The sequence below is a fragment of the Vigna umbellata genome, chromosome 1 (genome assembly GCF_029865625.1).
Source record: "Vigna umbellata cultivar VRB3 chromosome 1, Vumbellata_1.0, whole genome shotgun sequence".
In the NCBI taxonomy this organism is placed as follows: Eukaryota; Viridiplantae; Streptophyta; class Magnoliopsida; order Fabales; family Fabaceae; genus Vigna; species Vigna umbellata.
Genome location: NC_142165.1, coordinates 48,412,981 through 48,546,807, shown reverse-complemented (window position 1 = coordinate 48,546,807; position 133,827 = coordinate 48,412,981). Strand labels below are relative to the sequence as shown.

The window sequence follows — 133,827 nt, the reverse complement described above, 5'->3', positions numbered from 1 at the left end:
GCTATCCTGCATAGGTCTTCTCTGAGTCTGATTGGGACATACTGGAACTATTGTTACTATTGTGCTAAGGCTCGGGGCACAGACAGCCAAGTGCTCTGCTCTTGGCTCATAGTTGTGTTTTCAGCCCCAAGGACCGTTAATTCCTCTTCATACCTCCTATGCATCTCTTTTATATGTCGTTGCACGGTTCTCATAGTCTCTAACTAACTAGGTGATTCTTAGACTCTTCTACCATGACATTTCTCATCATGTTTCCTGTAGTCACCATAGGATTTTTGTTGGTTATTGAATACTTGGTCCCACAGTGATTGTCAAAATGTTTCAGAATGTAAAGTCGAGGCCAACATCCAACGTCCAAAAGGTCATCTAAGGGGTCCAAAACTTGTCTTATACTCTAAGTCTCCTTGTAGTCGTTCGTCAAAACTGTTCGAAGGGTACCTCTAGAAGGCACTACGATGCCAAAATCAGCTAACGTTTGACAATTTAAATATTAATGGTGCAACAAATACAATCATCTACCTCCTTACCTTAAACCTATATCTATAGATTTTATAGTGACTTTTTTTATTAACAACGACCTAATTATGACCCAATTGTTGATAATCATACTTTACCTTAAGTTGCTTAGCATTAGAGTTAGTCGCCTTCACAATTGACCGATCAAGTAGTGTTTGTCATCGTCCGATCCTGATAATGGTATGTTCAAGCATCTTACTAATGGTTGATCGTTTAGTCTATAACTATATGAATGATCTTACAGTATAATATATATGAAGGTTCTTTAATTTTTCAATTTCTCACTAATGAAATTAAATTTTAAAATGATAAGAAATTGAAAATAAAATTGGAAAGCAAAGAGGAAGGCAAAATGATTGGTGCAAGCATGGAGAGAGAAACACAAAGACGATGAAGCTTATCTTCTCCTTATTAGTATCTAATAATCATATTATATTATTATACAAATATTTTTTTCAAAATTTTTTTAAAGACTATGAAGCTTATCTTCTCTTTGTTACTATCTAATAATCATATTATATTATTATATAATTTATTTTTTTATTTTTTTATTTTTAATTTTACAATTCGTCACACTTTCATGTTGTGTGTTTTGTACTTAACTCATTTTTTTTTCAATCTAATTTAAATGGGACTAAAATTAAATTTAATATACTTTATTAATGATATTAAATTAAGTGAAATCAATTTGATATACTTTACTATTAGATTATTAGATGTTCATTATATATGTATTATATGGACTCGAGATAACTCTTTTACTTAGGCTAACTTGGTCTGATCCTTCGTTTTAGGTCGACTCAATTAAAACTTAAGTTTTGGTTGACTTAGCTCGACTATTTGGTGAGAGTTAACACGAGTTGACCTTCGATCGAGACCGACTCAAGTATAATTTCAATTAGGATTGATTATAGGTGACCTTTGATCGAGATCAGCTTGAACGAACCTTTGACTAAGACCGACTTAAGCCAACTCATGTTGACCTTCGACAAGAGTTAACTGACCGAATTTTGGTTGGGTCAACTAGGTTAACCTTCGGTCCGACCAACTCGGTCAACCTTCAATCGAGCCGAGTCAATCAACCTTCTGCTAGCTAACTTGGTCAACCATCGGCCAATTTGACTCCTACACTATTTGTCTGGGCGATTTAGTCGAACTTTAGTTGAAAATGACTCAGTCGACCTTAACTTGACCAATTTAATTGACCTTTGGCCTAGTAGACTCGATTAACCATCAATCATAACGCCTCAACCGATCTTCGATCGAGTTGACTCTTGGTCAAACTTTAGTTGACCTTCGACTCAGAATGACTCAATTGACCTTCGATTGAGATAAACTCGTCCTTCTTTTGGGGTTGACTCGATCGACTTTCAGTCAGGGACGACTTGGGCCACCCTTTGGCCAAGAACAACTCATATTGACTTTCAAACTAAGACAATTTGTGTTGATCTTTGGTCTATGCCAACTTGGCAGACATTTGGCCTTGACCGAGCTAATTGAGGTCAACTTTTGACAGGACCGATGTGGGCTAACCTTCGATTGGGACTGATTCATGTTGACTTTTGGTTTGGGCTGGTTTGGGCCGATGTTTGACAAGGAATGATGAGAGTTGATCTTAAGTTGGTATTGATTCAAGTCGATCTTCAATCAAGATTAACTCAAATTTACCATTAATTGAGGCTAACTCGACTAACATTCAATCTGAACTTAATCTTCGACCTACTATTGAGTCGTATTGACTCAACTTATAAACATGTTTTTGATTCTTTTATTTTCAAAATTAAGAAAATATCTTATTTAAATTGAATTAAGTTTATTGAATATAAAATAAAAGGGTTAAATATGTTTTTAGTCCCTAAACTATTGGCCGTTTTTGGTTTTTGTCCCTCTTTCAAAGTAAGGTACAATTTGGTCCTCATTCTTTTCGAAACGTTCGTTTTAGTCCTCGAAAACTAAACACTGTTTAAAAATTTGGTCCTAATTTAGCAACAAATGAGGACTGAAACCAAAATTCCGAGGACTAAAACGAACGTTTTGAAAAGAATGAGGACCAAATTGTACCTTACTTTGAAAGAGGGACGAAAACCAGAAACGGCCAATACTTTAGGGACTAAAAACATATTTAACCCAAAATAAAAAATATGAATTTGGCAAAAAATACAGAAATTATTAGAGATTGAATATCAAAATTGAATATTTTATCTTTCCTTAATTTCAAACATTCAATCATGACCAATAATAAGATTAAAGAAAAAGATAACAATAAGACAAAAGTGTTAGATGGGACAACAATTGTAATATAAATCAAAACGATAACATTTAAATTACATAGAAAAATTACATTTTATTTATGAGTCATAACTTTTATAACTTTTAGTCTAATTATAAGGGTGTTGCTCCCTCTACCACCACCCCTTGCTCCCTCCACCACCCCATTCCTGTTTTACCCCTTTCTTTATTTTTCCATTCCTATTTTATCCTTAGTAAAATTTTAGGGTTAATATTTTTTAACCTCTACCCACTCCAATCCTCTACATGTATGCAGCGGCAACTCTTCTTCCTCTTTATCGTTCGTCTCCTCATTGTTTCATTGTGCTCTTCTTTCTCCTTTTCACGTTCCACTTCTTCCTCCATTCTTTATTGTGATAGAATTGTAGTCTCAGAGTGTGGTGGACTTTCATTAACTGATGTGCTTAGTGAGAAATTGCGAGTGGTGGTGGAAGAAATTGATCAGCCGTGCCAAGATCGGTGTGTGGTGGTGGTGTGGTGGTGCTTGAAGGATTCATCGTGAAAGTGCGTATAATAAACCCTAAAAAAATAAACGTATAATCTTTAAACTGATGTGAGCATCCCTCAGCGGATGTCAACACCCGTTTAAGGAAAAACGGATGTCGATATTCGTTTTGCCTTAAACAGATGTTGACATTCGTTGACAAATGCTCACATCGGCTTAAAGTTACATGTTTATTTTTCAGTTTATTTTTATTAGTTTATTTTTTTATATTAATTTTGGAGATATTTTAATAATGTAATTTATATGTTTTGATGTATTATTTTTTAATATATTTTTGATGTATTTTAATAATGTATTTTTGAAGATCTTTATTGTTATTAGTTTATATTTATATTTTTTTGTATTTTACAGTTATATATAATTAGTTTTTTTTAATGTTTTTGTATAATATATATTTTATATATATATGGTTTTTTTATTCTTTAACAATTTTATAATTATATAAAAAATTATTTATTAGTTTAATTATATGAAATATATAATTTTATTATATTAATATTTTTGTAATTAAAACAAACGGATGTGGTGGAGTTGGGGGTGAGAATCTGAAAAGAGAGAAGAATAGTTGGGAGGTGGGGCTGAGTGAAAAGTAAAAATAGGTAGAAAAATAGGGTTTGAGTTTAAAGTAAATAAATAGAGTTAAAAGTAAAAAAAAATTATTTTTGTAATTAAAATTTTTTTGCACAAGGTTGAGGAGGTGGAGGGAGAAATGATGGTGATAGAGGAAGCAACACCCTAAGTATAAATATTGTTCTTAACAATTAATATCATGATCAATATCACAAGTTTTTATTCCTAATAATAAGATAATTACTAATAGAGTTTTTTTTTTTAGAATTCTAATTGTTAAAAACACAACATCAAATAATAACCAAAAAAATTGACTAAAATTAAAGTTTAGATAATAAAATAAGATTCTTTGAACTCAAGGTAATATTTTGAAAATTTTAAAAGTAAGTTGAAAAGAGCTATTTTCGTTTATGAACATTGAAACACAAAAACACCTAAACTGGAGAATGAAAATTACTAGAAGAAGTAATAGAAGTAGGAAATGAAATCAAGGAAACAAACAAAATTATACGAAAGCTCCATATCATATCCCTGGGAAGAAGGTACTCTAACATGAAATAAGAAGAAGATACTCTATTTTAGAAATAAATAAATAATTTTATTATGCTGTTTTTTTTTTCACTTCTAAATGTTATTACGTTTCATTTATATTTTCATTATCTTTTACATAATTAATATTTCTTCATGCTTAAGACTAATCTTTCATAAACTACTCGATTTTTCATTAAAAAGGTATAAACTAGAATTTTCAAATTAAAAGAAATTTTGTATGTGTTTTAATAGTGAATCATTAATCGTATGTTTCATCACATATGCATAAAGGATCTTATATTTATATTTAAATGTCACATGTGATGAATTGAAGCAGGCAGTGATATTTGTTTGGATTTGTCATTTTCTTCGGAAGCACCATAGATCTATTTTATTATATCATATAAATTCAAGACAATAGAAACTATTTTAATTTAATTATCTTAGGTTGATGTGAATGAAATTTCAGGTTAAATAATTAAAGATTGTATGTGGTTGATTTTTTTAAATGGATCATGATATTTTAATAATTTTTTTTAACAATTTTTTAACAATAGACTGTGTGTCACTATTTTATTGTTCGTGTATTTGAAATGGATCAATCACAAGCTATCATATACATTATTATAAAATAGTTGTCAAAAAATTATTAAAATGATATTTTCCTTTTTAAATACTTGATTATTTCATACGTTGAATGTTAAGTTTGAGGAGAGTTACATATTGTTTTATTAATTAAACTAAAAATATTTATTTTGAATTGAATTTTAGATATAAAGTTAGTTTATGTTCAATTGAATGAAGTTTTGAATTATTATATTTAATATTCTTCCTCAAGAAACAAGTATAACTATTTGGAGGGGAAAAAGCGAAAAAATGAATGAAAATTTATGCTTTATTACTTGTTATAATAAATACAAAATATTATTGCCTAATTTCCTGCTGATTATATTGAATAAATATTTACGAGGAATCAAATATTAAACATGTTCAATATTTTTTTTTTCAGGGAATCTTGGATTTACGTAATGTGTATATCAAAATAGACTTGATCTGGAAAGTATATGATTGAGTTTGTGTTTTTAATTAAATTACATTAATTTACTTATTTAATGCTATGTTTGTTAAACTCATCTGTTTAGTTGCGATTAGTTAAAATATTTTCGATCTATTATGCTATATTTATTACATGTATAACATATATTGGGTATATTAATACCATGGAGAGGTTAGAGCATGTACCGAATTTCTTGGCTAGAGTATTTTTAATTATACAATATAATTTGTTATAAATATAATTATATATAACATGTAAATGCATTATATATGTTACATGTTTTTATGTATTATATATTATAACTAATAATTAATATATAATACTATATACATTTAAATATGACATTGGGGAGCAGCAAATTTTAGTTTTGCATTTTCCAAACAAAAGATCCTTTAAACTGATCTAAAAAAAATGTTTAAAGGACATAATTTTACATTTTCAAGATAAAAATACCATTTAGCCTATATTGTAATGTAATAAATTGACTAAATATGCTATCAATTGAAATAAAAAGTAGTTATATATTTTTAATTATAATATTTATAAAAAAGCAAAGTAAAAATCGTGTCCATAATGCAGTAGAAGTAGTAGAGGAAGCACACAAGTTGCGCTCACTGTCACACATTCTCTGCTGCTGCCGCCACCACCGTTGCTCTCACTTTGTTTGCCTTGAGGGAATGGCAGCCACTCTAACCCCAATCCCAACCCTCAAATTCCCTTCTCTTCAACCTAAGCCTCTCTTCTCTCTCAAACTACCTTCCTTCTTCACACCTCACACCTTCAGCGCCCACAAACTCACAGTCTCCGCCGCCACCTCCTCTACCACAACGGTATCCGCCAGCACCCCTCCCTCTCCGCCCTCTCCCGCTCGCTCAAAGCATGTCTTCCTATTCTGTTCCCTTCCATTCACTTCCTTACTTATGTTAGCTAGTGTTCCGAATCGTTTCTAATTGATGATTTCTGTTTACAATGCAGGGTTCGGCGTCACACGATTTCGGTGTTCGTCGGCGATGAGAGCGGAATGATAAATAGGATTGCCGGCGTTTTCGCGCGGAGAGGATACAATATCGAATCGCTCGCCGTTGGCCTCAATGAAGACAGGGCGCTCTTCACCATTGTCGTGTCAGGGACCGATAAGGTGCTGCGCCAAGTCGTGGAGCAGCTTCAGAAGCTCGTCAACGTTTTGAAGGTTCACTTCTGTTCGTAGAATAACGCGGGAGTTTTGTAATTAGCATTTTATTGTGATGCTAATTTGGAAAAAGTGTTTGGTAGTGAAGGTTTCGAGACAATGTGAAGGAAGCGTCCACGCTGATTCTGTTTGTGTTGTTTGCTTTCCAGGTGGAGGATCTTTCTAAGGAACCGCAGGTCGAACGTGAATTGATGCTCATAAAAGTGCATGCTGATCCGAAGCACCATGCGGAGGTAGCTGTTTAGTGGTTTGTGGTTGTTGTATGAGCTTGCATCTGTTATGTGTATGTGTTTTTGTTTGCTTCTATTTATTTATTCTTTTGAGGGGATATTCTCAGTTGAAGTGGTTGGTGGACATTTTTAGAGCTAAGATTGTCGATATCTCCGAGCATTCGGTGACAATTGAGGTTAGTGCTGGACACATTTTAATATGTTTCAATTTACATGTTAGTGCACGCTGTATTTATACGCATCTTGTAAAACTAATAGTAATTGAAGGCAAGGGTATGCGGACCGTGCATTTCTTGTTATTCCACTGACCTTAGTTACTTGAGAATATTTGTTAATGCCTTCATGACGGTTACTTTTTGGGCTATTTGTCTCCTTATAATAATACATTCAATTTATGTATTTGTTTAGAGAAAATTTTGAGAGTGACTTGTGTACGTGTTACAAGTTAAATCCCACTCAATTGTAAGCATAATTTTTTCAAATTCCAAAGTGCTCAAAGCTTAACCGTTGCTATGAATCAAATATTTTAAAATGTCAATTGGTTCAACAGTGCTGTTTGTGCCACCACAATGAAGGATCATTTGACAAAAAATGAAGCTACCGAAGCTATTGTGTGGCCATCATGAAAGTTCTGGTATCTTGCTGCCGGGCCTTTGTTTTTGCAGTAGGTATTGTTAATTGGCCGTGGCTTCACAATCAATTGGATTGTACTTGTAAAGTGGGGAAATAGTATCACTGCTGTTTCATTTAGATAGTCGTTTAGTATTGCAGGTACATTGTATTCTACTAGTGTGGTACAGATATACAGTCTTGTAAACAGCTCGTGTGGGGAATATGTTACATGTATTCGTATACTCTTCCTTTCAATGCATTAATAGTTGTAAAATTTGGATGCTAAGGTTTTAGTATTACTGTATGTGGTTTACTTGTTGGACTGGCCACTTTTAGTTATTTTGTTTTTCATTTCCTGACATTCATTTTTACACAAACAGGATTTTGATTATCTTTAAATAATATTGGGAATAAATAGTGCACTGATGACCTGGGTAGATGTTTTTAACCTTTTTTTATTAAGTGTTTGTCTTATATTTTCTTTCCATTTAACTATTATTTAGTCACAACCATTGCCATCATTACTTGCAATTTGTCATCAGCTATTATTGGACATAAAATCAGGTCATAGTTTTAGATGAGTTGTTCTGCTAATTACAGGTCACTGGAGATCCAGGGAAGATGGCTGCGGTTAAAAGAAATTTTAGCAAGTTTGGAATTAAAGAAATAGCTAGAACTGGAAAGGTTGAAACTTCAATTGAGTACCTAAGAAATTTCCATAACTTTTGTATGTTGTCCACTTTGTTGAGCATTATATTGTAAGGCTGAGCAAAATTTACTAATTCATTATTATTGGATGATGTAACTAATCTTAGATTGCATTAAGAAGGGAAAAGATGGGTGCGTCTGCTCCATTTTGGCGGTATTCAGCTGCGTCTTATCCAGATCTTGAAAGAAAAACACCTGTTAATGCCCTTGTGGGAGCAAAAAATGTGAATCCTGTTGCCAAAAATGATACGCCTGTGGGGGTATGATATTTACTCTTTAACTCTCCCGTTTCCATTTAAACCTATGTTAAATTTAGAAATCATGAAGAAACTTAGTTTGCTGGAGTAAAATTACACTAGGGAAATTTTGGAAAATGGTTTCAAGGCTTATGCTTATCTCAAACACTATTAACAATGCAGCTAATGGTCTTTAAAATCAAACACCTTTTGTCTCTTGGGCTTTGGAATATATTTTAATCTTTAGCTAAAATGTTTTTGGTAAACACATGGGCTGAAGTTTCATGATGGTTTTGTACTTTGTGCAATTCTTTTGAGCATCTGACTGGAGTATAACTGCTCACCTTTAAGAATGTAGCGTTTCCCTTGAGTTTTTTCTGGTACAAAATTGTGTTTACATGTCCTCTTTGGTATTATGCGTGCTATATTCTGACCAGTGTCATTTCTTACATGATGCAACTGGGAAGGCTCTCTACATTCTCCATTTTTTTTTCATATTTCTTGAATCTTTTTTCCCATTTATTTTTAAAATTTTGTATTTTCACAGTTGTGCTTTTTTTTTCCTTTTTCATTGTTTTTTTAAGAGGTTAGTAGGTCTATAGAATTGAATTTTTATTGTTGATTGTGACTTTGTTCATTATCTGTATACTTTTCTTTTATGTATTCCATCTTCCTTCAATACCATAATTCAGAACAATTATTTGGTTCATATCACTTGCTAGGTCGTGGTAGAAATTGAATGACATATTTTAGGTCATGCCTGAGTGTGGTAATATATTGTGCTTGGATTTACATTGTTTTGGCTCTTTATTTAACTCAATTTTTAAATTCATAGAATTTCAATGATGGGCTCAAGAAGAACAAATCAGTGACTATTGCAAAGAATAAATTAGCATAAATGCACTCCATTACTGCATGTTCAATATGCCCCCGTCCCCTTCTTTACTTGGCTTTATTTGCTAGATAGTAAAACGAGATCTAGTTTCTGACCGTTCATTTTGACACGTTTGCTTGTGTGAAGGGAGATGTTTATCCTATAGAACCTTCAGAGAGTTTTACAGTCAATCAAGTACTTGATGCTCACTGGGGTGTCCTCAATGATGATGATGTAAGATGGTTTGTAGTTGCTTATTGTCATTAAATGCATCCCTTTTCTAGTTTTCTTTTAATTCATGGTTTTTTTTTTATGTTTCCCCTATGGAGTTTGATTTGAATAGTGATGTAGTTTCTATGACTTTTTGGGTACATATTTGAATATATTTGTTCGAGAATACATGTAGGTATCCAAAAAGGACATAAGGTTCTCTAGGAATGTTTCCCAGTTTCCTTGTCATCTTATAGTATTAGTTACCTTATTTGTTTATTTTATCAATACATTGTAAATATAATATATCTCACCTAACACCTAATAATGGGTCATTTGGTTTAATAAAACTTCTGTTTTCACTTTATTTCTTATTTTCAACAGTTTGCATAAGAAATAGTGAAAACAGATCAATAATTTTTTTTTTCGTTATTTCTTTTACAAACCAAATTGTGAAGACAAGGTGGCATTTTGCAATTAAAAGTGAAACAAAATGTTTTATCAAACCAAAAAGTATCGTAGTTTTTCATTCTCTTTTATCACTCTTCCTCCCTTAATACGTCAAACCCCAGAATTCCAACATTCTTAATTGAGCTGTGTAGTTTTATTTTTACCTTGACAAAAGCCCTAACAATGGGTTGCGCTAGTTTCATTACCATTGTGTAAGTCTTAACTTACATCTATGTGCATATGACCAATTTAGATAGAAGTGCTCGTGGACATATTATGTATTTTCTCTTTTATGAAGTTAGTCTTTCAATTAACCATATTTTAAGTTTTTTTTTTTCTTTGGGTGGGGAGTGGGGCAAAACTGGAGAGTCTCTCAACTGCGCTGTGGTATTTCACTTGCAAGTTTTTACTCTGCAATTTCTACTTGGTTTGGATTTCAGGTTCTGCCCGTCAGAATTTCCGATTCTATCACTTGAGAAAAATAGTTTTGAAGGGCTTAGAAGACCCTTCTCAGTTCTCTTATTTATATAGATAAAATCTGATACAATAGATAGGTGGAAGATGAAGAGATTGTCCTAGACTGCTAGGAACAATCATTATAGATAACCCAACACACAACTACCTACTTTAGGCCCTGCTATACTAATCATAGGTAGACTTAATAATTATTCTAACACTCCCCCTCAAGCTGGAGCATACAAATTGTATGTACCAAGCTTGGAACAAATAAACTCAATCCGAGGTTCCCTTAACGACTTAGTCAACACATCTGCGAGTTGGTCATTTGATCCAACAAACTCAGTACATATTTCTTTTGACAATAATTTTTCCCGAACAAAATGACAATCAATTTCTATATGTTTGGTTCTCTCGTGAAACACTGGATTTGATGCAATGTGAAGAGCAGCTTGGTTATCACAATACATCTTCATACTCTGGATGTCACAGAAGTTAAGCTCTTGAAGGAACTGCTTCACCCATATAAGTTCACATGTTAATGAAGCCATTGCCCTATATTCAGCCTCAGCTGTTGATCGAGCCACTACATTTTGTTTCTTACTTTTCCATGAGATAATGTTTCCTCCAAGGAAAACACAATATCCAGTAGTAGATCGTCTATCAATAGGAGAACCTGCCCAATCAGCATCACAATATCCTGATACCTGAAGACTTCCTTTTTCTTCATATAAGAGCCTTTGCCCGGGAGCCTTTTTCACATACCTTAGAATGCGAATGATAGCATTCCAATGGCCAACACATGGAGCTTGCATAAACTGACTAACCACTCCAACTGCAAAAGATAGATCCGGCCTTGTAATAGTGAGATAGATTAGTTTTCCAACTAGCCTCCTATATCTCTCCGGGTCGGGGAATAATTCACCTTCTTCTGTTGTTAATTTTTGATTTGGATCCATAGGGCTATCAACCGGTCTACAATCAATCATGCCTGTTTCTTGCAAAATATCCAGAGCATACTTCCTTTGGGAGATTACAACTCCATCTTTTGACTGAGCTACTTCAATGCCTAGGAAGTATTTGAGGCTCCCAAGATCCTTGGTTTGGAAATGTCTACACAAGTACTCCTTCAATTGAGATATTCCAGCAGTATCATTTCCTGTAATAACTATATCATCAACATATACTATCAAGTAAACACATTTCCCGGGAGACGAATGATAATAAAAGACCGAATGATCTGCTTCACTGCGTTTTAGCCCAAATTTTTGAACAATGGAGCTAAACTTTCCAAACCAAGCACATGGTGATTGCTTGAGCCCATATAGAGATCGGTTCAATTTACAAACCATACCAGACTCCCTCTGAGCAACAAACCCTGGAGGTTGCTCCATATAAACTTCTTCCTCAAGATCACCATGGAGAAAGGCATTTTTGATATCCAACTGATGAAGTGGCCAATGACGAATGGCTGCCATTGCAAAGAACAATCGAATGGTAGTCATCTTTGCCACGGGAGAAAAGGTGTCACAATAATCAAGACCATAAACCTGAGTGTACCCTTTTGCAACCAGCCGGGCTTTGAGCCTATCAATGTTACCATTAGGGCCGACTTTAATTGCATATACCCATCGACAACCAACAGCCTTTTTGTCCGGGGGAAGTGGCACAAGCTCCCAAGTGTGACTGCGGTCAAGAGCCTGCATTTCTTCAATCATGGCTTGTCGCCATCCAAGATGATCAAGTGCTTCTTTCACATTTTTAGGAATAACCACAGGAGATACTGAGGATTAAAGGGAATAAAAGGAGGGCGACACTCTGTGATAACTAAGAAAATTATAAATGGGATGAGGGTTTCGAGTGGAACGAGTACCTTTTTTGAGAGCAATGGGCCAACCAGAATCATCTTCACCAGGAGACGTGACAGGAGATGGTGACAGAGAAGAATCTGAAGGAGGAGATCCACCATTTTCTGGAAGAGGATCACTCACCGGGGTACTGTGTCGAAGATATCAGTATGTGGAGAGGAAGGTTCAGGAGGACCTTGGGCATGACTTGGATTGACTGAGGCATTGGAGATATTAGACTCAACCACTGGAAGAGGAAGGACCTGGTGGAGGATATGAACATCTTGAACAGAGGGAGAGAAGAAAGGTGTCTGTTCAAAGAAGGTAACATTGGCAGACATGTAGTACTTTTTTGGTTTCAGGAGAGTAACACCGGTACCCTTTTTGAAGCCGAGAATAGCCCAAAAAGACACATTTGATCGCACGAGCAGAGAGCTTGTCGAGTCCCGGAGACATGTCGTGAACAAAACAAACACAACCAAAGACTCGAGGAGAGGTGTGAAAGAGAGGATCATTGGGAAAGAGAATGGAGAAAGGAACTTTATGATTGAGAAAGGAGGAGGGCATCCTATTAATAAGAAAACATGCAGTTAAGATGACATCCCCCAGTGATGAACAAGAATATTAGCACTAAGCAAAAGGGTACGAGCCGTTTCAACCAAGTGTCTATTTTTTCTTTCGGCTATACCATTTTGCTGGGGTGTATGAGGACAAGTGGACTGATGCAAAATACCATGGGAGCTAAGAAGTGAAGAAAAATTTGATGAGAAATACTCTTTAGCATTATCACTTCTTAAGACTTTAATTACGTGACCAAATTGGTTCTTGATTTCATTCAAAAAGGATGTGAAAATTGGTAACAATTCAGAGCGATCTTTCATTAGATAAACCCAAGTACATCTAGAATACTCATCAATAAAAGTAACAAAATACCTAAAACCAAAAGAAGAGACGCGACTAGGTCCCCAGACATCAGAATGAATAATAGAGAAACTAGAAGTACACATTGATTGAGACCTTTTTGGAAAGACAGATCTAACATGTTTTCCTAGTTGACAGGACTCACATTCTAAAGTCTGAAGACCACTAAGTTCAGGACACATCTTTTTTAACTTTGACAAGTGAGGATGGCCAAACCGATCATGTAACACTTTAGGGGGAAGAGCTGCGACACAAGATACCCGTGGACGAGATCCAAAATGGTATAAACCTCCAGCTTCATATCCTTCTCCAATCTGTCTCCCCGAGCCACGCTCCTGTATAACAAAAGATTTTGAATCGAAAGTTATTGAACAATGTAACATTTTGGTTAACTGACTTAAGGAAATTAAATTGAATGGACAGTTAGGGACAAAAAGAACAAATTTCAGAGTTAGAGAGGGAGACAGGGAGACATGACCGACTCCCTTTGAACAAGTTTTAGAGCCATTTGCAAGGGTAATGAAATGGGGTTTTTCTTGGAGGGAAAGGGTTGAGAACAATGAGGTATTACCAGAAATGTGATCAGAAGCACCCGAGTCAATTACCCATGAATTTAGACCTTCCATGGATTGAGAAATGCAAGCTGTGGACGTACTTGGGGATTGAGATGATTGCGCCAAACTGTTAGACTTTAATCGCAGATACTCTTGATACTCTTCCTCAGTGAACTTGGAGTTGGAAGTGGAAGTTTCAGCCTTAGAGATATTGGCGGTTTTTGAAGGAAAGCCATGCAAGGAGTAGCAATTTTCTTGGGTGTGACCCACCCTCTTACAGTAAGAGCACTGTGGACGTCCTCGACCTCCACGTCCTCCTCCTCTAGTGCCACGTCCTCCTCTTCCTCGCGTGGCAACCATGACAGATGGTTCCATTGTTTCATGAGCTTCCTGAGATTGAGACACGGGAACACGAAGAAGACGCGTGGTCAAGGCTTCCAAGGAAGGGACCTCATGACTTGTCAGAAGTTGATCTCTGATGTGATTCAAATCTGGATGCAAAGCACGGAGGATCATCACCATATAATACTTGTCAAGCTTCTTTTTGATATCTTCCGAAGATTCCACTTCCAAGAACATTCTCAATTCTTCCACAGCTGCTTGGGCTTCAGTCATGAAGGAGACCATATCATGGTCTGTCATTTTGAGACAGGCGAGCTTGTTTGCGGTATCATAGAGACATTGAATATCATTAGCATAAATGCTTTGAGCTTTCTTCCAAAAAGTGTGACATGTCTTGAAGGCTCTAAGAGATATCAAAAGCCGGGGTTCCACAGATTGCCACAATAGGGCACACAATTGGAAATCAGCTTGTTTCCATTGTTCAGCTTTGTCAGAAGGTACTTGGCTTCCATCCTGCTCGAGGTGGTCATAATGTCCTTGACCAAGGAACCACATTTCCACAGCAGCAGACCAACATAGATAATTCTTTCCGTTTAGCTTTTCGGAAGTGATTGAGGGACTTCTAGAGAAAGAAAGAGCACTTCCAGACGCCATTCTTTGATAAAAAGAGGAGAAGGAACCAGAAAAACCGTGAAGAACCAGAAAACCCTAGGGGGTTTCTTAGGGTTTTCTTAAAGGGGAGCTTCTGGACACACCAAAGTAATATTTTGAGGGGCAGAATGGACAGAGGAGCAGAGTGTGACAGCTATGGAGGTGGCGCGGCGACTTTCCGGTGAGCAGAGGGCGGCGCGTGGACAACACGCGCTTGTTCGCAGCGCACAAAGAGGCGGCGCGTGGCGGAGCGTGGAGGACAATCAGGCGAACCCACCGGTGGGGTTGGCTGTCGCGTGAAGAGGCGAACCAGATCTAGTGGTCGCCGGACGGAACAGTGACGGCGGCCGGCGGCGGACGACAGCAGACGGTGGCGAACGACGGTGGATAGCAGCGGACAGATGCGAGGTGGCGGACAACCAAGTTGAAGAACTACAAACTGCAGTTGACAGCTGCAGATAGTGGCGAGACAGCCGCGAACAACGGCGAACGACACCGGACAGATGCAAACAGCAGTGACAGTGCTGGTGGACAACCCAGGACAGAAACCAGATACCAACTTGAGATCTAAAACTGAGAAAAATAGTTCTGAAGGGCTTAGAAGACCCTTCTCAGTTCTCTTATTTATATAGATAAAATCTGATACAATAGATAGGTGGAAGATGAAGAGATTGTCCTAGACTGCTAGGAACAATCATTATAGATAACCCAACACACAACTACCTACTTTAGGCCCTTTAGGCTCTGCTATACTAATCATAGGTAGACTTAATAATTATTCTAACACTATCTCTAGTTAATACAGGCTTTGGGGTTTTCCCAATATCTTAGATTTAATTAAGCTGTGCTTGTGTGATTTTGTATTTCAGAAATCAAGTACTAAATGTTTATTGAGTCTTAATTCTAACCCTGAAGTCTCGGGACAAAAAACTTTAGTTCAAAAGTGCTTCCTAATTTTGTCACCTTTGAAATCTTAGTTCTGATTACAATTTTTTTATGCTTGTGAGGAGTCAAAGGTAGTATATGTTTGTTGTACATAAGCATGTGATTTTCATCAATTTCTGAATCGCAATGCTTGGAACTGTCTTACTGTTGGATATTGCCTTCAGGTCAGCGGAATTCGATCACACACTTTATCCATGCTTGTGAATGATTCTCCTGGGGTTCTAAACATTGTTACAGGAGTTTTTGCTAGAAGGGGCTATAACATTCAGGTTCTTTTCTTTAATATTTCTGTATCACGAACACACAAGTCAAATGCTTCTGGTTTCTCGATTTTCTCATCTACTTTGTTATCTTCAGAGTTTAGCGGTAGGACATGCAGAAGTTGAAGGACTTTCAAGACTTACAACTGTGGTTCCCGGGACAGATGAGACAATCAGCAAGCTGGTGCAGCAACTCTATAAGCTAGTAGAGCTGCATGAGGTTCAAAATCTCTATGAAAAACAAATGCATCATATCAATAAAGAAATTATTTTCTTTGAGTGATATTTTTTAGTTGTTACTGTTTGCAGTGTCTTGTGGCACTTTGAGTGCTTGATTAAGTTTATTTTTTATTTATTCACATACTTTTGCCATTTTTTTGAGGTTTGAAAATAACGTTTCCCAAACATCTAAGTGCTTGTTTAAGTTTTTTTATTTTTTCTTCCTTGTAATTTGTGGTGAAACTTTGGAAGAGAAGGAGGAACTTACTAATCCTTGGTAGGCCTGAAACTGTACGTCCATGGTATAATCCTGTTATATTGTAAAACCAGTAGTTACTACAGAGTGAACAAAAATTGCAACTGCTGTAAGGATATCGGTTTATTGGGATAAGGAATTTATTGAAGTTGTTAGGATATTTCTTTAAACTACAGATGTCATCATCGAGTAGGTAATCTTTCAAACCATTAATCATAGAGACTTTCGCCCTTGTTTTTTCCCATGGAGATAAGCCTGTAGTTAACTGTAGTTTAAACCACATAAAATTTCTCTTTTTTTGGTGCACCTGGCTACCAGAAGACATTTGTGTTGGAAACCTTTGTTGGGAGTTAAATATAGGTTGAATTTAGTGAATCTTGTGTTTCTTAATATGAAGTGAATAATAAAGAGTATCCGGGAACACAAGTAACCTGCATTAGTCTTTTTTAAAAACCTTTCTAATTTCTCGGTGCCTGACCTTCCTTCTTACTCTGGAATTTGAATTTGAAAAAATTTCTACTCTTCCTTGATGCATACATTCTTATCAGTCAATCTTTTGTTTCTTCCTTATCTGTTGAGAACTAGATTGGTAGAATGGATAAATATTTGAGCATTTTATTATTTTCTTTATTGAGTTAGACTGATATTTACTTCAGGTACGTGATATCACCCACTTGCCATTTGCTGAACGAGAATTAATGCTAATAAAGATTGCTGTAAATGCTGCTGCACGGCGTGATGTCCTCGATATCGCCAGCATATTCCGGGCCAGAGCTGTTGATGTATCTGATCACACAATAACTTTGGAGGTGAGTTTTGTGTGCACTTTTCAATCAAGTGATATAGGATCTTATTTACCATCAACTTATATTGATACTGACAAACTTGGTGAATGCTAGATGCCACTTCTGTGCAAAGAATGTTGAATTTGGGGACTATACTGTACCTACAATTCGCACTAAAACCTATTTACTTTAGCTGAATGTTACTGTTCTACGAGGTCATAGGATCGTGCATTCTTTCCAGTTTAATATCTGTTGGATCTAACATCCAGATTTGTTCCAACAGCAAATAGAGTCACGACCAATTAGGCAGGGTACCAGAGATTCAACTGGTCCTCAGTTTGTCGTATAGCTTTTTCTAGCTCATGAAAATAGATGACATTAAGCTATTGATCTAGCATCCAAATGTACAAGAATCCTTTTATCCCTGCTGTCTGCAGCTTTCCACATCCGTATTCTTTCTTTCTTGAGATTATTAACTATCAGAAATAGAATTGTTTCCATCTTAAAAGTTATAATTGTAAGGAAAAAATAGCATTGTACACTAACCTTTTTAACTTTATTTTTCTTTGGGATTAAATTTAGTGACAAAAGTGTCTGTGGTGTTTTTCCTCAAAAAACAAAAAGGTGTAATAAGTAGAAGTTATGAACCGATGATAACATATTGGTGTAAACTTTTGTTCCCTGTGCTTCAATGTTATTATTTGTCGTTTCAACTAATCTTAAAGTTTTTCAAAGAGCAGGTTAGTTCTTTTTGCTCAAGGCAACACTGATGACAGAAAATTTATTTGTTTGTTTCAAAGTATTTTGCTACATTCAAAATGTCTGCCACACAACATGAATTCTTTGGTTATTTTCAATTTTTTAAAAAATCTAATTGAAATGATCTTGAACTAGCTCACTGGAGATTTGGACAAGATGGTTGCATTGCAGAGATTGTTAGAACCATATGGAATTTGCGAGGTATGTTTTGCACTTTTTTTTCTTACATGCTGAATATTTTTTCTGTGACATTTGACTTGTTTAAACACCTCGTTCCATTAATTTCAGTCATATTTGGTGCTAAGTGTTTTCTCAATTTCTGGAAAGTCAATGTCCATGGATACTTGACTGAGGACATGGTGGCTAGAGTGGATTTTCTCAATGCACATAGGGCAAAAGAATGGGTTATACCCGAGAGAGTTACTACTCCTTGCACGGATTTGCAAACAAGGCAATCCATGCATCTAAATTTGAAAACAGAGTGTCCAAGTTTTATGATGAAGAGTACAAGTAGTATTTGAGACTTAAATCTGAAAAAAATTCACCATCTAGGTCAATATTCTTCGGTGCAAAGTATTTTAACAACTTTTATTTCTTGATCTATGGAAGGTTAATGTCTGTAGATACTTGGCTCAAGGTCTTTTATCATATTTTCGTTGGTAACTTATTTCTCGTTTATCATTCTCCAAAAGTTCCCTTCCTAGTTAATGGTAGCTAGAGTGAACGTTTCCAATGCACGTACCCCAAAAGAATGGGTCATACCCAAGAGAGTTATTACTCCTTGCATGGTTTTCCAAACAAGGCAACCCATGTGTCGAAATCTAAAAAAGGAGAGTCCAATTTTTCTCATGAGGAGTAGTGGGAGTATTTGAGGCTTAAATATGAAGATTTTCACCATGAAGGTCAATCTTGTTCTATGCGAAGTGTTTTAATAGCTTGTACTTCTTAATCTATGGAAGATCAATGTCCTTGGATACTTGATTTAGGTATCTTTGATGATATTTCTAGTAGTAACTCTTCATTCTCATTTGTCTCTTTTCCAAACGTTCACCTTGGTATTATGTAGCTAATGGATCCAAAGTTGCATCTCATGGAATTGGTCAAGTTCCTTGATCATTTAGTGTTGTCTTGTACATTCTACATTGTCCTCACAATTTAGTCTCTCTGATAACGCACTCTTTAAATTGTTGTCTTCTAAGTCTAATTCAATCCTACAAAACTGGTTTGAAAGGTGAAGTTTGTACTCACTTATATACCAATGAATACCAATGAATGACGCAAAGATCTCTTCCCATACTCCCCAAAGTGTGTCATGATTCAAGTCCTCCTTCGACAACTTCTCATGTCATGGATCCTTCTTCATCAACTCCTACACATGACTCTACATTAGATTGGCTTATTGCTCTTAGGAAATGTATTCAACCTACTTGTAATTCATGTCCTATTTTTAATCGAGTTATCATTGTGAGTTTCCATCATATCCTTTTTTTTTGTTTTTTCTTTTGCCTGCTTGATTATCCTAAATTACAACAAGTCTTGATTGATGAAATGCAAACTCTTACAAGCAATGAGGTGAAAGCTTATTCCTTTTCCATCTGGAGAGAAGACAGCTTGTTGCACATGACTGTATGCTATTAATGTTAGGTCTAGTGGTGAAGTTGATTACTTAAAGCTCCATTGGTGGCCAAAGGATATACAAAAACTTATGAGTTGGCTATACTGTTTTTTTTTTCCTGTATGTGGTTGTGATGTAACGAATCTGAAGTGTTTGTGTATTTGGTGGTGTTTCAGGTGGCACGAACAGGGCGCATTGCTCTAGTCCGTGAGTCAGGTGTGGACTCTAAGTACTTGCGTGGATATTCCTATCCTTTATAAGTTCTTCACCTCCCACCGCCACTTTCTTTCATATTCGCTACAAACAAAATTTTGGATGCTACTTGTTTCAACTTAAATTGCTTATATTACTGTCATACTATGCACCTATGTTTCCAAATATTTTAAATCTTATACTCGATTTAATATGTACAAATATACTTTAAAGTAAAATTGCTGTAATTAGGTGTTAAGAGATATTTATGGATTATTTTTAAGTTAGCCTTGTTAATTTCTATTTTTTCAAAATATAATATTAAAAATATCAAATAAAATAATATTTTCTTCTAAACTTGTTTCATTTTTCACATTTAAAAGAAAAAAATATAAAATAGCTAACTTATCTCTGTAATAAATAAAGGAATCAGTATAGTTTTATAACATTGAGTGATTTTACGTTCATAATATGATCGATGTTTGCTTTTATTTTTTAGTTGTCGATGTTTTAATATAAAATAAGTAAAATATATACTAAATCAACGAATAATAATTTAAAGGTTTCTGATAGATATATTATCTTTGTTTTTTTTATATTTATATTTTATTTTTATCTTTTATCTTTAGTTAGATTGTTATTATTTGTATTTTGGGCTTAGTTCATATTTTTTCTATTATAAATAGAGGACCTTAGGTGTATATTTAACATAAAGGATGATTAATCTCATATATATAATTTGGGTGTTGCTTCTTCCATCACCACCCCTTCTCCTTCTACCTCCTCATAAAATTTTTAATGACAAAATTAGCCTTTAATTTTTAACTATTTTACTTTTAACATTAAATCATTCCTCACTCTCACTTCTCCCCTCAAGGAAAGTGTCGATGTCATCACAAGCTCTAGATCTTCATCGTTGACAACCAGCGCCTTGCTGGCACCTGCGGGCCTCGCCGCCACTCAGGACGAGCTTTGCAACAGCTGTCGAACGTGACGACGAAGTGCACGAGATCCTTGCCGCACGCGTCCTTCACTTCGTCGAAGAACTCGTTGGAGAAGAAACTTTTGTGAATAGCTTGATTGGAAACCTAATTGATATTGCTGGGTCATCTACTCTGGTTAGGAAAGGTTTGGAAATTGATAGCTTAGCTTTGAACTGGGAAGAGAAATATTTTACCTTTGTACTGATATAAAAGTCAGTGATGGTATATGTAATAAATGTATGCATACTACAAAGTAAAGAAAACAAACCTGAGGGTAGACCAACAAAGATCTGCACGCACCAGTCACTACCAACGAACCACCACCGAACCCACCGCCACACCACCGCACCACGAACAACACGAACAGCTACACAATCGCACCACAACACCGCACCACCACGAATGGAGAGCAAGGGAGAGTTGGGGTGAGAAGAAACAGATCTCACCAAAAGAGAGAAGAGAGTGAGACGGAGGTGGGAAGAAACAGATCTCAAAGAGAGAAAGAGTGAGAGAAAGTTGGGGGGTGGGGTTGCGCGAGAGTGAAAGTGAGGAATGATTTAAGGTTAAAAGTAAAATGGTTAAAAATTAAAGGATAATTTTATCATTTAAAAATTTTGTGGGGAGGTGGAGGGAGCAACACCCATATAATTTTCATTATATTCAACATGGTATCTAGAACCTAAGGTTCTTTTGAGGAAAAAGTTTATGGTGCCTCTATCGGCGGTGGCGCCATCTACTGTTGTTGGCGGTGCCGTTGTTAATCGCTATTGTCTACCGATGCCACTATCGAAGTTTTAGTTTTGATCGACGATCACATGGTTTTGATCGTCTTGGTCAGGCGACCATCATGTCATCAACGACGCCTTCATCAGAGCTCCTACACGCTCTTAGTGTCTTTTCAAGTTGTGGACCTGCTCCCTTTGTCCGTCATGCATGGTGACATGTCTAGTAGAAATAGCGTCGAGGTCACTTGTTTTCCTTTTTCAAGTTCATCATCGTACATCTTGTCAGGCAACTATTCAGAGCATCGAGGTTGCTTTTTTCCTTTTTCAAGTGTCTTGATTGGAGAATTTTGGATTTTTTATGGTTTCTCTCTCTTGTTCATCCATGGTTTCTTTTACTGGTGTCTCTTATAACCTCATTTTTTTGTCACCATTGCGTTTGATTCGTCCATATATGTTTTTTTTCCTATGGAAAAGATTATTCTGGTTAGTTTATTTATAGTCATGATGGCTCTCCAACAATTATTTCTTTATCCACAGGTGACATTCCTCAACGACCATTTGCAAGAAGAGATTTACATGGAGCAACCTCCCAAATTTGTTGCTCAAGGAGAGTCTATTGGGTTAGTATTTCGTCTTCTATGTCGTCTTACAAATCATTAGCAATTTGGTGTCACTCGAGTGTAAAAATAGATATTTTCACTAAGTCTTTATGGATTATATTAGTAACAAATTTAATACATACTATTTGTATGCACCAGCTTGAGAGGGAGTGTTAAGATATATTATCTTTATAAAAGAAAAACCCAAAATACAAATATAACAAACTAACTAAAGATAAAGATAAAAGATAAAAGATAAAGGTAAAAGGTAAAAGGTAAAAGGTAAAAGGTAAAAGGTAAAAGGTAAAAGGTAAAAGGTAAAAGGTAAAAGGTAAAAGGTAAAAGGTAAAAGGTAAAAGGTAAAAAATAAAGATAAAGATAAAGATAAAGATAAAGATAAAAACAAAAGATAAAAGATAAAAATAAAAGATAAATATAAAAAAAAGATAATATATTTAACCGTTTAAAAACTTACATCGACGTAGTTTAAAAGTAAGGGTGTTACTCCGTCCACCGGTGGAGGGAGCAACACCCTAAAAATAAAGCTATATTATTTTTTTTGTGCAAGTTAAATTCAAAACATGACAACTAGTTCCAATAAAAAAAATTGTTTAATTCAATAGTGAAGTTCTTGGCCATGGAATCTTCTTATCATTTTTCTCGAATTGCAAAAAACAAAAATACTCTTAAAGGAATAAATTGTTATAATTTAGCATAAAGGTTGTTATATGACTAACACAAAAGATGTTATGTGGAACAGTTTTTAATGAACTGTTAGTGTAAATTAATTTAGTTGTATATTTAATCGTCTATTACTGCAATGTTGAAGTTTTGATAATCAATTATTAATATTTTTTCCGAGTGTCCTCTATTTTATATAGGGTAGCAATATATTGATTCTTACTATAGTATCATAACATTGCATTACATCTATTAATACGAAATAATTGAAGGTTCATTATTCACGACAAATAAAATCATTTACGTGAATATTGTTTGAATGTCTTGATTTTAATGAGAAATGCTTATATCAATTCAGTAATAGTAATACTCAACAATATGAACGAAGATAAATGTCATATCTACATTGGTTCTATACTCATCTTCGTTTCAAATTATGAAAATATTTTTAATTTATTAAACTATTTAAAAAAAATATTTTCATTATTCTTTTTAGTCATTTATTTCGTTTCATTTGAACTATCATTATTTTCATTCTTCATCCTATCTTTCAATTGTATTGTTTGAATCATCTAATTTAATTAAGCAAATACACATTTTTCACTTTTTTTCTTGTGATTTTATAAAATTTAATGTATTATATATTAATTTATATAAACTTCAATTCTATTAAACAATTTCATTTTTAAGGTATAATTCTGATGTACTCCTTTTAAAAGTTTTTCATTCGGAGAGTGTTATTCATTCCTTTTTAATAATTTAACTCATTTATATATACTAAGTTGACTTAAATTTGAGTTATTTATAAAATGATTTCTTTTTTCGTATTTGACGCTAAATAAAAGAATATGTTTTTTTTACATTAAATTCTTAAACATAATTTTTTGTAAAAACATTTATTTAATATTTGAATATCTACCTGACAAAAGAAGTTGAGATACAGATTTAATCCTCACACATGGATTAATATAAGTTTTTGCAGAATTAAAAATTTATTTGATAACGCACGATTTTATGAAACTAAAATTCTTATACACGTTCATTGAAGAGTCGTCTAATTTGAAGCGACAAGTTTTAACGGGCTGTCTATTCCTGCTGAGGTTGGTTGATAATTCGACCAACACCAGTGATTTAATGTACACAGTTATATTTATGCGTAATATTAGATGCTTAGTTAAAAAATAAAATTAATAGATCTGGATCTTCTATTCACAGTTGATGGAAGAAGTCACATTTAATAAATTTTAATAATTTATTGCGTTCATTACTTATATATTATTTCAATAAAAATGACAAACAATTACTGAATTTATTCATTATTATTTTTTATTTAATTTTTATTTTAATAGTTAAATTTAGTGATAAACGTAATAAATAGTTATGATTTATTAAATAGAAATTTCCTATTTATTTTAAACAGCAGATGATTCAAATCCTAAAATAATAGGAAAGGAGCAAATGTTTTAAAGAATGACAAGAGACAATATGCAATTAATTGCAATTATTAAAATACAGATTAATTATTATAATAGTTAAATAACAAGGCTAAAATTGCACATTTTATTAAAAGTATAATTTAGTTCTTGAACTTCATTATTTTTAACATTCTTATTATTACTTAAGTAACTTTATATCAGTCAAGTTCATAAGTTAATGTGTGGTTTGTTTCAAGAATATATAAATAAATTATATAAAAAAAAATACGAGACAGATCTTTTGTGGTTGCTCGATCTCAATTCAGCATCAAGATGAATTTTAATTTTTCATTGTTATTTAATTCGAATTCGAACTCATCTCATTCTGAGTGGGAACAAGGAGATATTGTCATGTGTAACGATTATTAATGTTTCTATCCAAAAAAATCATAGCATGATTTAAGATTTGTCTCTACTGCCACACAAAAATGATCATAAAAGAAATGTATATGTTACATATCAATTTTCATTAATAAGGTATGTTGAGCAATTGAATATAGGTATAAAAACGGATGACCATGGAATAATGAGGTCAAGCGAACAGTTACAAGGTTTTATACCCATACAATCATTTATAAAAATGCTTTCATATGTTTAAATTATGTTTATTTTTCAATTTTATTGTTATTTCAGAGATTTTAGTTACAATTTATCTGCAAATTCAGTCATTTTGAGCTTCCAGTTTCAATTCAAGTTCAATTGTTAACAAAGCTGATCCCTAGAGAAATGAGAAATCAAGAGAAGGGCAATTTAATTTGAGAATAACACTACATTACGAGTGCAGCAGAAAGCATCATAAGACGTATGTCAACATAAATTGTTACGCACAACAGAGCTTCTGAATGGGAAAAAGTAAACCCAGCAACACAAATCTTGTTTCAAAAAAGAAAACACTTTATATAATAATTTATTATAAACGTTAATAACATTCCTTGTAAAAAGTCCACCAGCACCGGTCATAGATAGAACATCAACCGGATTTCTTTACTCTTCTGCAGCACTAGCAGCACTAAGATCCACACTAAGGTCAATAACCTGTTCAAAATTGAGTGCAAGAATTGGCATGTCATCAAGAGTAACATCCATTGCTCATACGTGTACACAGTTGACTTTACTCATGTACAAGAATCAGCAAATTTAAAGTTTTAATAGAAAAACGACCAAAACATGTTAAATTCTTCATATTAACAAAATGATTGGTTAAAGAATAATATATAGCCATTTATTACCAAAAAAAAAATCCTTGGATCAAAGTATTAACGAGTCTCCACTTCTAGAAGTATATATAATGGTTAAAAAAGCAACCAATTTTGGAAGATAGAAAAACTTCATATCAAGAAAATGATTGGTTAAAGAGCAATAAACACTTTATTAACAAAATATATCACTGAACCGGTAAACCACCAAATTTCCAGCAAGACATCCTTTGTATTAAAGAATAGAAAGAAGCAAAAATAAAATTTAAAACTCACTGTAACTTACAGTTGATAAAACTTAACGTCCTATCAGACAAGTCTATTCTAGGAAAGCATAATAGGATGGGATTGACGGGTTGCTAACACTGTTAATAAATTGTTAGTTCACAAAGTTGAGAAAGGATTGAGGGAACTACAAAAAGGGAATTAGTTAGAATAAGAGGAAGGAAGACATTTGGAATTTTGTCTATGCAGAGTCCAAGTCTATTCAATATCCTGAACCCTGTATACTCCCATTCTTCAATTCTTGAAGAATAATACAAAATTATCCCCTCTCCAATATTTCCTTGTTATATTCTGTTACCAGTTTTATCAAAAGGTAGATAACAGTTTCCGAAGAACTCTACAAAAAGACCTTGAGAAATCAAACTCATACTAAACAGATTAATTAAAATTATTTCTTTTCACTTTAGCTTTTTGGAGTGGGAAAGAAGGGAATCCATCGATGTGTTTACTTTGAGAAATATTCTGTTTTGATTTCTTATTTTCACTTTTAATTACAAAATTGTCACCTAATTCTCATTCTATTTCATTTTTCAAATATTTGATCAGATCTTTGAAACTAGAAAACAAGGGTGAGGCTGGAAAACAGAATGAAAACAAAGTGATATTTTCAGAGATGTGTTTGTAGAGCAACTATTTTTTCCAGACGGGAATAAGAATATTTGAATCCAACGGTATGTAGACTTTCAAATACATGATAAGACATGACATGACAACATAGAACTTATGGTCTTAAGTTCCAGAGAAAATGCTATTGTAGAACAATGTGGTCTCTATCTGTGGCTTCCAAAATTGATTCAAGAAATGGAAACAAGATATCACAACGGCATAAAACTTACCTTTCCAGTTATCAATGTATACATGTTGAGAACGTCATCCACAGTCGACTCAAAGTGAGTAGTAGCATCATAACTCTGTAAACAAGTTTTAAATACGTTCCTGTCAACCTATATCAACAGCATACAGCACAGATATCTTCAAGACTAAGTAAACTCACCATTGATATAAAGCAGTTGTCCAAAGTCGGTTCATTGACCGGTTCATATCTGTCATAGATGTCAAAAAATATCTCATCAACAGGTCCTAGAAGATCAATTCCAGGTTTTAGTTCAATTGCTGGCTGATCTGTCTCTGCCTCGGATGATACAAATGCAATAAATTTCCCCTTTGGAGCAACATTGTGAGTATATGAGCAACAAAATAGGTACCTGCCCAGGATAACATAATAAAACATTCAATTTAAAAGGAAAATACAATTTATAATTAACTGGTCATTGAGTGCTCAAAACATTAGTGATTTTTCCAAGTTCTAACAAAATCATAACTTTTTTATGGTATTATTTACTACATTTTAATATAAGTTCAACATTACATTTATAATGGTTGAAATGAAATTATATATTATATAGCTAAAAAAGGAGAAGAGAAAGCTAAAGAACAATATGAAAGGATTCACATCGATCTCATATGTAAAATAAAACACGTACCCAATGGTCAATTACTAAGACAATACAAATAGTATAACCCATGTCCAATAGGACTGTTAAGATCATGAGAAACTAAAAAACAATCCAAATATATAACTCCTGTTCTCTATCCAACACAATCAGGAGGTACCTTATTCAGCAAATCATGGGTTCATATTTTTGAGCTGTTATTATCTTTCTGAGTGTTTATTTGTAACAAATTGAGTATAAATAACTGACAATAGGCAGCACAGGTTGGAATGTTGCTTCGGTCAAGGAAGTGAAATAATGGGAAAATCGAAAAGAGGGTGCAGCTGAAATTTATATTCAAGAAATTGTACAGCAAGGTCATTCTTCTCCAAATTCATGAAAATATGTGGAAGGTCCAAAGAGTAATAGTACCCACAAAATTGACTTCGGAAGGCCCAGAATTATTCAGAATTGTATGCAACTTAACAAAATCACGGCAGAAGAATAAAGAAATAAAAAAGTAGTAGGTATAGTCTAAGCTTTATATATATATATATATATAAGCTGGTTCAGTGATGTTATCTCTACTTCAATGAAAATCATCACATTAGCAATTTCTACAATAAATATAATTGAAGCAACAAATGTATTTCATGCTGAAAACATTTTATTATTTTCATGGTTATTAACAAAAATAACTTTAAACTTAAGGATTTAGCTTCAGTCAAGCACATATTGTTGTCTGTATTGCAACAGATTCTCTACAAACTTAACTAAATAATATATCTATATATTAAGAACCGGAATGGAAACTTACATGTCTGACCTCCGACCCAACTGTTTCTGTGGTAAAATAATTTGCACGGAATGGGAATTATCAGTGTTGGGGATTGGGTGGCTCATGATAGCTATTGCCCTTGCAACCTTACCAACCTTCCTCACCTGTAAAATGATTGCAATTTTTTTTCAAAGGATGGAATTTAGCATCAAGATTTATTTAAGAAATAAATATCACTTCAACATTTGCCAATGATATTTTATCAGAGTTCAACAGTGGCTAAGCATTTTTCAAAGACAAAACTAGTAACCTAGCATGGCTTCAAGACTTCAGAAGAAAAAAAGTTTTCACTTTCACCATCACCTGAACGGGTTGCAAATCGTCAAACTAAAAGTTGTTTCTAATACCTTCCCGGGCAAATATGATGGGTCACAAACAAGTTTTTTGCATCTTGCAGTTTCTCCTTCAGATGTGACACCAACAACCTTTCCTTCATCATCAAATTCTACCTGGCATTCAAGCAAAAAAATAAAAATTTCACAAGTGCACAGCAAGAGAATGTATATCAGCACATCATTCAAACTTCAAATACAAATCAAAATCACAATAGCAATTATTACAGCACAAAAAGGGGGATCGAAATAAACAAAATAATTTTTTAAAATAAATAACAAGTTCAATGAAATTAAGAGGCTAATATATATATATATATATATATATATATTAAAATCATAACCATTTAATTGGCCAGCGGATAAATTTTCCAAAATTAGTATTAATTCACGCTCGTAAATTTTTACATAATTAAATACTCCATCAGCCCCATAGTAATTGCAGTCTTGCATATACCAAAAAAGGTTAATAATTAGATGAAAGAGAATAGCAATTGTACAAAATTAATCTCATCATCAATAATTTATTTATAGTTTCTGTTGCCCATCATCAATATTATTAGGGGTATAAACGGAAAAGGGAAGTGAAAGTGATATTGCAAGTAAAAACTAAAATGACACTTGTTATGGGACTTATTATTTCTTGTTACACGATACTTATCAAGAGACGAAGGGAGTATTGCTGCTTTCCCGTCAATAAAAGTATCTCCAAATTGGCACATTTAATATAGTTTTCACTTTTCAAGGAATCTAAAATATCAACCGATTTATCACAAATTATTAACACACCTAATATATCAAAATTTAAAAAACACGGCATTCAAAGTTCTAAATAAAAATCATAGTTCAAAGACTGATAAACCAAAATATGTTCCTATAAAAGTTGTAATTGTTCAACTATTACAAGCCTTCAATTAGTGTAAATTGAGACAAATAGGAAGATGTTGTGTTCGTATGAATGCACGTAAGAAAGAGTATATACCTTACACTCAGGCTTGTTCAACATATATGTTCCACCATAAACTGCACTAAGCCGGGCAAATGCCTAGACAAAAGAAAATAATTAACAAATCCTGAGAAAACAAATTCTAACACGGGTAACTAAAAAAATACTAGTATACCTGGGGAAGCTCTCCTAAACCATACAAAGGATATATGTAAGGTGATCCTCCTTGAAAGCGTGCAAGAGACTCTGCATATAACTACAAGTAGAAAACCAGATAATGCTAATGGGAACCAAATCCACTACTGAGAATGAATTACAAGAGCGTCATGATAACCCAGTAATTTTACCTTCATTCTCTTCACAGTGTCCAGTGCTGGCTCAGCCAAGTAGTGATCATCTCTATGAAGCGCCAAAGCATGACCAATGAAGTCTACAGTGTTATCATCAAGGCCGTATTTTCTGTCACAGGAACAACAAAAGCAAAAGTCCTTTTAAAGTACTCCTTCTGACCATCGAGACAAAGTTCATTTTTCTTTTAATTACAGGGATGAAGAGAAGAAAATGTACGATCATCATGAAACGTAAGACAAGCAATTATATTTCATACGTGCACAAAAACGATGTCAAATGAATCATCACATACTTAATATTTGGAGTTTTGGATCAACATAATACAACACTTACATAAGTGACCATATACTACCAACATTGCATGACTGTTATCTGCTATATGTAAAATAAGATATCAATAAATCAAAACTCCTCGACATCCTTGATATGGGCAAGGAAAAAATTACATCGTAAATTTCTCTGTGCATTGAATTGAATTAAATACTCACAAATTTAAATTGAAAACAGGGTTAACCCTGTGTTACTAAATAAATAATGGAATAAAATTAAAATAAATAAATAAGCATAAGTTAATAAGAATACAGTAGAAGAAAATAGATTCCAAATGAACAGGTTCAAAGTGTATTGAAAAGGGCCTTTCGGATTCTCTAAGGAGGAGGCCGGATGGCACGATGCCACTTGCAAAGTATTAAGGCCAACATGACGTGCTAATTATTCCTATTTCCTATACCAATTTCACTATTTATATGCAGTGGTCAAATCAATGTAAAAACAGAGTCATTATATCTACAATAGCAACAGACGCAGCAAGAAAACAAGTGTACACATACGCTATCAACTCTTTAGTAGTCACTCTTGTCAAGTCCATCCCCTCATGGGTCTTGGGATCACTCTCTTTATAATTTTGTACATATATGAAAAACTTGCGCGCACGGCGTTTTTCAAATAGTCCCATAAGTGGGGACTTTAAGGCTTCCATGTCGTTTGAGGGCACTTTGTGAACCTGAAGAAACCCACCAACAAAACAATTAAAACATCTAAAACAAAAACAAACCTCCCATTAAGAAAAATCAGAAACACGCAAACACACCTTTCCTTTATTAAACACATGGCTCCCATCCACAGCTTTAAAAGAGAGATACTTTGTAACATCAGTATGTATCAGAACCCGCACCAAATTGCCATTAGCCATAATGAACTACAAAAAATAAATAAATAAAATAAAAACATCAAATAATGTCACACAATACGTTCATATCCATCACGATTTAGCAAACTAAAATAGAACTGAATAAGACCTTAGGGTTCATATCGATGTTATAATCCCTGCTAGCGCCCAACTCTTGAGGAGGCTTGTCATCTCCCCTGAATCTCTTCCAAAGCTGAAGAGAAAAACAGAGAAATCACCATTCCGCAATCCAAACATCAAAGACGAAAGAATAATTAAATTTAATTTAATTTCAGCAGGAAAAAAAACCTGATTAAGATTGAGTGAAGTGGATTCTCCTCCGTAATAGTCATTCCTATCCATATGCAGAACCTGAAAGAAAGGAATTAGAATGCGAGGATTAGATCGATTGAAAAGAAAGACGGAAGTGAGATTACGCGAAGCAAAAGGTTGAATTGAAACGAAAAGAATACCTTGAGGCCATCGACGGAGAGAAGACCACTGAGAATGCATTCCTTGAGACCCGTGCCCAACACGATCACATCGTACTCTTCATCCATGTTCGATCTCGATCTCGCCGAAAACGGGGTTTAGGGTTTTCGAAACGGAAATTGCGATAGATAGACACAACAACAACAGACTGATTTGATTTGATTGGAGTGCGTGCGAGAGACACAGAGAGAGAAAGAGAAACAGAAGCTAAACAAACAAGAAAAGAACCGGATCTGAAGCCTTGACCTCCAAATGCATCCACTTTTAAAAAAAAAAACGAATAATAATAAAAAATAAAAACCAAATTATGCATTTTGAAAAGTATATATTTTATGAAATATTTTTTATTCATTTATTTAAAACTGGAATATTCGTATACTCTGCTTTTTTCAATAACTATTTTTCATTTATAATATTCTAGCATGACATTTTACTCAAATAATCCAAATTTAATTTTTACTCAAGAGTAAAAAATGTTAATGGAAAAATTATATTTTTATTATATGCTAATTCTTTTATTATATAGTTTATTTCGAAATGTTATTTTTTATTAGTTAATTTTTTAAACTGTTTATCCAGCAAGTGTATATATTTTATGTATAATAAAGTTTATTTGCGTTTGTTTGTTTCTAACCCTTTCTATGGAAAAACGTTTACGCGTTCATCCCGTTACTTTCATGGACAACAAAAAAATGTAAACAATCGTAGTCATCTCTTTAAGATCGATGCTGGGTAAACCCAAAAAAATAAAAAAAAAAACATACCATTTTGTATAAATATTTAAATTAATTTGTAAAAAAAATTGTTAACATTTTTACGTCAGTAGATCTTTAAAAAAATCATTTAGTTATATATAAATTATTTTGTGTCAAAACTTTAAAAAATATTATATATATATATATTTAAAAATATTTATTAGCGACTTATAAAGCAAGAGATGTATGTGAACACTTAAATTAGAAATGTATGAATCAGTATAATTGTCTTTTTCTACTTAACAAGGCACTTATCTTTTGTAATCAATTTATATATTTACTCGTTTGTTCAAACAATACTAATAAGTACGTGAAATTAGGTGTTAAGAATGTAGCAAAGTATGTTTGTTCAAGAAAAGCATCTTAAGTTGCTTATAATGCACGAAATGGTAAGTAATAATGAGGTGTCAACCTGCTATGTAGAATCGTATCTTACAAAAACTATAGATATTTGGGGGAAAAGGCAAACAACTTATGTATGGTGAATGCTACGAGTGAACACATGTTAGAGTAGAGATTAATTAATATATTAATTTGATAAGTTATTATAAGATTTGAGTTTAATTTAAAAATATATTTTAAATGGATAAAAGATGGAAAATTTATAAATAGATAATAGCTGTTTATTTTATGTTTTATTTATAATTTTATTTTTATTTATTTGCTTTTTCTGAGTTGGAGAGCACATTTATTGATTTTGTAGGTTTAATACATCTTTTGGTCCCTCGAAAGAGGGGCAATGTTCAAGTGAGTCTTACGTTTTTTAAAAAGTTAAATGTGGTCCCGACTTGTGAAAAAAGTGAGCAATTAAATCCTTTTTTACAATGGCGTTAATTTTTTAACGGTCCAGCTGACAGTGTGGACTGAACTGTGTAACTTGTCTGTTGAGGGTGAATATGTGGTTGTCTGAGGGTAAAGATGTGAATATTATTACAGATAACGTGGCAGTGGTTAAAAAGTCTGAGGTTAAGGTTTCGGATGCAGAGAAATCGCGATTTGGGATTAAGCATTTGTCTTCAAAATGGGGTGTTTTTCAAGCTGAAATATGCAAAGCGAATTGAAAACCGCAAATCATGTTAGGGTTTATGTTTGATAATTTTATGAAATTTTGTTATTGGATATGTTATCAGTGTTGTTGCGTTTTAGGGGGTTTAACTACGGGTGAAATTGTTGTGTGTGAAAAGTTGTCTTCTTTTGATGCTTGATAATGGTCCCTCATAGGTCTAACTTTAACTTAAATTAGTGGTCCCGTTTGCATTTGCAGGGTTCGGGTAGGGATGTGTGATGACATGTTTCAGATAGTGGTCCACCACCGTGGGACCTTGATCAAAGAAGTCCCCTTTAAGTATATAGGCGAAGAGATAGTTTATTGGGACGTAAACCCCGATAAATGGTGTTATTTTGGAGTATTAGGTTCACTTAAACATCTAGGTTACATGGAAGTAAAAGAATTATATTACAATACCCAGCATGTTTTACATAAGCTTGATGATGATAAAGGAGCTATGAACATGATGAAGGTGGCTAATTATTTGGGAAAAGTGAACCTGTATGTTGTGCATGGGGTGGACGAACCAGCTATTTTAGAAAATGATGAGAATGAGATTCTTTACCTATGTGAAGGTCCTGCAGAGAGTGGTGAGGGTAGTGGCGTTGGAGGAGAAGCACATGTTGAGGGTGGTGATGAAGGAATTGAGGACGTAGTGGAGGGTGTAGTGGAGGTTGAGAATGAGGATGCAAGGGATGTTAAGAATGAGGATCCAATGGAGGTTGAGAAGGAGGATGCAGTGGATGTTGAGAATGAGGATGCATGGGAGGTTGACAACGAGGATGCAGAAGATGTTGAGGTTACAGTGGAGGTTCAGAATGAGGATGGAGTTGAGGTTGTAAGTGAAAAAGCAATGCAAGTGGACAATGAGGATGGAGTTGAGGTTGAAAGTGAAGAAGCAGTGCAAGTGGATAATGAGGATGGAGTTGAGGTTGAAAGTGAAGAATTAGTGGAAATGGACATTCAGGATGGAGGGGAGGTTCATAGTGAAGAAGAAGTGGAAGTGGACAGTGATGATGAACCAAGAATGGATGATCTGAGTGGTGATGAATATGTGGATGAAGACAGTGATCAAGAAACCCAACAACAATGTAGGGGTTTGCCAGATGATGATTGGGAGTCTGATATGCTTTTAACTCCTAAAAATAGTGCAAGTGAGGAGGATGAAAAGGAAGATAGAGTATTTGTAGGTCCTTTCTCAAAATATGCAATTAGAAGTCCATGGCAGATTACAAGGGGAAAGTGGGCACCATTTGTAGTGACAAGGGAGACTTTAAGGATGCTATTAGAATGTATGTTGTTCATGGTGGGAGGGATCTAAAATTTGTCAAAAATGATAACCGTAGGGTGAGGGTGAGATGCATGGGTGGCCAAGGTAAGTGCCCATGGGTAGCTTACTGTGGGTATTTGCCATCACCCAAAATTTATCAATTGAGGAAGATAATTGATACTCACACTTGTAGTAGGCAACTTAACATTAAACTGATGAATGCTAAGTGGTTAAGTCAGGAAATAAATAGGTCTTTAGTTGACAATCCTAATTTAAGGCTGAATGATATTCGTACTAAAGCATTAAGAAAATGGAATACAAATGTGTCAATATTCAAGACACGAAGGGCAAAGTTTATTGCCACAAGACAGGTTGAAGGAGATTTCAAATAACAGTATAAAATGATCTACGACTATGGACATGAGCTGTTGAAGTGTAACCTAGGGTCAACAGTGCATATTAAAGTTGACTCTCATAATGGTGACCCAATTTTCCAGAGAATGTATGTTTGTCTCAAAGCTTGTAAATACAGTTTCATAAGTTGTAGGCCCATTATATGTTTAGACGAATGTTTTTTGAAAGGTTATTAAGGGGGAGCTGCTTACTGCTGTTGGTAGGGACTCAATTTCCCCATTTAACTAAATCAACCTAAACAAAACCTGAATATGACAAGGTCCAGCACAATACACACACACAAAGCTACAACTAACAACTTCATCATTTTCTACAAATGCTTTCACTGCATTTTCCAGCTCACTTATCTTCCTCACACTTGTGCAATCTTTTTCATCAACGTTCTCTTCAGAACACCACTTGAAAAAGTTACAGGAGCTCCCAATTGAAGATCCACCCTGTTATTCACCAAGTTAAGGAATCTATCAACAAATGCATAAAGTCAAGAAAACATTAACTCAGAAGGGTATACTTCAAACCTTGTAATGAGGACAACCCCAAAAATTTCTCCCAGCATTCTTCATAGTTCTCGCGACTTTGGTTACAACAATATCACCACAGTAACAAGTAGGGACTATCCCACCTCCCCTCCAACCACCACCATGGGACGAACGAGAAGATCTTTTGGCCCAACTTTTCGAACATGAAGAACACCCTTGGGAAGAAGCCATTCCTATCTCGCCCCAAACACTTCCCTCACCTCAGAGACCAAGTGGGAGGAACCCAAACCCTAACCCCTCAGATTTTTTAACAACTGCCACGTTATATGTAATAATATTCACATCTTTACCCTCAGATAGCCACGTATTCACCCTCAACAGACACGTTGCACAGTTCAGTCCACACTGTCAAAATTAACGTCGTGAACAAAAAGGATTTAATTGCACACTTTTTTCACAAGTTGGGACCATATTTGACTTTTTAAAAAATGTAGGACGCACTTGAACATTCCCCCCTTCGAGGGACCAAAAGAGGTATTAAGCCAATTTTGTACTATCATATTATACTTGTTGTGGTGACATTAAAAGAATAAGGTGTTATTAGTGTAGGGTTTGAAACTTGAATAGTTTATGTATGGTAAAGGGAAGTTTGAGTTTATTGGTAAGTTACTTTCAAATAAAATGATGTTTTCTTTCATTTCATTAAGTAAAATTTGACATTCTTGAATTAAAAAAAAAATAGTGCGATGACAACATAAAAAGTAAACATTTTATTTTCATAGAAACCTAAGAAAACATTTTATATAAAGTGTATTTTGTGTAAGATAAAAAAAAACGAGTTTTGAAAATAAAATAGTTTTGAAACTTCGGATGTTTGTTTGGAAATTAGTCTTCTTGAGTGTATATTTTTTTAGAACATAATTGTTATGTTATTTTTTTATTTTTTTATTTTTTTATATTTTTACCTAGGGGCAAAAAAAGTCTCTTACATTTATTTTATTGGTATATAAATTAATTAAGGGGATGTAGAAAGGAAAAACATGCAAATTAAATAATTTAGATATTTAATAAAATGATATTATGTAAATCTTTTAGAAGATTTAATTGTTTTTATTTTAAAAAATAAAGTTAAATGAAAATACGAGATACAATTTTAGTGGATTTAAAGATTAAAAGAAATATTATTATTAGAGAAAAACATTATTAGATATTGTTAGATATTTTATAAGATTATGTGGATTTTAAAAAGATTTGATGGTTGATGATATTTTAAAAAATAGTTAAAAGAGAATAAGAGAGGAAATCTTAGTGGTTTTAGAGAAAAACTAGAAAGTTTTACTAAAAATAAAAAAAGATAGAGATAAAATATAAAAAGGAGAAAAGTAAAAAAAGGGGTCAACATTTTATTCCTAAAATAAAAAAAAATGAAAATTAGAAAGATAAGGGAGAAAAAATATGTTTTATAGGATAAAAGATGAAAAGCTACAAAAAAAACCTTAGTACAAGAGAATATTTATGGTGTTTTTGAAGTTAGATAAAACTCTAGTATTAGCCAAGGTATGAGAAAGTTTAACATTGTTTGTTTGTTGTTGTATGTCATGAATTATTGTGTATGCATGAACATAGGATTTATGTAATATTTGTGGTGAATTTTTCCTATGAATGTATTATGTATGTTTTGTTGGGTTATCCCAATAGAGGATTTGATACTAAAAGAGAACAAAGTTATGATACTTGGAGGTTTCCATGCAAATATATGTTGTAAGTGTTGGATTATTAGGTTCCCTTCCTATGTGGAGAATAGGCCAAATAACGTGGACCATTAGGTCTCACTTTGTTTTAGTGGGGATGAGTCAAATTAGCAAAGTACATTAGAGTCATTTGAAGAGAGGAAAAAACCAAATGAGAGAGAAAGGAAGAGAAGAAGTCATTCCCGCATAACATAAAATTTGCACTGGTGTTTTCGTCGTTGTGAAGTCCTTCATCGTTGGATCGGACTGATTTTTGGACAGTGTGTTCCAAACATATGATTCTTCATTCTGACAATTCGGATCGTCAATCAGAGTTTTATTTTGGGAGAAAACAGTCCTGCATCAGCAGCTTTATTTTGGAGAATTTCATAAAATCTACACTAGTGTTTTCTTCGTTGTGAAGTCATTCACCGATGGATCAGGCTGATTTTTGGACAGTGGGTTCCATATGTATGGTTCTTCATTAGTTACCGTTTGATCGTCAACAGGAGGTCTAGTTTAGGAGAAAACAACCTCGCATCACCAACTCTATTTTGGAGATTTTTCATCTTCTTGGTTCTCATTTGTAAGCATTATGCTTAATTAATTTGGCTAATTGAAAACCTTATTTGGTGTTTTTATTGAAGACTTTTTTGCACCATATATTAGGGGTATAACATGTCAATGATTGGATCTAGATGATTCAAGTGATGTGTTATATGTGTTGAGTATGTTTACATGGTTATGTGATGCTTGAATGCATATATGATGTGTTAACTATGTTTCCACGTGATTTATAGTTGATGTATGTATATTTGAGTGCTTGAATCATGTTCAGGATGTGTTTCGATTTGGAAATAATTGATTATCATTAGTTAAAATTTATTATCTATGCGTTGGCTTTGAGTGTGGTTTCAGGAATAATGATAATCAATTATTCCTTTCTGCGTGATGGTTCTGGGCAAATTTCACTAAGATAATCGATTATCTTAAGTGATAATCAATTATCTTAAGTGATAATCGATTATCATAGTGCATTTTGGTGAAAAATAATGAATTTGATGAATAATGTACGTGAACCAAGCTTGGGAAGCTCTGGAACATAATGATAATCAGAGATTGAGATTAGTAGTTATGTTTAAGGTCAATTTGACTTGTGGTTAAGAGTAAAACATGAGTGAGTATTGGGATGTACCTAAGTATGTGATTGATGAGCATGCGAGTGAAGGATAAGTCTACTTGTACCTCATAAATCCTAGTTCTATTTGCAGATAAGTGCTTCCTTTTGCCTTGTGTGCATTAAAATGAGATGATTTGTAGGGAAGGCTGCAAATGTCCTGTAACAAGTAGGCTGTATGAGTGATTACAGTCCGTGAGATAGGGTACATGCAGGGATGGCAACGGGTCGGGTCGGGCACGGATAGTGCCTACCCGCAACCCGACCCGACAAAAAAAAATCCACCCGCTACCCGACCCGCTACCCGCACGGATACCCGCTTAAAAAATATTCGTGGGTATTTTAAAACCCGCGGATACCCGTGGATATCCGCGGATACTCGCAAATATTTTAAAAAAAATATATTTTAATAAATTATTAAAATAATTTAAATAGAATTACAAAAAATATATAAAATATAATATAAATTAAATTAAATATAAATTTAAATTCAATTTTAATTAAATTTAATCTTGTAAAATATAAATTAATGTTAATTTTAATTAAATTTAACTTAATAAAATATAAATTAAATTTTTATTTTTATTTTTTGCGGGTAGCGGGTACGGATAGTATAATACCTACACCCGACCCGTTTATAAGCGGGTATTAAAATATCAGCTACCCGCGGGTTGCGAGTAGTAAATATCCGCGGGTATCAACTATCTGTCGCGAATTTTATCCGCGGATATCCGCGGGCGCGTATTTTTTTGCCATCCCTAGGTACATGAGTGAGATGTACTTTTTCTATTATGGTATTATGGTACAATGATGCTCATGATGTTGTTCATGACAGGATAATCATGATGGTGGTGTATCTATGATGATGATCATGGTACTTTAGATGCTCCAAGTTATGTCATGTTGATAGTGATGTTACTATAATGGTTTTAATAAGTAGTTAACATGAGTGCTAATGAGTGGATAGACCAAGGGTCTATGTGTGAGATGTTAGTGATGACATCAAGGGTCAGAGATCAATGATTGATGATAGAAGTTTAAGGATTGGGGATCGAGTAATTCAGTATGATTGAATTGTTTATGTTATAGGATTAAGAATCCTCTTGTTATTACTACTATGTATGCGGTGTTTGATTATGGTTGAAGGTATGTATCTTGTTGTGTGTTTGCTTGTGATTGATATAATCAGAAGACATGTATTTTGTTGTGTGTTTGATTATGATTGACATAATCAGTATATATGCATTTTGTTGTTATGATTTTTTATCGGTAGCTTACCCATACATGTTTGTGTTTATGTGTTTGTGAATGAAGTTATTGACGATGATCGTATAATGTTATACATGAGGAGATAATTGACTCGAGAGAGGATGAATAATAACAGTGGGATTAATTTAAAGTTATTTAGTTTTACAAATTAAGAGAATATATTAGGAGTATTTTTCTTCATTATTTTATTATTTGGAATAATGTAATTGAATAAGGTTTAGAATTTTTTTTAATTTTATCGACTTTTAATAACTCATGACATATTAGAAACTGGGTGTTACAATATATATTAAATTATAAAATTAATATAATAATTTACTAATGATGTATATAAACATTTTAGTTAAATATTATATTAAATAATAATAACAATAATAATATTAATACTAATAATATTAATAATAAAAATAATAAAACTACCACTAATAATATTAAAACTCATAATAATACAAATACTAATTCAAATATGAATATTAATAAAATTAATGTTAATATTAATTTATTACAAAAAGTTTTATATTAAAATATTTTAATATTAAAATAATTAAGTTTCATTATTTTTAAATTATTATTCTTCTCAAAATTTTATTTTCAGATTCTATACTACTGTCATTTATGTATACGAGAGAAAGCATATTAAAGATTGTATAAATAAAAAAATGAAAAAAATCATAGATATAGATTTAAAATGGAAAAGAAAACACAAAGCATAAAATATTTTGTCTAAGAAATAAAAAAAATAAATCTTAAAAAACAAATTAGAATCAAGATCACATTATAAAAAAAAGTTACACCTATACAAAAAAAACTAGTTTAAAACAAAACAAAATTAGTAGCACACTTAATTTAACACAATCAATACCGACATTATAATACATTATTAAAAATATTTATTATTTCTTATATTTTTATTTATAGTTTAAATATCTTTTATTTTAATATATACTTGTCTATACTTATACTTGATAACAAAAAGATATACAAACAAAAACAACCGCGCGTAAAAGTTTTATAAAATTTTAAAATATTTAAGTATCACTTTACAGATATTTTATTTATTTATATTGAATGGTGTAGAAATACAAAACCCTTGTATTTATTTTATTTTATTTTATGGATAAAAACAATGTCTTCTCCCTTTAAGCCTGCGATAACTCCTAGTGAAGAGGAAAAGCAAGAGAGGAACCCATTATTGAGAAAATGCGTCCCTGAAAACAGCAAACCCTAAATCGAGATAAAGGTTCGAAGAATTTGCGAAACGAAGTGAGTTTTGGCGCGGCAGTGAATCGTAGATGGAGATTCACTACAGTAGCAGCTACTTCGAAAGACGTCCCATTCTCAAGTCCAAGGCTCCCGCAGTTAAATGGGTTAAAGAATGGTATAGATGAATTTGTCGTCTCTCATGATTTCAATTTACATATTATCTTTTAAGGTTTTCAATTGTATTATTTGTGGTGTGGTAGCTATGAGTGTGTTGGGGAGATATAAGAGAGGGATTTAACTCAATTCACCAGGCTCAGTTTCTTCCTTGATTACTGTGTTTATTGAATTGATTTTGGGAAAGTGGTTTGTTTCGATGTTTGATTGCGGGTTTGATGGTTTTAGACGGAGTGGAGGAGTTTGGAGGGGAAAGAGCAGAGAGGCGATTTTTCACGTGAAATTGTTTATTCTCCTTATTTGAAAATATATTTTGAATGAGTGGGATTGTAATTGGGGGTTATCATGAGACCTTGAGACCGTTCTCGTTGTTTTTACAAATGTTTTATGATTGTCTCGGTTTAGGAATGTGAATTAAAGGAGGGAACGTGTTTAACGTTAGTTTTTCCATCTAGTGTTTAGAGGGAGAGACCAATTATAATATATTTGTCATTGGTTTGTTTCTTCCTTTTCCTACCTCTTAGGTAAAATTTATACTAATAATCTGATCATTGTGGATGCCAGGGTTCCCCAAGATCTTGTAACAACTGGAGGAAAATGCATGCTCTTAAAATGGGTAACAGGTTGGTCTTTTTTCCCTATTTAGCTAGCTTACATCTTTGTTCAATCCTGCTTCCATTTGGCTATATTTCTCTGCATCTTTGCATTTTTTTAAATGATATTACTGTTTTGTTTAGCTTCTACGTACAGTTTTGTTATGATACAAAACTTGGTGGAAAATAAGGGGAAGATTTTAAGATGATTTAACCTAATATTTTTTGTTGAGGTGAGATAATGAGTTGCTGTAGAGAGATGCAAAAACAAAGGGAAGCTGAATAGATAGAACGGGAGTGTTAGAAGTTTACCAATCGCCATTGAAGCGGGAATAACTAAATACCTATTGGATTGGAATTGAATAACAAACAAGACTGTATTAAATTGTTTTCTATAGAACCAACCACCCAAAAAAGGTTAATGAAATTGGTTAGAATATTTTTTTTCCTACTCTCACTCTAAAGCTGAAATGGATTACATCACATCTTTGATTGGGCACAAGAATCGTATCCACAACAGAACATACTGGGTGTTAGTTATAAATAAAGACATTGTGCTACACAATGAACTGTTAAATGCTCATTTGAGAGCTATTCTTTCCAGGTATCATTCATCGGGTCAATTAGGGCTTCTTCGAGTCCAGGATAGGATAGAAGACTCTTGATAAAAAGCAAATTTGTTACAAAGGATTTTATGAAGAGAAATTTATATAACCAGATCTGCAAGTTGGTGTCAAATGTGTACATTTCCCTATTGGTTAATTGCTTGCAATTTTGAACATCGAACACAATGGTTCTTATTCTTAATGGCTTTACTTTTTTATTTTCGTTTAAAAGTTTTAATATAATTTTTAATCCTTGATTCTGACTCAAAAAACAATGCAGTTATAAAACATGCAATAATATCTTATGATGTTATTTTATCATTTTTTGTACCTTACATTTCTCTCTGTTTTACTTTTCTAAGAGGATACCTTGAAGACCTTAAAAGAAAAGACAACAGAGCCAACAATGCCTGAGCCAGAACCAGAGCCAACTACTGAAGTACTTTTTCTTTGTAGCTATGATGGATGTGGAAAGACATTCATAGATGCTGGTGCATTGAGGAAGCATTCTCACATCCATGGAGAGAGGCAATATGTCTGTCACTACGAGGGGTGTGGAAAGGTAGTGATTGTGTTACTTACAGTTTAAACCCATGCACATGTATTGCCATGATTTGAAATAATTTATATTACTGCATCCTGTAGAAACAGATCCAACTTCACTTTGTTTTACCATTCTCTTGTCCGATGATTGGCCTAATAGCCTAAAAGCTTTAGTGTGAAGCATTGTGTTTAATGCTCTGGAGAAGAAAAAACTCTAATTAGCATTACTATTTTGTTTACATTGCAGAAATTTCTGGATAGCTCAAAATTGAAAAGACATTTTCTCATTCATACAGGGGAGAGGGATTTTGTGTGTCCTCATGAAGGTTGTGGTAAGGTGATGAATCGGTCCAATTAATGGTTTGTTGTTTTCTATGATGCCTTCCTTTTCCTAGTTTGTACTGCATGTTCTGTGTATTATTCCATATGGTTTTACACATTTGGATCTGTGGCATATTGCCAATTAGCCTAATGGGATGCCATCTATGGCATTGGAGTGTTTTCCTCATAGGAAATTTGAAATGACCATATATTTGTTTATAGTTGACTTTATTGCAACTAAATCATTGTTAACATTTTCATCACACTAAATATTATCTTTCCACGATTTTGAACCTTTCACCTTAACAAGATGAATCTGTCCTGATCTCTGCTGTTTATCTCTCTCGACAGACACACACATATATTAAGTATGTACGTGTATGAAAATGTAGACATTATTTCAACGTTCTCTTGAGTATAATTGCCAGTGGACCTTCTTTAAAGCTAAACTAATTTCTTCCGAGTGGATTAGATTACTTTGTATGATATCATCTTCAATTATTTTCTACTATTTCATAATTTCCAGTACTGTTTATCTTTTGCTTTGGAGTTTTGGATAATGTATTACGATTGTATGCTTTTTATCACAACATCTTAGTCACCAAATTCGTCTATCTGCTGCAGGCCTTTTCCTTGGATTTCAACTTAAGGTCTCACATGAAAACACATTCCCAAGAGAACTATCATATCTGCCCGTACCCAGATTGTGGAAAGAGATATGCTCACGAATACAAACTAAAGAATCACATTGCATCCCATCATGAAAAGGTTGGTAGATTGCTATTGTTTGACCATAGTTTATTAATATCACATGCTTCATGTTATCATGTAAAAATCTCTCGTTTTAATTCATATACGTATGGTTTTGGTGTAATTGTTTCGTTTGGTATGTTAATAGATGCCTCTAATCCGAAACTGATGGATTGCTATAGTATATGCGATTCATAATATTTTGAAACTATTAAACATTTCTTGAACAGTCTTCTAATTTGCAATTTCAACCTTATCTTACAGAATGCATCAGTGGATGTGACAAAATACACTACTCCACCTTCAGAGAAACAAACAAAAACTGCTAAATCGTCTGGAGGGGCATATGGTTCTGCATCATCCGACCGTCCCTATGCATGTCCATATGATGGGTGTGAAAAGGCATATATCCATGAATACAAGCTTAGACTTCATTTGAAGAGGGAACACCCGGGGATGATGCCCGATGAAAATGCTGAGCATGCTCAGGCTAATAATGTTGACAATGAAATGGATGAAGCAAGTGACCAAGATGCCTATATCGCGAAACGGTCAAATGGTAAAATTCAGAAACAGAGTAGGCCTAAACCAAGTCTTAAGTTGCCTCCTTCCAAAATTGCAAAACGCAAAGTGTCCACTCCCACTTTAACTGTAAATAAAAATTCTTGGCCCGTGAAAGATGAACCTTTTGATGAAGAAGATAGTGAGGAAACAGAAGAAGATCGTGACAATGTTGAAGATGGTTGGAGATATACTGGAGGAAACAATGAAGATGACGATGAAGAAACAGAATATGAAGACTGAAAATCAGTTATGGCAGCCTCTATGAAACTTGCTTCCTTAGAGAAATATATTTTCTTTTTCTTCTACAAAAAAAAAATTCAGTTGTCTCTTTTTTATTTGGCTAAGGAAATGGTGTTTTGTGAAACTGAGTTGGCTATTTACATGCATTAGGAAGGACTCCTAACTATCTCTACCCGTCGCACGGGTTGTTTTTTTAAATAATTTATATATCATAAGATTATATTTTAATTAATTTATAAAATTGTATATCAATTTTTTAAAATTATTGTGTAAATAATGGGAATTTGTTTATTGTGAGAACCGAATAAAGAGATAAAAAAGGATAAAAGGACCAATTAATAATTTTTTAATCTTTAAATGAATATGGTAATTATAATTAGTTTTTGGTAGCAGAGAAATATTGATCTCATTAAAAAAATATTAACATTTAAATACTGAATATTTTTATTTATAATATTATGTTATTTATAGCATCTTGTATTAATTGTAATTTGATTTTTTGACAATGTTATTTGTAACATCTCAAAAATACAGTGTAAAATCATATAATAGAAAGATCATATATAATAATATTACAGCTTAGTTTTTACAAAAGATAGGATGTACGGTTATGGCCGAACGACCTTACAAAAATAGCAGATAATTAAAACTGTACAAATGACTACAAATATAGAACGAACGACTTATAACCCTTCCTATGTTGAACGGTCAAATCAAAAGATAAAGTAAACGAATGATCGAACGCTCCTACAAAAGAGTAGACCAATAACTGATCGAGCGTCCTAAGTTCCAATGCTTCTTCCAACAATCTCTTCTCCTTCTGCTCCCATCCATAGGGTGATCATCGTAGTGACAAGGATGAACGAACGGGAATACATGACATGAGAGGAAATAGGATAAGCTTATGTAATTTAATTAAAACATCAACATATATTTCACACAAGTCTAATAAAAATCATCATGTACAAAAATCATACTTTTCCCAACCATAATCATATAACAATGCATGCAAAGACTGTTCTTTTTACTCTGACTGTCCGGACTGTATGAATTCTGTGTAGCTACTACGTTCGTGCACTCGTGGAAAGGTAATCTCGAAAACCATCAGAATTACCATAGCTGGAAACCCAAGCCGCCACACGAGGTTAACCCTTCATCCTCATTGTAGCTGGAAACCCAAGCCTACACATGAGTTTAGTCCGATAGCTGGAACCCCAAGCTATACGCAACCAGGCCTCCTGCTATTCTCACCACATGCGTCGCCATTCTCTACTTGAGACTCGGTGACCATTAGAATGTCAGGATGAACGATAGCTTAGTCTGACCACATTCATACTTTACCATTCCAATATCAAATCATGAGATATTCCTCCCCGGAACACTCTTTCATAACCAAAGTCATTTCATCCATATCATATTCCATCATCTTTCATTATTAAAATTTGAATAAAGATCCCGTAGGATACCAAATACCGAACGTTAGTTTTTTAATCCAGAACAAGACCGAACACTTGAAGTGAGATCGAGATGTCTCCAACTCAAAACATATCAAATCGAGAGAGTTACTCACTTATTGTGAAAGGGACCAAATACAATAATAGTTCTCAGAGGCTAATAGAATCGAACGTTATTTACCAAGTGAGCCAATTTAATGAACTGACTCTTGATAGTTCAAACCGAACACCATAAAGCCTAGGCCGAGTACTAACACTCTAGGCCGAACACCATTAGAAACTGATACTGTAGGACATCAAATAATAATAATGGACGTAATTATATGAAGAAACCAAACGATATAAATACTTAGCTTTATTAATGAGTTTAACATCAAGGAGAACAAGTGCTAGTTGAAGACCGAGCACTGTAGAGACCGAACTTTATTGAGTTTGGCCGAATGCTCTTATTTTAAAAATCATATTACTGAATCAAGGTCAAACGCTTGGTTTAAGACCGAGCACCACTTAGTACGAGTACTTGGTGTAAGACCGAGCACTACTTAATACGAGCGATTGGGTAAGACCGAGCACTACTAAACTTATAGAATAAAGGCTTAATACATATAAGATATCATTTAACTAGTGTTCAAGATCGAACGAAATATACAAATGCATATAGATATACTGAAGTTTATAACCAAATACCAAGGAACGACTACCCTTGGCCGAACGCTCATGTACGAATATTACAAAACGAAGACACTCGTCTTAAACTAGAATTCTCTCCAAATGAAAGAATATAGTTCCAACCGAGTCCACAAGAAAAATGAACACTATATTGAACGAGCGCTGGTCTAATACCAAACACTTATGAAGAACGAACGCTACTGAAACGAACGCTTGGTCCAAGACCGAATACTCAAGTATAACTGAATGGTCAATACTGACTCTCGACAACATCCCTACCCATTTCATGGCTTTCATTAATCCTCAATACTTTTAAACAGCATACAATATTTCATCACCAACCAAATCATCAACACAATATCATTCCATTTTCTCATCTTTTAGATTCATATACTCATACAGCCAACAATGCAGTAACAACCATATTTCATATTAACGAACATGCATCCATACAAAGCAAGAATCTAAATCAAATTATATAAGCTTCCTTTACCTCTAAGCGTAACCGAACGTTCACAAATGCAGCATATGGTTCGCCCACCAGAGACCTTAGCGTTCTACAGTCACGCCTTAAGAAACTAAATCAAACACAAGACCAGAAATACTCAGAATGAGAGGATCAACTCATGCAACCAAAAAATCTGGGTTTGCATGCAATAGAAAACACGCGACTGAAGGAGAGATGAACTTACCAGCTCGGAATCAAAAACTGATCGGTTCAAACGAACGCCCTCGACGCCGGGAGTGCTCAGGTGTGGTTTGTTTGATGATCGGAGGAAGAAAAGAGTAAGATTTTGTAGAGGGAGGATGAAGAAATCTTAGAGAGAAGGAGGAGAAAATGAAAGTTCAGAACTTTGGGGAAGAAGGGTGCATGTAGAAGTGGCGTGAACTTTTGAAAACCCAGAATTTTACTCCTACCGTTATTAGCGAACGACCAACCTCCTGCTGTCACCTGTTTTCCACTCTCTGATTTCCAGCTCTCTTCCTTGACATTTGACTTCCACTCAAATTGAATTTTTAGTGGGTTTTAAATGGGTTATGACATTATTTAAATGTGAATATTTTTGTGATATTATATTTATTATTTCATTGAATAAAATCTCTATAATTTATAGTTATAATTATGTTTAATTTTTTACTAAATTAATTTTTGTTAGTATGTGGTTGAGACCTTTGACCATTAGTATTTTTATAACTGAAGTTGTGATAATGTAATTTGTTAAAAACCAATTAATTTTACGAGTATAGTTAAAAGATGTTAAGTATACTAAAAAATTACGGCATATTTACAGTTTAAGTATTTTGTTTATCATATCATAATTTTAATATTAAAATGTATATAATTAATATTATGAAAAAATATTTATTTAAAAATGTAACACTGTAATTTAGTAAGAGTATCTTACAAAGTATAACATTATATAATTGATAAAAGACATAAACAAATACAAGTGTATAAGATGTATTCAATTAGAAAATGCAAGTTTAACTTTTAAAACAAAATTAATCTTTTTCACAGGAGGATCTATACAAAAGTTATATTCATAAGCATTAAGTACTCATAATTTAACCTTTAACAGTTTTTCTATTGTTTATTTGTTTCACCAACATTATCTTTTACTAACATATGATCAAGTAGATAAATTTAAATCATCCTATTTGTTTCACCAAACACATTAAAGTAAATTTAAATCATCCTATTTATAAAGATAAAATTCATACCACTTATAATGATAAAAATAAATCGAGAATAATCATTCACCCTTTCATAGTTTACACATAATATTCAACATCAAATGTCTAAAGCGCATTACACGAACAAAGTCCTTATGGCTAATTTCTGCACAATTAGACATCTAACTCTATTTCAGGAAGACAAGTGTATCAAGTAGAATATGAGATCTTACACTTGTCATCACTCCCTTGCTCTGCCTCTAAAGAGGTATAATTATATCATATTCGGTCGTATCCCGCTACATAAAATATGACAAAGTAAATTCTATCTTTATGAATTCGATCTCTTATTGAAACTCCAAATAAGAACATCATTTGACTCTCACAACTAAGAATCTTCATCTATATGAGCACACCACCACACAATAGTATTCCTACCCTAGTAATCACTATGTTCACATTCCATAAAATTTGCATCAAAACACATCACACAACATATAAGTTAAAGACAAGATTTACACATTCATAATGAGATGCTTGCTCGTGAATGAATGTCTCACTTAATGAGTATCCACTAAAATGATACTCAGCTAGCGAAAGTATGCCACTAATACTCTTTATTTTCACATAAAAATCCCTCACTCAGCGAGGTGCAAACTTGTCCAACAAGAGAGTTTTGGGACTAGATTTTTTTTTTAATTCTACTCAATGAAAATCCTTTCGTCCATTGAGCCAAGCACACACCTCACTCTCGAGTTTTGATATTTTTGTTTTCGCTCAACTAGTCTTTTACTCGCTCAACAAATACCTCTTAGCACTACTTTTGACAAGCTCACCTAGTAAGTGGTAGTTCGCCCAACATAAAAGTGTTAGAGCTTTCTTGAAAGTAAATTGTGAAACAAGCCACATGCTTTCCTTCTGATAAATCTATCTAGGCATTCCACTTATTTATGAGATAAAAACTCGACAATTAAAATTATATTAGTGCCTTAGACAAATCTAACTAGATCACACAACCAATCAGAATCATCATGAGTACAAAACTAGCTCAAATGCATACTAAGAATCGATACAACTTAAATCAAATTTCACAAAAATAAACATCATGTTTCACCATTTTCAATTCAATCTCATCATATAGTAATAATATTTAAATTTAAACTAGCTTCCCTTACTTTGTATAATAAAACCCTTGATTCCGCTTCTTATAGAGCTCTAGTTTTTATTTGATGTTCTAAGTACCTACACAAATATCATATTACAAATCTAAACATATCATAATAATCTCAATTAAATATAAATTCACTAAGATATTTTTAGTTACATGCATGATTCTAACACCAAATATGTCTCAAAATACTAAACTAACTTGAAAATAGAGTAAAAAAATGAACTTGGTTTAAGACTCTAATAAATCATAAGTGTGAGTCTCTCCTTTGTAATTTCAACGATGATTTCTGATAATCAAATAAATAAGAAAGAGATTTAAGAAGTTAAAAGAAAAACATAAAAGACTTAAAAAGAAAAAGTTATTAAAAAGATGATAACTTTTATAAAAATAAATTCCATTAACGTAAAATCTATTTATATTTAAACATTTTAATAAAATAATCAAATGTCATCTTTAAAATAACTATTACTTTTAAACTACTTTTTCACCATTAAAAATAATATAAGATGATTTAATTAAGAATTTCCTCAATATAATTTTAAATATGTTTTCAAGTTATTATAATAAAAGCTTTTTGTTATCAAGTACGAAGAATTATTTTCTCTGTTTTTTTAAACAATCATTATCATTATTATTATTTTTAGTATGTGATCTCAAGTTTTTTTAAATCACTTTAAAAAATTTCTAAAATGTTAATGGGAAATAAATCTATATCATAGTTATACAAATACATTGATTTTTTAAAAAGTTATTAACTAAATATATATATATATATATATATATATATAATAATTATCACAATTACTGTCTTATTTGAACTTTAAAATTTGAAGACAAATTGAATTCGTAAATTCTAAAATAGTAGTATTTACGATTTTTATGATTATTTATCGATTGCGATGATGCAAAATCCAAAGCATTGTATGTTACTATTGATGGTCCACATCTCAAACAATTAACGAAACAAAACTTTGATGAAAAAAAAGATTAAAATTTAGAAGGTGAAATTAATTTTAAATTATTATGATATCATACGACAATTAGACATATATAAATTCTATAAATTGTAAATTCTGATATAGAACTTCATAAAAAAGGGGAAAAAGAAAACTAGAAATATATATAGCACAGAATTTTAAAGTTTAAATTAATTTAATATTACATAAAGATTATAATGAATGAAAGTTATAAAGTATAACTGATGTATACATACACAATCAAACAAATATATGAAAAAGAAAATAAACAATCATTGGAATCTTCATTTTTTTTTATTAAAAATCAAATGCAAAGGAAAAGGAAAATAAAGATTGTTAAAATAAAAATGAAAATGGTGAAAAATAGATAGCTGTATTGAAAGCAAAGCGAGAATGTTTGCTTTGGTGATGTAGCTTTGTGGGAAACGAAGAGAACAAGAACAGTGACGGAGGATTCATGGCTACGGGTTCGGGTTTGGTATCGGATTCGGGTTCGCCGGAGGAACTGACACTGATAGTGAAATGGAGCGGCAAGGAGTACACGGTTCGTGTCTGCGGCGACGACACGGTGGGTGAACTGAAACGGCGAATCTGCGAACTGACGAACGTGTTACCCCCTCGCCAGAAGCTGCTGTACCCGAAACTCGGTTCCAAACTCAACGATGATTCGCTCTTTCTCTCTCAACTCCCTCTCAATTCCTCGCTCAAGATGACCATGATCGGGTACGACGCCGTTTTCCACTTTTAGGGTTACTCTAATCGACACCACTCATTAACAACCAAATCAATTGCAGTACTACGGAGGAGGACTTGCTTCTGGATCCAGTGGATTCCCCTGAGATTCTCGACGATTTGGAACTGCCTAAGGAGGAAGCTGTTGAAATCAAAGACATGGAAGTCAACAAGCGAAAATTGACCAGACGAATTAATCAACTCAAGGTCTTTGTTTCTTCGCCTTCGCCTAATTCAAGTTTTGTTGTGATGTTATATATATACGTACCTGAATACGTATATTCGTACCAACCTGCAGATTGAGCTTCGAAATCCGTGTCGCAAAGGAAAGAAACTGCTTGTTCTGGATATTGATTACACTCTCTTCGATCATCGCTCCACCGCTGAGAACCCCCTTCAGCTCATGAGACCTTGTAAGTTTTGCCCCTTTTTTTTTGTTTTCTAATTATTATTTTCACTCAATTAGTGTATTGAATTACCTTTGCAAAACTGCCGTTTTTAATCACTCGGGTTATCGAACCTTGGCAGCTTGAGTCCGTGAATTTTGGAGACTTCAATAATTGTTGGTTTGGTAATTATAGTGATTAAAATGATGCTTTTTGTAATTTCAGGGAATAGTTTGGTGAATTAATCTATTGTTATTGTTGAATTTAATTCAAATGTGCTTTGTAGTATATGTGTTTTTTTACAATCTCAATTCAATCACTGGTTGTTATGTATGGTGAATTTGTTTGGCTTTTTGTATAAACTATGAGAGTCTTCTGGAGGATATTTCTGAGTAGTTGATAATATTATAAACTTGTTTACACTGATAGTGCAAACCCTTTGTTACTTTCTTCCTCTCCTCTGTTTCTAACTTGTCCTTTGTTCATGCTTTTTGCAGACCTTCACGAGTTTCTTACATCTGTATATGCAGAGTATGACATTATGATATGGTCTGCAACCAGGTAATGTCCTTTTGCCTTTATCTTGTTAAATTTTTATTCTTCTCGAACTGTTATGTGAATATGGGTCTGATCTGTGTAACTGAATGAATGGTACATTAAATTTCTGCAGCATGAAGTGGATTATCCTCAAGATGGGACAACTTGGGGTTCTGGATAATCCTAACTACAAAATCACCGCACTTCTTGACCACATGGGAATGATCACTGTTCAGTCTTCTTCTCGTGGGGTCTTTGAGTGCAAGCCTCTTGGTTTGATCTGGGCACAGTTCCCTGAGGTATATACATGCATATGCGATAAACAAAACCACAGTGTATCTTCTTGATGATGGGAATTTAATAGAATTATGTTAGCATATTTGTTCAATATTACATTCCTGTCTACCGCCCAATGAACGCATACTAGTTATGTGGGGGGAAAAAGGACACCCAAAAACGTTTTTTACAACTCACTTCCTTAAAAAAAAAATGTTTCATACATGTGAGTATTATCATAAGTGAGATAAACCTAAGAGGCTTATGTGGTTTGTTAATCTGAGTTTGATAAAACGGAAAAATGAAACTATTCGACATTCCAAGTTGTTGTAATCTATATATGGTTTCAATTTATAGCTGTATTGTTTGAATTTTTTTGCATCAGTCAGCTATACCCATGATCTAGTTGTCTTGATGGTGCTTTCTTATTCAATTTCAGTTCTACAGTGCTTCAAATACCATCATGTTTGATGATCTTAAAAGAAATTTTGTGATGAACCCACAAAATGGTTTGACGATCAAACCATTCAGGAAGGCTCATGCAAACCGAGACAGTGATCAGGAGCTTGTGAAACTTACTCAATACTTACTAGCCATTGCAGAGTTTGATGACTTGAGCAACCTTGATCACTATAATTGGGAGTTATTCACAGAGGACAGTGCTAAAAGGCGTAGGCACAGATAAATAATAACTAGATGCAGTAATGATAATCTGGTAAGCAAGATGCAGCTTCTAGACTTTATGAAATTCTTTAGTTTATAAAATACACTGTGGATTTCATCATTTAATATCAAGTATTTGTGTTAGGATCGGGCGAATGACAAAAATGAAAGGTTTTGTTGTCGCAGCTGTACGGAGTTATCTTAGATGTCTAATATTTTGCTCATGCAACTTCTATCTAGCAATTCCTAATGAAAATTTGATTTGATAAGTGAAAAGTAGTTCTATCCTATCATATTTTGTTGGGAAAGGGGTAGACATGGATAAATTGCAAAACGAGAATGACTCGTTGACAAATATGGCTGTGCTGTAACTATTCTCAGTGTTCAATTAATTCTAATCCTCAACTATTTATTACTTGCAAGTTCAATCACCTTTAGTGTTTCTCGGTCATTACTAGTCTTTTGATTGTAATCCTCTCTGAAGTTGGGTAATTTTTGTCTCATTAACTCTATTTGGATTATGTGGGAAACAGAAGAAAGAAATGAAAAATAAAAATGGCGTGAGATAAGGCAGATATAATTTGGCTTCATCTAAAGTGACTTAAGAACTGTTAACAATACAGTGTAGAAACATTTAATTGAGGTACGACGATAGTACGGAGACAAATGGATAAAAGTGAAATAATAAATTTCAAGTTATTGAAGTAGATGCTATTACTATGTAAAGTATGAGAAGAAAAACTAACTTCATTGTTAAAAAACTAAATGTATTAATCAAATAAACTATAGTGTAGTTGAAATTAGTAACAAATGCAACTGATGTACAAGCATATTTAATCGTACAATATTAAATGCTGATTTTTTTAATTGATGATTTATAAGGATGTCATACATAAGACATACATTAAGTGATTAAAATGGGAAATTATTTATAGCGTTTAAGTGCCTATTAAATTCAGCTCTTATCATGTTATTCGACTGGTCAAAACTTCTATTAAATTTGATTATAAACAATATTATGTACATTCTTTAAGCCTCTTTTCAAGAGAAATTAAATAAGGATGTCTGATGAAGAAAAAATATTCCACGTATTTTTTAAATTGGCGAAACTAACTGGTATTCATACTTTGTTTTTCACTTTTTTTTATTAATTTCTTCTTAATTTCTCTTGAATTAAATGTTTTTAATTGTTTTTTTAAACTTGTGATTGTGGAGGTTTAACTGGACATGCCTAATCCTCAGAATGTTTGTCCCCTTTTTTTTACTCCTAATCTTCCCTTTAATTCAACACACAATCCACTGTTAAACGATGTGCATTCTTTACACTTAAATATATTTCTGGTTATCATAAATTAAAATTTTGTTTCTTTACACTTAAATATATTTTTAGTTATGATAAATTAAAAATGTAAGGACCTGGAAAATAGAGTGTTATAGAGCATGGGTGTATTAAAATAATGAGATAAATTATTTTACTTTAAAATAATTTTATAATATAAATAGAATTTTATAAACACTTCTTATTATTCTAAGAACACTTCATCTCTCTAGAACTTTATTCCTCAGAGTTCTCTGACTTCTCTCTACAATCTCTTTCTGCTGAGTTATCTGTTCGACGATCAGGAGGTGCCTAGGCGATCCTGACGTTGAAAGCTTCGTTTTGGACCGATCAATTTCGTATTCTTCAGCTGGTAAGTGGTTTCCACTGTTAACCGTTCTTCTCTGGACTGTGAACATGCATAGTTTCTGCTTTGCATGTGGTTAGCAGTTTCCTCCTTCATTTTCTAGTTAAATTCAAGCTTTAAGAGCTGTTTTCTATCACCAATTGGTGAGTTGTAGGTTTCTGGTGGGTTCCCTTGCAGTGCAAGGTACGGTTGGTGTTACTTTGTGAGCTGGGCTGTTTGTCTCTGAGGTAAGGGGAGCTACCTACTGTTTTAATTGATTGTATGAATTGTATATATATGTCGAATGTGGTTTGAGTTTGCTGTTTGAGGTACAATTTTGAATTTGTAGAGTAAAGGCAATGGTATGTATTGAAGGGTGTAATATGTGAAATTTTAGTATGTGATGATGATGAACTGTTTGGATGAAATGAACTGTTGTGATTGTTTATGTTAGAGGTATTTCATGTGAGAAATCTGTTATGGTAGGGTTTAGATAGAAAGTGGAGTGAATTGAGCTTGTTTAAGTCAATTTAGAGGAAGTGAGGTAGTGAATTTGAACATTAGAGGTCAAGGGCTGTTAGAGGCTGCTGGGGTAGTTTAGATAGGTCATATGTGACTTGTTTGAATCATCAAATTGGTTAAAATCAGGTTCAAGGTGGTAAATTAGAATTTGGGTATCTAAGTTAATGAAATTGAGGTTTTAGAGTAGGATTTGATGCATAAACACTTTAGATTGATGTTAGGAAGGTCTAATTAAGCATATACAACGATCTAGGAGTGTTAGAAGTTGGGAAAATTGAGTAGAATTGGTAAGGGGTGGTTGAGTTGTATAATTCTGCAGAATTTCGTTATGCAGATTATGCAGACTCGCTCTGCGAATGGATTCGCATAGCGAGGTGCTCTCTGCCAAGGCATTCGCATAGCGATGGGTGCGCTGTGCGAGTGGATTGAGAGGGTTGCTCTCTATTTGTCGATCCGCATAGCGAATCAAGTTGGTATGCTACTGGTTGGGGTCTCGAACTATTATTCATTTTATTCGAACAACGAGTGGGTCTCGCTCTGCGAGTGTTTAGGAAGTCTGAGTCTCTGTCTGAGGTTCTCGCATAACGAGTTGGACGCTATGCGAGGGGTTTGGGGTCTGAGACATTTTCACAGTTTATTCGCATAGTGAGTTTAACCGCTATGCGAGTGGTTATGAGGAGTTGGTCTCTGTATAAGGATTCGCATGGCGAGTTGGGTCGCTGTGCGAGAAGCTTATGGTTTCGTTGTGCGAGGGGTTCAGTTCTAATTCAATTCTCTTTTGATCTTAAGTTGTTTTAAATGAAACATTGAGTGTTGTATGAAGTAAGTTGAAGTGGTATCATGTAATATCAGTGGTTATTGATGTATGTTGTATTTCAAAGTGTAAAGTTCAAAGTATGGTTAAGGGACGTAATTCCATGATCCTCAATGAGAGAATACATGGTGGTGCCCTAGGTTGTGATTCAAAGTGAAATCTCTAGTTGAGATTCAAGTAAGTTTAGAATGGATGCAGGAGCTTAGTCTTGGGAGTTATCCTGAAACTCCAATGGTCTTTTATTCTCAAGTAGAGAAGATTGATCCATGTCATGAGGAGTAGCAGGAGGTCCTAGTCTTGGGTGCTTCCAGTATGGCCCAAGGTGAGTGATAACGGACTAACCTCGTGAGTGTGGTAGGGTGAAACCCATTGGCAATGGCTTTGCAAAGCAGTAGAAGCCACCACGAGTACACGACCCGCCATAGCTCGACGATCATTCTACGTCCGGACATTCTAAGTCAGTGTGGTGTTATGTGTGAAGAGTTTGTGTGATGTGAATGAATAATATGATTTTATGAATTTAAATAAATTAATGTATGATTAACTTTTGTTTAAACTAGCTTACCATGTTGTGTGTTGTATTTTGTATGTTCTGATGTTCTTTTTCTGCAATGATCATCCTTTGGATGTGAGCAGCGGGAGAAGAGGTTTCTCTGGAGCAAGCATTGGATGGAGGTGATGCTGCCGAGTAATTTATTGAGTTTAGTAGGACCTTGTGTATAGTTTTAAGTCTTCTATAGTATGTTTATAAAGTTTTAAATTTATAGTTGTTTTTGAATGACCGTAAAGGTAACACTTTATATTCTAGATGGATAACTGTATCACTTTATCATGCATGTAGCTTCTCTTTAATATAGTTTATACTATATATTTTGGGATGTTACAAAAAATGTCTCTTCTTGAATATATATATATATATATATATATATATATATATATATATATATATATATATATATATATATATATATATATATATTAAAAAAGAATTGTTTTTAATTTCTTTTCAGTCTCAAAATACCTTGAAAGTCATTTTACTACACGGTTCAAAATTTTATTCTGCATACTTTTGAAACAAGAGCTGAAGAAAAAACATTAAGGAACAAAAACTAAATCTGATAATTTATTGGAGACCAAAAATATATTTAAATGAAATTAATTGAAAATAGTAAGTTTTAATGAGTCTCCTTTCAATCTTTGTAATTTTGAAAACAGGATTCATAAATTCTTAGTTCTCGTGTATACTTTCTCCAAACACGAACATAAGCAAAAATATGTACATGTTAGAAACACTTAAATATAATCGAATTTGTTTTACTTATAATCTATTTAATAACGTTATGAAAAAAAAAAACTTACATAATATCAAAAGTATTGTTGTTAAGTGTCATTTTCTAGTTGATGTGGAGTTTAATCTCTATATTTCAAAGAAATTATTAACTACAAATGATCCAGATAAAATTGTAAATGTGAGATAACAACGCCAACAATTCCCATGGTCTTGTAAACAAGTTTTCCTTTCAGAAAACCCTTGAGGTATTCAAACTTCAATATGTTCTCCAACAATTTAGGAAATGTATCTTCTTTCACGAAATCAAATCATTAAATAAAATAATTAATTTTTTAAGCAATGTGAAATTAAATGTTTTCATTTATATTGAATTGGGAGAAAATCAATTTTAGAGATGATAACTCGTGAGTGCACTGAATTCAACATTGATGTAAAGTATAAATGGAATAAGTTGGTTTGACTTATAGGACCCTACAAATATTAAAAGCAATAAATAATCCTCACTATGCCTATAAGAGCGAAACTGGTAGAAACCAGTGATATAAACAATGCTCTGGATCAATTTTCTCACTTTTACTAAATAATATGTTGAGAAAACATTAACTTAATTAAAATCACATTACAAACATTAGCTTCACATTATCCATACAAATAAGGCACATTGAAATGGCCCTGAGATATTTGCTATTTGCACTGGGCCAAACTCCACAATAGTGGAGATTCACAAGAGGGTATAGAGCTACATATTCACTGAAAATACAGTGGGGGGTGAAAGCCTGAAAAAGTTGAGTTACCACCTCTGGAAGGTCAAGTGACAGAAATGGAATGAGATTTCGGCAATGACCACCAGGTGCACATTAAATGGTAATAATATAAGTAAATAGAAAACGGAAAGACTAGGAGAAGGCTGAAGAAATCAGCAAAGTGGGCAGAGAGAAGAGGCATATGATGGAAATCTCTGCACAATCCCATGCATGGGAAGGGTATGAAACAATTCTATCGCAGGTGTGGCAACACCGGTTCAATGTAGAGGCAGAACAAGGCTACAGCTACTGCAATCTAAATTCTGAGAGCAGGGTCTTGCCCTGAATTGGTATCCTTGTGTTTTAGAGAAAGGTTTGCAAACTGAGATTCGAGGTCTCTGCTGTTCGAGCGTCTGTGACTACTAGATGGTTGCTGTTGTGGCTGCGTCTGTGGCTGCTGCTGCTGCTGATACAATGCACGTAATCTTCCAATCTCTCTTTCCAGTACTTCCTGCTCCACTGAATTTCACATTGAATAGTTTTTAGTGTACAAACATGTTCATGTGCCATCTAATGAAACTAATCATGCTTTAGCTACAAGTGTTTCCCAATAGATTTTGAATACTGATATGCAGGAAAAGTCTGCCCACAAGGCACACCGTAGCTTAGGTGGCCGATTGAGGCACACGCATTTTCTTGAAATCAAAAATTGATTCTTAACCTTCATCACTAACCTATATCGCCAGATTTCTTTAATATAAAAAGGTACTTTCTAGGAACTCAAATATAACAAAAAGTAACTATTTTTACACAAAGGAAGATAGTTTAATTTCAATTAATTTTCTAGATTTCATACAAAATAACCACATTCCCTAAACTACCCTTAATCTTAGTTTTTGGAGATAATGCTCAAGATCTGAACTCATTTCAATCCCGAGGGAGTCCAAAACAATGGATATGTGTATGCGTTGCTAATTCAAATCTTATTAAATAGATACAGTAGGGTAGTAAAAGATTCAACTTCCTCCATTACTCCCATTACAAACAAGACATAATGTCGCTATACAGCAACTCTATGAAAATGTCAACTATGTAATGAATACGAAAACAAATATGCGTTAAATTAACACAAGCATCGAGTATGCATTGTTTTCATCCAGAAAAAAACAATAATACAATGCCCAGACAAGGAACCTTTCCATGAAAGAAGTTGATGACAAAAGAGATAGTCAGAACATATCTATTTAAAACTTTCAGAGACTTGGTGTAGATGAATTTGCAGTTAAAGTTCGGGACTACATTTTTCTAACAATCATAAATTTAATAAGAAAATTTATGCAAATTTATTTTTAATTTTCAATCCAGAGCAAGTTTGAACATTGGTGAACCAACCTAAACACCCGTATGAGCAAATCTTAACATCAAATCTACGAGGAAACATAGTGATACGTTGCCATTTGTACATAATTTGATTAAAAAAAGTTCAATTATTTCCAGGAAAGTATTTCAGGTACAAAAAGATAACTATAGAAGTTGTTAACTCATATGTTATGATATGATTAACCAATCAATCATTAAATACTATTAGCTTCTTATTGTTCCTAAACTAGAATGATTTCAGAATTCCACAATGTTGTTATATACTATATCATAAATTTTTACTTTGTAAAAGATTCTCCCACAACCCATTCTCAATTAGCTTAATCTTTTTAATACTTTACACAACTTATGAGTTGATTTTTTTTAAGATGTTATAATTTTTTTTTTTTAGAATTCAAACTTAAATAAAATCATGCTTTATTTTAAACTATAACAATCACAATTGCTTCCAAATTTAAATTAAATTATTTTAATTCTTGTTATTATGAGTATGCTATTATCTTCAAATTCAATTAAAGATAGAATCCAAGTTGAGTGTCCGTGCTCAAAGCCCAGTCATATTCAATGACACATACTACTCTATAATCCAGCTAATTTGAATATTTTCTACATAGAAACTATATTTTCACCATGGTTTTAAGAACCTTGAGTTACCACCCGAAAAATATCAAACCTCCCTTTCCTTGATGTCAGTACGGTAATTCTACTTGCAACCAAGCTATGGTACATAGAAAATAGAATCTGATTAACTTTCTCCTTCCCTGTCACTTATATGATATAATCAAACTCAGATAAACCTAATGTGTTCTTTTTCAATTAATGTTATACAATACAATGCATCACGAATTCACAAAGATTTCACCTGTTGAGGCATTTAAGAATATATAAACAACTTCCTCCAAATTCGTAGTATTCAGATTGACATTTCCAAGTTAAAAAAGTAAAAAAAAAAAATTGTTTTACTTTAAAATGAAAAATGCTCATATCATAGAAACTTACAATATTTGATAAGCTGCTCTTGTGCTATATTTTCTAAACGTTGCTTGAGTGCTTTATTCTCCATACTCAGGATAAGATTCTGTTGATTAAGAAACTCAAGCTCAGCTGAGACTTCAGATCCTTCTGCCTATGAGAACATCAAAAGAAACAGAATCAGAACTTTAGACTATCTTACATAATAATATTTCCCTGCATTTTAAAATAAAATAAAATAAAATGTCACTCTGAAAATATGCAGAATATTGCATTGTGAAGACACTTACCTGTAAAGCTTGTACATTTCTTTCCAGCTCAGCTATGTATTGAAGTTTCCTAACCCGTGAACGCTGAGCAAATTGCCTGCAATTTGAGTGTTTCAGAATATTTTCCCTTTCCGTATATGAATTGATTGGTTTCATAAAACTTCTGAAAATTAAATGCAAAAAGAAAAACAAACTCAACCCCCAGCATATAATGAGAAGCATGGTTTAACTGCTGTCTCCACATGAGAATTAGTATAACAAGCTTTAGTATCACAGACATTACTGCGTGCAACAAGAATTATTATATCTTTTTTCCTTCCGTGTACGTTATAAGATGTCATATGTCACACAAGTAGTATAATAACAGTGGCATAACGGGTAAAGGTTTAAAGGTTCCATAATAGTCATGACACAACTTCATGCTTTTGGCAAAAGAAAAACTTGCATCCCCCCTGACAGTGGCATAAAATAAACCAATCACTGTAATATCCATAAGTCAACCAAAGAAAACAGCTACGTACTGTTTAGCACGTTTTGTATCAGTTTCAGAGGAAGATGACTTTGCATGTGAATTGTCCTTTTTTTCAGAAAACGATTTTGCATCCTGTAATCCAGGTTCTACTGAATCTTGCTTTTCAGTTGCAGTAGGTGGAAGCCCGTCTGCTTCCTGTGGTGTGCTTGGCAATCCTGAACTCTGAAAAGCTGAACTGTCTTTGCCAGAGGGAACACCAACTGGATTTGTCATGGCATTTGAAAAAGAGTCCCATGACCTATTTTTCTGTTTAGATAAGTTCATATCCACATAAGCAGGTAGATGGCGAGCATCTTTGCTGCGGTCAAAGTCTTGAGATGACCAAGACGGAATAGACATCAAACTCTTATATTTATACTCGTCCTGATCAGCATAATTGATGTTAGATGCATTAGCCATGTCTAGGTACGCAAACGAATCACTCGATGAACGCCGATGTCCAGCTCTTCGGACAGGTGTTTCTGGCTCATTAAGGAGATCATCAAGCCAAGAAGGCTGCTCCTCTATAACAAGGCTCTCAGATGATGTACGTTGGTGGTGTGGATTTCCGTCTCTAGGCCTGTTACCACCCTTTAAACCAACAGCAGGATTTTGGACATAATCAGAGTACGCTTGGGAAACACTAGGAAACGGACTTTTAGGAGGCAGTAGAGCATGCTTTCCAGGATACATAAAATTTCTGAAACCTGATGAGCCCTTTGAATTTGCCATAGAAGCAGAATCAACAATACCTGTGGAATTTATAATTTAATAAAAAAAATGTGTTCATGTAAATATATTAAAAGATAAAGACAACATAAACAAAATTTGAAAGGATATTGCAATGAAAATTTATACACAAAACCCATTATTCAACAATGATGATCTGACATGCATGTCTTCTCAATTATAAAATATAAAATATAAACCACAAATACATGTTACTCTGTAAAAAAGACCCTATAAGGCGACTGGTATAGTATCCTAAAAAATGTTCCAAACACTGAAATTTGGTTCATATGCAAATGTACTCACAGCACCAGCAGAGTAACTGCACTAGCATAACAAAGAATCCACAAGACTAAGGCAGCTTTGGAAGAGAAAATAAAGCATCTCAGTCATGTCAAGAACCATAAATAAGTAAATCTACATACTTCATTGAGTAAAAAATCCTTAGAACTAACTATCTCAGATCTCCATGATACTACTTACATAGCCTTGGATAAAAGTCCACTGCATGTTAGAAGCTTTACGGATTCAACTATTTCTTATATTTACCAAAATGTAATTCTAAAATTTGTCCAGACATCTCACAGACAATCTCAGTTTTCATATTACATTTAAAATATTCCAGATAGATGGTCAACACTGCAAACTTGTCCTTCCCTCACAGTACAGGGGCATGACGACACAATTATTCTATACATTTTTCATCATAAGCAATACATCTCCTATGAAATAGTACCAAGCACAGCATGAAACATCAATCCCATCACATTATATTGACCGTTGTTTTAAGTTAACACCTCTGACATGTTGCTGAACACATTACCATCTTAATTATCTCCAATAAAGAAATCAAACCTAAACCCAAACTCATGCGTCTAGCAAGCCAGGCCACGCAACAGTTCACTACCAATGTAACAGAAAACTCAAAAACATCATTCCCAAGAAAAAATCGTCAGAAACAATACTCCAAAACTAGGCAGCCACAGGAAACTAACTGGATGAAATAAAATCCAATCCACAAACAAAAACTGAACATCAACAAATTAAAATAAATAAGAAAAAAAAACGTAGCACCCAATTGTCAAACTTTCCATATTATACTTTTATTTCCCCAGGACCCAGATTAGGGAAGAAAACCAAAGATAGAAACTTCACTTTTTCACCTTTCCCACAGAATCAACCCGAATCATGCATTCGGAAAACAAGAGAGGAGAAAAATCAATAACGAATTGAAATTAGCATTTGAAAAACCCAACACGCTGCAATGTGCGACACTACGGCATCAACAGCGCAATGATTCCAAGCTGATCGAACCAATTGGAAATGAAAATTGCAACAGATTTGTTTCCACAAGCAAACAATAAATTAACAATACCAAAAGGAAAAGAATAGAAGGAAAGGAAACAAAAAAAAAAAAAAACCTTTGCAGATTGAAGATTCGAGATCCCGAAATGCAATGGTAAAAGAGCTTGAAATCAAAGCAAAGATTTTTCTCTCCCTCTCTCTCTTAGGGTTCGTTTCTTCAACCACCTCTCTCTCTCTCTCTCTTCCTCTTCTCTCTGTTGTTGTGTCTTGTTGTTGAAGCTGGGAAATGGGGCTTAATTGTAAAAGCATGATAAGTAAATACTGTTCCTAAAACTTTTGATATTAACGTTTTAACCCCTTTAAATTAAGGTTATTTGGAAACCAACCTGGTCCCACCAAGCATCCACTTTAAAATAATACTGGTTGTTGTATCGCTGTCCAACTTGTGCAGAAACATTGCAAAATAGACCAATTTTCTTATTAAAAATATCTTCAACATGCAAAGATTCCACTCAAAATTTATTTCACTTTTCCTTACTTCACTCACAAATGCTTAATCCTAATTACACATTTTAATTCACCTAATAATTATCATTAAAATTCTTTCCTTTTTTAGTAAAACTTCATCTAAAGTTTATTCTATTCAAAATTCAATATAAAAAGATATGTTCTTATTTTTGGATATAGTGTACAAAATCTTCAAATAATTTATCATGTTGGTCGTGTGAAGTCAAAAGAGGAACTACATTTTATGACTAATTCAAGAAGTGTATTTTTTTTTTTTTTGAGAAAATGGAAAATTTTGTGAAAAATTAAAAGGTATATTCTTTTATACGAAACAGGTGGGTAGTCTCTGATCGCATGGTTTTTCTTACTATTTTTGTGAGGGGAAAATGTGTTATTTATCGATTAAGTTAAGTTTTACAAATTTCCATAAAAAAACAACTTTCTTCTAAATTTCAGTTCCTCATAAATGTTGAGGTGAGACCTGCCAACCTATTTCAATGAAAATGTACATTGCAATTTTTTACCCAATATTTTTTTAATTAATGACATGACAGATCTAGTTTATTTTCAAAATGGATAAATGAAAGTATAGGAAAAAACCACCATATATAATTTATTCTATTTCTGACCATGAGCTTATACCAAAAATATACTATCTTTTTTATCTGTAAAAGTATAGAAGTTAGAGAAAAAGTTATAGAACAGAGTTAACTATACATATCCAAGAGCATGTTTATTTAAATAGATGGATTTAAGAGATAAAATTAAGCAAAATTAAAGGTAAAATTGTGTTTGTTTCTTTTATAGAATTTAGAGGTGAAAGTGAGTGAATTTGGATATGTAATTTGTAAGTGATTTACTTTTGATGTGGTAGATAAAAAAATGTTACGATAATATGAAAATTTGGATATGTAATTTGTTTCTTTTACAAAATTGTCTTTTGTTTAAAAATAATATGAAAATTATTTTTGTATGAGTTAAAAATTGATTCTTAAAATGTAATATTATTTGTTATTTATAAATAATAGTAATTATAGTTCTATCAATAAACGATGAGTTAATGACATAATATTGTGATATATAACATATATCATTCATACTTTATATGTAATTTGTCATATTCACTAAGAAAATAACATTTAACTCATCATAATTATATTAAGAAAATTATCCTGGTCATTTTATATGTAGGATAATTTGTTGCAACTATTTTATAATGTACAAAATATTTTTTACATTTTTCACATATAATATATTAATATACGTTATCTAAATTCTTAATAAAGTCAAACTATCCCTTATATTATCAAATGCGCTATTAAAATTAATACTATTATTCTTGTAATAAAAATACCATTTCAAATACTCACGAGCACATAGTTATAATATAATATTACATACATATATATATATATATATATATATATATATATATATATATATATATATATATATATATATATATATATATATATATATATATATATATATATATGGGGTTTGCTAACGCGCGTACGCCTGTTTTTCAGTTGGTACATTTTAGCAATGTGTACCGGGTTTTAGTAGACAAAAATATCCTTATATATCATGGATTCTAAGTTTTAAGGTTAAAGGTATTTTAATAATTTTCATTCTCAAAACTAAAAAAAAAAAAAGAAACCCCCCAAACCCTTACTCACCTCTCTCATTCCTCTCAACCCTTTCTCTTTCCTCTTTCTCACTCCAATCTTTTCTCTGTCATCCCTACTGTAGCCTCAATTGAAAAAATCAGAAACACTTGCTGTTAAACAATCTTACAAAAAAAAATGATTTTATAATGAGTTTTCATCTTATAATTTTTGTCTTATCTAATTTTATCCAATTTTCACAAGCATAAAGAAATTGGTAATTGACCTGGAAAAAATTCAGAAATACTCGCTGTTAAACAATTTCTTACAAAAAATGATTTTATAATGAGTTTTTATTTTATAATTTGTCTTATCTGATTTTATCTAATTTTCACAAGCATAATGACATCAAAGGAATTGGTAATTGGCCTGGAAAAAAATCAGAAACACTCAGTTGTTAAACAATTTCTTACAAAAAAAATGACTTTATAATGAGTTTTCATTTTATAATTTTTGTCGTATATAATTTTATCTAATTTTCACAAGCATAATGACATCAGAAAGAATTGGTAATTGGCCTGGAGGGTTTTTTTAGAGATGATGATTCAACAAATACAGATGATGAAATTAGAGAGGTTAGTGAAGATGGTGAAATTGAAGAGATCTTGAATGAACCTTTGCCTTGAAGGTGAATATGTCAATGACTCAACTCTTTACAAAAAAAAATTTTTTAAAGGCATGTGTTTCTGATTTTTTTCAATTGGGACTACAGTAGGGATGACAGAGAAAAGGTTGGAGTGAGAGAGATGAAAGAGAAAGGACTGAGAGGAATGAGAGAGGTGAGTAAGGGTTTGGGGGGTTTCTTTTTTTTTTTTTTAAGTTTTGAAAATAAAAATTATTAAAATACCCTTAACCTTAAAACTTGGAATCCATAATATATAAGGATGTTTTTGTCTACTAAAATCCGGTACACATTGCTAAAATGTACCAACTGAAAAACAGGCGTACGCGCGTTAGCAAACCCCTATATATATATATATATTAGTTAAAACTATTTATATTTTATATATAATTAAAACTAAATCAAATGTGAGTTTTTTTTTTCACAGGTCAATAAGTACTTGCTTTTTAATTTTACTATATATATATTTTTTTGTTTTTAAGGTTTAGAGGAGATCAATTTAATGTAAAAACTATTTATTGGGTGAACTTATCTCATCCAAGCACTTAACGAATTCACTATCTTTTTTACTTAAATTTCAACTAGAATTTCATGCATGTCCCTCTGACACAATCTACCTTATTGTTTCTTTTTTATTTTCCAATAGCAATGGAAATGAGAATACAATGACAATGGATAAAGTGTGATTTCAAGAAGGTAAAAGATTCAAAATGATACCGTGTGGTGATACAAGGATTAATTGCAACGGAATATAAAGAACACAAGTAAATTGCAAGAAATAAATTATTAAGAAAAGTAAAGAAACTTGTAACATAAATCAATGAGAATATTAACCCAAATTGCAACAATCAATATTGGATTAGCCTTTTTTAGTTTGCCGTGATTTTCATAATTTATGTATTGCTCTATAATTTCTCATTCTTGTAAAATACAAAATAAACTTGTTTATATTTTTTATCCCTCTTTGACGACGGTTACATGGAATAAAATAAAAATTTAAACAAGTTACATGGTACACTATCCTAACCGTTATAGAAAACCTTCTCAATTAGATGTCAGGTATCTTGAGCATTTAATATTCATTATGTCTTCAAAGTAGTCGTTATTTTGTCCTTTTGTCAACTTTCTTTGATGATTCCCTTTGATTATCATTTCTGAATCGATGTCCTAATAAGGAGTAGCTAGCCAACTTCTATTTCTTTATCATCTAATAGGTGTAAATATATGGTTTTTAATGAGTTACAGACCCATTTTGTGCATCATTAATTGACATCATCCTTGTAAAATATTATGCATTGTGACCTTTTATTTCTCGCTCTTTTAATCGACTCCAATATGATTGTCAGAATTTTGAATAATTTCTTCTTGCCTTAAACAATATCATACAAGTATGTATTTTCATCAAGATCACTATATATATATATATACACACACACACACACTAGAACACATTCATTTTACTAATTAATCACAACATCATACATACATTAATTGAGTAAGCTCTTATTACTTAAGTGACTATGCTTTCCAAATAAATAAAAGCTTTATTGTTTGAGAGACATTATTTATAGAGAAAAATAAGTAATTAGTTTGACATTTCTTGTTTAAGATTTTACTTGTCGCCTTAATGACCATTATTGTCTCTTATCATTCAAGCATCACGTGAATGTTTTATTGATCATGTTTTATAATCCTATACATTTCATAAACATCAAACACACTACCTTTGCAATGCTTGAGTGATCAAATTGTCACTTGAATAAGGATAATTTTTTTCACAATCAAACATATCACACACCACTATTACACATCAATGTTTGAACGAACACTTATTACTTAAGCATGGAGTGTCCCACTAAAGAAAAATCTATCTTGAATCCTTTCTTGCTCAAACAACAAGTCAGAACTTGATTTTCATCGCATAAAAAATATCAAAAGTAATGCATATACTATCTTTAAATTATCCTATTGTACCAATTATACTCACAATAATCTATGTACCATGTATTAAACTTCCTCACAATATTCTCATTACACAACAATTATGCATAAGTGCATATAAACATGTTTTAAAAAACATTATTTCCAAATAAACTCATGTTAGACACTACTATGAACTTTGACATCTCAGCTATATTGACATCCGAAAGCTCATCAATAATTTGTCATCACACACAATTTTATTAAAGTAGAAAATAAAAAACAAAAGAATACAAATAATGGACAACCACACCAAACTCATGATAAAAATTATACTTCATGAAAAATAGACAAACTATATCTATTATGAAAAAATCTAAATAAATATATAGAATTAAAACATTGAACCACTTATATTGTTCTTTATGAATTAAAAGACAAATTAGTTAACTTATCCACACAATGATTTTTTCACAAAAACATGAAATTGTTTGAACTGCATTTGCTTATAAAAAAACAAACACTGACGCCATCGCTAAAGAACCACTCGGTGATCTAAGAAAACATGACAAGCTAAATTATAATCATTATCCAACCAAAGCCTTCCCTCAAAGCATGTCCAAAGCATAAATGACCTCCATAAACTCAACACACTAGAAGTTTGCATCCCTAAAAAAGCTAAATAAATTACCAACATATTCACATATTTCTTCTAAAAATACCAACACATGTAGCTAAACTAGGACAATCACTAGTTATATTATCAATATTCACCTTAAGACAATTAGAAGATGAAATTGTCATATTACTTTTGTAAATAAAATCACTCTATCTTGCCTAGTTTGAATATTGAAAAAAAATTAGCACAAAAAATTATAGACACTAAAAAAATTTAGCACAAAAAAATATAGACAATGATTTTAAGATTTATTTTCAATTATACACACAAACTCTTTAATTTAAAAAATAACAAAAGTAAAAGCAATTAGAACGTGAAATCTACTATAATTTCTAATCCAAATAAATACAATTATAGCAATCACTTTAATCACTTTATGCAAAAATAATATAAAAAACTCTGTAATTAAACAAACAAATTTAAAAAAAAAATACAAATCTTGAAAAAAATTTCTTCAATAATTCTCACAATTACATAACAATAAAATAATAAATAAATAAAATATTCAACGTTATTCCTAAACAAATAATACATAAAACATAAAATCACATTTTTTTTTAACCACAGTACAATTCACATATTCAAAAGAGTATCAACTCCGTAAATAGTATGATTAATTTCGTTGTGTGAAGATAGTGTGTTTACTGATTAACATTTTTTTTTCTCTATAAATAGATATAAATTGAACCAGCACCTGGAAGATCCACGTTCCCTCTCCCACAACAAAAATTCTCTCTCCTTCAACACATGAGCAAATATACTAAAATGAAAATGCAAACCACTCGCCATTCCCTGTGCTAAATAGTAAATATGTGAAAGTGAAGATATTATTAATATTTTTACAATGAAAATTTTAAGTTTTTAAAAATAATTTACTATTTCTTTAAAATTATTTATCTGCAATATTTTATGATTGAAGAATGAATCATTTGCAAATATTTTCTCGAATTTGCAATTTTAAGTTTTAATCAATTTGTTCATTGAGTTTTCATTTTCAACTATTTATAATATTATATTTATGTTTTATAAACTTGTGAAACAAACGCATAGTGGGAAACCATATTCAAAATTACTAAAATAGAATTAGAAGGTTCATATACAAGTACAGAGGAAAGATAATAAATAATGTAATTAATGAAAAAAGTTTTTTTAATTGTCAAATATCTAGTGAGTACTTTTGATTTTAAGAGCCCACAATTATTTAAAATAAAGTTGTACTCTATAAAATATTATGTGGGGTTGATTTTCGATTTATGGTATATGCAATTAATTCAGGAGGTTGAATTAATTTAGTGATTCTTTTATAGTTGATAAAAAAAAATTAAAAAATGACTACACTAATATGTTTTTGAAACTTTAAAATTAGTTAGTCAATTTATAAAATACAAAAAACGAAGAAAATTTGGAAAACGAAATATATTTAACTCTTATTTTAAATACACATGTCGTGATACAATAGCAGCTCGTGAAATTTAAATAAATTAAAAATTATCTTAAAATAAATATTATTTGTTTATCTTAAAGTAATATACAGAAATAATGATAATTTTAAATGAAATTAAAAAAATATTTTAAAGTACAAAAATAAAATTCAGTTACAAGTAAGAAAAAAAAATCGAGACAAATTATATGTTTAGATTTTATACAGTTAGCTTAAAAAACTGTATACTCGATTTCACATATGAAGAGTTAATGTAATACGAAGAAGATTAAAAAATATGATAGAAACAAACTTATATTTTTACCTTCTATCTAACCTAATTATTTTTTATTTTTTCATACTTTTTTTTCTTTTTTTAAAAACTAAGGACGTCCTTTATTTATATTACATCAGTGTTATTCAACTATAGGTAAGAATGTGTGTTTGATTTTCAAAACTTTCATGTTATACGATAGAGATCAATGTTCAACATCTAGAAAATCGTTTAAATGTCTAAAAGTTATCATTTCAAGTCTTTTTATAGTTGTTTGTCAGAATTTCCCGTAATCATAGGTCCAAATCATTTGGAAGGTACATGCACAAGACACTCCCATGTCAAAATGAATCATTGACCGTTCAAATATCAATAAATGCAATTATTTACCTTTTTACTTTAAAAATATTTTAAAATTGTATTAATAGATTTTGAAATAGACTTGTGGTATGCAAAGGCCTAATTACGCTTTAAATATTGATAATTATACTTTACCTTAAGTTGTTTTACCATTAAAGTTATTGTCTTGATAGTTGACCGATCGCTCAGGCTCTGCGATAGTTTGATCTATGAATGGTCGAATGACCACAAAGTATACAAATATAAATAATCATATGGTCATATGATACATAAAGAAAAAAAGTTTTTTACAATAAAAATAAAAATTTCAAATGAGATTATACTTCCTAAATTAATCAATTCAAATTCAGCATAGAGAATTATTTTAAAGCATGCATTATTTTCATGTAAATATTTGGTGATAAATTCAAATAACAATGTGAACTGAGCATATTATTTTATAGAGTACTAAGATAAAATAAGCTATAATATAAATGATTATGATAGACTATATATTAATATTCCAAACGTATTGACCTTTGGATTGAATATTTATTCAGAAAAAAAGTATAATCAATAGTCAGATACACTTTTTTTCATTTTTCTATTTGAATATGTTATTGAAAATAGATTTTTACAACTTTGATAATATAATAATGGTTTAGTTAAATTTTAAATATTTTATAAAATTAAGTGCTTCTAATTTAATATATATTAAAAATAGTTTTAGTGAAAAGAGAATGTAAAGACTCGATTATAGTATATAATAGATTGCAATATAATCATAGATAAATAATTATATCATGTACCATCCTCAATATGAAATATTTTTTTGAAGTAGTACTTCAAAACAAATTTAGGACAAAATAATTACATAAGTATTTATATCTATATTACAAACTATTCAATCAACTAAATATACTCGTTTTATTTTGAGTGTTGTTCTTCTCCTATTCTTGTATTATCTTCTACTACTTTCGTAAAACACAAAGTCATAGTACGTAGATACTAAAAGCATAACCAACACATAGGGTAAGCTAGAATAAATTTAAAGTATACTACCTATAATATTAAAAGTCAATTTAGAATCATTATGCATTATTTCACAAATTATACAATATACTCAAACATAAAATTCTAAAGTGCACATCACAAACAAGACTCACATGGTTCACTTATACATCATTAGATATTTGACTCTACCAATTACACATATGACTGTGTCTCTAGAGGACAAATGTATTGAGTAGAATCTGAGACCTTATATCTGTCATCGCTCACCCCTACCTTTTAAGAGTTATAACTATATGATGGTTGAGTCATATCCTTACTAAAGAGTATGACATGATAGATTCTATATTTGTGATATTTAATCTCTTACAAAATCTACAAATAAGAATCTCGTTCGACTCTCATAGCTAAGTATATTTTTTTATGTGAGTCTAATATTAGCAAAGTCTAGATAATCTCATTTCAACTCTGACATCAATACACTTCACACAATTACACATAGTAGCATTCCTACCTTGAATCATTACCTTCTCATTTAACATAATTCATATAAAACCACAATACAATTTACAAAGATTTAAACTATATTCACAAGTCAAGTATATAGATTCTTGCTCGACGAATACATGTCATGCTCAACGAGTATCTATTGAAATAAGACTCGTTCGACAATCACATTCCTCGCCTAGAGAAAATGTACTCCTAATGTTCTCTAACTTAGCATAAAAACTTCTTGCTCAATGCAGGACAAAGTCATCAGACGAGAGAGTATTGCAACTAAATTCTTTAAAAAATTTCCTAATGAAGTTTTTCGTCCAGCGAGTCAAGCACACACCTTACTCTTAGGTTGTTGACATTTTCATCTTTGCTCAACTATGCTTCCACGTGCTCAGTGAACATATCTCTTAGCACTGCTTTTGACACGTTCTTCTACCAAGGAATAACTCATCCAACATGTAAGAGAAAAGGAGCTCTCTAAAATGCAGATTTTTGCATTCTCACTCAATAAGTCCTATGCTCATTGAATGAGTCAGCATAAACTATGTGGAACCAATTTTGACTTGGTGTGTTCCTAATCAACCTGCCTAAGCATTTCACTCATTTTATGTTGAAACATACACATTTATGATTGTATTAAAACCTTAGACAATTTAGCCAAGTTACACAACCAATCAAAGTTACCAATTGTGCATAAAATCTCTAAATATATATTAAACAATATTGAAAAATTCAATCATTTAGAAATATAATTTTAAATCAAATTCAACACAACAAATTATAATATTCTACTATCACATAAATCAAATCTCATCAAGTAGCAGTATATTTAAATTTGAAACAAGTTTTTCTTACCTAGTGTAGAAAACACCCCATATGTGTTTCTAGAGCTTTATATCTAATAGCATACTCTAACTATATGCACAAATATTATATAAAAAAATTAAGCATAACATCATGATCACAACTAAACAAAAATTCACTCTGAACTAATTTGAGATACATACATAGTCATTCCCGCCAATCATGCCTTAAAATACTAAAGTACCTCTACAAATTGAATAAAAGTGAACTTTGTTTTTAATTTTGATCGAACAAATATAGAGTTTTCTGATATGACTCTATCAACTATTCCTAATTGTCAAACAAATAAACAGTTAGAATTAGGAAAATAAAGAGAATGTAAAAAAGATTTTAAGAATAATTTTAAAAAAATATAGCATTTTTATTAAATAATACTCTATTATTAGAAAACTATTTATATTTGAATTTTTCAATATTAAAATAATCAAATATCTTCAATTTGAAATCACCACCTATCACTCTTTACTCCATTTTTAAGTCCTTAAAGAGAATTTAAAATATATTTTATTTTTATTTTGTTTGATTTTGATTTTATTATTGTTAATTAGATTATAAATTTGTTATTTTTTTATTTTTATCAATTAATTTGTGTTTTTCTTCTTTTATTTGTTCTAACTTGTCAATTAACTCGTTTTTAAATAGAAAAAAGAAATTAATAGATGAACTAGACAAAATTAAAGAAAAAAATATATAAAAATATAATTATCTTATCTTATTATTTTAGTTCTAACAAAAATCAAACTACAATATACTTAAATTAAAAAATATTTTAAATTATTATTAGAGATAATTTTTTAATAAAGTTTTAATTAATAATTATACATAAAATTGAATTACTATATAATAAATTCATATTCAACCACTAAAAAAATTATTGACTCAAAAATTGACCCCTTTTTATAATAACATAATTCATGTAAATTGTTTGAATAAGATTTCATTAAAAAATAAAATTAAAGTTGTGACGTTGAAAAGAATGTTTGAAGTAAGAGTTTATTTATATATAAAATGTGGTTGAGATGAGTGAAGAGAAGAAAGTTGAAAATGGTGGAAAAGAGTGAGTGATGTGTAAAGACAAGGGATCCACGCATGAAGGGGACAGGCAGTTAGAGTTCCCAACTTCCCATCAACAAACCCATGTCCAAAACAAAACATTCAAAATCTTTTATTTTTCATTTTTTAAATATCATCCACCAAAATATTTTCATTTATTTTTCAAAAAATTTAAATTGATAACTTTTATTTATAATTCACTTTATTCATCTATAATAATAATAATAATAATAATAATAAAAATGTTATTTTACTGTTGCTACTGTGACTTTAGTTTAAACTTCAAAGTTTTGTGGTAAAAGCGTCGCAATTCCAAATTATTATATGATTATGTTTTGTGTATAAAAAAAATTCGTAGTTATTATTTGGTTTAATATCCTCTTTGGTTCTCAGTTTCAGTGGTTAATGTCAATTAAGTCTTCATTTTTGAAAGTGTTTTTAATATGTCCAAAGTTATTCAAATTTGCGTCAATTTTGTCCCTTCCATTAACTATTAGGAAACAGAGTTAATGCGTTGATGATGTGGCAGTAATTATTGACAACGTGTCAATAGATTGTTGTGTGTGTGGTGACATGTATGTTAGTAATAGAAGTCACTATGCTGTAATAAAGATTGGGTAGGGCATTGATTTAGGGCACACAAAAAATCAATAAGGGTCTTCTTCTTCATTACAGCACAGGTACAGTGATAGGTCTTGTTCTTGAAATTTGTCTTCTTCTCCTCTGTGTTGTTATTGTTTACGGTTTGGATGTTACTGTTGTGAGTTAGCAGTAAGGTGGTGGTTCGTCTTTGGCGGTTCGTGTTTGGTCGTTCATAGTTGCTTGGCGAAGTAGTTCATGGTTGGTGGTTGTCTCGTTTTGAGCTTCGCTTTTAACTGGCAATGTCTTTCAATCAAGGTTGTTCGTCTTGCTCATGGGGGAGCTCTCGTGGTGCTTCATCGAGGGGATTCGTTGCAAACCAAATATGCCATTGTGGGGAGGTTGCTGTGTTGAGAGTGGCAAGAACAGTTAAGAACCAGGGGAAGCAATTTTGGGGCTGCCCTAATTACAAGGTTTGTAGTTTAATTTTTGTTATAAATTGTTTTGGTGATTAACTAAATGTTTATGGTTGGATACTTTGAACAGCGGACAAGAAATGAAGAATTTCAAGGATGCAACTTCTTTAAATGGCGTAATGATGATAATGTAGATGATGGTTGTAGTATTATTGCTTGGCAAAGGAGAAAGATTAATAGCTTGGAGAAATCTCTTATGGGTTGTTAAAAAAGGGAGAAGATGTGGTTAGGGACGGTATGTTTGATGGGGTTGATGAACATCATCGTTGCATGTATTTTGTTTAGAAGTCCATGATGTGTTCTACTATGATTAATGTTGTGAAGAGCACTTTGTCCTTATTGTAATATGACGTTTTGTAATGAATGAGAATAACACTTTGGTCTTATTGTGAAGAGCATATTAATTTGTGGTCTGAATATACATGTTGTCTCATATATACAATATAAGCACGCTGAAGTTTAATTTGAAATTAGAATAAAATGAAGAAGTGGTTTAAGCACAATCATAGTAAAACCGAATTATTTTAATGACAAAAAGGTAAGTGTCCCTTGAACTGATAAAGATGAAGGTAAGTTACATTTACTACTTAGTGTGACCTGGACTGAAAGTGATGAGTATCTGTAAATTGACTATACATCACAACAAATAACCATAAGTCTGTGATCTCAATATTGATTACAAGTAATTTATATTGTAATTCACATTATAATCAGAAATTGGAAATCAAATTCACATCGAAAAGATAAACTGTCATTGACATTGAGATTTTAAGCATCCAAATACATATTATACTTTACAAAATATCCACATTACAGCTAACAAAATACCCACTTTAAAATGGAGTTCAAAGTACAACTCAATGTTTACAAAGAAGCTAATAATGGCTATAACACTTAAGCTAAAGTTCTCAATATTAAGCCTTACTTGGAGAAATATATTTAAAAGTGTAATCTGGACATTCAAAAGGAACAACTATGTAATATTAAACCATATTAAGTTAGTTGAAAACAAATAATAGTGAATAAATTATGTAATATTTGGTCAAAGTAAAAAGAAAAATCGAAGTGCGGTGAACGTGGATCGAACACGTGACCTTCAGATCTTCAGTCTGACGCTCTCCCAACTGAGCTATCCCCGCAAGTTGCTAGTACTTACTACTTAAAACTTTATATTTATAATAAAATGATGTTATCGATGCATGTTTAACATTATACATGCAGTTAAATTTAAACAAATTGTTAATTATATTTACATATACTAGGTTTTAATAGTTTATTCCTTTATACAATACTATTTTAAAGCTAATTTTAATTTAGTTTTATTATTTAAAATTTTCAACTACTTTTAGTTTTTCTTAAAACTCGAATGGTATAAAGTTTTATTTTTTATTTTTGTTACTATTAACAGAATAAAAATAGCTAAATTATTATGTTTATTTCAATGAAATATAATTAAAAACTTATTAAAAAAATACTGGAAGAAATAAATTATTTCAATTATTTATTTTATTTATCTAAATCTCCAATTTAATTAGTGCACACGAACGTGCTTGCTTTTTCTGGTGGATGACAATTACATTGATTTGTTATAAAATTGAAGTATTCATAAAAGTTATAACTTATGATAGTTTTCTTGTGAGTTAAATTTTAACAGTTACAAAGTTAAACTTCAATCTTCAAATGAAAAATTTCAACCTCTCAAACTATAGCTTACATGGGAAATTGCCATTAGAGTTGGGGCAAACATCGTAGTGGCAAGAACTCTGTGTCCCAAATAACTCTGTTTCATTACTCTTCCATTCCACGTCTTCCACGTCATTCTCGATCTAAAAACTTGAATCTGGTGTTAATGAAATCTAAAGGTACAAGTTTGTCTTCCATCACAAATTCTTCTAACTTTCTAATTATTCATTGCTGTGTAAACAATGTCACTAGGAAAGTTCCAATTTTAGAGAAGAAATATAGATGGCAGTTGAAGTAATGATTTGAAGTTTTTGAAGTCACTACCAAATTGTAGTGAGTTGCAATTGTTACGTATACCCTGCAATAATTTTGGAGGTGATTTGCCAAATTTCTTGGGTTTAAATGTATATATGGCCTCAAAATTTGTTTACATTGTGAACTAAATCAAACTAATCATTGATATTTACTAATCACAGAGTATTGACACATTTTTCTATTCATTTCAGAATATTGAAGTGTCTATGAATAATGCATATATATAGCTTTGGGATTGTTATGTTAGAAATGCTTACGGGAAGAAGACCACCACTGAAATCTTTGAAAATGGTCAAGACTTGAACTAACTCAGCTGAGATAAAAATGTCATGGCTATTCCGGAAACTAATGTGCTTGTTGCACTGTATGGCATACCCTAGTAAGTTATCCATCCATTTGGATGCATAAATAAACCTTCCAGAAACATATATATTTCTATTTCCCATGTTTTTCAAATAAATCAATGTTCACAATAGTAAATCTTTATCTCGTTTTTATATTTTTTTTTTAGGATTATTAACTTGTCTTTAATATTAATGGGCTAATAGGATATAATTTTTTTATAACTTTGGTTTATGAATTGTGGAATTCAGAGGTACAAAAATTCCATCAAATATACAAATTATGAATATAAAACACAGTAGCTTGGGCATAAGAAAAAGAGAACTGCTACAGTATAAATTGACGCAGCGATTGCATGTCAGAGATTTGCAATCACATTTCTGAGTTCCAGTCTTAGGTAAGACGTGTCGTGATTTCAATGTTCAAATATTAAGGTAACAAAGGGAGAAATATTTCAACCATCTGTTCCAAGACTTCTCAATCTGTCTAAAGGGCAGCACTTCTAATTTGTGAAAATAGTAATTTGAAAATAGCCCTTTTCAAGGAGTCATAGAATGAACAAACAATTTGATCAAGTGATTTTTAGATCAGGGTATGACATCAATTCAAGCGTGGCTGAAAATGATAAAGTATATGAACATTACAGATATAAAATTCCACGTTCTACTCACTTTTTATGTTATCTATCCATTTGTACGATGTGGTTGACTATTCATTCATTAAAGCCACACAATGTTCCTTTTCCTTGTGCACTCACACACACACGGACCACAAGATGCTAAAAGAGGCCAACACAAAGATCCTATGCACGCGCACGACACTACTGTTTGAAAATGAAAAATGGTGAGTGGTATCAGATATGAACCACAAGATGCTAAAAGAAAAATATCCTACACATAAACTATTGAAATTATTTTAAGAAACCGAGATACATTCATGTCTGTTCTTCAGATCAGACGCCCTTCTTCGGATACAATTCACCACAGCTTATGATCCCAACAACTTTTTCCATCTTGCATATGCTAAAATAAGCAAGAAAAGGAGTACACAAGCTGCAGACGAGATCCAAACAAAGGGCCAAAATATTCCATCTATATTATACAATTTACAAGGAATGTTCATACCAAATGTACCCGCAACCAAAGTATCAATAGCAATAGCAAATGATGCAATAGTCAATGTCAACTGCAGCTGAATAAGTTCATTTCGATGGTTATCGAGTTGGATGTTGACATAGTCTTCCGTGTCGTCAATATACTCCCTAACCTGCAAATCAGTAGCCTTAAAGAAGTAAGACTTGTACCACTTAGCAATTAATTGATAAAGCATCACGAGTCCAGTCAAATTCTCGCAATATTTGACATTCAAGAAAAAGCAATCAAATTCAGCTAACATTTCAAGTGAATAAATGCTCCCTAGAACTCATTCTTGTAGACAAGAATAGGAAATCAACAGTAGGTCACAGCCACTTGTTTGCAGACCAGCCAGACAAACAATAATATATTTCCTAAATCCAGAAATGAAACAATGAAAGAATGTGGACAAAACTGCCAGTACCACTATCTTACGGAGGGCAAGTATAAATTAATTTATGGAAGCTGGGAATTCTTAAGGATAAGCTTCCAGTATTGAAAAATTGAAACTAGAAAACAGTAGAGCTTCTCTCCATCCTCAAAACAAGAGATAGAAAAAAAATGTAATATTATATCCCTTCTAAAGGATCACAAGGCACAACTAAGCTTGTGAGGAAGAGTAATGCACGCAAATGAAACATGAATTTCATAATCTAAAAGCCCAAGATCACAGTACAGAGGACACAGAAAAATAGTAGAACCAAGTAAATATGGCAGTTTCAATATTTAAAATTTGACAGACATGATTTGACCACAATCTGTTTGTTAGAACACTTACAGATAATATCTTGTTACGAGTTCCATCTAACTGCATGAAATATGCATCAAGCAACATCTCCAGGTCCTCCACATCATTATCTTCCCCATAATGGCTGGTTGCAAGACTTTCACTTCTGGTAGAACCAAGGCGTCGAACAGAACGGGCGGAATTAGGAAGGTTATTTGAGGTTGTGGCACCCAATTGAGCCTCCTCAATTTGTTGATTCAGCAGCCACTTCCTTGTCAAATATAGTTGTGCCATATCTTCGTTGTCATCTAACAAATGTTCAATTTCATCCCGAACCTGTAAAAGAGGGTCATGCACTTTCTAAGTATGATATCTCAAAGATGACGGAATCCATCATCACATACAAAATAAAACAGCCTGCAATAACTTTTCTATATGAAACGGTGAACAAAACCCTCTCCTCTAATCGAAAGCATAATAATATGACTATTGAATATAGCACAATGCAACAAATTAAACTACAAAAATTAAATAGTTAAGCTTTATTCAAGAACAACATAATTGAACGCAGTCCAACAACATATTACTGCTCAGAAAAATCTTCAACCATCTCAATGCACAATAACAATAAAAGAATTATGTTGGCACTCATTAATTTAAACCTCCTATGGGCTATTACTAACTGGTGTCTTGACCAGTCCAACAAACTACATTAAATAAAATGAAATCAACCACTTGCAAAATTTCAATCTAATTGGTAGATTTAGTACAGATCTTTTCCCAAAGGTTAATCCTCCTATCTCAATTTCCACATCCATCTATAGGTACCAATAACCAGATGAAGAACCATATGGTACTACTCATGCAACATACCTTCTGCACTCGTGCCAGCAACCGCGTGAGATTACTCTTCAAACTCCTCACATGTTCAAGATTTTTGGTACTAACATTCCTAGCCAATTCGTCTAACACAGGGTAAGCACCTCTCTCAAGGTCTGCTACACTGGAGTCCAGATAAGTACATACAGCCTCCAAAGCAATCTCCAGAACTTGAAACTCGAACGGAAGTTCAGCCTGCAAACCTTCAACCGTCTCCGGCATAGGCAACCATTGTCTTCCATTTGAACCCAGCAATTCACCTTCCTGATCCTCCACGGCGCCGAGAAGTTTCGGTTGAGACTTGCCCGGAAGCTGCTGCCTGAGTTGCTCAACAAAGGGAAGAACCTCCTGCCGAAGAGGATCAAGCAGTAGCACTTCTTCAGCAGTCACTATAGCCTTTATAAACTCCAAATTAACAACCATTGCTTTCTCTCTAGCTGCAATAAAGAAAAAAAAAAGTTCCATCAACCAGTCTTCATTCCTAATCATAGTCATAATAGCATCCAAAACAAACACAATTCCAGACACGCGATTCTTATAAAACCCTACTTTTAAGAACACGATGAACTTCATAACTGAAAATCGAAAAGAAAGGGGAATTCAATTACCGAGGATGTTCGAGGAGTGGGAGAAGACGGGGCCAAGGATTCTCAGGTCTCGAGCGGGAATCGCGGCATGGTGGATGATGGCGTTCTTCTCCCACTCCACGAGCTCGGACCGGCCGGACCGGTCGAACCTCATCCAGAGCCGAGCGCTGCCGGTCTTCTTCTTCACCTTGGTCATCGCGCCGGCACCTGCACCTGCGACGAGGCCGTTGTTTGCGGCTCCATCCGGCGAAGCGGTGATCCCAGCGGCGTAGGGAGGCTGTGGCGGGGACCGGCGAGGGGGTGGCGCTGTAGTCTTCTTGGTGCGGCGGCGAGAGACGGAGCGGCGGAAGGAGAAAGAGGACTTACCCATTATAGTTGTAATCGGTGATAATTTGGGATTGGAATTAATATTATGAGTGTTTTATGATTATTACTATTATTTAAACCGAATGAATTAAAAACATGAGAGAGTGAAGGTAGGTTTTGATGATGATTACGATGATGATGATGATGATGATGTTGTCGCCGCCGTCCTTCACCGTCTCCGGTTTCGCCTTCCATAAAGGAGACAATCCTCCGCCGCACACTCTCTCTCTGTGCCCCGAATACCCTTTTATTTCCCCAAACACAACTACCAACCAATAATTCCTTAAACTTTAGGTTATTTGCATTTTAATTTCTCTCGCATCGCATCTTCTCTTTATTTCTATTTTTTCACATTTCTGTTTTTAACATCCCAAAATGAATACTAAAACTATATAATAGAATGATCACGTTCATCAGTCTTATATTAAGAAAAGTGTACGGTTATGGCCGAACAATCTTACAAAGCAGTACAAGAAAATAAAGTTGTATATGGGTATAATTCTAACCGAACGGTTTACAAAATAAAATACCGAACGATCATACTAAACAAAAGGAGAAGGTGATCAAACGATCACCTTACAAACAAACTAAACTACTGACCGAACGTCCTACTGTTCGGTCTTAACTTCAACCTCGACTAGGTTTTCTTCATCCAGCGCCTCTTCCAGCAGCTTGTCTCCTTCTGTTCACATCCACACGGATGATCATTGTAATGACAAAGACGAACGTACAAAACAAGACAAGATAGGAAACACAGGGTAAGCTTATATAATTTAATAATTTAATTCATGTATAAACATACATTTCACATAATCAAACACACAAGATATATTTCATCATATGTTTCCTATAAAGCCTAATACTAGACTACCTGTCCAGACTGTATGATATCTGTGTAGCTACAGACGTTCGTGCACCCGGGTGATGTAGTAACTGGGATACCCTCAACAGCTGCCACCCAATGTTAGTCATATCTGTCCAAATTAACCACAAGGACTAGGACCTTCTGTCGTTCCCACACATGACTTACCCTCCTCTACGTGAAGACGAGTAATCACAGAACATCAGGATGAACCGTCAGCTTAGCATGCCCACATTCATACTTTACCAAATCCAATATACATTCATGAGTCATTCCTCTCCGGAACGCTCGTCCATAATCCAACACATTCCATCCATATCATATTCTCTTCATCTTTCATTATCAATCATCTTAATTTCATCTTTCGTTATCCATCATCTCAATTTCATCTTTCATTATCAATCATTTCAATTTCATCTTTGTTCAAAGATTTTTAAGGACACTAGATACCGAACGTTCAATCCTCACTCAGAACGAGAACGAACACTTGGAACGAGACAGAGAGGTCTCCAGTTCCAGAATAGATTAAGACTGAGAGGTTTACTGTCGGGTTGAGAAAGAAACCGAGTACAACTATATATTCATAAGAATGAATGGAACGAACGTTAATTACAAAATGAGCCAATTAAATGAACTGACTCTTGAGAGCTCCAACCGAATACCGAAAAGACCATGCCAAGTACTAAGACTCTAGGCCGAAATCAATGTATACAAACATTTCAAGACATTCAACGAATAATACTTAGAAGAAGTCACATGAAGAAACCGAACGCTTATAAATACTTAGCTTATTTGAGTTTAACATCAAGAAAACCGAATGTCAGTCAATGACCGAACACGGTAGAGAGAGAACTCTATTGAAGTTGGACGAACGCTATTTTCCTCAAGATAAATTGTAAAAGAAACGAGTACGAGCGCTTGGTGTGAGACCCAACACTATTCAGTACGAGCGCTTGGTGTAAGACCGAGCACTACTCAGTACGAGCGCTTGGTGTAAGACCGAGCACTACTAAACTTATATTAGGAGGCTTGATAAATATAATAAGATACTATTGTAGTAGTGTTTGAGAATAAACGAAAATATACAAATACATATATATTTACTTAAGTTTATAACCGAATACCAAGAACCAACTATGTTTGACCGAACGCTCATGCACAGTATTTCGAAACGAAGACGCTCGTCCTCAACTAAGATTATTCCCAAATGAAAGAATCCAATTATAACCAAGTTTGCTAGAAAAACCGAACGAATGACCGTTCAGTGACAAAACGTACACTTTCATAGGGGAAATTTCATACCAGAATCATTTATATTCAAACTCATTTCTCAACATATATCTTCATAATCTCATACATTCATATCATAGTCAATTTCCATACTTCATAAAATCAAGACATAACAACCATCATATTTCATATAGTTAAACATCTCAACAATCATGCTTCATTTTAATTTAACAACTCAACGAACGTTCATGCAATACAGTAACATACAAATTGAATTAGATAAGCTTCCCTTACCTCGACACGTAGACGAACGCGCAAACGAATCAGAATAAAACTTCCTCTACCACAGAGCTAACATTCGACGATTACATTGTTAGGAATACTGAACTACAGAGAAAACCAGAAACACTCAGACTACTACCACTCACTCAGATTACCAGAACCAAAGAGTTGCATGCAAGACTTAACCGAACATACTAGAGAAAAAGAGACTCACCAGCTCAGAATCATAAACCAATCGGTTTAAACGGAAGCCCTTGACGCCGGAAATGCTTCTACGGTGCCTGAACGAAGATCGGAGAAGAGAAAGGGTGAGATTTCGTAGAGAGAAGGGAGAACTTTTAGTGAGGAGGAGAAATGAGATTCAGAGTTTGGAGAAGAAGGTGCATGCAGAGAGTGTAACGTAAATTTTCCAAAAACTCAGTTTTGCTTCCCACTTCAAAACAAACGTCCGCTCATCTGCCGACACCTGCATTCCACTATCTGATTTCTGGATCCCTCCTCTTGACACCTGGCGTCCGTTCAGAGGGTTTTTAGATGCGTTTTTAATGATTCTGTTATATTAAAATTAAAATGATATAATCTTAAAAATATATACAATTTTATAGAAATGATATTAAAAATTATTAAAACAATACATTATATATATATATATATATATATATATATATATATATATATATATATATATATTCTCATCTTTTACTATCTTATCCTTTTATTTAATAAATGTTTCTTTTTTACCTATATGTATATTGTGAAGCATTCTTTCTATTATGTCTCTTCTTTTATCTACTTTTTTTTTAAGTTTTACTCTTTAAATTCTAATAACTATTTTTCGTTATAATAATTGAGTTTTTAAATTGTATTAATTTGCGTTTGATGTTAATAATATAAAAACTCGTTGTTTGAAGCAGTATGACTGTTAAAATTAGTCTCTTTTTTAGTAACATGTTGAAAACCTATTATAAGATAAAAAATATATATACTACTCTAATTTTAAAATATGTTTCTGCTAAACATTCGTAACCTTTATTTTTTTCAGATTTATATTTACAGTAAAACTATATATAAGTATAAAAATAAGTTATAGTTAATCATTATTTATTTTTGTTGTATTAAAAAAATTTCTTTTAAAATTTATTCAACTATTTAATGTTTTAGGAGGATTCTGATATCATTTTATTAAAAAATAATGAAGGTTAATATTGATTTTAAAATTAAAGTAATAATTTTAAAATAAAAAGATATTAAAACATTTAAAAGTAATCGACCACAGTGGGAGTCGAACCCACGACCTTCTGATCCGAAGTCAGACGCGCTAATCCACTGCGCTATGCGGTCACAATTGAACTCTAATGGAAACTTTATTTATTTATATATAAAATGTAATTGTTGTTTTTGGAAAATGATGATTTAAGGTGAGGGAATTAAAAAAAGAAAGAAAAGAGTGATGACACAATAAATAGAGTAGAGAAATCAATTAAATAATGGTGGATGATTGAAATTGCAAAAAGAGGGAGAAGAGAATCTCAATATTATTACCGTCCAATCTTCAAAATAATTCATTTTATTGACTGGAAGATAATAAATTCCAACCGATTTGATTTGAAGTTTTTTGTTTTCATTCGTAGATATGTTCCTTATATTTGGAGCCTTTTTGACATTTGAATGGCACTTCTAGTCATAAGTTTAAACATAAATATTAATATCCTATCTGTAATGTTTAGATTAACTTCATAGCATAGGTGGAAAAGTGGTTTGGTTAGGCTAAAACATTTAAGTTGTCAAATTTTTTGTTGGGAGTTAGTTTCTAAAAGTGACAAAAAAAAAATACACATAAATTCATTAAGTCAATACAAAATAAATTATGCTATACACACGTTTTTCTACATTAACTTTCGTTTACTTATAATCGTTTGTGAAGCAAAGTTAATCATTGTTAGACATTTCAATAATTTCATGATATTATTAAACCATTTGAGAGACATATGTATTTACCATTAGTGTCATAAATAATTACATTTATTTAATCTTAGTTACTTGTATGAAAAGGTTAATCATATTTGTATACGACTAGCCATGTGTGATGACTGGACACTGCTTAGACCATTGTAACTGTATGTTAATAATTACTTACATTTTTTAAGGAAAAAATTATAAAGAAAAAATACATTTGAATATAAACATCCACATATTGTTCACACGTACAAATTGATAATTGATAATTGTATAACTCAAGTTTATTGACTTTTAATATAATATCAGATAATTTCTGAAATAAAAAAAATCAGATAAAGTTAATCACTATTAAACATTTCAATATTTTCGTGAGAAAAATAATCTTTTGAGAGACATATTTAACCACTGATGTCACAAGTACTTGTTGATAATTATATAAATGCATTCATTTACTATTAACTGCTTGTGAAACAAAAGGTAGCCATCCTTAAATATCTCTATAATTTCATAACACTATCAGTTACTTTATTTAAAGTGTCACAAATATAATCAATAATTATATGTACTTACATTCGTTTAATTTTAACAAGATCACCCCCTTTTGTTCAGTTTATTCTTCATAATACAGATTGATATTACCAGATTCTAACTACTATATAAAACAATCATGCCCCTTGTTTACTTGTTTTTCTGATGAAGAATATACAAAAGAATGATATTTCAAGGGCTGTAGAAGGAAAGAAATGACATTTACCAGATTAGCAATCATCTCAACTTAAAAAACATGAAACTTTTTGGTAAGGTTGTGATATTGTTTCTGTCAAAATCTATGAATGGAAAAAGAGGAAAACTAATACTCAGTCCCTATAAAAAATGAAGGAGGATCCCCTAAGAAGTGAAAATGTTATGTGAATCACTAATGTAGTGTATTTCACAATCCTACAAAAGAGTCATTTTGCACTCACTATCAAATACTCAAATTTACATACAAAGGCTATCAATTTAGTTGCAATAGGACCATTCCAAGATGTTACATATTGTGCTTGTAAAGATAATTTGAAGTGTATGATTTGGCTTTAATGTCATTACCATTTTCTTGAGCTGCAATTCTTAGCAGCTGTATATCTGTTGGTTAAGTTTTGCAAGACTTGCTTTGTTTAATCAGGTGGTTAGTTGATCGGGAAGTGAGTTTGGTGATCCAAGAACTTTGCCACCAACATCAGGAAAAGACTCATAATCATCTAATGCACTCACTTTTCCTTCCCTGCTGATCTTAACGGGATACTGCATCAAATGTCCCCTCATGTATTTCCCTTCTTCGGACACATATATGCCCCAGTTTTGTTTTGCAATTTTGTTCACTTGTTTAACACATTCCAGGGTCTGAGGTTCACCAAAAACATGGTCAAGGCTACCAAGGTGCTCAGCCCAGAGTGACATTCTGTATCCATACACCTACACCAACACCAACACAAACAATGTAGGAATTGCCAATTACTGAAAAAAAAAGATGAAATTTCATAACCAAAACCTTTAAACTCATTCGACTTTATGCTACTAGTCCACTGTGCTAGGGTTTCATCAAGTATGATTACAATGATTTAATCTGTTAAAATAATATACAAGTTAATTTTACCCAAATTATATAACTATCTAACGGTGGGTTGCCTGGCTCTATAACACTGTGGTACTCAAATCTACATGTGTGTGTGTGTATATATATATATATATATATATATATATATATATATATATATATATATATATATATATATATATTTATATATATGTAAGTCATGTATAAATTAACTTCAATTTGTATAAAAACCTTATTTTGTGGAACTTAAAAGTTTCAGGAGACCCTTGTATTAATATGCTCATTTCCCAGTACAACAATCATATCTTATTAACAAATGTAGCTGGAGCTTCAAACCTGGCCACGTGGATGGGGTCTACTTTCTGTCCATGTATATTTTGGTTGATAAGCTCCCATAGCTATTTCTGTGTCCCTGGAACCATCTAATGATCTCTGGTTAATATTTGCTGATCCAATAATCACGTAATCGTCATCAACTATCATTCCTTTGGCATGGACATAGATCATAAAACGTCTGAATTTTTTTACTGCTACCTGATCAAAGAAAGGGAAAATATCATAAACTATCACCACACGACAGAAAAGGTTTGCAAATGGAGTTCCGTGCACCAAATGATTACTTCTCTAAAGGAATAGTCATCCTATAATGTTGACACACGTCGTCCCTGTCTTTGTTCTTTTTATTTTATATCATTTTCTATGTTTGTTCTGATTTCTCAAAACAAGGCAAGTATTCCTATAAAATGTAGCAGGTACTATATAATCCAGATCATCAGGTGCCATGGGAGGCATATTTACTGTCTCAGTGACACAAAAAAGATCATCAAAGCCATATCAGAGTAAGCTGTTAGAAAGGGTAAAATCAGAAGGACAAACATGAGAAATATGACATTTTTTTTCTCTTTTAGTTCTTCCTTTCAAGTGTATTTTTAGTGCATTAATAAAGGTTAGGGAATTTGATCCAGAAGACCATCAAATAAACATTTTTGTAATTGATTTTATCATCAACATGTTAGTTGCTAAAACATTGTATAACTCAACTTACTCTAAGCTTGCAATCTTGATTATATCTACTTTGTGTAAGTTACCTTTTAAATCAACTATTGTACTAATGAGTCATAGATCTAGATATGAATGACAGGACTTCTCTTCACTCCACCAACTTCATTTCCGCTAGACAAGAGGGAGCCAGTACTCATTACTCATCAATCATCGCTTATGTATGAAGCTTGTTTTGACTAACATAAAAACATCATAACCTTACATTTGCCTATTTTCTTTACGAGTGTAACGATTAAACACTACTAGTGTAAATTGTTTTACACAGTCAACCAATCAAGAGTTATAGCTAAAAATATAACTAAAACCACTAACTTTAGTTTTTGCTATTGTCTGATTCATCAATTCTTTCTTTCACTTTTTACATTAGTTTTTTTTTTCTTTATTCTTAATTCTCTTCATTACATGATAATTTCCCTTCTTTTTGTAGTAAGATAGATTATATTACTCTCAGACTGGATCACATGCTTCTGCATAACACATATACCATAACAAACAGTATCAGAGGAATTGTTCCAGTTAAAAATTTATTATGTCAACTGTCACCAAGTTTGAGATTTAGAAGTTTGAGGGCAAAATTCTGTTGGCTATTTGGAGAGTCCAAGTGAGAATCGTTCTGCCATTAAAGAAACTTTGGGTGGGAAATCAAAGAAATTGGCCTCTATTACTGATAAGCAATGAGACATGTTTAATAAGAAAATGCTTTGGTCATTCAACTTTGTTTGTCCGAGCAGATAAAAAAAAGAGAAGATCTTTGTCCAAAGAAGTTCTTCGTGAAGCAACCAATGAAACTATTGCTGCAGCATTATAACCAAATTGAAATCTTTATATATGACAGAGTTCTGCAAACAATCTTTGTCTTAAAGAGTGCTTATATACTACTCACATACATGTGGGTACGTACTACAATTCAATCATCTTGACGAGTTTAATCTATAATTATGAAACTAACAAATATTGATGATGAAGACTAAGCTGTTTTGTTAATGGTCTCCTTACCATCCATCTAAAAACATTTCAAAGAAATAATGTTGTATGGTAACAATGATACATTATCATTTGATGATGTAAAATCAAATTTATTGTCTAAATGAAGAAAAATTTGATCTTCGAAGAAAGAACTTGTATATATAGCATTGATATTAGGGACCATAACTGAAAGAAAAAAAAAACTCACTCAATCCACGTTAAACCAAGCAAACAAAAACAAAGAAAAAACAAAACACTGATCAGTGCTCTACGGAGCACGATTCCTAACGACCACTCACAACAAAACAGTTACAGAGACCCTACGTGGTGGTGACATCCGATTTCATCACAATTTCATTCCTAGTAAATTCTAAATCGTTGTTCAGACCGCGCAAAACGGAAAGCGTGAGAAACGTGTCGAGTTTCTCGGACACGTTCCCCCTCGTGAGGAAAAACTTTACCTCTTCGGTAACCGAGAGGGTCTTGTTGAGGTGGCCGACCGAGTTGCCGTCTCGAACAGTGAGCGCGAGCAGCTCGCCAACGTCGTAGAAGGACCTGGTTCCAGAGGTCGCAGCAGGAGCAGTAGGAACGGAAGTGAACCAGTAATGTTGGGTTGATGGATTGCCATAGCAGGCGAACAAGTTGGTAATCGATTCGCACCCACTGCTCCCTTTCTTCTTCAGCGATTTCGATCGCTTTCTTCGTCAAGTGATCGGCGAAACCTTGGCCTCGGAACCAGAGGAGAACATAGCCCACCCAAGAGAGGAAGTTCTGACCGTTGAATTTCGCGGGGGTTATGAAGGAAGTGACGGGGAAGGGTAACGGTGGTAACGGTGTCGTTTTAATGGAGGAAGATTCTTCTGGAGAACCAGATGCAGAACAAGCAGAAACAGCAGAATAAGCAGAAACAGCAGAACAAGCAGAACAAGAAGAAGAAGAAGCCATGAATAGAGATTGGAATTTGGAAAACGCTACGAGTATTCAGAAGAGTGGAGAAAGACATGCATGCTATTTCATGCACTATACATACGTGTACGTGTGTGTGTATATTGTAAATTGGGAAAATTTACGGAAAGAAGAAAAAAGAACCAATAAAAAACAATACAATACAGAATATTTGGATAGACTTTCTTGAAGCCGAAGTTTTCGGTTTTCTTTACCCTAAATGTGTTGTCTTTTTCTTGCATAGTAAATATTAAAATTAAATTACTCCAACCCAGATTGATATTCTTTGCTTTCAGATTGTAAATTTTTAAGGAAAAAACTTAATATTACAATTTGCAAAACAGAGTTTTTGAAAAAATAAATTAAATTACTTTAAAAATCTTAAAAACAAGGTAAAATCTTGTTTTCTCACTTTACTTCTTTCCCCATATTGAGATTTTGTAGTTGATTATACTAACCATAATACTGAGCTTTCTAAAGTTCATACTGTTCACTAGTACTGCTACCATATAAATTGTAGTCAATTTGTAGAATCGAAATGGTGCAGCAACTGTTTGATGAATGGACAAACTGTGACAAGACTTAAGTTCTTGTAGTTACATAACAAGAAAGCACGTCATGAAATTCTAATCTAAGTGTTCTATAGATATTTCAAACTGCATGCATGCAATGCTCACATTTGGTCAAGGAAAAAGAAGAAATTTAGCTTACCAAAGCGCGGTTTTCAGATGGACTTGTCGTTGAAGAAACATTTGAGCTTGGGGGTTCTCTCTTTCCAAGGCAGTAAAAATTGAGATAATCTTGTGGATGATACATATCAGAGAGACCTGCTTTTGCAAGGGCATCAGCAATAATCTTGTACATCATAGACATTGTCTGTCCCTATAGTCAAACAAATTTCAAATGCAAAGGTTGTAACAGTTAAGTACCTTTCAAGGTTCAATCGTCTTTGTTATGCCAAACACAAGAATAAACAAATTGTGAATTCATTTTCTTCAACCAAAGGTGAAAGAAAGCACAAGTATGTGACTACTATGTAGGAATATATTCCTCCAACTGATATCCAAGCATGCATCAAGTTTATGGTGATTGTAGATTATTAGAGCATTTCCATTATCTACACTGCAGTAATATCTTAAAGAATGTTCATCTGTTTGTGAAAGAAACATGTTTTACCAAACTGACTTCCTAATTTAGACAGACTTGTGTGGAAAGTACTGAAATGTTAATCTGGAAAATTTGTAGATTAGAAATTGGTCTGACCTGCCAGAACAAGATTTCTTGAACAGCAGCACTTGTTGGAACACCCTCTGGCCACATTGGTATAACTATATATACAGAAAAACGTTCATTTACACTGATCTTACCAGCAATTTTCAAAGCCAACTCCATGGGAACCAAGTGGTTTGCACCTGTTGAGATAAGAAATTGGCCTTACAGTTGCAGTGTATTTTCAAAAGCTACAAATATAAAATACAACACATAAAAGAATTTTAATATTGAAGCAATGCAGAAACTAACAAATGTCTTAAAATTAAGTTCATCTACCAGCTTTATTTTTATATGAAGGCCAGTGATAGGAGGAGCCCAGAAAATACTGATTCTCAATATATATAAAGTGCTCGGCAGATCTTATTGCTCTTACATAAGCAGTATGGATGCTTTGATCAACTTTCAAATTTTTTCCACACAAAAGATTCTGAAAAAAGAAAATAGAAGTTAAGGACTAATTTATCTGAATATAACTTGAATAAACACCCCAATGTGAAGTTAACGAAAACAATATGCACTCAAAGTATAAAGGCGAATCACTTGTTCAACATCCTTACAACCTTACCTGAGCCTTAGCTTTGAAAACATCCTTCGGAAATCCCTTTACAGATCCAGAATCTATGGACCTAAACACCTGTATTTAATGCTAGTTCATAATCTTTCTGAACTTTATCAGGTACATGTCATTAGATTCTATCGACATATTTCCATACCTGCACATTCCAACTTTCAGGATCATTTTCATCGGTTACATAAACAGCTTTTTCACCATTGGGGCAAGGAGCAGGTTTGACAATCCATGAAATTCGATCCAGCCGAAGCAAAGCATCATCATGCCAGTTTGTCACCTTTTTGAGTCTGAAGTCACGCCATTTTTTGGCCTTCCTCCATCTTTGTTCAAAATTGGTTAATATATCATATGCTGCTGGACCTTCAATTTTACAATGTAAGTCATGCCATGGTTGCCTTGGAGCACACGAATTCGAACTTAGTTGCTGCATATAGCACACAGTTTGCAGTGTAAATTCCCATGATATTTTTTCCCTTTATTTGGTGATTTGTGCATTTTATTTTATTTTCTCTTCCACCCAACCACACAGTGCACTATGTGATTGACATGATTGAATGTTATGTGTACACATTCATAACAAAATATCTCCACATGATGCGTCATGAAGGTGACATCTTAAAGGAGTCACCCAATTACTGTAAGTTTATTTCTAACCGTAAGTTTATGCTTGAACAAGTCAGCAGATAATTAACATGTCACAAAACTGATCACATTTGAAACTCATTATTAATAATGGGTGGATGAAATAAAGGCATGTTGAGCCAACTTTCAAGAATAATTTTGTGTTTGTAATTGTAAGGATGCGTCACAAACTGAATGCTTTATAGGACTGAATATTGGGTACTAAAGTGTCAATAATGGCACTAGTCAATGAGATTATTGTGATGGATGAGTAAAACAGACAACATGATGATATCACAATTGAGTTTCTTTGGATGAAGGTAGCTGTAGATTATAGGAAAGCACATATGGGTTTGTTTGAAAGTTAGGTTATGGAGATAAAAGAGGACAATTTTTTTTTAACAAAAATTTTCTAATTTAAAACATATTTTAAAATACCCAACTCTCTAACATATCCTTAGATAATCTAGTCATGTGAGAAGACCAATGGAGAATCCAGCGAATTAAGTTGGTTAATATGAATTTAAGTGTGGAGTGAGGAGTCCTATATCAAGTGGAGATCAACAAGGTAAGTAGTAGATAAAGAAAAGAACCTACAAATTCATTATCTCGAGGTTTTGAATTAAATATGATATCACGTTTCGTAAAGAACTTGTAGATAGAACATTTTCGAGATAGAGGAAAGGTTGTGACGAAACTGTTGGGAAAATCTCACGATACACACACTCAAATATTTTCTTGAAATTAAGTCTTATTATTCATTATAATTGAATTGAAAGGCTTTAAATAGCCATAACACTTACAATATTATGAGGAATAAAAATAAAATATCAACTATCTTAAAAATAAAATCTGCTTAATCTGTCATAAAATAATATTGTACCTCATAAACCGAAAATCATAACTACTTATCCCTATTTTATCACTATCAAATCAAACTAAATATTACTATACCCAACAACTAATAAAATAATATTTAAACAAAATTATTAATAAAACCCTAAAATTTAAGTTTATCCCAAGAGAAACTAGTGTGGAATCAGAAAAAAACAAAGGGAAGAAGGCAAATAGAGATTCAGACCACATTCTGAATGGCCTTCACATCTTTTTATTTTGTTTATAGCACAATATCATTTGTTGATCCATTGGGTTCACATCTTGACGTTAATGTTGAAAAAATTCAGCACACAAACATGCCACAAGTTGGTATTTATCTTTATTCCACTGTTTTTCCATGCACTCAAAAGAAAAAGAAAGCGTATGCACATTAAGACATTTTATAAATTCCCGTGCACTTTATTCTTTGAATTCTACAATGTTTTCAATAAAAACTTACTTGAAAAGAAGGGTTGTGAAAATCATTATGAAAAACCGAATCCATATCACGAAAAAGCCGATGCTCAGGGGTATCATATCTACCATCACATAGATCCAAACCACCAATAAAAGCAGTTATTTTCCGATTATTCCCAGAACCAAGGCTGTCTACAAGCACACATTTCTGGTGATGTGTGAAGAGGGTTCCCACAACCTGGACCAAATGATTCAATCAAATTAGTATTGTTGAGTTTTAGCTGAAAAGGAGAAAGTACACTACTAGATTCAATGTGACAAATCCATGCCTGTTGCTTGAAAATACTGAGCTTATTGCTTGCATAACGTGGAGATAGCACACAATGAACAGTGGAATGTTTGAAAAACTTCTTAGTTTCCTCATCATGAGTCTGCATGACACCATCCTGCAATAAACAAACTACATGTTATATATTAATCTCAGTGACACAGGTATACAAAGTTGTTATGCAACCATATCTACATTACAACAATCCATGAAGGAAATATCAAGAGTCTAACACCTCAACTCAAAGTTCATGATGATGCACAAGGCAGTCTAAGCAAATCCACCACCATAAAGAAGAAGCATAACTACGTTTTACATCAGAACCCGCTTCTATCCTAAATAGGACTCTTCTTTGAACAACTTTATGGTATGAAAGTAATATAAAGGATATTTTGTCCAATGAGTTAAACTTATTTAGCAAACGGAGCAATAATTTAGGACCAAGAAAACACTAACTTGGATAGAATTTGTTGAGGAAATCAATAGACATCACTGTGATCAGGGTAAAGAGATTACTGTTTTCAGAAGAAACTTGTCATGTGAAGTTCTGTCGTCCCAAATCAGCACAACCACTCGGAGTCCTTCTTGTGACTTGTATTTCAATAGCTCTCCAAGTGAAAGCTCTCCCCCTGAAGGTACTGGTTTTGTTGCCTCTCTGATAAGCCTAACTGGGTGGTAAACTGACCATCCTATAATGTATATCATGTGATGAGCTTCCAAAATTGCATGACATATGTCTTCCCAACATTTATTTTGCTGAAACACTTTTCCACCCTCAAGTGGGATTTCAGGTATCATACCATCTGGCATATGTGCATCTTGATACAGAGTCACACTCCCTCCTTTCCTGAGAGGGAAATAGGTTTTAGAAACTCCTAAATATGCTGTCCCATCCTCATTCATTACTTTTTGTGTACGGTTCACTGCAATTGGCTTATATTGAACAGAAAGATGCAGTTCAGGATAAGGTTTTAAGCAGCTTCCATACTGACCAATGATGGGAAACCAATCATTGATAGCATTACCAGAAATTATCTTGTAAACTGGTATCTCCACCACCCCAATGAGTTCAGCCCCCAGAATATCATTATCCTTCACAAGAAACTCCACTTTATGAGCAGGGTGAGCAACGGGCACAATAAATTGCTCATCCCAGCAAGGGTTCTCACAGTTAGGAATCACTCTAGTTCGAGCAACGGTTGCCCCAGCTATGCATACTGAAACATAAGGGTCACTTGTTATCATCTTATCTTTTCCACCGTGTGACTTTAGTCCTTTCATAAATGGAGGATGGCACACGTTGCCCAAAGTCACACATTTTCTAACTGCTTCAGAAGATAAATCTAAATTTGGAAGAGACTTGGCTTCAATTATCAACAGATCCAAGTCACCATGTAAGAAAACCGCCTCACGATGGCCTTCATGCTCCCTTGGACAGCCTTGGGAAGTGCCATGAGAATCCATTCCAACCTGAGAACTCAATGATGCATGTTCTCTAAATCAAACACTTTATGTTCATGTTCTAAAATCCAAATTCTAGATGCAAAAGCATTATGGAGAATGATTTAAAAAATGTAACATGTTTATCACCTTAAGATCCTTTCAGTTATCTCATGTCATCATCTTTTAGCCCTAAGGAAAACATGCATGAAGCCATGTTCAACATGTTTCTTCAACAAGTTCTCAGGTCCCAGTCTCTTCAAACAGAAGAAGAAAATTGATTACCTGGAGAAAAGAGGCATGCAGAAGAAGGCAATGGTAAATAAAACAGGAAAAATAAATGAAATTTGGGTGTATATGGATTCATGTAACAATGTTGCAATTCAGAGCATGGTCCAACACCGCGTCCACAAGCCGAAAATGGTGCCAAATTTCATGGATTCCAGAATTGGCAAATTCCAAACCAAAACCATGTATGGGACTAAAAAATTGACAAAATTTAAGAAACAAATATCAAAACAGAAAGAGATTAGACAGGTGTCACTCTTTTTTTAATAACAAAATAAATAATAAACTCAATAATCTTTCTCATTTATTTACCAATATAAAATGCTTTACAATTCCGGTTGAGAAATCTGCTTTGGAAACCAATTTCTCAACATGTTTTATTTTTTAAATTTATTTTTAAAACCTTTTTGAGAAATGGGATTATCGATTTCTAATTGGCGCCATTAGTTTTAAAGTTTTTTTTATGTATTTTGATTTTAAAAGTTAGTTTAGTTATTTTAAAATTTGTTTTTGAAGTAAAAATAAAAAATAAACAAAAAATATTTTTTTAATTTGGAAAATTAAATATTTTTTTAATACAATTGAAAGCTTATTTATAAATGGAACCACTTATAAAATGAAATTTTAGAATTGATAATGTATTTAAAATAGTGAACTTAATGATTTTAATATTAAAACATTAAATTATAAATAGAAAATTTATAAATAAGTTTTATTACTTTAAAAATACTCGATTTTTTTATAAATTATTTTTCTAAAGTCTTTTGTCTTCTTTCTATTCTTACTTTCTGTTTGTGTAAAGATTAGAAATCGTTGAAGTGATCATTATGACGATTTATTCCTTTTTGTTTGATTAGTTTCTTCATTCAAATAAGTTAGTTTTTTATTTTTTTCTTTATCCAATATGTTTCTCTTCTTACATGCAAGTTTTGTTGGTTTGGTTGTAGCCTTTAAGTCTTTGTTGATTAATGATCATAATGGTGTGATCTAATAGTTTTTGTAATGTTTTTATGCATAGATAAAATATCATGTGAAGTTAAAGGCATTTCAGTAGGTTAAAAGCTATTAGAACTGTTTTGCAGTCAAGGAAAGCTACTATGTGTTTATAATTGTTGTGAATTTTATTATTGATCTTATGATATTTTATTTTAGTAATAATATTTTATTAAAATGAGATGTCATAATAAAATTAAAATAAGCAATTATATAAAATAGAAAAAAAATATTTTTAGTTTAATGAAAAGTATATTAAATATTCGTAATTATGAAAATCCAGTTTAAATAACATATAAGGATTTTAAATAATGATAAAGAATTCTGAATTTATAATATAACCAATGTGACATTTATATAATATTTTTTAAAGTAAATTGCTATGAAAAATAATAAAATCATTCTTAATAACTCATGTTTAAAATAGGAATTCTAATGAATTTAAATTATATAGATGTGGAGTAGATAGTTATGGTTATTTAATTGTTAATTTATACAAACGGATAAATCAGTTAACCAATTATGTATTTTCTTATTATCTGAAATAAATTAATGTTGAATATCAAAAAAAAAAAATTAACATTAGCTTGGATCAATATGTATATGAGAAAAAAAAAAATTCAAGAAATAGGCTTGATTGAATTAAATAGAATTTATATAGTATGAAATAAAACTAGTTTATGGTTGATGGCTTGAATTCTTGTATGCTGAAGACTTTTTAAAGACATGAATTTATATGAATTGAACATATTTTAGGATGTTCATCTATTCCTTTTGCTATAAGATAACTTTGTATGATTCTTTTTGCTTCAAATACTTTTGGATTAGAGATTGGGGATTATTTGTGGTTGATTATATTATGACTAATAACTTTCCTTGTTAAATAATCTTGTATACACATTATATACATATTTTGATGCGTACATGAGATGTTTGTAACATAGATACATTTTTAAATTGATGAGATATATAATTTTTAAAATTGTTTACAGAAGTTGATCACATTTGATCTAGTCAAATTGTTAATTGATGTTATCATGTCACAAATCTTTTAATAACTCGAGGGCCAACATGTTTTTCATAAGGAGAATTATTTTTTCTGGAAATTCACTTGTGATGTGAATGTAGTGGTCTGTTTTACCATACCTTTGATTTGATCAGATAATCAAGAAAACAAAAAAATAATGAATTATATAACAACGAAAATATAAAAAGTTTACATTGTTTTTTCATGTAACTGTGCTAGACACTTGCGATCCAAAATTATGAGCCACGATTCTATAACACAATAGGATTAACCATCTATATAAGTGATTCTATAACATATTACAATAATTATTAAGACTGCAGATTATTATCTGCCAAAAACGCTATTGTTATTCTCTACAGAGGCTACCACCTATATAATGAAAAATTACACAATCAAAGTGCAGTGCATGACCTAAAAGCCAACAAAATTGATAGCCTCGTTAACCTGTAACAAATAAACTAACAGAATAATTACTCAAAATAAGATTTACAAAATCACATTACACATACTTCCTGCATTGATCGAAACAAGACAACAATGTAACTTTTTTGGTCTCACTCAACTGGGCATTAGTCAAACCAGTTAATTTTCACAGCAAAAGTACGTTATGTAGCAGCATGTTGGATCTCATAGGACATTCGTTAGAACGAGAGCAAAAGGACATGCATGCACTGCTAGATATAAAATAATGATGTTCAAAAGTCAGAACCATTTATAGTTTTTCAAGGTGTACTTGAATGTACAAAATGCATATGATAGAGTTTTGGCTTCGGACATTTTAAAGCTTTCAAGGTGAGAATCAATGCAAAAGGAAACCTGGGAGGTTCAAACCTCATTTTGGATTAGGCAATCACTTATGTTGTATGATTGGATGCAAGGAAAGGTGCTAGAGTTTGGCTTGAAACGAACTAAATAATATTTAGTAGATAAGAGTATTTTTCCTGCCAAAAAAGGAGAAGAAAAAACTAGAATACAACTAATGTTGCTTATTTGGCTTTAGACAGAGAGAATATTCACGTTTCAAAAATTCTGCAACTTCGCTTGCATATTTGCACCCCAGGCAAAACAAAAAAATACAATGCATTAAGAGTTATAACTTCCATGCAAAAAAACTCATTCCTTTTGTGATTAGGTGATAATATTTGAACAAAAAACTATCCCATGATACCTATCTATGATTAGGTAATATTGATAATAATTAGCACTACCAGTAGTCCCCACACGAGCAGGATCCATCACGAATATGATGAAACCGATTGGTGTCTCTGACTATGATTTCCCTCTTAACCACCAATGACACATATTTTATTGCTGAGTGGCAATCACCACAAACCCTAATATTCTTCATAATGCGTATAATAGATCCAGGAGGAGTATTCAGAAGGGCAAATGCAAGAGCCAGCTTCTCACTATGATACTGCAAATTCAATTCCTTGTCTTGTTGGTCTACAAACAGAAGCACATGACTAGTGTCAGGAACATAGCCAATCTCTTTAATTTTCTGATTTAGCTCCTCCCACAATTTATGGATCTTATCTTTCTGTGGATGGGCAAGGTCATTAGCCACAAACACGTGAACAGAATTTTCAATCTCAACCCAGCTACATGCTGGTTCCTTCTTCAGTCCACTATCTTTCATTATCTTTCTGACTTTTGCAACGTCCTCCCACCTCCCAACAGAGGCATAAATATTGGCGAGTAATGTATGTGTCCCTGGATAAGAAGGATCGAGCTCAAAAACCCTCTGGGCAGCATATGCGCCCATTTTGGTGTTTTTATGCATCTTGCAAGCACCAAGCAAAGCACCCCAGATAGCCACAGAGGGCTCAATTGGCATTCGTTCTATGAAACTCTTTGCCTGATCAAGAAGACCAGCTCGACCAAGAAGATCAACAATTGCCGTGTAGTGTGAGACTTCTGGTTCGATATTGTACTTTCTCATCAATCCAAAATAATGTTTACCCTCTTCCAAAAGTCTAGCACGGCTACATGCAGTAAGAACAGAAAGGAATGTTATATCATTAGGTACAATTCCAAACCTTATCATTTCTTCAAAATGTTGCACTGCTTCCTTCCCAAGCCCATGCTGGGCATACCCTATCAGCATGGAATTGCAAGAAACAATATCAACTTTCACCAACTTGCCAAAAACCTTCTCTGCATCCCAAATGCTGCCCGACTTTGCATACATGTGAAGTAGGGTGTTCCCCACATAACCAACCAACTTCTTACCCGATTTCATCAAATGCGCATGAAGCCATTTCCCTTGCTCCAAACACCCCATACTCGAACAAGAACCCAAAAGTGCCGAATAAGTAAACTCAGTTGCCTTGTAACCTTCCCTTTGCATCCTCACAAACATAGCCAACGCCTCCTCTCCTTCACCCTTCCTAGCATGACCTGTTATCAAAGCATTCCAAGAAACCTCATTCTTACAACCCAACTCATCAAAAACCAACCTTGCCTCCCCTAAGTAGCCACACCTAGCATACATATCCACGAGGGAACTCCCCACAAACACATTAGAGTGACATCCAAACTTCCAACAACAAGCATGAATCTGCTTCCCATAACCATAACTTGCTATAAATCCACAACATTTCACCAAGCTCGACAATGTGAACTCATTCGGCTTCGCACCCTCCCGGAGCATCTCGGGAAACAACACAAGTGCGTCATTGGCGCTTTCATTCTGAGCATAGCCAGTGATCATGGAGGTCCAAGTGACCATATCCCTGCACGGCATTTCATCAAACAGGCGGCGTGCATCTTCCAAACTGCCACACCTTGCGTACATGAAGAGAACAGAGTTCTGAATAACGAGGTCATCTTTGAACTCTGAATTAAGAATGTGGAAATGCACTAGTTTTCCTTCTTTAAGCTTTCCCAACTGGGTGCACCTCTTTAGCAACGTGTTATACAAGCTTCTGTCCGGTTGGAGCGAACCGCACTGAATGAGGTCCAGAACGTGAAGACCGAATTTGGAGCTGTTCAGACTCCGTCTCAGAATGTTCCTGTCGTCTATAACGCGTGATGAAATCTCTGAATCTGTGAGAGTTGCTGGAATCGCAGATTGCCAAAGTGTGCGACACGAACCCAAATGTCGTTTTATAGATTTATCTGCAATTGCAAAGAAAAATCAACACACAATGGATAAACTACAATGGAGCAACATTTGAAAACCCGAAAAAAAACACAATGTTTCACATTTGATCATCCCTTCCTCAAATTCTTGTTTGTACTTCGGACCAAAAGTCACTAATATTTGAAACCTAAATAAATAAACACTAACCATATTATTAAGTAAATAAATAATCTTTTGGAAAAAGAAATACTTATATTTCCCAAATTTTACCTCTTTTTGTTAAACTTTATAATAAATAATAGGTTTTTTTTTTTTACATAAACCTAGACTTCATTTAATTTTGGGCATAATTTTGTAAACGTGGAAGTTTAGTCCTCATAAAAATTGAATTGTATATATAGGCTTATAGTTTTATAAAATTGAGCAACTCATGTCCACAAATAAACTATATAAAATCTATGATAAAAAAAATGTTGATCTTTCTATAACTAATAATAATGCTAGTTGATATATTAATATAGAATTGAAATTATTAACTTTTGAAAAATTGAAAGACCAAACATATATTATTATATTTTTATAAAAACAAAAATTAGAAATTAACAAAAATCAGATTCCGATTCATTCTTCATAGAAAAATTCAAGGCAAGGAGTTGCAACCTCTGTCACCCTTTAATAATGAATGAAATTGAGTTTATATCTTTAGTTGGTCTTATTTTTCTGTATTCCGGATATTATTACTCGTAGTGTTGCCCTTTGTTTCACTGCTGTGCGGAACTTTTCCTTTTCTCTTTACTTTTTTTCTCAGAATTTGCGATTGATTCTGGCTTAATGTCTTGTTGCAGATCTTTGGGTCATCTTTTGGTGGTTGCAGGTAAAGAAATCTGGTTACTTTCCAGCTAACTACCCACTTTTTTTCTCTTGGGGTTGCAGATCTAAACCTCCTGTGTGTTCTTCTCACTCTTGCATAACTGAGATTTTTAGTTTTGCTGTTTTGATTTTGATTTTTCAGATAAACGGAGTGTTTAGTTTGCAATTTTTGACAAATGGGGGAAACGATAGGGCCTCGCTTATACTGTTGTTGTAACTGTAGGAACCAAGTCTCCCTCCATGACGATATAATTGCTAAAACCTTTCAGGTAGGGATTTTATTTTCGTGTATCTTTATCGAAAATTTATAAATTTGTGGATATTTGATGAAAATGTTACTTGTTCTTGCGTTTCATATGATGAGATTTTACCCATGCTTTCTCTACTGGTTAGTTTGTTTGTTATCGGTGCTGATAAAATGGTGAATTATAAATCTCCTGGTGTATTGTGCTTTGTTTTAGTTTGTTTTTTTTTTGAAGAAGGTAAAGTGGTGGCAGGGGTAAGATCATGATCATATTGTTTGATTTCTAATGCTTGAGGTGAAAAGAAGATATAGAAAAAGAGAAAAAGTAAAGTGCAATGTTATAAATGTTGGAAGTCCAAAATTGTCTCATGTAAACTCTTGGGGTCTATTGTGTTTTCATGGTGAGTTTCCCTTCATGAATTGGCTATGGTAGTTGGCAAAACTTCCCCATGGTAGAAGTAGAAAAATAACTGAGCGGAGAGTATGGTAGACATGAGAAAGAAGAAAACAATTCATAGAAAAACTTTTCATTTTGTTAACATGAATCTTTGGCCCAGTAGATTAGAAGCACTTGGGAAATATAGTTGAAGTTAAGGTCTGTAAATGAAGGAAAACAGTGTCAGTGTGTTTTAATGTGACTGGATCCCAAACCCAAGAATGTAAATTTCTCAGAGGTCATTTTGGGGAGATTGTCTATGTATATGAAGACATTTTAAGCTCCTTTTAAACTTCCTTAAAATAAACTCATTTTGGCTTACAGGAATATGTTAATGTTAACTTCACCATGTATGCTAGCATGTTCTAAACTTATGGACCAAGTGATTGTTTGAGAATGAACTCTTTTCATAAGTTAAAACTAATGTACAAAAATTCTACAAAAAGTAGTTTATGTAGAAGTCATAAGTATGAAAATTTTATCTAATTTTTCTTTCTTACTTTTGTTCTTCTGAAAGTTCTTGAAAGGAGTCATGTCAGATACTGCTGCACATACATGTTTAATACTTTTAACTTCATTTTATAATTTTTAAACATGCATTTTATAAACTTCATGTTTATTATAGTGCTGATGAGAGTACCTTTATAATACTATAATTAGGTAATCTTTTTCATTTTGTTATAAGTTTATGATGCTTTACACTCTTTTATGAAACATTATATCTTTCTCCCGGTTTAAACTATTTATTTACATTATGTTTTGATTACTTTATAGGATGATTATATTGTTCTGATGTTATATGTCATATATGTGCTCCCTAGCTATATGTGTTCTTTTCCCATGTCTTTATCTAACAGTTATTTGATACTAATGTTTTGATTAGGGAAGGTATGGTCGAGGTTTTCTGTTCTCTCATGCAATGAATATTGTGGTAGGGCCAAAAGAAGACAGACACCTCATGACTGGCCTACATACTGTTGCTGATGTTTACTGTGGAGACTGCCATGAAGTGTTGGGTTGGAAATATGAAAGAGCTTATGAAGCATCACAGAAGTACAAGGAAGGAAAATTCATACTTGAAAAATCCAAAATTGTAATGGAGAACTTTTGATTTTTCCTTAATATATTAATCATCATGATGTCATCTTAAGATTACGAGCTGTCTCAAATTTGTCAATTGTGTTTTTTAATTTGATATGATTGGTAGTATGAGTACAACTGATATTGGAAGATAATATGTTTATCCCTTGTCCATAAAATTGTATGCCAACTTGTATATGGGATGGACAAATTCTTTTTTACTTCAATTTTTTTCATTTTACATCTCATAAATATAAAATTTGTGTTTTCAATTCGAAATTTTGTATCATACAATCCGAAAATAATATTTTATGTAAAAAAAATGTTTTGATTATGTAATTCGAAAGAAAAAAAAATTATATAGGGGTAACTTTTTTGTGTCTAAAACAAATACCCAAAATGGACTGGAATGCAATTAAGATATTTTCTTGAGACAGATTGTAATTTAGATTATCAAATAGGTTGATTTCCAGTTCTAGATTTATTTTGCTTCTTAGGATTCTGTGCGGAATAGATTCAGTTTCAGTCCTGACTTTACCTTTGCTTTGTTCTGTTCTTGCCAATTAAAATTTACTATTGTTATTTGTTTTTTTTTTCTATTGTTGCCAATAAGAATTTATGTTTGTTACAATTATAAAAGTTACTGCTTTCTTGTAGATTTTTCTGGATTAATCTAAAGTTAAAAATGACTTTTAGATTGTGTACTTTGGAAGTAAGATGTAGTCAGAGTTATTTTTATACTAGTCATCTTCTTTAATTTTCAAATTTTGACTTTTTTATTATACAGTTTAAAATTTATTTTAGTTTACATTCATTTTTTCTAAAATTATTTTTTACTTTTAAGTTGTATATTTGAAAGATATTTGAAAAAAAATTCAAAATTAGGTATTTTTTAAAATTATACAATTTTAAAATCTTCTAACTTTTTCAATTTAAAAGTAATTTTGACTTCTAAATTAAATGAAAATTTTTATATTCAATTGAACATTATTTAAAAATGTAATTAAATTCATTTACCCCATTTTAAAAATTCAACCAAGAATTGTCCCATAAAAAAATGTCAATATAGTTTTTTATTTTGAGCTATAAAAATATTTTTTTAAATCATATTTAGTTAATCTATAATTTTATATTAAATCAAATATTATATCACTGTTCAATAACATTTTTTAATAATAAATTTGGATAGATTATATATATATATATATATATATATATATATATATATATATATTAAAAACTATTTTTAGTTAGAGAATATAAATGTGAGACAGATAATTCACTAGAAAATATAGATGTCAGAAAACCATGTGTTTGAAGTGGATTAACAAATTATATAAAATGTGTATTTAACTGGTTTTTTTATCCCGACGATAACTTAAATTATTTTTTTTTGTTAATTATAATAAATATAATTAATTTCAACGTAGGAATGAATTGTTATCAAAACATAGAAAAATAAATAGAAAGAGATAGAAAATAAAATATCAATACAACCATAACAAAAAAAATATATATATAACAGAGAAAATCACGAAACTATCATGATGAGAGAGAAAATAGATTTTGAAAAAACATCACACAATGAGAGTGAGAGGAAGAGAGTAACATCAAATAATAAAAAGAAATAAAAAAATGTAATCAAAGCATAGAACAGAGAACTAGCTTAAAAACCCTAAACTTAAAAAACATAGATCGATTATCAAAAGTGAGAAAACCATAGATATAAAAGACACATAAAAAAAATAAAAAGAATAAGAAATAGATAGCAACAAAAACAATTAGTTGAAAAAACAAACAAAGATAGACATGAAAACTATGTAAAATGTCTTTAAATTGTAGGTTAGGTGTCTTTGTTGATAACTTTACTTAACGAATCAATCAAGAAATGGTCATAGACAGAACATTTGTTCAGAAACTTAACATTAAACAGTGACAAAATTAGTAAACAATCAAACAATAAAAGAAACACTTTCATGAAAACCACATACACAATGAAACTGTGTTTTATGCATGTAATTGTTTTTCCTGTAAGTGGTGTGAAGTTTTTAATAACAAAAACAAAATGTTGTCAACAACTAATAAGCCACCAATAAAAAAATGAGATGTATATAATTGAAAATGAATTTTGAAAAAAAAAGAATGAAACCACCTCAAAATGAAAAAAATGATTACAATTATAACCAGGATATACTTAAATGTGTATTCATATAAAAATTGTTACCATTAAAAAGGCATAAAATATGTCACTAACAATGGGTCTCATTGATGTAAAGAGATGAAAATAATTTAATTCAAAACAAACTAAGATAAACATGAAAACCATGTAAAATTGTCTTTAAATTGTAGGCTATGTCTTTTAGTGTTCACAACTTTATGATAATGTCAACACATAGTGAATCAACCAACAAAATGGTTAAAGACATAACATTTGTTTAGAAAATTGACATTAAACAATAACACAAATGGTGATTAATGTTGCAAAACTCCTAAATAAAGAATTATAAATGATAGGATATTTGACTAAATATTTGATTCTATTTAACTCCTCCTCTCAAACTGGTGGTGACATTGTCATACCAAGTTTGTCTCCTAGCAAGTTAAATCTTGTATGAGTGAGAGGTTTAGTCAAAAAGTATGCAATTTGATCAGTAATAGAAACATAGGCCACAATTACTTCATTTTTTAGGATTTGATCACGTATGTAGTGTACATCTATCTCAATGTATTTAGACCGTGCGTGCATGACTGGATTAGAAGCAATTGACTTGGCACTTAGGTTGTCACACCATAGAATTGGTTTTCTGAGCATTTGTAGTTTTAGTTTTGTCAGCAGAGATCCAATCCAAGCTACTTCAATAGCAAGATTAGTCAAGGCTCTATATTCTAATTATGTGCATGATCGTGACACTACCTTATGTTTTCTTGAAGACTAGGAAACAAGAGTTTCTCCAAGAAATACACATTGTCTTGTCATGGATTTTCTATCATCAATACTAGTTGCCTAATCTACATCAGAATACCCCATTATGTCAAGATCATTTGAATGTTTTATGCGCAAACATAGGTTCATTGTGCCTTGAAGATATCTTAGTATTTTTCTTATTCCTTGTCATTGATCCATGGTAGGTGTGCTCATGTATTGACTGAGTTTGTTGACCGTAAAAGCAATGTTTGACCTTGTGTTTGTCAAATATTACTATGCACTTATGGCTGGTCTGTACAAAGTAGCATTAGTCATTAGTTCCCCTTTTGTAGTGAATTATCTACTAGCCACCATTAGTGTTGGAGACAAAAATTATCTCCATGTTGAACTTCTTCAGAATATCTTTTATGTACTTAGTTTGCCTTAGGTACATTCCATTGTCATTCCTTTTTACTTCAATGCCAATAAAGTAATGTATATGTCCTAAGTCTTTCAGTGAGAAAGCAACATTCAGTTGATTGATGAATGTTTCTAAATATTGGCGGTTGCTTCCTGTTCCAATAATGTCATCAACATAAAGGAGAAGGAACATGGTATGATTTATAACTCTAAGAATGAATAGAGAAGAATCACTTTTGGTGTTTTGAAAACCCCAATTCAGAAGTGTGCCTCTTAGTTTATCAAACCAAGCCCTTGGTGCCTGCTTCAAACCATATATGTCCTTGGACAATCTACATATATAATTTGGTTTGGTTGAGTCTATGTAGCCTTCAGGTTTATGTCTAAAAACTATTTTCTTCAGATTTCCATTTAGGAAGTCGTTGTTTATGTCAAGTTTCCTAACATCCTAATTGAAATGTACTATAATGGCTAATATGATTCTGACAGAGCTACACTTGACCACAAGACTAGAAGTTTCATTAAAGTTTATGCCTGTTGTTTGCTGAAAACCTCTTGCAACAAGTCTTGCTTTTCTTCTTTCGCTTAAACCATCTGCTCTATACTTGGTTTTGAAGACCCATTTTGAGTCTATGATGTTTTCTTGACTTTTGGCCCATCCAAGTTTAATTAGACATTGAAGCCTTGAATTCTACATCCATGGCTTCTTTCCATTCTAGCTTGATTAGAGCTTCCTTGACATTTTATGGCTCTTTATCATCTTCACGGACCTCTGTCAATCCTATGTATGGTTGCTTAGGCTTGTAAGTTCTAGGTTTGCTTCTGGTCATCATCCAATGAGTGTTGGTGTTAGGTTTGCTTGCTTTTAGTTTCAGTTTGATTGTTGTTCTCTATTGACTATGTTGATGTTGAACCTTCTTCTTGACTTTCTCTTGATGTATCTGTAAAAGATTCACCAAGATCTCCTTCATTTGTACCATTGTTGGCAGGACTATAGTATTATTGTTGATAGTGGAACTTGTAGAGTAATTTGGAAGCAAATTTGACATAGGTTCAGTTAATTATTTTAACGAATTTCTTATATCAATGAAACCTTCATGAAAGGGGAAGTGATTCTCATTGAAAATCATATGTCTTGAGAGGAAAATTCTCCCATGAGAGTTAATGCATTTGTATCCTTTGTCTGTAACCAAGAAACACACACCTAGTTGTATGGAACTGGAGTTTATTTTGATTGTATAGTTTGAGACAAGGATAATAGGCACAACCAAAAGACTTTAAGTTTCCATAGTCAGGTTCTTTCTTATAAATCAAGGAGTATGTGTTTTTGTTTGGATTTATTAATGACGATAGTCTATTTATTTGATAAACAGCGGTTGAGAAGGCTTCCCACCAGTAGTGTAAGGACATTTTGGATTGTGCTAATAGGGTTAGACTAAGTTCATAAACATGTTTGTGTTTTCTCTTAACCCTGCCATTTTGTTGAGAGGTGTAGGGACAAGATATTCTAAAAAACAGGTCTTGATTTTGAGGCAATCCTTTGGACATGTTTAAATTCACCACCTCCATCACATTGAATGACTTTAATTTTTATGTTAAACTGATTTTCAACCATAGCTTTGAAAAGAGTAAAGACACATATATTTTCTAATTTTTGCTTTAAGGGAAAATCTATGTGAACCTACTAAAATCATCAATAAAATAAACATAATATTTGAACCTAGATGGAGATAAAATTGGAGCAAGACCCCAAACATTAGTATGAATTAAATCTAAAATTTCATTAGCATGTGCGGAAGAGCTTTCGAAAGGCAACATATGCAATTTTCCAAATTGACAAGCTTAACAGAATGTGAATTAGTCACTAGATGATGTTTTCACATTGGGTTCCTTCAAGACCCTTTCCTAGAACTTTATTGTTAGGATGTCTAAGTTTTCTATGCCAATTTCCTTTAAGAGACATGTAGACCTAAGAGTCTTTATTGTCACATAGTTGATACAAGCCATTTTTAAGTTCCTCTTTTAGAAGAGTCTTCCCTATCAGTTTGTCCTTTACAAAGCAACAATTTTTATCAAACTCAACAAGAATATTGTTGTCAACAGCCAATTTGAAATATTCAGCAAATTTTTGGTGATTTTTGGAACATTAAGAACATCTTGCAAATGAAGATTATTCAATTTAGTTGATCTTGAGACTATTACTTTCAGTCTTTCACCCTTATTAACAAGTAAATAATTTGTACCATTATTTTAACCAAGTTCCTAAATTTTGTCCCTTTTTGAGTCACATAGTTGTTGGCTCCACAGTCAAAATATCATTCATAATCTTGAACTTAATAAGGTGAAGCTATGAATGCATTGTGTGTTCCTTGTTTTTCACTTTCAACATATTTAGTTTTTCTTGTATAGGACTTATCAAATTGATAATAACATTGTATAATAGCGTGGTCAATCCTTCTACATACTTGACATATTGGTTTTGACATCCTACCTCTGTTGAGACTTTGACAAATGTATCAAATCGTTGCAAGTAATAAAACCGGTAAGACCAGATATCGTTTTCCAAGATACTTGTGTCAGCAAACAATCATATAATTTCTAACTAACTTAGACTATAAAATGATTCCATATTTTTGGGTTTTAATGCAATCAAAGTAAACATGACTCAAGAATGGAAAAAGTGAACTTTGGTAACTCAAACACTCAGGAATGGAAAGATTAGAAATGATATGAAATGATATTGTTGGGGTATGATTTCACCTACTTCACTCTTATGCATGTAAAATTACACCTTTTTCATTAACTTTCTAATGTCAATCTTCTAATTTAATCAAACACAATCCCTTGGTAAAGAGAGCCTAAACTTACTTCTTAAACTCCAATTCCTTGGAAAGCCTAACAAGGTCATCTGCTTTAAAAATTGAGATCTAAGACAACCAAAGATTCAAGTTTTATCCCTAGATACAATTTCCTTTGGGAAATTTGTTCCAGTTATAGGTTTACACAATACTTCCCAATATCAAGTAAACCAATTATCATGCCATGGATAGCTAATTCACAACAAGCATTAAGATAAGGAACAAAATACTAACAATCAATGAAAGAAGCATCAAATATATTCTAAACAATTGCAATTACATAAGAGTTCAATGGCTACATCAATCCCCCAACAAGAATGAAACTAGCTCTCCATGAATGGAGAGCTTGAGCTTACAATAATGGTGGAAATGGAAGAAGGGGGAAGACCCAAGGATGAAGGAGGGTTGTTCCCACAACTCCTAGCTTGCCTCCAGGTGCGCCAATAGAGAGGAATCGCATTTGGGAGGAATCGCGTTTGGGTGCCCAAAGATGCCAAGCCCTTCGCGTTTGAGACCTAAATACATCAGATTTTCCACATCAGCGTCGTCACCGCTCAAGCGGTAGCCCGACGGCAACCTTCTAGAAAGTAGAGCGATCAGCGGTAGCCTAGCGGCAACATTCCAGAATTCACCCTTTTTGCTGTTTAACTTGCTTTTGTGGCTGCTTAAGCTCTATAAATTTGTGGAGGTTTTCCCATGCACAATATTTGCTACAAAATAAGGGGATTAGCGATGATATTCGATCAATACAACTCAAGATGTAACTACTTAGAAACATAACAAATTGAGGCATAAAGAAGGTAAAAAGCTAAGAAATAGTTGACATTTTCTCTCAATTCAATACTGAAATCATGTTACAATATGTTATTATCAACCTCTTCCTTTTCCACCTCTGAAATTAGAGTCTTGTTAACTCATTGGCAGGCGTACCAAATCATTCAAGTAATAAAATCATGGTAAGATCAAGTATCATTTTTTTCAAGCAACTCGTGTAATACTAGTTAATTGTACGATTACTAACTCATCTATACTAACGAATAGTTCATGAATTTGTAACTATATGCAAATAATAAAGATTTACAAGGAAATGTAGACTTTGGTAGTTGAAGACACTTAAGAGTGGAAAAAGGTCAGAAATGGCATGGAATGACAATGTTAGGGGTAGATTTCATCGGGTTCACTCTCTTGCACACACAAAAACATCTCCTCTCCATCAAATACTAATGTCAACCCTCTAAAACACTCAAACCATAATCCCTTAAGTGAGAGAGCCTAGGTTTTCTAGCTAAGTGTCAATCCCTTGATCACTCAACAAGTTAACCCACATTAAGACCTAGGGGTTAAGACAACTAATGGCTCAAGCTTCATTTCTAGACACTAGCCCCCCACTAGATTTCTTGTTTCAAGTCTAGGGTTCACTAGATTCTTCCCAAAACCTAACAAATCACAAATTGATCTATCCACCTCACCATTTCAAGTAAGCATTGATATTATTATATAATGGAATAGTCATTTATATAATCAAATCATTTACAACATACAAGAGAGTTCAATAACTACAAAATCCCCTAACAAGATTGGTTTGGCTCTCCATCTCCATGGATGGAGAGCCTCAAAGCTTATAAAAATGGATTATGGAAGAGGAAGCAGACCCAAGGAGGGAGAAGAGGATGTTCTCACATGCCCTAAGTAGCCTCTATGAGCTCTATAAGTGAAATCGCGCCTCCACACCGCATCCTTGAGCTTTAGCTGTGTTCCCACATCTAAAACTACATTTTTCTTCCACTCTCGACACTTTAAAACCCTCACCAAAAAGTGCATTGTCATTGGGTCACAAAATCTTCTCGCTAGGCTAGAGGTGTTATGCTTGTTGGGCCACAAAATCCTCTCATTGGGCTGCAAGACTTTCTGATTGGGTTAATAATTCATGACTAGCTGGGCTAGCAGTGCTTGTGGTTGGGCTAACAACTTCTAGAAACAACTCTTTATTCTTCTCCAATCTTCCAATTTCCTACAAAATGAACCAAAAATAAGGATATCTATGAAGACTATAAACAAATTTTGCATATTTTCATGAAATTCAACACAAAACACATTATATAAGGATAAACAAGGAGTTCTAATAAGTGTGAATAATAGTTAATTATTACACTTATCAAGTCTTTCCAATCACCTTGGGATCCAAATCTATTGTCATTGGACTCTTTCTTGGCAACAAAGTTTGTAGAGACATTCAGGTTAAGGTTGTTGAAATTATTGAGTTGATCTAATATGTTTTCAAAGTTTGACAGCTTCACAATCACTGAATTGTAATCACAATCCAAACCATTTAGTGCCTGAATCATTAAATCAGAGTTAGAGATTGGTGATCCTGCCAACTTTAATTTATCAACAAAATTTTTCATCTTGGCAAGATATTACTCCCTCTTTATGTCTCCTTTATGAGTGTTGTTGTGAAATTCATATTTCAAATAAATGATTTTGGATATGCACAACAAGGCTTTAAGCTTTGTCCCAAAGCTATTTGGATGTTTCACAATGAAGAAGCATTTGAGTTGCAATGTTATTTAACATAGAATTCATCAACCGTACAACTACAGAGTATACATTGAACATCAATAATCAATTTCAACATGCTATTAAAAATTTAGGTTTAATACCTATTTTGGTCCATCGGTTTGTAGGGTCTGTTCAAAGTTGTCCTCCGTTTTTTCAAAAGTTCATTAACATCCTATATTTTGCAAAAACGGTTCACGTTAGTCCTTTTTTGCTTATGGCATTAAAAAGGCTAACGGCAGAGCTATCCAGCTGGCAAAAAGTTGATGACTTGTACATTTATGGTTGACGTGTTAAAATCAATTGTTGATTCATCCTGTGAGCAAAGTGATTCGTGCTACAGTGAGCAAATTGTTGTTCCCAAATTTAAAAGCAAAGGGTTAGGGTTGTTGGTGATTCGTGGTATAGTGTCGAAAAGGGTTAAGGTTAGGAATGACTTCTTCACAAAGTTCTTCTTGTTTGAAGACATGGGGGCAAAAGATTTTCGCATTCTTCACATGGTGGTGGTTCGAAGGGAGGTGGGATAACCCGTATTTGCAGGTGCTGCTTGCGATGAAGGACAAGGTTGTCTCAAGGTGTAGAAAACGAATATGGTGGAATGATGTTGCGATTTGGGTTTTTTTGCACATTAAGAGTTTTCTGATTTAGGATTTTAGGGTTTTCTATGCAAGTTGTGTGATTGAGGTTGAAGAAAGAGGAAATTGAGGTTGAACGAAATGGAAATAAGTTGATTGAGCTTAAACTTGACTTCTTCTTTTAAGAAAGTTGAGTCCTGTAGCTTTCAAAATGGAAATAAGTTTATCAGGGAGGAGTAGGAAAAGACAAAATCAGAGTTGAATTTGTAGTGTGATAAATGAAAAAGACCAAAATGTGAGACCAAGCACTGGAGATATAGAAGATAAAGGGTAGATGAGAAAAGCAGAGGGAAAGAAGTGAATTCAAAGGACGTTTGGTGGATGGCTCATTTATATTACAAAATTATTGTTGTGTAATAGAAAAGAAATTAATATGCATTAATCAACCTATATTGGAAAGAATGAATGAAAATATGAAATTGAGAAAAATTAATAAGAATTTACAAAATTTTCAATATTTTGTCCCCTCTCCTGTGGCTAAACTTTTATCATTCTGAAAGAATAGAGATAGAGCCATAGGAAATTGTATCACAAATAGCTAAAGCCTTCTCTAAATTGACCACAATGTCAGCCATGGTTGATCTATCTTTTCCTTCAAATTCACATAATGGATAACTGTACAAGCCACTAATTCCACTTGAATATAGCTTCCTTTCCTGTTAAAAGTTCCAGAAGTACAACTCCCAGCCCATGCACATCACTCTTTGCCGTCAATACATTTTTATCTCTTTTTTTTCCTTCTTGACCTATACATTCAATTTTGTTTTTCAAATTTTTTTTGTTTGTGATTTTTCGTTTTGACAAAGGAGTTTACACGAGACTTGACTTAATGATCTCATGTATATTAATTTTCCGGATTCTTTATGCCATTTTACCAATATCAGCAGCTCCATTTTCAAAGATGAACAATAAGAAATGAGAGAACACAACACAAAGAAGAAGAATGAGATGGAAGTGTTATTGACAATGACGCCAAAAATGGCGTCGCCGACGTCTTCAGTTGCACTGCAACGGCGCAGTGACTGGTGTTGGCAATGCACCTTGGTTCCTAGGTGAAGAAGCAAACCCTAGTTCACGTCATTTACCTCCAAATTGTTGATGTTATCCTAAATCGCAAATTGGCCCAATTCACAAATTGGAGAAGACAAATTGGAGAAGAAACCAATTGTTGAACCCCAAATCGTCAATTGATTTTACTCTAAAAACAATTTCACGTCTTTAATCCCTCAATTGATTTTAACCCTCTAATATAACATTTTCACGTTATTTACTTTTATTCTCAAAATTAACACTTCAAATGACCTTACCGTGCTACGTCATCAAGAAGTGTACAAGTCATTCAGTTTTTGTCACGGGACAAGTCTGTCGTTAACGTTTTTAACGCCGTAAACAAAAAGGACTAGCGTGAATCATTTTTACAAAATATAGAACATTAGTGAACTTTTGAAAAAAAAAAAGAGAAAAACTTTAAAGAGACCTAGGTATTAAACCAAAAATTTAAGTACAGTTCAAGATTTAAAATAACAGAATTATACAATATGCACAAAATGTAAGTGTTGCACGACAGATAAAGGGAAATTGAAATTCTAATAGGTAAACGAACAATGCCTAAAACTAGAATTAGCAAAGAAAAAAAATGTGTATTGAATTCAATGGAAGAGTGTACATAACATTACACTATGACTCTTGAGGTTACTTTTCATTCCAAAGAACTCTACTGTATCCAGTAGATTAGACTTCGTCCTTTGAGGTTCCTTTGAACTCTCAAGGGCTGAAATCATTTCTGCTCATAATGTCCAATTCAAGGCAACCGAGAACGAAAAGAAAAGGGGTGAGATGAAAAGGGATAGAAGGAGTTGGATGGGTTTGAATTTTTAACAATAGAAGAAGAGATGTTTTAGGAAATAGATGAAAAGAATGTATTTGAATTAGGACACTGTCACTCGTATAGAACAACACGTGTTGCAATATTAGGTATTCATGTCTTCTTTACTTTAGGGGGTTATATCTTTTTTGTGTGTTAGAATGTGTTGCTCAGACTGTGCCACGCGTGTGATTACTTTTTTGTCTACTATTTTGTATTATTTATAGATATCTATATGCTAAGGTCATAAATGATTTATATGCTTAACTCGAACTAAATTAAATTGGTTAAACTGTCTAGAACAGAATATATGTCGTCTGTTCTTTTGTGAGTCTTATCACTAGCAACGAACACATGAATTCCATCTCTATCTTCCATCCAACTGCACCCTGGACTCTTTTGCATTCCCATATCTTTCATTAATTGTCTAGTTTGAGCAAGATGATGTCATTTCCCCTCAGAAGCATACAAGTTTGCCAACATAACATAGTTTCCAGGATTATCAGGCTCCAATTCTATGAGTTTTTCTGCTGCTATTTCACCCAAGGTAACTTCATTGTGAATAAAACAACCACCAAGCAGAGCATTCCAGGTCACTGCATCCGCTTCCATTGGCAGGTTCTTGATATGTTTATATGCTTCATAGAGCTTGCCTGCACGACTCAACAGGTCAACCATACATGTATAATGTTTCAATGAGGGCGCCACATTGTAAGTTGCCATCAAATCAAAGCATTCATGACCAATCTCCAATGATCCAGCATGAACACATGAAGAAAGAACTGCAAGAAAAGTCACATGGTCTGGCCTTACTTTGCCAGCTAACATTCTGTGAAAAAGAGCAATTCCTTCATCCCCGTATCCATGCATGGCATAGGCAGTAATCATAGCATTGTGCGACACCAAATTATGATCTGATATCCTGTTATATACACGACAGCATTGCTTAACATCCCCACATTTTGCATACATATCCACTAGGGCAGCTCCAATGTGAACATTTGAGTCGTGCCCCGCTTTTATGGAATATGCATGGACCTGCTTTCCTCGTTGGATTGTAGCCAACTTAGAGCATGCAACCAAAATCATTCCAACTGTGTATATGTTAGGCCTAAATTTTGCAATCTGAATTTCAGTTAACAGTTGCATTGCAGAATCACACCGTTTATTTTCCACATAACCAGCTATAATACCATTCCATGTATACACATTTGGTTCAAAACCATCTCTTTTCATTTTCTGGAGAAGTTCTCCAATCTTTTCAGTTTGATCGGAGCGGGCATAGCCTGAAATCAAAGCATTCCAAGTTGGAAGATCACTTTCAGTTACATCATCAAATGCCCTTTGTGCAGCCACTAGGTCCCTGCATTTAGAGTACATTTCTACCAAAGCTCCACCAACAAAACTGTTGAACTGCAGACCTTTGACAATGGCATGGGAATGTATCTCTTTCCCTCGTTGAATAGATGCCATATCAGCACAGCCAGCAAGAACACTTCCTAGAGTGAAAGAATCAGGCTCAATTCCTACCTTCAGAAAATCTCTGAACAAGCTAAAAGCTTCATCAAACATAGAATAGGCCACATACCCTGATATCATAGAATTCCATGATATTCTGTCCCTTTCTACACCTTTTTTCTCCATCTGATCAAACAACTCCCTGGCCCTAAAGACGTTGCCATTCTCCCAGTAACCAGCTATCACTGCATTGTAAGATGCAGCACATTTCCTAGAAAATCTGGAAAACATTTTGAAGGCACTTTCCATACCACCGCACCTTCTATACATATCCACTAACCCATTCACAACAAAAGCATTAGAGAAGAATTCATGTCTAACGACATAGCCATGCAGTTCTTTCCCAAGGGATAGCCATTGCATCCTCCCGCAAGCTGGAAGAACACTGGCCAGCGTTTGAGCATTCTGTCTCATCCCTGCTTCCAACACCATTCTAGAAAGCAGTTTAACTGACTCAACATAGTAACCGTTTTGCGCAAATCCACCAATCACCACGCTCCAAGAAACAAGATTAGGTGCTAAACCACACTCACCCGCAGTCATATTTTCCAAGAGATCCAACGCCTCGTATACCAATCCATTAGCAACACAAGCAGTGATCAAAGAATTCCAAGAGACACAATCCTTTTGGAGCATTCCTTCCAGAACTTTCTTGGCCTCATCTAAGCTCCCACATTTACCATACATATCTATCAAAGCATTACCAACGTAAACATTCTTAACAAACCCATATTTCAACGCCATCCCATGCATTTGCCTACTCAGCTCCACAGCACAAAGCCCACAACAGATCTTCAACACCACAGGGAACACGAAAAATTCCAATCCCACTGCTTCATACAGTATGAGAAATAAAGAAGATTGGGAGAAAATATCCCTTATGTGTTTAGCATACACATAGGGTAGTTTATTTATAATGTAAGATAAGGGTTAAACCCTAAATACAGAATGGGCTAAGCCCAATTAACATAAACACACAACTTAACATCTAACATTCCCCCTCAAGCTGGAGCATATAAATCATATGTTCCAAGCTTGTTACAAAGATAGTCAATTCTTGGTCCTCGTAAGGACTTGGTGAATATGTCTGCCAACTGGTTGCTTGAGTTAACGAACTCAGTCTTGATATCTCCGGATATGATTTTTTCTCTAATAAAATGACAATCAACTTCAATGTGCTTGGTTCTCTCACGGAAGACAGGGTTAGAGCTAATATGGAGAGCAGCTTGATTATCACATATAAGTGTCATGCGAGTGACATCTCCAAATTTCAATTCACTAAGTAATTGTTTAAGCCACACAAGCTCGCAAGTAGCAGATGCCATAGCTCTATATTCTGCTTCTGTTATACGCACAGGTACCCCTTTTGTTGGTATGACTCACTCTCTCGGATCTTGGGTCCTTGACTCAGGCGCCACCGATCATATCACTGGTAACAAGTCCTTGTTTTCCTCCTTGTCATGTCCGGGTAATCTACCCTCGGTAACGATGGCTGATGGGTCTAGAGTCTCATCTCATGGTATTGGTACTGTTCATATTTTTCCGTCCATATCCATTGATAATGTACTTTATGTCCCTGGGTCTCCTTTTAACTTATTGTCCGTAAGTCGTCTAACTCGTTCCCTTAATTGTGTTATTTCATTTACCAAAGATTCTGTTTGGTTGCAGGACCGGAGTTCGAAACACATGATTGGCACAGGATGTGAGTCTCATGGCCTATATCATCTCAGCCCTTCTCCACATGCTGGCGTAATCATGGAGTCACCATCCCTTCTTCATGCTCAGTTAGGTCATCCAAGTCTTGCCAAACTGCAGCAACTTGTTCCGAGTCTGTCGAAATTATCAAGTTTGTCCTGTGAGTCTTGTCAGTTAGGTAAACATACTCGTAGTTCCTCTCCTCGTAGTGTTTCACAAAGAGCGTCATCCCCTTTTTCATTGGTTCATTCTGATATTTGGGGCTCGAGTCGTGTCAAGTCAACTTTCGGATTTCAGTATTTTGTTACCTTTATTGATGACTATTCCAGATGTACTTGGTTGTTTCTCATGAAGAATCGTTCTGAGTTGTTTTCTATTTTTCAATCTTTTTTCAATGAAATAAAAACTCAGTTTGGGGTTTCTATTCGCACTTTACGCAGTGATAATGGCCGTGAATACCTTTCTCAACCGTTAACATCTAACATACAGCAATTGTTCAAAGAGCAAGAAGGCTTCCCCAAAGAACCCCATTTCAACGTGGACACGCAGGAGTGCGGCCCATGAGTGCAAATTTCTAAAGGGCATTGTGTCGAACAGATGGCATGCGTTCTGGAAAGAGCAGTTTCTTGCATACATCTGGAGCAACTTGGTGGTAACAAACTCGTGGGCATGAAACCCTGACTTTATGGAGTGGGCGTGAAGCTGTTTTCCGAAGGTGGGGGACCCACAATTGTCGAGAATAGAAGCATAGGTGGCGGAACTCGGTGGCGGAACTCGGTGGCTCGTTGTAAAGTTTGGATTTCTGGTTTGAGGAGTAAGGACGATAGAGGCTTGCTCGGTTGGTAGAAGAAGCAATTGAAGATGGGGATGAAGTGAGGAATGCTGAGGGACTCAGGGATTCCCAGACCAAAGTCTGCATCTTGAAGACCAATGCAACTACAGACAATTCACATAGACAAATATATATATATATATATATATATATATATATATATATATATATATATATATTGATATTTCATTATTATTTCAAAGTATCGGTTTAAATATATTAATAATAAATCAGAAAGAATAAAATACCTATCATAATTTTAAATGTTTACAAAGGAAATTTTCATAATTTAAGATTGCTAAGACACATTTGATTTATTGTATTTTAAACTTATTATTATCTAATATTGTGATTAAAATTCTTTTAAATTGCTTTAAATTTTACATTTATCACTTTACTTTCAAATTCTGATACATACATTATTATCTGGTTTATGTAATGACAGAATGGCTACATTTTATGATTTGACTTGATTTTTTATTTTAATAAGAATCATTTTATTTTTAAAATTAAAAAAAAACATATTAGTTAATATTCATTGCAGGTCGGTATCAATATTAATAATTACTCAAAAAGCGTAACTAGTAAATAAAAAATTCCTCTAAAATAAAAAGAAAATTATTTTGTTCATCTATATCATTTGAATAAACACTCTCAAGCCATTAAATTATTTATTTATCTTTTCTTTAGAGTTTTTGCCAATTCATATAGAAACTAAACATGGACATCTCAGCCTTTAATTGCATAATACCTGCCCTTAAAATATGAAAAACTAAATTGGAAAGGAAAATTAATGACATTGATTGGTCCTTAAAAAAATCGATTAAGAGGATAATAAAAGTATCATCAGTAAAAGTGACTATCTGAAAATTTTCAAGATGTTTAATCAAAAAGCCATGTCATCAATTAAATATTAATAAAGCGAAAAAAACGATAAATAATAAATATCTTAATATTTAGAAATCAAATAAAGAAGCATCATTTATAATGTAAACTTGTAATCACTTAAATTATAGATCAGACATTATTAATTAGTTAGGATTACTAAAACTAGAAACACTAAAGGTATTCCATTTGAAAAACACATTATTTATCCTTTACACATATTAAGTAAAATTATTATTTGCCAATACCCCTGCAACTGCAACACAGGTTAAGACACATCTTACATCAGAACCTGTTTAAATACTATTCTCCTTAGATATTTCTAAAATCATAAATTTCTTCAATAAACTAAAATTATTGTTATAAATAAATAATTTTAAAACAGTAATCACGAATAAATTAACTTTAACTCGTGAAAAACTTGTTTAATTTATCCTTGGTTTTCTTTACTATTGGAGAAATTTATCCAATCAAACGTCTAATCAACTTCATTGATTAAACTTGGAGATAAGTTGTGAATATGCAGATTACTCTATTATGATCCTTGGAACAGTACAAATATTAAAAAATATTTACACAGCAGAAAAACAAAGAAAAAGCCAAATGATAAAAACAATGCAAACATTAACATTTAAAATGGATGTGAAGGAGGCAGCAGATAAGAATGACATTTCAGATCTTTCATACAAAATTCAGATGCACCAAAATTCATTTCTGAGACTTCGTCCCCTCTTTACATATATTGAATAGTTGAAACCATGTTGGGGAATTAGAAATCAGTCACTCAATGAGTCCTATTTTATAAGGGGATGAAACAGTGATCACTAGAGTTGGATATTGTACTAATTATCTAAATTATATAAAGGCAATCAATTACAGCCGGGGAAAAAATCTCAGGGCTTCCCCAATATAGAAAAGAATACACCCTCATTGTGATTCTACCTGTAAACATTGTTAGGTTCTCCACACATTACCAGAGGCTTCCTCCAAAAATTTATTCTCTTCAGAAATAAGCCTATGGAAGTGCCCAGGTCTGACTCAATACCTTAATCGCACTTGATATTTCTGTAGATCCTTCTGACAAATAAATTTGAACCCAGAAAACCCACAGCTCCTGTACATTAAATGAAAAATTATAACCCAATTCAGGATAAAAGCACACAAGGATTTATGCTGGAAAAGAGGAAGAAATGAGGTTTATTGAGCAGATAATAGGTTATCCCCATCACATATAAACAGGGTGAAAAACGAAATCAAACTGAAGACTTACCGCAGAGAATTCCTAGTCCAAGAGAAAACATCAGAGTGTAACCAAAATAGAAGCTGGTCTGGAAGAAGCCTGACATCTTCGTCTTCATATAGTAGTAGTATATTGAGTACAAATACACATAAACAGCTGTTGAGGCAGCTGAAAAGAAAGAAGTCCATTGCCAGTGGTAGTTCTCAGCATTTAACAAAAAGTATGTTCCCACAATTGTCACACAAACTGTAACGATGATAAGAATTAGAAAGACTAGCAGCATAAAACCATACACATAGTACACCTGCATGCCAGAGGAAAAAATATATAAGCCAATGTGCAGGTGTTCCATAGATTCAACTAAAATATGCACATATTTTACTTTTAAAGACCAGTTTCAACAATTATTTTCCTTGATATTCCTTTGCTCTGATGACGCATGGAAAACTACTATATCCGATTCAAAACCAATAAGTAAAAAATAAACTTATAACTAAAACAAGTCATAGTAGTGGCTTGATTCACCTTGTAATTCCAGAAGGAAGTGAATACAAAATACATTTCAATAAATATGCTTCCAAAGGGTAGCAGTCCTCCCATCAGAGAAACCACAGAAGGTGTGAGGTACCACTTCTTTTCAGGAATGGGACGAGGAATAGTCTTCACACGACAGGGATTATTCAAAGCACCACTCCAGTTTCTTCCAACAACTGTGCCAAGAAGTGCTAGAGGGAAAGAGATGAAAGCCCAAATGACAAATACAATCACTATTGTGCCAAATGGAATTGCCGCCAGAGACCCATAGAATATAGCAATGGTGTTTAAGATAAATCCAATTCCAAAGCACATGAATGGGAACAGAGAAGCTGTAAGGATCATGGATTTAATCCAGTTTTTACCTAACAAACAGACAAAAATAATTACATAATCATTCAAATCCAAAAGGAGAAATCTGAGACAGCCACCTAAACATGCATAAAATTAAAGAAGGTTCTTACCGCCATTCCGCGAGTACATTCCCCCACTCACATAACCAGAAATAAAAGATGTAAGAGCATAACACACAATGAAGGTAGTGACTATTGCTCCTCGCCTGACAAGCAACAAAGGAAACTTACATGACAATCAACAAAGAGCAAGGAACAAACAACAAATTGTTCCAACTAGGATGAAGTAATAGTTGAATACGCAATCACTGCCACAGGCTTATTGCATATACGCTTAATACCATTGAATTTATTGTTCAGACTTATATTTCAGTCAGTTGAAGATTATGCACATACCCAACATACAACATCCCAACAATAGCCAACAAGACGACAAGAAGAACCAGCAATGCTAGCTGAGCACCTGTGCCAACAACAGCTGAAAGAATAACTAAGTTGCGAGGAGGCCGAAAAACATCACCATGCACAAGTTTCCAACCAGATTCTTCACTCACATCTCTCTCCTGCAATCATGGAAAAAATGACCAAATATTCAACAGTTACAAGCTTTTATAGGAAAAAAGGATTCATATTCCACAAATAATTAAAGATAAAAATCTTGAAACCACACCAGGCTTTCCAAATCATCATCTTCCCGAGCATATTTTGCATAGTCATTTCTCAGAGTTCGCATCAAGATCATTGACACCAATCCAGTAAGAAAGATAACCATCATGAAAGAGTTAAAAATGGAGAACCAATGAATCTACGGAAAAAGAAGGAAAAATTCTCAGTGACGGCTTAGGTATGATAAACATGAATGAACACATAGAAATTCACCAAACCATGAACAACACCATTTCAATTTTAAAAACATAGCTGTACCTGATGCTCAAAGAAAGGATGGTCCAAGTAGACATCAAAGCGGTGCCCAAAAGTGACATTGGTAGAATCCCATTTTACAGAATATGTCATGTCCAAATGTTTTCCTACTTCCAAAGGTTTTGGGATATCCTGAGTGAGATTGACGTGAATAATCTACAAGGAAGCAGACCTTAATATGAAAACACAAGGATCCATAACCTGTCTAAGATAACATAAGATATTTAAATTACTTCTGACCTGATCATTGTTGTATTTAACAATAATGTTTTTGTGTGTGTAAAGGATATGCTTTCCTTCACCATTCTTATCAGGTCGTATATCACCAACATATCCTTACAATGAAAAAGTGTTGTAGATACATGATCAGCATGTGAAATACAAACTCATATCAAGTAAAGAAAAAGGAGAAGAGGCAGTTCAGGACATACCCCACAAAGGTAGATCATCTGAACTTGTGTTTTCGTGGGTCACCAGGCAGACCAGAAGGAATAAGAAAAAACAGATGCTAGTACGTTATTCAGTTTAAAAACGGGAGTATTCAAGAATTATAAAATTAAACATACAAAAAGGAGAAGACTTCAGAACAAATGCTCACAACATTATGACAACTAACAAAGAACAATATTGACAATTATTCAACACTAAGATATTGAAAATTACTTAGGAAATTACTTCACAGAATCCTTAATTTTGTACTTTCAGTTGTACTTGTGAATATATGGAAATTAACACCCGAAGCATATTAAAATGCTTACAAAAAACTAGTTTGGTAGTCAGGATAAAATACAAGAAGAGGATAGGATAAGAAAAAATAAGCTTTTATACTATTTAATGTTTGATGTGGACTAGAAAAATATATCAGAGATTATAGATGCTACCAAGACTATGAGGTGAATTAGGAAATCATATAAAACATTATGTAAATTATAATACAAACCTTTTGTTAATATATAATTATATAATGTGTTTGAATATACTATTATACATAGGTTTATATTTAAAACACAATAATATATCATAATATATAATATAGTATTTCTAATTATTTTTTTATTAGAATAATTCTAAAGTTACAAAATAGTGCAGTAGATTAGTAAAGACATAAGACATGCGGCTGTCTTCCATTGATTGGAAGTATGGTTATCTCACACTCTTTGGTTTAAATTCTTTAGTTAAAGGGGTGTCCTTCTCCCCAAGTCTAGGGATGTGTGTTTCCCAGTTTTTAGGTGTTCTCTGGTTACTTCTGCTATACAATTTCACATGTTTATGTTATCCTTGAATTCACTGTATTGACCAAACAAAAAATTCTGCAAGCTTCCAACATTTCTTAAATGTGCAATCATTTTATAAGTGAAAGAAAGAAACCCAAAACATACCCATGAAGAATTCAAACCAGTAATTATTCTCTATTGCATCCTTGAACAGTTTCACCTTTGCTTCATTGAGATCTATTTGGCAAAAAACAGTCTTATCAACATTTCCTGAAAACAAGACAATGGATCAGTTTACCAATTGACAGTCCTTCTATGCAATACATAGTATGACAGAAGCCTTCATACTTTGGAACTTTATGTCAATTTGGCTATCAATGAGTTCATTGCCACCCAGGACCTCACCAAGACCACCCCATTTGTGTGCAGCACTAGCATTTCTCAATGGATGACAAAATGGGAGGCTGTAATAGTTGTACGTTTCTTGTGGATTGTTATAAGGACCCAATTTGTTCACCCAAAGGGTAACTGGTTCATCACGTTGATACTGCAATAAAATAAAATACACTCTTTTACAAACAGAACCTGCTCACCAGTTGATACTACAAATGAATATTACATATTTAATGTTTTACTAACTCAATGGGAAATATTCTAGGGTAACAGATACAGAATACAAACTCAATAAAAGTTACAAGTGATTATAGATAATGACAAGTAGAGAACCGTGTCTATAGAGGAAGCAAGGATATCATGTGAATTGAATTATAAAACTGTACATTATCCAAATATAAGAAGAAAAAACAGCAGATACTATGTCATTGACATAATTTATTATTTGAGTTCAGTTCAATCTAAGATAATCAACAATATAGTGTATAGTAGTCTTCTGGAACATATACAACTTACAGAACAAATTGGCAAAGCTAAATGTAAAGCTCAAAATCTTAAACATTCTAGTAAACTAATTCAATCTCAAGTTTATGTAAGAAAATCCAAAATGTTTCCCTTGGATAACAATTATATTCGGAGATCCAGATAACATACTTGCTAGTATAAAAAAAAAACACAACATAAGATGATGCCCTGATTTTAAACATTACTTAAGGGCTCTAAATCAAACTAATTCACCATTAGAAACTTCCTATGTCAGGATAGAATTTGATTGACAATCTACGGACGCCCAGAGAATCCTACAAAGTAGTTAATTATTTTACAAGCCATTTTTTTTCCATGGAACCTTTTTCCAATTATAAGAAGATTCCCAACAGACAAAAGATATGACTCCAAGTTAAACTCACTCTTCTAATAACTTTCAACCTTAAAACAGGGTAAACAAATAAGTTACAGTGTTCTGCATAAATCTTCAAAATACTAAAAGCTGCAGATAGATAACAAATAAAGCAATAAAAAACCAATCTAGCTTCCATGTTGACACTAGTAAAACCTCTACGCATCATTACATTTTCTTCACTGCTGTGTCCAATTTCAGTCCACCCTCATTTCACACATCCACCGCTAGATCCTTCTATGTCTTCAATGACAATTGATGGACACAACAACAGCTACCAAAAGCCTAACCACAGGTAATCAGCATGTAAACTCTTCCACTTCCCACCTCAAAACTCACAATACAATTTGGTGTTTCAATTTCAAATTCCAAGCTCAATCCCAACCCTAAAACTAGCTCAGCATTAAAAAACAAAAAATGATCCAAGATCATGAACTAACAGCAGAGCTGAAAGGGAAAAAAGAAGTCAAATTGCATCCTTTTGTGCAAAGAAAAGACCAATTATCGAACAGCAAACACGCACATTGCAGAGGAACCAATGTGTAACCACAAGCAAAAACCCAGTTGAGATCTAACACTCTGGAAAACCCAACCATTTCAATCTTATAAAAAGAATACAATTGAGTAGTAGTAAGTGCTAAAAAGCCATAGGATGGGCAGATCCAAATCCGAATGCAGCACAAAGAGAGTAGATCGAATCGTAAAGAAGGAAAAAGTGGGGTTTGAAAAATTTATTACCTTGTGATCTGACTCCAAAGCGAAGGCGGAAGAGAGGAAGAGAGATATGAGAAGCGGGAAGAGGAGGGATCGAGACAGGGATAGGACGAACATGGCGAGGACAGAAGAGAAGAAAATGGAAGAAAGGAACAGAACAGAAAACACTATAATTTACGTTGTCCAGGGAGGAGAAAATAAGGTTCCAAGTACTGTACAAGAATGAAATGAAAAGAAATGAACCTGTGAATTTTGTTAGTTTTTGTCTAAAACAGAGTGAAACTAAGTTATCTCACCTCACTGTGGGCTCTACTTTCTGCACCCACGTAATATTCTTGCACTCCAATCTTTTAAAATAATACTTTATTATATAGGGCTTTTATATTTGTTACCTTGGCGGTGGCTCACGGTGGTTGGTGTAGTGACTGTAAAACAAGTGTCGGTGACAGTGTTTTTCAACACTGAAATTCTACTATCATATCACTGAATTGCATTATTCAAAGGTCCTACAGATTAAGCAATCAAAAATATAATTTTGGTTATATTTTGCATTGTAGTTATGGTTTCTATAAATAAAAATTATATTTTGGAAAATGCAATTTATAATTGTAATAGTACAAAATTTGAATTGTATTGTCCAGAAAAACATCACGAAATGACAGTACAGTTATTTCGGATTATTTAATTTGAAAATTGTTTTACAAGATGTTAGATAGATAAATGTGTATAATATTTTCAAATCATCTAATTTTGAGTGAGTTATGACCTTCAAATTACTCAACTAGAAAGTTGATTTGATAATTCTACATTAATTAATTCGAAATGGTGCAATATTTTTATGGATTATAAATTTGAATTACTTTTAATGTATTTTTATTAAATATAATAAATTTATTCTATACAACTATAATTTTTTTAAGTAAAATATTAAACAAAGTTGATACAAATGATTTTGATAATATTACGATCAACTATTAAAAATAATTGTAGTGATGTTTTTATATTAGAGGAAATAAATGATGTATTTTGTTATTTTTATTCAAAGTATGAACTAGTGTCAATTTGTGTATCGAACATAAATTTTAAGAAGTGTTTTCCTTGCATCTTCATAATTTCGTGTTGCATCTGCAATTTTATTAAATATTCTAACTTTGTTCATCTGTTATCTCTGACATTGAAATAAGAATCTTTGATAAAAATTTCTTTTGTGCATTTTAAAAATTGGAAACCCTAGATCCCCGAATCTCGTTACTTTCTCCTCTCTCGTAGCTTTCTTTCTTCTCCTTTGCTTTTGCCGTCAGTGTGATAAGGTGGTGGTTTTCCTTAGTGGTAGTATGATGGTCTTCCTCTCATGATTTCTTTTTGTTTGTTGTTGTGTTAATAAAGGTTGGTTTTCCCTCCTCATCTGTTCATTCATTTTGTTCATGGTTGAGGGTTAAAATGTATGTTCAATTCATTTTCTTATGTATATGGATTGAATGTATGATTGAAACATATGGATTAAAATGTATATGCTGGATGTGTTGGATTAAAATTTTGTAGATGGATAAATCTATGCAAAACGTAGACTCACAGGTCTTAATCTATTTCGAAATACAATTAAGGTCTAGTCGGTTTTTAAAACCGGTTAAGTTAATACATAAAAAATTAAATAATATATAAAAAACATCAGATATTAAAAATTAAATAATACATAAAAACAACATCATATATTACAAATTAAAAATTAAATAAAATACAACAAAACATATTAAAAATTAAATAAAAAATAAAAAATAAAAAATATAAACATATTAGAAATTAAATAAAATAAATACATACATTAAAACATATTAAAAATTAAAAAAATAATTAAATACATTAAAACATATTAAAAATTATATAATAAATAAAAAATAAAAAAAACATAATAATAATTAAATATTAAATAATAAACATAAACATATTATAAAGATAATAAAAAATTAAATACAATAACACATATTAAAAGTTAACTATTAAACCAAAATTGTCATCACCGAAAATGACATGTGGAAGGGAACAGGAAGTGTATTTCTGGAGTGGACAAGTGGCTTCGGTGGTAGTATTTAAATTAATTTTTAAAATCCTCTTGCCATTTCCTGACACCACTTTTTCTCTCTAAAACTCAAGTTTCTACTTTTTCTCCTCCTTCTCTCTACAATTTCCTTCTTCTCTTTACAAAATCTTACTCTTTTCTTCCTCCGATCAACATTTAGACAACGTCTGAGCTCTCCTGGCATCAAGAACTTCCATTAGACCGATCAGAATCTTGTAGGAAGCCGTAGGAGTTACTTGGGATATATTCAGTACTGTGAAAGATTAGCATTTTTTGGGTTTCGAGGTAAGGAAAGCTAGCTAATTTAATTACTTGGTTTGATGATTATGCATGTGTATGAAATTGAATGATTTGATATTCGGTGTTGTTGGTATAAAATATTGATGATACGTTTATGATGATTGTGTTTTTGTTTGGTTCTAATTCGGTGGTTGAGTGAAATTGGTAAGGTTTGGTATTGATCATATTTCTGCATTTGTTCTGCAGAATTTTGTAGTTTGCCGAAGGTCTTTAATTGACCGTTCGGCTTCTCTCTAGTGTTCGATCTTAACTGAATTCTGCTATTGTGGATCCTTAGATAATGACCGTTCGGTTGAGTGTGATTTTCAGTTTATTTTAGGATTCGGTATAGACATAGCTTTCATTTCTAAAAGACGTTCGGTCTGTCATAGGCTATAATTATTATTAACCGCTCGGTCTTCAACTATCTTGGTAATGCTCGGCCAGATGCCAACATTCGGTCTTGGTAGTGCTTAGCCAGATGTCCGCACTCGGTCTCGGTAGTGCTCAGCCAGATGCCAGCACTCGATCTTAGTAGTGCTCTATGATGCACTAAGCACTCGGTTTCTTCATATTTGCAAATTATGTAATTGAAAGTGAAAATCAGAGTGTTAGGTCTAAGCTCGTACTGTTCAATCTAAGTTCTTAGATATTTGGTTATAAGCTTTAGTATTTGATTATGTCCAATTACAGATGTTATATAGCATTCAGTCAATTCTTTGGATTCTGTCTAGTAAATGTCGTTCGGTTATATTCTTTGAAAAATGAGAAAATGATATGTCTCACAATAAGTATTTGGTTCATCTAAAGTGTTTAGCCTGGTTATAATGTTCGGTATAAGCTCTCAGTGTTCGACCTAAACCTATAGTGATTGGTCTAAGATAATAGTGTTCGGTATGGTCTACTAGTGGTCGGCATTAATCAATAAGTTTTCGGTCTAATTCAATAGTACTCAAATCAAACTAATAGCGTTCGACTCATGCTTGGTTTTCACTCTTTACATGATCGTTCGGTCATGATCACCATAGGGAAACAATATCCCATTCGGTCAGGTTCATCTTATGGAAACCATATCCCGTACGGTCAGATTCGCAGATTTGAGGTGTTCTACCGTCAAGTTTTGTTTATAATAATTGTTGATATTTTCCAAGTCAGTTATGCTTCATGGTGATGTTGATTTAATGTTTGGTTTGAAATTAGTTAAAGATGTGATGGATGAGGAATGATCATAATTCTACTGTAATGTGAAAGTGTGATGGTATCAAGTTATGATAGGATAATTGTGATGGGATGAGAAAGTATCATGTGAAAATTATATTATGGATCTAAAAGAGAATTTCAAGGAGGAATGTCTCAGTGATTGATTGTATTGTGGTAAAAGTATGAATAGGGAAAACTTAGTATTGGCGTTCATCCTGAAATTCTAAGGTCACTGAATCTCAAGTAGAGAATGGTGATGCATGTGGTGAGAATAGCAGGAGACCCTAGCCTGGGTGGTATGTATTACCTTGACCTAAGGTGAGGTATAACCGGTTAACCTCATGTGGCAAGCTCAAGGGTTTTTCCATGCTGCGGTAACACTGATGGTTTTCCAGGTTACCACCCACGAGTGCACGAACGGCCATAGCTCATATTCATACTAGTCCGGACAATCAGTGTAAAGTGGTCGGTTATAACATGCTTTTATGATTTCTATATATGTATAATTGTATTATGTGGGTATCTGAATTTTAGGTTAACATAGTCAATTAAATTACATTAACTTACCCTTATTTTTCTGTCTTGTCATGTTGTCCGTTCGGTTATTCTTGTCCTTGCAATGATCACCCTTTGGGTGTGAGCAGAGTGTGCAGAAGATTCCGGAGCAGGCGCTGAAAGAAGAAGAAGGTGCTTTAAGAGCAAGACCGTTTGGTCTTGTAATCCTTTTGTATTAGTGTATGACCGTTCGGTCGAAACCTTTCTGGTATGACTGATCGGTAAGCTCTTTTGATGTGTTACGTGTATTTGTTTTTGTAAAGTTTAAATTATGGTTATTATAGAATAACAGTAAGTTAACTTTATTCTCTTTATAAACTGTTCTATTTTATTATAAATGTAAGTACTCGTAAATATAGTTTATAGTTATATTTTTGGGATGTTACATAAAATTAACAAAACATATTAAAAATTAAATATTAAAAATTAATCAATGAATAAAAAACATAAAATATTATCAATTAAATGAAAAACTAAATATATTAAAACATATTACAAATTAACTAATAAATAAAAAATAACAAAACATATTAAAAATTAAATAATAAAAAGACATAAACATATTATAAATGAAATAAAAAAAATACATTAACACATATTACAAAATAAACTAATAAATAAAAAATAACTTAACATATTAAAAATTAAATAATTAATAACAAACATTAAAATATTATAAACTACGTAAACAATTAAATATATTTAACACATATTTAAAATTAATTACTAAAAAAAATAACAAAACATATTGCAAATTAAATAAAAAATAAATAACAAAAACAAATTATAAATTAAATAAAAAATTAAAGACATTAACACATTACAAATTACCTAAAAGTAATAAATAACAAAACATATTACAATTAATAAAACAAAAAAATATAATAATTACATACATTTAATTTAAATAAATTAAAATTAAAGGTACAACGTATATCAAAATATATTTTATCCTTAACTGACTTTTAAAAGTCAGACTTTGTTATGTAAACAGACTTAAATTGAATAATACTAACACAATTAATGATCTTGTGTATTTAGCGTGTTATGAATAGAATGGTTGTTGCAAATCAAATTTCAAAGAATCACATACATGTGATCTGTCAAAATGTTATTCTCTAATATCAGGTATCTTTTTCTCTAAAGAATCATATATCTCTTGAGTAACATTTCTTCTTTGTGACACCGTTGTCATGTATAATATTTTCTCATGTTATATCTATTTTATATAACTCTTGAGAATCTCAATAATAAATAAGTAGTCACATATATCTCCAAGTTCATGGTACTTTAATTCAAAAAATGAACATATGAATAATAGGTTAATATATTTTCCATTGCGAACAAATTATAAACTCATCAAATCCTTTTTCATGTTTTCTTTTTTTACAAATGTGATGTTTTTTTACAAACTACTACATATCGATTGCAAAATCTCACACGGTTGTTGGGAACCTTAGGAGACATGTCACACCTCAACAAAATTTGTGTTTAATTTTGGATCGTCACAACTTCATTAGTGCAACATTCAACAGACCGACCAGTGGGTGCACAGAAGGATAATGTGTGCATGTGTATTACATTCGACAAATTGCACAAAATTTCACCTGAAGATTAAGGATACAAGTTTGAAGAAGGACCTTGTCAACATGAGTAATTACTTCATTTTTACAAATTTTAACTAATTAAATGTCGTCTTTATTATTCTTCGTTATATGTAATCATTAATATTTTCTTAAATATTTTTGCAGCATACGCAATGACTAAGTCGCAGTGTAACTATTACTACAAGGAAAAACAATCCCGAAGCAGTAACTTGGATTGACCAAATTCCAAGACAACAATTCACACTTGCGTATGATGAAGGCAGAAGATGGGGGATCACCTAAAACAAATCTATCCAAAGCAATTAACTTAGTCCTGAAGAAGACACATAATTTAGCAATCTCCTCCATAGTATTGGCAACATACATTAGATGCAACGCCTTTTTCACAGAAAGAGGGAAACAAATAACTGCAATGATAAGTGTTGGTCATGTCTATTCTGAAAATGCCACAAAGGTCCTACACGATGTTGATTCGAAATCAAACACCCACATGGTGGTTGAATTTGATATAAATACAACAAGATTCAGAGTCGAGGAGATGGTAAATCTAAGACAAATACGACCTGCAGGAAAATTTGTTATCAGATTGGATAAACGATGGTGTGATTGTGACAAGTTTCAAAAGATTCATCTATCGTGTTCACATGTCTTAGTAGCTTGCAAACATGTTCATCACGACTTTAATATTTACATTAGTCCCTACTATAGGTTGGATGTCATCATGAAAGTGTATAATGTTTGGGGAGCTACGACATGAAGAATATTGGCCACCATACCAAGGCACATACATTTTGCCTCATCTAGCCAAAAAAAGAATGCAAAGGGTCTGCCAAAATCATCCAGAATCAGGACTGAAATGGACATCACGGGACGAGCACACCTACAAAATTGCTCATACTGTCAAATCCCAGGCCAAACAAGAAATCATTGTCCTCACAATCCCGACATTAAAGAGTCCACATCCCATCATTAAATTCATTGAAATTTTATTTCAACTGTAATTCAATGAATAAAACTTATATTTGTTTTACAAAAAGAAATCATTCTCCTTCTTCATTTCAATAAAATAAAAATTAAATAATAAATTACCTCTGAAATAAATTATATGGATCACTACTAACAAAAGTCAAAATTCGATTTCTTGATAACCAAATTCAAACCTATCCTTTAGTAAAATTCACTCAAAACAAATTTATAGAAAAACGAATTACAATATACATTTTCACAAAAATAAACTTAGAATTCGATTTGTTGAAAACTAAATTTCAAAATACTTTTCATAAAAAAATTTAGAAAATAAAAGTCAAAATTCGGTTTTTCAAAAACCAAATTCAAACCTACTTCATAAAAGAAATTTCAAAAGTCAGAATTTAGTTTGCGTAAAAATCTTTAGAAAATAAGTCATAAATTGATTTTCCGTAAATCAAATTCTAACTTATAATTATAAAAAAAATAAAATATAAATTAAAATTCGGTTTTCCAAAAACCGAATTCCAATTTAAACTTTTGTAAAAAATTTCAGAAATTGAATTCTAACCTAAACAAAAATCATGTCATTTATGTAAATTTAAGGATCTTGTGTATTTAGGCGTATATGAATACAATGGTTGTTGCATATCAAATTTCAAAGAACCACACATGTGATCTTTCAAAATGTTATTCTCCAATATCAGGTATCTTTTTATCTGAAGAATCATATACTTTTTGAGTAACATTTCTTCTTTGTGACACAATTGTCATTCATAATATTTCCTCATGTTATGTCTATTTTATATAACTCTTGAGAATCTCAACAATAAATAAGTAATCACATATATCTCCAAGTTCATGGTATTTTGATTCAAAAAATAACATATGAATGTTTTCCATTGCGAACAAATTATAAACTCATCAACTCCTTTTTCATGTTTTTTTTACAAATGTGATGTTAATTATGCTAAAATCTTTTGTCATCACAAGTAAAATACAATATGATTATCATTTCTATAATTTAAGGTGAAATCTTATCTATCTAATACAAATATTTTTCATAATTCATTTATACATATGGATTAAGTGTATGCTGTTAAATTTGACAAGATTTTAACAACATTTTACATTAATTTTTAAAATACATGAAGTG

At 32.8% G+C, this 133,827-nt stretch overlaps 10 protein-coding genes, 2 non-coding genes and 1 pseudogene across 14 annotated transcripts; 4 read left to right on the top strand and 9 right to left on the bottom strand.

The window, feature by feature from the left end:
• Positions 1–6,053: 6,053 nt before the first annotated feature.
• On the top strand, positions 6,054–20,076 carry LOC124846787 (acetolactate synthase small subunit 1, chloroplastic-like). Its single transcript, XM_088103534.1, has 12 exons — positions 6,054–6,345; positions 6,444–6,657; positions 6,807–6,890; positions 6,995–7,063; positions 8,100–8,183; positions 8,315–8,467; positions 9,465–9,551; positions 15,858–15,962; positions 16,051–16,173; positions 17,085–17,237; positions 18,108–18,173; positions 19,764–20,076. Exons 1-12 carry the CDS (start codon positions 6,146–6,148, stop codon positions 19,845–19,847), a joined length of 1,422 nt encoding a protein of 473 aa, XP_087959660.1. The 5' UTR covers positions 6,054–6,145; the 3' UTR covers positions 19,848–20,076.
• A 4,893-nt stretch (positions 20,077–24,969) lies between these two features.
• Positions 24,970–31,526, bottom strand: LOC124825925 (guanosine nucleotide diphosphate dissociation inhibitor 2). Its single transcript, XM_047298672.2, has 13 exons — positions 31,265–31,526; positions 31,101–31,163; positions 30,922–31,005; positions 30,714–30,821; positions 30,454–30,626; positions 29,620–29,731; positions 29,448–29,528; positions 29,309–29,371; positions 28,342–28,443; positions 27,974–28,098; positions 26,718–26,928; positions 26,560–26,634; positions 24,970–25,277 (listed from the first exon to the last, which is right to left on the bottom strand). The coding sequence occupies exons 1-13, from the start codon at positions 31,349–31,351 to the stop codon at positions 25,227–25,229; spliced, it is 1,335 nt and encodes a 444-aa protein (XP_047154628.1). The 5' UTR covers positions 31,352–31,526; the 3' UTR covers positions 24,970–25,226.
• A 9,033-nt stretch (positions 31,527–40,559) lies between these two features.
• On the top strand, positions 40,560–44,590 carry YY1 (zinc finger (C2H2 type) family protein). The gene is made up of 6 exons (XM_047298685.2): positions 40,560–40,803; positions 41,367–41,425; positions 42,363–42,562; positions 42,791–42,880; positions 43,489–43,632; positions 43,879–44,590. The coding sequence occupies exons 1-6, from the start codon at positions 40,718–40,720 to the stop codon at positions 44,416–44,418; spliced, it is 1,119 nt and encodes a 372-aa protein (XP_047154641.1). The 5' UTR covers positions 40,560–40,717; the 3' UTR covers positions 44,419–44,590.
• A 6,132-nt stretch (positions 44,591–50,722) lies between these two features.
• Positions 50,723–53,372, top strand: LOC124825954 (ubiquitin family protein). 2 transcript variants are annotated; one of them, XM_088103532.1, is made up of 6 exons: positions 50,723–51,086; positions 51,158–51,302; positions 51,394–51,508; positions 51,979–52,042; positions 52,152–52,317; positions 52,734–53,372. In XM_088103532.1, the coding sequence occupies exons 1-6, from the start codon at positions 50,821–50,823 to the stop codon at positions 52,977–52,979; spliced, it is 1,002 nt and encodes a 333-aa protein (XP_087959658.1). In that variant the 5' UTR covers positions 50,723–50,820; the 3' UTR covers positions 52,980–53,372. The 2 variants fall into 2 exon arrangements, with proteins under 2 accessions (XP_087959658.1, XP_087959657.1); XM_088103531.1 differs by lacking the exons at positions 50,723–51,086; positions 51,158–51,302 and having other exon boundaries at positions 51,377–51,508; positions 52,734–53,009; positions 53,103–53,372.
• A 4,430-nt stretch (positions 53,373–57,802) lies between these two features.
• On the bottom strand, positions 57,803–63,448 carry LOC124825965 (uncharacterized protein At4g06598-like). The gene is made up of 5 exons (XM_088103530.1): positions 63,274–63,448; positions 61,134–61,875; positions 60,634–60,709; positions 60,371–60,497; positions 57,803–58,510 (listed from the first exon to the last, which is right to left on the bottom strand). Exons 2-5 carry the CDS (start codon positions 61,853–61,855, stop codon positions 58,308–58,310), a joined length of 1,128 nt encoding a protein of 375 aa, XP_087959656.1. The 5' UTR covers positions 61,856–61,875; positions 63,274–63,448; the 3' UTR covers positions 57,803–58,307.
• Positions 63,449–76,132: 12,684 nt separating this feature from the next.
• TRNAF-GAA (transfer RNA phenylalanine (anticodon GAA)) lies at positions 76,133–76,205 on the bottom strand. Its single transcript has one exon. It is a non-coding gene; the product is annotated as a tRNA-Phe (tRNA).
• A 2,073-nt stretch (positions 76,206–78,278) lies between these two features.
• Positions 78,279–81,378, bottom strand: MGT6 (magnesium transporter 6). Its single transcript, XM_047298331.2, has 4 exons — positions 80,754–81,378; positions 80,140–80,582; positions 79,318–79,602; positions 78,279–78,672 (listed from the first exon to the last, which is right to left on the bottom strand). Exons 1-4 carry the CDS (start codon positions 81,100–81,102, stop codon positions 78,394–78,396), a joined length of 1,356 nt encoding a protein of 451 aa, XP_047154287.1. The 5' UTR covers positions 81,103–81,378; the 3' UTR covers positions 78,279–78,393.
• A 3,361-nt stretch (positions 81,379–84,739) lies between these two features.
• TRNAR-UCG (transfer RNA arginine (anticodon UCG)) lies at positions 84,740–84,813 on the bottom strand. Its single transcript has one exon. It is a non-coding gene; the product is annotated as a tRNA-Arg (tRNA).
• Positions 84,814–86,195: 1,382 nt separating this feature from the next.
• Positions 86,196–95,973, bottom strand: LOC124825649 (phospholipase D delta-like). Its single transcript, XM_047298320.2, has 11 exons — positions 95,677–95,973; positions 94,603–95,556; positions 94,088–94,204; positions 93,802–93,996; positions 91,987–92,268; positions 91,839–91,907; positions 91,550–91,700; positions 91,265–91,413; positions 90,713–90,883; positions 87,365–87,562; positions 86,196–86,886 (listed from the first exon to the last, which is right to left on the bottom strand). The coding sequence occupies exons 2-11, from the start codon at positions 95,548–95,550 to the stop codon at positions 86,593–86,595; spliced, it is 2,574 nt and encodes an 857-aa protein (XP_047154276.1). The 5' UTR covers positions 95,551–95,556; positions 95,677–95,973; the 3' UTR covers positions 86,196–86,592.
• A 2,927-nt stretch (positions 95,974–98,900) lies between these two features.
• Positions 98,901–101,123, bottom strand: LOC124825640 (Tetratricopeptide repeat (TPR)-like superfamily protein). Its single transcript, XM_047298309.2, has 2 exons — positions 101,045–101,123; positions 98,901–100,957 (listed from the first exon to the last, which is right to left on the bottom strand). Exons 1-2 carry the CDS (start codon positions 101,052–101,054, stop codon positions 99,042–99,044), a joined length of 1,926 nt encoding a protein of 641 aa, XP_047154265.2. The 5' UTR covers positions 101,055–101,123; the 3' UTR covers positions 98,901–99,041.
• Positions 101,124–101,450: 327 nt separating this feature from the next.
• On the top strand, positions 101,451–103,779 carry LOC124825621 (protein yippee-like At4g27745). 2 transcript variants are annotated; one of them, XM_047298297.2, is made up of 4 exons: positions 101,451–101,567; positions 101,768–101,796; positions 101,935–102,061; positions 103,356–103,779. In XM_047298297.2, exons 3-4 carry the CDS (start codon positions 101,969–101,971, stop codon positions 103,581–103,583), a joined length of 321 nt encoding a protein of 106 aa, XP_047154253.1. In that variant the 5' UTR covers positions 101,451–101,567; positions 101,768–101,796; positions 101,935–101,968; the 3' UTR covers positions 103,584–103,779. The 2 variants fall into 2 exon arrangements, with proteins under 2 accessions (XP_047154253.1, XP_047154246.1); XM_047298290.2 differs by having other exon boundaries at positions 101,555–101,691.
• Positions 103,780–115,034: 11,255 nt separating this feature from the next.
• On the bottom strand, positions 115,035–118,922 carry LOC124825546 (pentatricopeptide repeat-containing protein At5g16860-like; annotated as a pseudogene).
• A 1,457-nt stretch (positions 118,923–120,379) lies between these two features.
• Positions 120,380–126,228, bottom strand: LOC124825604 (transmembrane 9 superfamily member 1-like). The gene is made up of 12 exons (XM_047298259.2): positions 126,012–126,228; positions 124,331–124,529; positions 124,148–124,252; positions 123,200–123,217; positions 123,009–123,103; positions 122,772–122,924; positions 122,518–122,652; positions 122,244–122,410; positions 121,959–122,053; positions 121,486–121,859; positions 120,991–121,264; positions 120,380–120,834 (listed from the first exon to the last, which is right to left on the bottom strand). Exons 1-12 carry the CDS (start codon positions 126,102–126,104, stop codon positions 120,767–120,769), a joined length of 1,776 nt encoding a protein of 591 aa, XP_047154215.1. The 5' UTR covers positions 126,105–126,228; the 3' UTR covers positions 120,380–120,766.
• Positions 126,229–133,827: the final 7,599 nt, after the last annotated feature.

What these genes read in the sequence shown, in the direction of transcription:
- LOC124846787 (XM_088103534.1), top strand. Translation starts at nt 6,146, where the DNA reads ATGGCAGCCACTCTAACCCCAATCCCAACCCTCAAATTCCCTTCTCTT. An exon ending in AGCTAGTAGAGCTGCATGAG is followed by an intron (nt 16,174 to 17,084) that starts GTTCAAAATCTC and finishes TATTTACTTCAG; the next exon opens with GTACGTGATATCACCCACTT. An exon ending in ATCACACAATAACTTTGGAG is followed by an intron (nt 17,238 to 18,107) that starts GTGAGTTTTGTG and finishes ATCTTGAACTAG; the next exon opens with CTCACTGGAGATTTGGACAA.
- LOC124825925 (XM_047298672.2), bottom strand. Translation starts at nt 31,351, where the DNA reads ATGGATGAAGAGTACGATGTGATCGTGTTGGGCACGGGTCTCAAGGAA. An exon ending in ACATCGATATGAACCCTAAG is followed by an intron (nt 30,822 to 30,921) that starts GTCTTATTCAGT and finishes TATTTTTTGTAG; the next exon opens with TTCATTATGGCTAATGGCAA. An exon ending in TGAACAAGCCTGAGTGTAAG is followed by an intron (nt 28,444 to 29,308) that starts GTATATACTCTT and finishes CTTGAATGCCAG; the next exon opens with GTAGAATTTGATGATGAAGG.
- YY1 (XM_047298685.2), top strand. Translation starts at nt 40,718, where the DNA reads ATGGAGATTCACTACAGTAGCAGCTACTTCGAAAGACGTCCCATTCTC. An exon ending in ACTACGAGGGGTGTGGAAAG is followed by an intron (nt 42,563 to 42,790) that starts GTAGTGATTGTG and finishes TTTACATTGCAG; the next exon opens with AAATTTCTGGATAGCTCAAA. An exon ending in CTCATGAAGGTTGTGGTAAG is followed by an intron (nt 42,881 to 43,488) that starts GTGATGAATCGG and finishes TATCTGCTGCAG; the next exon opens with GCCTTTTCCTTGGATTTCAA.
- LOC124825954 (XM_088103532.1), top strand. Translation starts at nt 50,821, where the DNA reads ATGGCTACGGGTTCGGGTTTGGTATCGGATTCGGGTTCGCCGGAGGAA. An exon ending in GACGAATTAATCAACTCAAG is followed by an intron (nt 51,303 to 51,393) that starts GTCTTTGTTTCT and finishes ACCAACCTGCAG; the next exon opens with ATTGAGCTTCGAAATCCGTG. An exon ending in TCTGGGCACAGTTCCCTGAG is followed by an intron (nt 52,318 to 52,733) that starts GTATATACATGC and finishes ATTCAATTTCAG; the next exon opens with TTCTACAGTGCTTCAAATAC.
- LOC124825965 (XM_088103530.1), bottom strand. Translation starts at nt 61,855, where the DNA reads ATGGCAAATTCAAAGGGCTCATCAGGTTTCAGAAATTTTATGTATCCT. An exon ending in GATACAAAACGTGCTAAACA is followed by an intron (nt 60,710 to 61,133) that starts GTACGTAGCTGT and finishes CTCAAATTGCAG; the next exon opens with GCAATTTGCTCAGCGTTCAC. An exon ending in AGAGCAGCTTATCAAATATT is followed by an intron (nt 58,511 to 60,370) that starts GTAAGTTTCTAT and finishes TGTGAAATTCAG; the next exon opens with TGGAGCAGGAAGTACTGGAA.
- MGT6 (XM_047298331.2), bottom strand. Translation starts at nt 81,102, where the DNA reads ATGGGTAAGTCCTCTTTCTCCTTCCGCCGCTCCGTCTCTCGCCGCCGC. An exon ending in CCACTCCTCGAACATCCTCG is followed by an intron (nt 80,583 to 80,753) that starts GTAATTGAATTC and finishes TCTTTATTGCAG; the next exon opens with CTAGAGAGAAAGCAATGGTT. An exon ending in TGCTGGCACGAGTGCAGAAG is followed by an intron (nt 79,603 to 80,139) that starts GTATGTTGCATG and finishes CCTCTTTTACAG; the next exon opens with GTTCGGGATGAAATTGAACA.
- LOC124825649 (XM_047298320.2), bottom strand. Translation starts at nt 95,550, where the DNA reads ATGGATTCTCATGGCACTTCCCAAGGCTGTCCAAGGGAGCATGAAGGC. An exon ending in TTCATATAAAAATAAAGCTG is followed by an intron (nt 91,414 to 91,549) that starts GTAGATGAACTT and finishes TTATCTCAACAG; the next exon opens with GTGCAAACCACTTGGTTCCC. An exon ending in CATCTGAAAACCGCGCTTTG is followed by an intron (nt 87,563 to 90,712) that starts GTAAGCTAAATT and finishes TTCTTTGATCAG; the next exon opens with GTAGCAGTAAAAAAATTCAG.
- LOC124825621 (XM_047298297.2), top strand. Translation starts at nt 101,969, where the DNA reads ATGGGGGAAACGATAGGGCCTCGCTTATACTGTTGTTGTAACTGTAGG. An exon ending in TAATTGCTAAAACCTTTCAG is followed by an intron (nt 102,062 to 103,355) that starts GTAGGGATTTTA and finishes TGTTTTGATTAG; the next exon opens with GGAAGGTATGGTCGAGGTTT.
- LOC124825604 (XM_047298259.2), bottom strand. Translation starts at nt 126,104, where the DNA reads ATGTTCGTCCTATCCCTGTCTCGATCCCTCCTCTTCCCGCTTCTCATA. An exon ending in CTTTGGAGTCAGATCACAAG is followed by an intron (nt 124,530 to 126,011) that starts GTAATAAATTTT and finishes ATTTTATTGCAG; the next exon opens with TATCAACGTGATGAACCAGT. An exon ending in ATGATGATTTGGAAAGCCTG is followed by an intron (nt 122,411 to 122,517) that starts GTGTGGTTTCAA and finishes CCATGATTGCAG; the next exon opens with GAGAGAGATGTGAGTGAAGA.